Consider the following 123,861-nt stretch of genomic DNA (forward strand, 5'->3'; position numbering starts at 1 on the left):
GTGTACTGTGTGTGTGTACTGTATGTGTGCCTGTAACAGTATGTGTGTGTACTGTGTGTGTGTACTGTATGTGTGCCTGTAACAGTATGTGTGTGTACTGTGTGTGTGTGTACTGTGTGTGTGCCTGTAACAGTATGTGTGTGTACTGTGTGTGTGTACTGTATGTGTGCCTGTAACAGTATGTGTGTGTACTGTGTGTGTGTGTACTGTGTGTGTGCCTGTAACAGTATGTGTGTGTACTGTGTGTGTGTGTACTGTGTGTGTGCCTGTAACAGTATGTGTGTGTACTGTGTGTGTGTACTGTAACAGTATGTGTGTGTACTGTGTGTGTGTACTGTATGTGTGCCTGTAACAGTATGTGTGTGTACTGTGTGTGTGTACTGTATGTGTGCCTGTAACAGTATTTGTGTGTACTGTGTGTGTGTGTACTGTGTGTGTGCCTGTAACAGTATGTGTGTGTACTGTGTGTGTGTACTGTATGTGTGCCTGTAACAGTATGTGTGTGTACTGTGTGTGTGCCTGTAACAGTATGTGTGTGTACTGTGTGTGTACTGTGTGTGTGCCTGTAACAGTATGTGTGTGTACTGTGTGTGTGTACTGTGTGTGTGTACTGTAACAGTATGTGTGTGTACTGTGTGTGTGTACTGTATGTGTGCCTGTAACAGTATGTGTGTGTACTGTGTGTGTGTACTGTATGTGTGCCTGTAACAGTATGTGTGTGTACTGTGTGTGTGTGTGTACTGTGTGTGTGCCTGTAACAGTATGTGTGTGTACTGTGTGTGTGTGTGTGTGTACTGTGTGTGTGCCTGTAACAGTATGTGTGTGTACTGTGTGTGTGTGTGTACTGTGTGTGTGCCTGTAACAGTATGTGTGTGTACTGTGTGTGTGTACTGTAACAGTATGTGTGTGTACTGTGTGTGTGTACTGTATGTGTGCCTGTAACAGTATGTGTGTGTACTGTGTGTGTGTACTGTATGTGTGCCTGTAACAGTATGTGTGTGTACTGTGTGTGTGTGTACTGTGTGTGTGCCTGTAACAGTATGTGTGTGTACTGTGTGTGTGTGTGTGTACTGTGTGTGTGCCTGTAACAGTATGTGTGTGTACTGTGTGTGTGTGTACTGTGTGTGTGCCTGTAACAGTATGTGTGTGTACTGTGTGTGTGTACTGTGTGTGTGTACTGTAACAGTATGTGCCTCCCTGCTAATTTTTCCAATTGAAGGTTAATTAACGCTAGCAGTAAAAAGCCAAAGGATTCCAAATCAAAGGAAGTAAACAGTATTTCAGCCACAAAGCAGCTTCAGGGGATTCTGCATATTACAGATATAAATAAAAGAAGCACAAAACAATTAGGGACATTTGAAACACGCTCTTGAACTACGTATTGCAGTCATTTCACTTTTACTTTCCCCTCACCTCTGTCCTGTTGTACGCACTACTAGAATTTCATGTGAATAAAACAAAGTAGAGAAATAGTAAGGTGGCCTCTGTGGACCTATAAACACAAATACACAGGCCTCTGTGGACCTATAAACACAAATACACAGGCCTCCTGTGGACCTATAAACACAAATACACAGGCCTCTGTGGATCTATAACACAAATACACAGGCCTCTGTGGACCTATAACACAAATACACAGGCCTCTGTGGACTTATAACACAAATACACAGGCGCAATGCAGACAGACAAGACCATACACAGAGGAAATATCATGGACACAAGATGTGTCTGATGAGCCCAGTAAGTGGCATGTAAATTGAAGTGGCAGGTAGCTTAGCGGTTAGAACGTTGGGCCAGTAAGCGAAAGGTTCAATCTGTCGATGTGCCCTTGAGCAAGGCACCTAACCCTAATTTCCTCCTAGTACTATGGCTACTAGTACTATGGCTACTAGTACTATGGCTACTAGTACTATGGCTACTAGTACTATGGCTACTAGTACTATGGCTACTAGTACTATGGCTACTAGTACTATGGCTACCAGTACTATGGCTACTAGTACTATGGCTACTAGTACTATGGCTACTAGTACTATGGCTACTAGTACTATGGCTACTAGTACTATGGCTACCAGTACTATGGCTACTAGTACTATGGCTACCAGTACTATGGCTACCAGTACTATGGCTACCAGTACTATGGCTACCAGTACTATGGCTACTAGTACTATGGCTACTAGTACTATGGCTACCAGTACTATGGCTACCAGTACTATGGCTACCAGTACTATGGCTACTAGTACTATGGCTACCAGTACTATGGCTACCAGTACTATGGCTACTAGTACTATGGCTACCAGTACTATGGCTACCAGTACTATGGCTACCAGTACTATGGCTACTAGTACTATGGCTACCAGTACTATGGCTACCAGTACTATGGCTACTAGTACTATGGCTACCAGTACTATGGCTACCAGTACTATGGCTACCAGTACTATGGCTACTAGTACTATGGCTACTAGTACTATGGCTACTAGTACTATGGCTACTCAGTACTATGGCTACCAGTACTATGGCTACCAGTACTATGGCTACTAGTACTATGGCTACCAGTACTATGGCTACCAGTACTATGGCTACTAGTACTATGGCTACCAGTACTATGGCTACTAGTACTATGGCTACTAGTACTATGGCTACCAGTACTATGGCTACTAGTACTATGGCTACCAGTACTATGGCTACCTAGTACTATGGCTACCAGTACTATGGCTACTAGTACTATGGCTACTAGTACTATGGCTACCAGTACTATGGCTACCAGTACTATGGCTACTAGTACTATGGCTACTAGTACTATGGCTACCAGTACTATGGCTACTAGTACTATGGCTACCAGTACTATGGCTACCAGTACTATGGCTACTAGTACTATGGCTACTAGTACTATGGCTACCAGTACTATGGCTACTAGTACTATGGCTACTAGTACTATGGCTACCAGTACTATGGCTACCAGTACTATGGCTACTAGTACTATGGCTACTAGTACTATGGCTACCAGTACTATGGCTACTAGTACTATGGCTACTAGTACTATGGCTACTAGTACTATGGCTACTAGTACTATGGCTACCAGTACTATGGCTACTAGTACTATGGCTACTAGTACTATGGCTACCAGTACTATGGCTACCAGTACTATGGCTACAGTACTATGGCTACTAGTACTAGGCTACTAGTACTATGGCTACTAGTACTATGGCTACTAGTACTATGGCTACCAGTACTATGGCTACTAGTACTATGGCTACTAGTACTATGGCTACCAGTACTATGGCTACCAGTACTATGGCTACCAGTACTATGGCTACTAGTACTATGGCTACTAGTACTATGGCTACTAGTACTATGGCTACCAGTACTATGGCTACCAGTACTATGGCTACCAGTACTATGGCTACTAGTACTATGGCTACTAGTACTATGGCTACTAGTACTATGGCTACCAGTACTATGGCTACTAGTACTATGGCTACAGTACTATGGCTACCAGTACTATGGCTCCAGTACTATGGCTACTAGTACTATGGCTACTAGTACTATGGCTACTAGTACTATGGCTACCAGTACTATGGCTACCAGTACTATGGCTACTAGTACTATGGCTACCAGTACTATGGCTGACCCTGTAAAACAAAACATTTCACTGCACGTATCTAGAGTGTTCGACAATAAAACATCACTTTTTTTAAACACAGATACATGATTCTAACGATGTAGTACATTTGTCAATATACAGTACATTGACAAAATATGCCATTGATTACAGAAAGTATAAAAGTATTTAGAAAGAATATACACATTCACACCCACCCACCCACCCACCCACGCACCCACGCACCCACACACACACACACACACACACACACACACACACACACACACACACACACACACACACACACACACACAGAGACAAATAAACGTTCTCAAATAAACATCTCATGCACACAGGAACGGTTATGGGCTGTGAATGCGACTCCTTTCTCAGCGATCTGCACACTGCGGTCTGTGGGCTATAGCAGAGGGCACGGAGCAGGGCAGAACAACCACAGAATCTCCATTCTGCATGTGCCACTTCAAAGACAAGGGAACTCAGTCAATTGCAGCCAGTGGGCAAGCAATGTAGGAGTTGGGGAGGGGGGGGGCCGGCCGTGTCGGTACAACAACGCTATTTTGGCTCCCGGAGTGCCAGGGAAGCAGGATGGATGGGGAGGTAGAAAGAGAGGGGTGGAGCGGGAGAAGTATTGAGAGGAGGTAGATATGGTTGATTTGGGGCAGCGCCGTGTGCGAGTCAACGCTCCCAATCTGTGAAACCAGAGGGAGACGAGAGGATCTAATTACAGAGGAGAGACGAATCAAATTAGAGGCAGGAGAGGATTAGTGAAACAGACAAAGTTGTGTTACTTCTGTAAGAGAGTTGAGCTTGGCTGACACAGGGAGGAAGAGGAGGAGTAGAAACTTGGGAGAGGGAAGGTGATAAAGAGATGCTACAGAGAGATGGATTAGGAAAGGTTTGTCTGGCGCTGCAGAGTGGATATACTTTAGAATAGATTCCTACACCGAACATGATATATATATTCTCTTTATCTAGTCTCTCATCCTTTGCATTTACCATCTACTCTCTCTGATCTTCTTACCATCCTTTACTATCCCGCTCTTTCCCCACCTCTCTCACTCCCTTTCTCTCTCTCTCCCATTCTCTCGGTTTCCCTCAGTCCCCATCCCAGCCCTATCTGATTGGCAGCAGGCCACTGTTTTCATAAACACAGATTTGGAGGGCCAGCATACATACATAAACAGCAGCTCTGCAGTCTGCCGTGTCAGGTCTCCTCCAAACCTCCGTCACTCACTCTGCCTGCCGGTCTAAAAGCGCGCCCCCCCCCCTTCCCGAGCCCCCCCAAACCTCCTCCTTGGGCCTGCCTGACAGCCCTAGACGGGTCGCAGACGGTCAGAACAGCCCAGATCCAGCCCTATGTTTAGGTCCCCAGTACAGCCTCCTCTACCATAGCCCCCCCTCCCACAAGAACCCTGGCTGGTTTGAGCTTGTCAGGCCAGGATTAAGTCTGTATACACTCTGCTGCTATTACAGTCCATACAGCACAGCCTTTAGGCCACAATAAATCCTCTACTGCCCTGATCTGATAACCTTACTGTAGAGTTTCAACAAAGTCTCTTTCACTATGATACAGTACTGTATCAGGAACACTGTTAATACAACACGTACATACTGAACATATACACATAACATGCTATTATATAAATAGCATCTCAGTTGTAGTTTAGAGAGATACATGCAACAGAATATAAAACCCAGGAGGTTGGTGGCACCTTAATTGGGGAGAACAGGCTTGTGGTAATGACTGGAGCAGAATCCATTCAGCCACAAGAGCATTAGTGAGGTTGGGTACTGATGTTGGGCGATTAGGCCTGGCTCGCAGTCGGCGATCCAATTAATTCCAAAGGTGTTCGATAGGGTTGAGGTCAGGGGTCTGTGCAGGCCAGTCAAGTTCTTCCACACTGATCTCGACAAACCATTTCTGTATGGTTTGCCGAATCCACTAATTTGAATGGGTGTCCACATACTTTTGGTGATGTAGTGTATCTATGGTGCTGCTCTTTTCATTACAGTATTTTCACTGCAGGAAAATATGAACAATATCTCTATCCGACAGGTTAACTTTGACATGTGGCATAGTAAAGATTATAATTTTTTTCTATTTAAAGGACTAATCCTAAAACACCCTCCAGGGTTGCAGCAGGTCAAGAGGAAAGCTGAACAACAACTCTCTATGGAGCATCCATGAGCTACATCTTTCAATAGAGATGCACGTCTAGTAAAATAATAAGAATAGCATGAAGCACATATCTAGAAATGCTGTCATTCTGAGTAAAAGGTCAAATGAAAACGAGGTTTTCATGGAGAAGGAGTAAGCGACCCCAAGACAACACTGACAAGCTCTGTGACATCACTTCCGGGATGGAGTGTGCAGCCTACTGTTTTAGGTCATCCAGTGAGGAAGAGGAATTTTCACACGACCTTTCACATCTCATTCTAAGCAGAAGTCTTGCTCCAACTTCACATCCTTGTGACTACCTCCACCCCTCACTCTCAGACCCCCACTCACATCTTGTACCCCAATCTCCCTCCCCACAACCGGGATAAACACAGAATGCCTTAGGGGCTTCCCTAACACAGCCAGTAAAAGCCCCTCTGTCCGCCACCTGACCCCTGACCCCAACCCTGCTACTTGAACATGGTGAAATAACCTCCACACTGAGTTAATGATGATGATGATGAAGATAATGATTATGTTGGGTTAGTAGTTCATTTACTGATAGAGAGAGGGAGAGAGCGAGAGAGAAAGAGCTAACACAAACTGCCAACTGTTATATTCTGAACATTCAATCTGTGACAATGGCAGTCCAGAGCCATGATGTCACCATGCTGTCATGATACCCAACTGGCCCCCGATCAAAGGTGACATTGACTGATCAGCATGGTGGGGTTGCCAGATTGGGCCGTAGAATTCCCCCACATCCCTCCCCTCCCTGAGGCCTGGTCACAGTCTACTACACAGAGCATTCACGGTTAACTGTGACACAACAATTGTGTGCAGTCAATGTGGCATGGGCAAAATTAGGGACAGGAAAGTCAAGAGTTAAATGTTTCTGTGGTTAAAGAAATTTGAATAAAACACGAACCGCAGAGGGAAAAAGTAAATCCATCTCTTGTTGTCTTCCTGACAAACTGTGGTAGGGAGGGAAATAAATACATACTTTAATCGTAACGGTGAAACACAAACTGCTTATGGACTCTTGTCAGCTTGTGTCTGAAACTAAGTTTGGCTTTAACATTTTTCATCCCTGTTCTCTTCTCTTTCATCCATTCCCCCTTTATCTAGCCCTCCATAACTCTACCTCCCACAGATCTCTCTCTTCATCTCTCCCCATTTCTCTCTCCCATCACTGTGATGTGTGTGTGCAGTAGTTGGCCCAGGGGAGAGAATTGGTGTTGCATGTCCATGACACATTAACGACATCTCTCTCTACTTGGACAACAAAGAGCTATTGCTTTAGTATGCACACAACAGGGCTAGTGTAGGTGAGACGGGTGGGAGTTGCAAGGCCTCAAGGGGAGGGACAGACATGTGCACCCGGATAGCCAAGGGGCAGTAACGATGGAGGGATGGTGTAGATAGACACAGGAGAGAGGACGGGAGCAGCATGACGAGTGAAATCCTTTTAGCATTCATTGCAGTCAGGATTACATGAAACTTGCATTCTGAAACTTGGTGCCCATTCACTTTGGGTCAGATACACAACAGCACGGTAAACTCCAGACATTAAAAGAGAAAATTCTCTGCACTAAAACACTCAACACTGATAACAGACTTGAATACTTCACACGCTCTCCCATATTGCCCTCATTACACTCAGTAAACACAAACACTCTGTACTCTTAAGTCTACGTTCCCTTAGCGTTAATCTATAATTCTCTCTCTCTCTCTTGCCCAAACTTTCCAATTACTCTCTGACTAGCAGTCCTAAGCGGTCAGCAGGCCTTTCCAATGCAGAGTGAGGTAAAATAATGGGAGAGAGAGAGGGAGATATGACAGAGAGAGTTAGGGATGAAGCAGGGAAGAAGAAGACAAGCAGAAGAGTCTGACAGAAGGCTACCCTCATCCCCTCCATCCTCAAAGCTCGACCCCCCCGCAAGTCTGCCAGACTCCACCACCCCAGGTCCCAATCTCTGGCTCACAGCTGCAGACAGATGGGGGGGGGGGTTGTGGCAGTGTCCATGCAGCCAATCATAAAGCACCCAGGGCCAGGGCGTCTGGTGGGGGTGGTGATAGGGGGTCTAGGATGGACAGGATGACACAGTGACGCTGGTACAGTGGGGCTGCCTGGCATTTCTCAATGTGCCGCTGCCCCCTGACCTCAGTGGCTGGGTTCTGCTGAGCTCTGTTCAGTCGCCATGATTGCCAGTTATTCTTTAGCTGTCAGCCCCCCACCCACAACCACACACACACTCTCTCTCTTTCTCTTTGGCCATCCTCTTCTTAAAGCGACGTGGAGAGCTTGGGAATGACAGGGCCGGTAAACACAAAGACAGCAGTAACACAATAACTGGACCTTTGGGTGGGAGAGTTTGGTGTGTTTGTGCATGTGTGCGTCAGGGATATAGAAACAGTATATCAATACATTGCTGTGCTGGGGTGCTAGCACTAATTTGCATGAATGTCTTTCTCTGTGTGAGTAATGAGACAGGAATAGATATGCAAACAAGCAGGCGGTGATGGGAGAACAATGGTGGCCTTGAAGGGTCATTTGCTTTTCTTTCATAAGGGTGTTCTGCTTTTTACCTTGCACCAGTTTTACTGAGGGATCAGCTAATGGGTTTATTTTGTATGTAAATAAAACAGAAATGTGGAATTGGTAACTGAACTTCTGAGGGATTCATGGATATGTTATCGTCACAGCCGATTGGAGCAGTGTGCGATCCAGTATTGTTGAACTCAGTAGCACATGAAAAGCCATCTTTTCCTTTTGCTATTTACATCTAATGATGATATTAAAACACATCAACTCAAATCAGGTACATAAGGAAGGTGATCAAGATGGTTACCATGAATCAGTGAATGTTTAAGCCTATAGGGATAACTGTAGAGGTCGTTCTACCAATTCACTGCCTTTTCAGATGTGTAAACGCATTACATTTCACCTCATTTTAACATTCTGTCACAAAGAGTACATGTTCAAACTTCACAATTTAATCCCGAGGTATAGTAAGTGCCAGGGTTGATCGTAACAGCCATCCCTGAGTCCGGGTCTGGTAACTTATACGTCTGAAGGTTAACAATGAGGTAAGATGTGGGAGAGGGTAATGCAAGAGGGCTTTATAGACAAAAAGATTGCAATGTATCAATCTACGAGACTTCAAGGAGGGCTAGCCTACTTTCTGATACAAAATGCAATGATGTGTACTGAACCTATCACCCGTAATAAAGAGTAACGCGTTATGCTAAACTGCATCCAATGGCTTCAATACGGTACAGTGGGGAGCTGCATTCATATAGGCGATATTACCATAGTCAATAACCGGAATGAATGTTGACTGAATAATTTGTTTTCTGCTATTTAACGAAAGACAGGACCAGTTTCAATAGAAGAAACCTATTTTATTTCTTAATTCCTTAACTCAGCATGCTTTTTGAAAGTGAGCTTTCGTCAATCCAGATGCAGAGATATTTATAAGCGGGGGCATGATCAATGAGGGCACCATCCAAAGTATGTATGCATAAATCATCAGACACATATTTATTTATTTTTTAAGGGGAGGATCAGCTTTAATACTGCAAATAGATTGTGGCTTCTATCAATGTAATTGTCTGCATCATTTACAATTACCCTTCTATCTTTTTAATAAATATATATCATTTTAAATATATATATATTATTTTCCTTTAACCCTACAACCCCTCCCCTAATTGGAGTAAACTAATGGACAACAACACTTAGGCTTCTACTTCCAGAATATATTTTCTATATACATTTTACAGACACAGTATATTTTACATTAGTTGTCTTTTTGTTTTTGGTCCCATCCTTCAGATACATTTTTACTTGATTTGGAAAAGAACAAACTTGCTATACCTGCAAAAGTACCAATTTCAGTTCAATAAAGGCTTTCTGCAGGGCAACAAAGGCAAATTGAAACTCTGACAGAGCCTGGTCAGCTGTGGGGGCAATAGCAAACACCACAATGTCATCTGCATACAAGTGAACCAATATTGTTAATGTAAATAGTGAAAAGAACCGGACCAAGAATCAATCCCTGTGGGACACCCTTTGTTATGTTCAGAAAACCTGATTTAACATCATCTGTAAATACACACTGCATTTTGTACTTTAAACACGTAGCCTGGGCCAGGCCTATTGACGAAAGACTCTAAATAAGTAATGAGTGATCCACAGTGTCAAAGGCTTTAAACAGGTCAATAAAAAGAGACAAGGTATTTCTTCTTATCCAAACAATTAACATGATTTAAAACCAAAGAAGTAGCAGAGATGGTGCTACACACTGAGTGTACACCTTCCTAATATTGAGTTACCTCTGCTGCAGAGGATAAGTTGATTAGTGTTACCAGCCTCAGAAATTGCAGCCCAAATAAATGCTTCGCAGAGTTCAAGGAACAGACACATCTCAACATCAACTGAGACTGCATGAATCAGGTCGAATTGCAGGTCGAATTGCTGCAAAGAAACCACTACTAAAGGACACCAATAATAAGAAGAGACTTGCTTGGGCCAAGAAACACGAGGAATGGACATTAGACCGGTGGAAATCTGTCCTTTGGTCTGATGAGTCCAAATTTTAGATTTTTGGTTCCAACCACTGTGTCTTTACGAGACGCAGAGTAGGTGAATGGATGATCTCTGCATGTGTGGTTTCCACCGTGAAGCATGGCGGAGGTAGTGTGATGGTGTGGGGTTGTTTTGCTGGTGACACTGTCGTGACTTATTTATAATTCAAGGCACACAGCATTCTGCAGCGATATGCCATCCCATCTGGTTTGTGCTTAGTGGGACTATAATTTGTTTTTCAACAGGACAATGACCCAACACACCTCCAGGCTTTGTAAGGGGTATTTGACCAAGAAGGAGAGTGATGGAGCGCTGCATCAGATGACCTGGCATCCACAATCACTTGACCTCAACTCAATTGAGATGGTTTGGGAAGAGTTGGACCACAGAGTGATGGAAAAGCAGCCAACAAGTGCTCAGCATATTTGGAACTCCTTCAAGACTGTTGGAAAAGCATTCCAGGTGAAGCTGGTTGAGAGAACGCCAAGAGTGTGCAAAGAATCTCAAATATAAAATATATTTTGATTTGTTTAACACTTTTTTGGTTACTACATGATTCCATATGTGTTATTTAATAGTGGTGACATCATTACTATTATTCTACAATGTAGAAAATAGTAAAAATAATGAAAAACCCTTGAATGAGTAGGTGTGTCCAAACTTTAGACTGGTACTGTATTTGTATTCTCATGTTCTTTAACTCTCATCTTAGTTCTTGTGTAGTTTTTATTCTTACTTGTATTTATAGCATGTTCTTATTATCACTGCATTGTTGAGAAAGAGCTGTCAAGGTAAGAATTTCACTGTACTGTTTTACACCTGTTGTATCCTGTGCACGTGGCGAATAAACTTTGAAACTATGACCTGGTCTGAAATCTGACTGTTGTACATTTAGAATACATTTTGAAGTTTTAGCAAGGATCCTATCATTTTTGCTAGGCAAGAGAGTTTGGAAATGGGGCAATTATTTAAATCACATGTCACCACCTTTGTGAAGGGGGAGTCTATGGGCTGCCTTCCAGACCCTGGAGATGTTACCAGAAATAATTGTAATGTCAAAAACGTGTTATGATCGACCCACTCAGTCTTCCACCACAAAACACCAGAAAATCGCCAAAAATAGGAGAACCAGCTCACCTGCTTTTACACTATGATTTGACTATTAGATGCTCAATGTTTCTTTAGAAAAAAATATTGAAAAAGGAATAATTTCACCATTTTAAAACAATAGTTTAGTTCACATAACAGGGTTGACCTTAAAATGAGGGACAAATGTAAATTAATCACATGAAATAATCATCTTCAGAAATGACTGTCAAAGCAACGATGTAAGTAGGACTTTAGAATGGTGAAATTTAGAGACATTTTTGGATTAAGTGGGTTAAAATCTTCCTAGAAGGGATATAGGGTTGACGGAGGGACACTTCAGCAAATAAAATAAAACTTTAAACCTGGTTGTGCACACAGTTTAACAGATGTTATAGCGGGTGCAGTGAAATGCTTGAGTTATTAACTCCTTAACAGTACAGTCAAAATGTCAGAAAAGTATACAAAAAAATAGCAAAAACTAGAAACCACGAATGTCAGGACGAATCCAACCCAAAAAACCCAAAAAACACTCCAATAAAGCAAGCCTTTCTTCATATTAAAAATCAGATTTATTTAATTCTCCATGTGGTCTACATTAAAGGGCCCTTTGTTTACAATAACAGGATTTTAAAATGAAATATTGGTGCACAATTCCTACTTAAAATATCAAAGAGATGCAAAAGGCACTCTTTTCGTAGAACGACCCGTAGAGCTGTAAAAAGCCTCATGGACTGTGAAGATGCATCACCCTTAGAATGGCTTATATGAAGGTATGTTAGTTATAATACAATACTGAAAGTTCTCATATGAAGTTATGTTAGTTATAATACAATACTGAAAGTTCTCATATGAAGTTTTGTTAGTTTTAATACAATACTGAAAGTTCTCATATGAAGTTATGTTAGTTATAATACAATACTGAAAGTTCTCATATGAAGTTATGTTAGTTATAATACAATACTGAAAGTTCTTGCCTCCCCCACCTGTCATTCTTCCCATTCAACTTGGACCAAATCCTAAACCCCTCCCTTCTCTTCCTATTCCCCATTTAAGGCAGTCTGAGACCCAGGATTTAGAGGAGGGAGGGTGAAAATGGCAGCATGCTGGATCCCATGACGACCAGTGCTCTGCTTTATTGAAACCATACTCAGTTCTCATGTTCCCGAAGAAAGCTAATCCAAAACAACATAGTTTCCATATGCATGTATACATTCAGTCAGAAGGACTTACTTTTCTGCCCCATTCTGCTTAGACAGTAACATTATGGGCATTAGGCCTGTTAGCAGGGCAGAGGCCATGGCAACACACACGTTTATTTGTTAAAACAATCCTATGAGCCCATCATTTAAATGTATTCCCATATGCTACAGTACAACAGTATACATATGTATTTAGATCCATCCTTTGGCCAAATAGCAGTATAAACGAATGAACATAAAAGACAGAACAGAGATGGAGATTCCGACTTTCCTAAGCTCTTTACTGTTAGTGTCCTTTTGACGGCAAAATAAGACCATTAAGCAAAACAATGAAGAAATTGCTGAATCTGCACATGTACATTAATGTTCACAATTAACATCAATCAATGTTGAGGGTGACACAAGCAGTAGAGGGAGAGAAGGAGAGAACAAAACAGCAGCTAAAAGGGGAAAGAAAAGGCAGATGGACGGATGAGAATTAAGAGAGACAGGAAATGGAGAGGTAGAGAGAAAAGAGGCGGTGTGGCATTTATTTAAGAATGGCCATTTTAAATCATAGTTAATTACATTTGAAGGCGAGGGAAAGGCGAGAGAGAAGGAGAGGGTTGATTTTATCTGCACTCACATTATTTGATCACTCAGGCTCATCTACACAATGCGGGGGTTTTCTTTTCAATAGAAACAGCAGCCATGTTTCCTTCTTCACATCATCAATAACATAAACATGGAGGACTTCATGTGAATACAGCGCTGTGAGAACAGGACTTTGAGAATAGGCTCATGTACTATAGGCCTGCCATGGCACTTGACAACAAATTCTATCTTCTGAGCGAACCTTTCACAAGCCATGTTTCCTTCTTCATATCATCAATAACATAAACATGGAGGACTTCATGTGAATACAGCGCTGTGAGAACAGGACTTTGAGAATAGGCTCATGTACTATAGGCCTGCCATGGCACTTGACAACAAATTCTATCTTCTGAGCGAACCTTTCACAAGCCATGATCGAAAGACGCAGCGAGTGACAGAGAAGAATCCACACATGATCCAAACAAATCATGGAGTTAAAAGACAGATACCAGCGCTACAAAAGTAAATGAGAGAGATTGAGGAAGAGTTAGGAGAAACAGAGGACGTTAGTAGCCTAACCACATCCACACTGTTAAAAGGCTGTTAATTAACCACATGCTCATTTATCAGTCAAACGCCTGCTAATTATTATTTTTAATCTCCTTCCTCTGCCTCCCGCCACTTTCTCCTTCTCTCTCTTTCCTTTGCCAATTACCCTCCTACCATCCCCCTCCCTTCAGCTCCCTTTCTTTTACAACTCCTCTATAGCCTCTCTCTCTCTGTCTCCTTCTCCATTTCTCTCTCTCTGTCTCCTTCTCCATCCCTCTCTCTCTCTGTCTCCTTCTCCATCCATCCCTCTCTCTCTCTCTCTCTCTCTCTGTCTCCTTCTCCATCCCTCTCTCCTGTCTCCTTCTCCATCCCTCTCTCTCTGTCTCCTTCTCCATCCCTCTCTCTCTCTCCTGTCTCCTTCTCCATCCCTCTCTCTCTCTCTCTGTCTCCTTCTCCATCCCTCTCTCTCTGTCTCCTTCTCCATCCCTCTCTCCTGTCTCCTTCTCCATCCCTCTCTCTCTCTGTCTCCTTCTCCATCCCTCTCTCTCTCTCTCTCTCTCTCTCTCTCTCTCTCCTCTCTCTCTCTCTCTCTCTCTCTGTCTCCTTCTCCATCCCTCTCTCCTGTCTCCTTCTCCATCCCTCTCTCTCTGTCTCCTTCTCCATCCCTCTCTCTCTCTCCTGTCTCCTTCTCCATCCCTCTCTCTCTGTCTCCTTCTCCATCCCTCTCTCTCTCTCCTGTCTCCTCCATCCCTCTCTCTCTGTCTCCTTCTCCATCCCTCTCTCTCTCTCTCTCTGTCTCCTTCTCCATCCCTCTCTCCTGTCTCCTTCTCCATCCCTCTCTCTCTCTGTCTCCTTCTCCATCCCTCTCTCTCTCTCTCTCTCTCTCTCTCTGTCTCCTTCTCCATCCCTCTCTCCTGTCTCCTTCTCCATCCCTCTCTCTCTGTCTCCTTCTCCATCCCTCTCTCTCTCTCCTGTCTCCCTCTCTCTCTCTCTCTCTCTCTCTCTCTCTCTGTCTCCTTCTCCATCCTTCTCTCTCCTGTCTGTAAACATGTTTGCTCAGCGGTTGACCCTTGGCCCCGTCGTGACCCTGAGGTAGACAGAGAAGATACCAGATACGGAAGACGAAGTGAGACACATAATTCACAGTTTTTTTCTGGTTCAATGAAAGTCAATAAACTAAGTAGACCAGACCAAGCTGCTATTGCATTGGTGTCTATGGGGGAGACACCCATTTAAGTAGACCAGAACTTACCTTTTTTTAATGGTAAATGGCCTGAGTGAAATATCTTCATTATCCACCATCTTTGACTATACTAGGGTGATTGGAGTCCTAAATTGAAACACGTCATTGGTTCCCCTGTTATCTCTGTGTGGAGAGAGGACCTGGCAAAAACCTCTCCATCAGATTGATTGTCTCAGTCACTGGATTAAATGTGGTTAAATACAGAATGTGGGCATAGATTTACACATACACATCTAGTAATATCACTTATTGAGTGTGGGCGTCTGTGTGCTGATCTGAGAGAAAAGGAAAGGGAAAGGTGTGATCGCTCTGTCTGGTGTCTCTCTTCTCCCGTCTGTCTGTTCACCTGTCTGTCTGTCTGGTGTATTAAGAGGGTACTGATCTGGGGCGAGAATGCACCCATAGCCCAAGTCACATCGCCTCCCTGTCTGGCTCCTCTCCTCCTCTTGCCACAATCAGCCATGGCTCTAAAACCAGATTATACCCCCACCCCCTCTAACCCTCCTCACCTAAGCCTAGATGCTCCCAGCACCACACACACGCAATCAGCCAAGCACACACACACAGGCCAAGTTGGCCAACAGGATTAGCATGCATCTTATAACACACACACACATACAGGGAAGAAAGCAGTCAGCCCACACTGGCTTGTCTGTCTTAATGAAGCGCGAAAAGATCTTTATCACGGCAGGAGAAAAGAATGAAGAGAGGGATTGAAACAAGAGGATCACTTCTCCATTTTCTCTCCATCTCTAACTGTTCCTCTGTTCCCCAACAAACGCTGCCTCAATTCTCTACGTTCTGTAGGGTTTCTGTCTTGCTTTGCAAAAACAGAGTAGACACACTAAAAAACAGATTAGGTGGTATGAGTATTTAAGATCTATACAGTATGACAGATTCTACAGGGAAAAACCCCTGTTCGTTATTGATGTAATTGACTGATAAATCTGCATGATAAGCAGAACTACAGAGACCAGCTAAAATGGATGGATGCTGATGACAGTCTGGCGGACAATGACAATGGTTTATTACTCCTGTAACACTGTTATTCCCCGTCTGGTTGGTGTGCTCATATCTGAGGCGTGTATACAAATGAACACCTAGTCACATTTGTCACATTACCGCACAGATCAACACCAACACAATAAAGCAATATATGTAAAGATTTCCACATTCCCACAATCCTCCTTGAGCCGCACTGTCTCCATCTGAGGAAATGTTATTGGGTTCACATACAAACACATACATTAGCTTGCACATGCATCTGTGTACAAACACGCACATATGCACTACATATACACAGCTGTGCAAATAATGTGTATATGAACATACACGCATCCATGTTCTGGTAAATCCTTCTAGTTAACTCTAAAATCTATGTGAGGAGAGAGGTTTCACACAAAGAGCTGTGAGGTGCTACTGAGGAAAAATAGACAGAATGCGAGAGTGGGAAATTAGGAAGACAAAATGTGAAAGGGGGTTGAGAGAGTGACATACAGGCAGAAATAACAAGCTGGATGGAGAGACATGAGCAAGGGAGAAATTGGAGAAAGAGAGGAGTAAGGAGAGGAACAGGGAGAGGGTTTTTTTTACCCTTCGTCTGGTTTTCTATAAGAGGAACAGGAGGAGATAAGACTAAAAGGACTGTCAGTCAGAGGAACAATCCTGGTAGTGTCCCCTTCTCTTTCTCCCTCCCTCCTATTTCCACTGATTCCAGCTCAGATACAGGAAGGGTCCACAGAGACAGTTTGCTGACATCACACACTACATCCTCAATACCCCGCTGGCATACCGCCAAGGCCTGGCGGAAGTAAAATCACACACACACACACACACACACACACACACACACACACACACACACACACACACACACATACACATACACACACACACACAGACACACACACACACACACACACACACACACACACACACACACACACACACACAGCTGAAATAAAACAGAATTAACCCACGCTAACTCTGTCACCTTTCTATCACGATGATGTCATTGGGCAGGAGTATGGCTGTTACAGTGACCGTATTACCGCCACACTGGCGGTCACGAATCATGACGACAGTCAAATTCCACGTGACCACACAGTCACGGTAATTAGGCTTCTCCAAGCTCTGATGCTGCTGCTGGTCATTAGTAGTCTACCAAACTTGCTAACTGCCTGGTACTCAGCACTCTATTGTCCCTCTAATCACTCTGACATCAATGCAAATGTGATTGAAAATCTAATCAAACACTTCATGAGAGCCCATGAGCTCATGTTGCACAACATTTCTATAGGCTATGCAATTGTGTGAGAAAACAGAGTGATGGCTTCTACTAAAAAGAGGAGGATCCCATCAGCTTTCTATAGGCTAGGCCAACTATATTTATTTCTCAACTTTCCAAATATTAAGCACATTGCTTCTCTTTACAACAGGAGTATAGCCTACCTGGCTGGCATGAAAATGAACCACGTGAAAAGCGTCCTCCATTTGCTATTTAAGTGCATAGATGACATGTATTTTTTCTGCTGCCCCTGTTGAGACAAGTGCATGACAATGGTCCATTCTAAAATTGAAACAAATTTCACACATCATTTAAGACAGTGCCTTGGGGTATTAGACTGGGTTTCTGTACAGCACTTTGAGATATCAGCTGATGTAAGAAGGGCTTTATAAATAAATTTGATTTGAAAAGTATTCATCCCCCTTGGCGTTTCTCCTGTTTTGTTGCATTACAACCTGTAATTTAAATGGATTTTTATTTGGATTTCATGTAATGGACATACACAAAATAGTCCAAATTGGTGAAATAAATAAATAAAATGGAAAAGTGGTGTGTGCATATGTATTCACCCCCTTTGCTATAAAGCCCCTAAATAAGATCTGGTGCAACCAATTACCTTCAGAAGTCACATAATTAGTTAAATAAAGTCCACCTGTGTGCAATCTAAGTGTCACATGATCTGTCACATGATCTCAGCATATATGCACCTGTTCTGAAGGCCCCAGAGTCTGCAACACCACTAAGCAAGGGGCACCACCAAGCAAGTGGCACAATGAAGACCAAGGAGCTCTCCAAACAGGTCAGGGACAAGTTGTGGAGAAGTACAGATCAGGGTTGGGTTATAAAAAAATATCAGAAACTTTGAACATCCCAAGGAGCACCATTAAATCCATTATTCAAAAACGGAAAGAATATGGCACCACAACAAACCTGCCAAGAGAGGGCCGCCCACCAAAACCCATGGACCAGGCAAGGAGGGCATTAATCAGAGAGGCAACAAAGAGACCAAAGATAACGCTGAAGGAGGTGCAAAGCTCCACAGCGGAGATTGGAGTATCTGTCCGTAGGACCACTTTAAGCCCTACACTCCACAGAGGTGGGCTTTACGGAAGAGTGGCCAGAAAAAAACATTGCTTAAAGAAAAAAATAAGCAAACACATTTGGTGTTCACCAAAAGGCATGTTGGAGACTCCCCAAACATATGGAAGAAGGTACTCTGGTCAGGAAAATGCTATGTCTGGCGCAAACCCAACACCTCTCATCACCCCGAGAACCTATCCCCAGGTGGTGGCAGCATCATGCTGTGGGGATGTTTTTCCATCGGCAGGGACTGGGAAACTGGTCAGAATTGAAGGAATGATGGATGGCGCTAAATACAGGGAAATTCTTGAGGGAAACCTGTTTGTCTTCCAGAGATTTGAGACTGGGACGGAGGTTCACCTTCCAGCAGGACAATGACCCTAAGCATACTACTAAAGCAACACAAGTGGTTTAAGGGGAAACATTTAATTGTCTTGGAATGGCCTAGTCAAAGCCCAGACCTCAATCCAATTGAGAATCTGTGGTATGACTTAAAGATTGCTGTACACCAGCAGAACCCATCTAACTTGAAGGAGCTGGAATAGTTTTGCCTTGAAGAATGGACAAAAATCCTGTGGCTAGATGTGCCAAGCTTATAGAGACATACCCTAAGAGACTTGCAGCTGTAATTGCTGCAAAAGGTGGCTCTACAAAGTATTGACTTTGGAGGGGTGAATAGTTATGCACGCTCAAGTTCAGTTTTTTTGTCTTATTTCTTGTTTGTTTCACAATAAAACATATTTTGCATCTTCAAAGTGGTAGGCATGTTGTATAAATCAAATGATACAAACCCCCCAAAATCTATTTTAATTCCAGGTTGTAATGCAACAAAATAGGAAAAATGCCAAGGGGGTGAATACTTTCGCAAAGCCACTGTATAAGTAAAGACAAGATTAAATCAAGAATAGTGTGATGGGTGACAATGTTAGTCTATTAGAGCTTAAGGCGTGGGCAACAAAGTCGCACACCTCATCAACTAAAGTGGCCAAATAACTTCTTAAAATAAAGCACATTAATCCGCTTTACAACGGGTTTAGGGCCTAACTGGCATACATATGCAGCGCGTGAGTTTCAAGTTTGGGGAAGATCATTTTCACCATAAAAATGCACCTTTATGATAAAAGCATGACATGCATAATCACATTTGTGAATGGTGTTTTACATCTACAATTTAGCAGACACTCTTATCCAGAGCTACTTACAGTAGTGAATGTATACATTTCATACATTTTTTCTCCGTACTGGTCCCCCGTGGGAATCGAACCCACAACCCTGGCGTTGCAAACACCATGCTCTACCAACTGAGCCACACAGGACCGGCTGATGAAACATTCACACTTAACTTACTGCCATGTGCGCATTGCTATGCTTATAATGTGAAGAAATAGCCTAATAGTTTATCAACATTTTAAGCAAAAATGTTCTCATCTGTTGCGCAGGCTCATTGCTTAAAACAGGTTTTTTTATGTTAATTTGGGATCTATCGCATTCCACAACTGTCCCAGACTATGTTTGGAATGTTTATTTCTCGCACAGAATAGAATAGGTCAACTTTTGTACTACGGGGGATAGTAGATTGACATAGGCTAGTGCTTTTGTTGTTCGTTAGGCCTACTCATCTTGTTGGCTGACGAAAAGTAAATGTGGACAGTTCTTCCAATATCTTCAACATGCGCCTTGGAATTGGATAATGACGTGCGCAGTTGCAAAAAACTTGTTATTAACCACTGACAAATGCACACACACACAAGTATGCACACATCAATAAGAAGCGGAAGTGGACTTTCAGCATGTGTTTGCTTTATTGAAATCACCTGGAGTGAATGGGTCCAAACCCAGAAAGAGATGACCTTTCACCCCAACACGAGCATGAGATCAGGGCAGAGAGAGAGCAGAGAGGTGGTCATGTGTTATGTTTGTAAAACTGATGATTGCTTTGATGACAATATCTCATTTGGTCATGCCCATTAAGACAGTTGTAAGAGACAGAGCAAAAAAAGGAGAAATAGATAGGGGAGGAACGAGAGAGCGAGAGAGAGACTCCGGATATTCTCTTGACATTTGCCACATCATACATGAGCAACTTTCAGGTCAACCAACAAAACGACGAGGGAGTGGTGTCAGCCATATCTCTGGGCTGCCTAAGTTGACACTACTGTCACAGGGAAAGTGTGGTTTAAACAGACGCATATCATACAGTCTCTGCTTTTCTCTCAGGCTTCTCAGCAGGCCACTATGATGGAGATTCAGGTGAAACCTTTGGGTCCTCAGTCCGAGTGTGGAAGAGGAAGGGTGGAAGCTTACAGTGCCTTCAGAAAGTATTCCCACCCCTTGACTTATTCCACATTTGTGACCGACCGCCTTGATTAGGTCGAATGTAGCAAAATTTGAAATGGTGTTTTTTTTTTACATTGGATGCAGTTGATAAACTTGTAACCCCACATCTACTGGAGAGCTCTTCTTTGTCTTCACCTATTCAGCATAATTTACACTCTCTTAAAACTTAGCTCCACCCATCTCTTTAATGATTCACATGTGAGGCCATTTGTGAGTAAGGTCGTGTAGTAAACAACCAAAGATTTCAAGACTAAAAGTGGTGTAAGTAGTAGCCTACGTAATTGAAAATCTCCAGGTAACAATACACTTTATCTCGTCCGTGGGCCTATATCCTAATCTTACCTTGAAAGTGTCCAGCTAAAAATATTGTATAAATATTTCAGAATTATTAGATGATGCTTACCCAGATCCTAAATTGATGGGTCATGTTAAATAAATGCTATAACCACCCCCCAGCCACATCTAGCTAAGTGGATGGATCACTATTGTCTAGACATGTTCATGAACTACAATAGACGTCCGTAATCACCCCCAGACACATCTGGCTAAATTGATGGGTCACGTAAATATTCTCTTGCGAAGTGGAGTATTTTGTTTAGACATGTAGCTAGCTAGCAGAAATAAAGTTATATGTTAGTTAGCTAGCTAAACAATTAACCATAATCCCAACCCATAGCTACAGTACAAAATGGATTGTCATAGCTAGCCACCATGCATGAAATGCTGGAGTATGAATCTGCAGGTAGCTAAAGCTAACCAACTAGATTCAATGTTAGTTAGCTAGCTAACATTAGGCTATAACTAGCATTGCAATGGCTTTCTGGTGTATTAATTACATTTGGACGGTGTATCAATACACCCAGTCACTAGAAAGATAAAGGCGTCCTTCCTAACTCAGTTGCCGGAGAGGAAGGAAACCGCTCATGGATTTCACCATGAGGCCAATGGTGACTTTAAAACAGTTACGGCAAGACTGAAAATGACTGTCTAGCAAAGAATTTTGAAATAAATAAATGGGCAAATGTTGCACAATCCAGGTATGGAAATCTCATAGAGACTTACCCAGAAAGACTCACAGCTATAGTCACTGCCAAAGGTGCTTCTACAAAGTATTGACTCAGGGGTGTGAATAATTATGTAAATGAGATATTTCTGTATTTCATTTTCAATAAATTTGCAAACATTTCTAAAAACATTTTCACTTTGTCATTATTTTGAAATCAGGCTGTAACACAACAAAATGTGGAATAAGTCAAGAGGTATGAATACTTTCTGAAGGCACTATGTATTCCAGATACAGAGGCCAGCCTTTACAGCGTCTCTGAACCACTCTCTCCGCTTTCCATCATTACTGTAACCCAGCTGACACACCTTTTTTTATTTTGTACAAGCATTTACTCACCTATCATGGAAAAATATATTGAAAATATAGTAATCGTTACTTTCAACTCGAAAAGGAGAACAGTGTAGCCACTTTTCTTTGAACCACTCTATCTCTGTTCTCATTCTCTAGCTGCTGCTGCAAAGGTCAGGGCTGCGGTCAGTACGTTTTTACGTTCTGGAACATTCAATTGAACGGAAACAGTGCTGTAATGAACAACCAGTTTAAAAATGGGGAGGGGTTGTGGGTTTGGGAACGCTGTCAGCATGACCACTGCCCTTTAAATACATCACTCATCACTCATTGTTCAAGAACATACAAGAAAGTTTTGGGGAAACGTGTTGTTCAGTACAAACCGCTCCACAACGTAGCAAACGTTCAAGTGAACTGAACGCACCTCAAGACTGAACCATCTTCTTGTGGAAGTCAAAAATGTATCTCTTGAATCGGAGGCTGATGTTGATTGGCTGAGTGTCCATCTTGGCATCTTCCTCTTTGGCTAGTTCTCCCTTAGCCCCACCCTTTCCTTTCTTCTTGGAGGTGGAGGAGAGGAGCTGCTTAGTCTCTAGACTGAGACCCTCTGAAGAGAAGAAAGAGGGAATGGGGAAGAGAGAGGGAGAGATAAAGAGAAATCATATGAGCATTACAATTGCTGGTAGTTTATACAAGTCACATAGGTATTTAACAAATACAAAAAATAAATAATTTAAATGATCAAAATTGAACAAAGGATTGGACAGAGGTAGAGAGAAAATATAGAAGAGCGAGTGTGCTGAAATAGCAGTGGGCCGGATTCGTACCCATGCTGTAGCGTTATATGTGATCTGGAGGCAATGGCTTAGACCACCCTAGGCCACACCACTAGACCTGTTCTGACTGCTCTCAGTTGGTGAATCAGGGTCAACGGTATATATCTGCTCTTTAGAGTGTTGATGACAGAGATGGAGGAGATGGGAGAGAGAACAGAAACACTACATGACTACAAAAGTATGTGGACACCTGCTTGTTGAACATCTCATTCCAAAATCATGGGCATTAATATTGAGTTGATCCCTCCTTTGCTGCTATAACAACCTCCACTGATCTGGGAAGGCTTTCCACTAGACTAGAACATTGCTGCGGGGACTTGCTTCCATTCAGCCACAAGAGCAGCTGAGGCTCTGTGCAGGCCAGTAAAGTTCTTCCACACCGATCTCGACAAACCATTTCTGTATGGACCTCACTTTGTGCATGGCGGCATTGCCATGATGAAACAGGAAAGGGCGTTCCCCCAAACTGTTGCTACAAAAAGTTGGAAGCACAGAATCGTCCAGAATGTCATTGTATGCTGAAATGTAAAGATTTCCCTTCACTGGAACTAAGGGGCCTAGCCCAAACCATGAAAAACAGCCCCAGACCATTATTCCTCCTCAACCAAACTTTACAGTTGGCACGATGCATTTGGGCAGGTAGCGTTCTTTTACAGCACTCTTGCAGCAATCGGCAGTCCCGTTCTGTGAGCTTGTGTGGCCTACCACTTCGAGGCTGAGCTGGTGTTGCTCCTAGACGTTTCCACTTCACAATAACAGCACTTCAACTTTTACAGTTTACCTGGGCAGCTCCAGCAGAGCAGAAATTTGACAAACTGACTTTGCTGGAAAGGTGGCATCCTATGATGGTGCCATGCTGAAAGTCACTGAGCTCTTCAGTGAGGCCCTTCTACTGCCAATGTTTCTCTATGGAGATTGCATGGCTGAGTGCTCCATTTTATACACCTGTCAGCAATGGGTGTGGCTGAAATAGCCGAATCCATTCATTTGAATGGATGTCCACATACTTTGTATATATAGTGTAGATCTGTTGTGCTGGTCTTGTCTCGCGGTTCCTATAGTTGTAGAAGAACCGTGGCTCTGTCAGGGTTCTCTGTGGCGGTCCTGTCCTGGCTGACATTTACACTGGTGTCTGACAGTCATCAGGCGGTTGTGGGCATGCCGTGGATTCCTCTGGGGCATCTATTCCTGTGTACGTGTGTGTGTGTGTGTGTGTGTGTGTGTGTGTGTGTGTGTGTGTGTGTGTGTGTGTGTGTGTGTGTGTGTGTGTGTGTGTGTGTGTGTGTGTGTGTGTGTGTGTGTGTGTGTGTGTTTGTTTTTCTGCTCACGTGGAGCTGAGAAATGTTCCCTGAGCAAACCTCTGCATCGGCTGACCTCGCCTACCCGCGTCACACGGCGCCACCGAGGAGATTGTTATGGTTATGCCAGCATGAGGGTTGTTAGGATTACGGGGATGGATATCTCCGATCTATTCGATTGGCCTTACTCCACTTCTCTCTCTCTCGCTTTCTCTCATTCACTTACTCACACAAACACTCACGCAAACAATCACACAAAGGGAAGCACTTAGATAAATAGCAGTAAATACAAACTAGAATGAATCATGTGATAGTGTCCAATAAAACGGTCAAATCTAGTTCATGTTTTGAGTAAAATACAACTAATTTGCAAACACGCACACACAGTGAATTACCCTCCTGAAGCCACCTTCACACATGTATAACAAGCTGTGGTATTGATTTAAACCACATAATGAAAACATTTGTTCTATCCAAGCGGACATCACGTACACAAACCACACTACTCCCCTATCTTTCTCTGCTCCTTTCCCTCCATCTACCCCTCCATCTATCCCTCCATCTCTCTCTGGAGAGACAGAATAACTGTCTGGTGCCAGGCTGGTGGCCTTTAGGGGCTTGTAGGGGATGAGTTTGGGGTCAGGTCCAGGGGAGGGCGGATAGCGGGGGGATTGGACAGTAGTGACTGTGTGAGAGGGGGGAGGTTGTGGAGAGGCCTGGAGGGCCTTCAAAGAAGCCCTTCAAATCTAACTAGCCCTCCTTCTTTCCATTTCTCCCTCTCTCCGTGGCTTTCTCTGTCTTTAATCATGTGCCATGAAGGGGTCTGAGGGGAGAAGAAAAGAACAACAACGAGAGAAAGGGAGCACACACAACACACAACACAAACACACCTGGGGTAGCTAGAGGTCAAAGGATCACACAGCACCGTCATACTATGAGTATGTATGAGTATGAGCAATGAGCATACTGAATGTCTTAAGTGACTAGCCAAGTATGTCAGTGTGTATGTAAGAGCATGTGTGTGAGTGTGTACGTGAATGTGAGTGAGTTGAGAGGATATAGGTAGGCTTCTCTTTCTAAATGTTTTTGGTTTCTCTTCCTGCCCGGCCCGGTGTGGATCCTAGCTGTGGGTCGGAGGGGAGCGGAGAGACACAAGGTAAAATAAACAGGGAGCAGACTTCCCTCGGACCCAGAGCTACTCCCAGAGGAATCCTGGGAATGCTGGAGTGGGATTCCCAGCCCACAACTCTAACCACATCCTGATCCTGATAACGAATGTACTGCGAGCACGGGAACCAGAGAGAGAGATGCAGGAAAAACAGAGAAGGCCCCTTTCATGCTTTGGTTGTACTATAAATGTAATTGCATAATTCTGACTAATAAACAGATGGAATATGCATTGGCAACAAACGCAGTAACAAACTCAAACGATACAGTCCTTATCTTGACTGTTAATGGAGCTTACGAAGGAGAGACACCATAAGGAACGTTGGCCGTGCACAGTAGATCACCTGCTGTCAACGAACAGTGGCAAATCAACATGTAGAATCGCCAGGAAATTAATATTAAATGATGGGTGGTATCGGATGGTCAGATGTGATAGGACGCCCATCCACTGCAATATCTGATGGTAAAATGTGATAGGACGCCCATGGGTCTGCGGATTTTAATCAACCGTCGGCGTGGTCCTTTTCTTCCTAAACAGATTCATACACCACCTCTACCTTTACCTCCAGCCCCACCACTACTTACCTGGCACCCGGATCTTAAACTTGCCACTTTGTCCGAAGCCGCCCTCGATGATCTCTGCCTCGCCGGTTGAGAGTGACCTTTAACCCCAAAAACAACTGCAGGTTGGTCTACTTCTTAAACAGGTTTCGCCCAATCACAGTGTAGTCATCTGTTACCTGACCAAATCAAATCAGATGTTATTGGTCACATTCACGTGTTTGGCAGATGTTATTGGCCACATTCACGTGTTTGGCAGATGTTACTGGTCACATTCACATGTTTGGCAGATGTTATTGATCACATTCATGTGTTTGGCAGATGTTATTGAGGGTGTAGCGAAATGATTGTGTTTCTAGCTCCATCAGTGAAGTAATATCTAACAATTCACAACAATACACACAATACACACAAACCTAAAAGTAAAAGAACGGAATTAAGGAATATATAAATATTAGAGATGAGTAAAGAGACATGAGGGGCACCAATGACAGATACAAAGAAATCATATAAGAAAATATAAAATATAATTATTATAATGTAATAAGCTTAAATAATATTATTATTCAACGAACAGCTTCCAGTTACTGATAAAAGCAAATAACACACGTGGAAAATATCCTAAAATTATCCAGCATATCCTTGAATTATTTATTGAGTCTGACAGTATAAACTTCCTCCAGCACAGAGAGGTCAGTGTGTGTTTGTTTTCTATGTTCCTCTCTCTGATTTAACAGACACTGGTACATGACCTCGTGTTACCATGCTGCCACTCTGTCGCCATAGTGGGGGGTGGCTGACCCCACCATGACACTGTTCTGTACCCCGTCCCAACCCAACGAGCCACATTGCCCTAGGCCTGCCACCAGTTTGTCTGTATCTCCTCTTTCATTCCTCTACACATTCTTCTTCTGTTTGTTGTTTGTATTTTCTCTCCATCACTGAGACTCTCTCAACCGTCACTGATCCGATAAAGGGAGGGCACCGCTCTGTCTCTCTCTCTCTACTTCTCCCCCTCACTCTTTCCTGAACCCTCCCCCTTCGCTCCCTTTCTCTCTCTCTGACGTTGGGTTCTGACTGAAGCGTGACCACAGATAAGCTACAGTTGGTACACATGTCAGACAACATTGTGACAAAGGCATGACTTAAAGACACAGTCATATCTCAAACATTCCAACATCTCAGGTATATGTCCTCTTAGAAAAAAAAAAACAAACAGCACTTCCTCATTATGTGAGGGGAACCCACACACACCCACATGAACAGAGTCTGACCTCACAGGGAGAGGGTCAAGGACTGAAGTGTAACTGTGGGGTTGGCTGTCAACAGCCTGAGGTGCTAACAGCAGTAAAACTTGTCCACACACTTGACCTCTGACCTGTAAGCGACCCTGACTGAGGGCGTGTACACACAGACACACTGCTGGCTGCTGCTGGGTGGCAGACAACACTCAAACAGACAGAGACAGACAGGAGCAACGAGAGGCAGATAAGACTCTTATGAGCCAAAAGGGGAAAGACAAACTGAGGAACATAGAAATATATTACAAGAGTGAGATGGAGCCAGGGAGAAAGAGGGTGAAGGTGAGAGACAAAAAAAACATGACGGATCGAGTACACAAAGAGAGAAAGAAAAAAAAGAGCAGAGAGAGAGAACAGAGAGAGAGAACAGAGAGAGAGAACAGAGGCTAGAGAGAGAGAGAGAGAGAGAGAGAGAGAGAGAGAGAGAGAACAGAGTGAGAGAACAGAGTGAGAGAACAGAGTGAGAAATCAGAGAGAGAGCAGAGAGAGCAGAGGCTAGAGTGAGAGAGAGAGAGAGAACAGAGTGAGAGAACAGAGAGAGAGAGAGAACAGAGAGAGCAGAGGCTAGAGTGCGGGTCGTGAGGAATGCAGAGAGCCATGTGGGTATATTCCTGTGCCACTCAGGTGTGTCCAAACAGCACCAGTCTGTCTGGCTGCTGCCTCTGGCATCAGGGGACCACACGCCTGTGTCACAGCCCAGCACAGGTCAAGGCCCCACATACCTCTCCACGCTGCCCTCCCGCACCGCCCCAGGGACTCTGTGTGTGTGCGCACAATGGGAGCTCAGTCCCTGCAACACGCTCCAGCACCACCAGCAATGAAAAATCCAAACAAAGACGAGAGAGAGAGAGAAAGAGGGAGAAGAGGGGTGAGAGAGAGGGCAAAGGAGCAAGAACAGAGATCCATGAAGGGTGATGGGAGGGCAGGGTGTCAGAGAGAGGCGAGCAGGGCGTCCACTCACCCTCTCCACCGCTCCCTCCTTGTAGATGCGTAGTCTGGGTAGTGTAGTCTCAGAGCAGCTCTTCTCCTCAAAGCCCTCCAGCAGACGCCCCTGGAACGCCAGCCGGCACGCGTTGGCGTTGATGTCTGTGTCCAGCTTGGAGCCAATCACCAGGCAGAGAGAGCGACACGTGACCGGACGCTCAAACTCCAGCAGCGCCCACTGCTCCGAGTCTGGCCAGCCCCTCCGGCCTCCCGCTGGCCAATCACATACTCGTCCTGGTGGAAGTAATCCGGGTCAAAGGAGAAGGGTGTGCTCAGAGGGCTGGGTTTTGGCTGAGGGGAGTGGGGGTCGGAGGGGGATGACTGGGGGTCCGTGGTAGGGGTCTGGGGGGTCTCCCCAGGGGGCAGACCGAAGAAGGTGACCCTGGCCATGACGGTCTCATGCCCCACGGTGATATGGAACTTGGCATGGGTGGCCAATCTTTAGCCAGTCTTTCTGACGGAGATGAGGGCAGCGTGGAGGGTGTGTAGGGAACCAGGGGTACACACCACCCCCGTTCTAGCAATTTGGGGTCAAACTGGGTCACACACACCCACGCGGTCACCCTGCATGGCCCCACACACCGGCTGCCGGAACATCTGGGTCAACTTCACTTTCTTGGTCACCTAGGGGTTAAAAGACAAACACAGAGAGACAATCAAACTAACCGACTGTTGTATGTTTGTGCAAGGTTAGTTATGCAATTGGCAAATTACGAGGTATTACCATGTACAATATACAACAGAACAGGGAAAGGGGCTACCTAGTCAGTTGTACAACTGAATACATTCAACTGAAATGTGTCTTCCGCATTTAACCCAACCCCTCTGAATCAGAGCGGTGCTGGGGGCTGCCTTAATCGACGTCCACATCATCGGTGCCCGGGGAGCAATTGTCGTTGGGGGTTAACTGCCTTGCTCAAGAGCAGGGCGGCAGATTTTTACCTTGTCGGCTCAGGGATTTGACCCAGCAGCCATTCGGTTACAGGGCCAATTATCCTACCCATCACTGAGTGTTGTTTTTGTTGTGAGTCCATTGTTGTGTTGTGACTGAGTATGGTCGTTGTGGCCTAACCACGATTCTTCTCTGGCACTGAATGCCGAGACAAAACCCTGTTTTTTTCAGGCTTTTGCTGCCACCTGATGGAGGATGTTATAATGACACCAGTTGATAGTAAGGTTGAATACAATAAGCTGGTGTTTAGACTAGGCTGGCCTACAAACAAATGTGAGTGACTGCATCTGGTCTAAATTAGTCAGCTCCTGTACTGTCAACCCCCACCCCTCCTCCCCAGTCTCCCCATCCTGCCCTTTCCAAAACACACACACATCCTCCACCCCCACACTACCATCCCTCTTTCCCCTCCCTCCTCTTCCAGTCAACTTATGAACTCTGTAGCTTCTACTCCAGCCTTGTGCTGTCCAGGTCATCTGAATCAGGGTTCTTCTACTGCAACAACGATTCTCCACCTTTCTGGAAGCAGGGACTAAGAGCATGCCATGAAACTAATTCAACTGACTAACGTACTCTAATAAATCAGCAATATCACAAATAATTGTTGTTGGTCAATAGACTTAGCGGGTTGAGAACCACTGACCAGGACTTCTTTCAGTGGTCATGCAAATCAACGTTCTGTGGTCAGTGACCGTAGCTCGAGCGCTGGGATCTCCACGGTGTCATTGACAGCTAGCGCCCCCTGTAGGATGGTTCCGGTCATGAGCATGCCCCGACCGCGGATGGAGAAGCAGTGGTCCACCGCCATCAGCAGGGCTCCCCCCGGGTCTCTGTGAGGGAGGCACGTCTGGCTCCTCAACAGCTCGGGGAGACGTGCATACGGAGCAAAGTCAAAACTGCTGTCATAACATTGTACGGTCATCGTAGGCATGAGTGTGATTCAGGCTAGTCTCACAGACACACACACACACACACACACACACACACACACACACACACACACACACACACACACACACACACACACACACACACACACACACACACACACACACACACACACACACACACACACACACACACACACACACACACACACACACAGACTAGAGGGCCAGTCCTAATCAGAAGCATATCTTAGTGTTGAGTCTGTGCATCCTGTGGTTTCATAAAGACTTCCTGACAGCGGCTCTTGTGTTTTAATCATAGGGCAGAACCCCCTGACCTATGACAGTGTCTGTCATATGCCTCTTTGTTCTATGGTATCTACCTTTTACTGTACCGTTTCAATTAAAGGATACTGTAGGTATCATTGAAGCGGTCTTCACACCAGTAAGAAAAGCGGCGTCGAACGTTCAGGCTGCTGCACAGACACTATGGAAGCTATAGTCTAGAGCACCCGGTCCAAATGTGTTTGAGAGCACTTAACTCTCTAAATGGTTAAACTAGTGACAAATATATGGTGATTATTGTAAAAATCTGTGAGTTAACTAACTATAACTATAATCCTAAATTAAAATATTGCATTTTTATGCCACATTTAATTAATTTACATTACACTACTTTCCATGATGTGGACAGTATGTGTTACTACATTACACAAGCTCACGTTCTGACCACAGGGCAATTCCAAGTTAACCGAATTACTCTTAGACTCCAATTTTTCACTTCAAAATGTATACCAAACCCAAACCATTGATTTCAAAGTTTAACAAACCGTACAACTCTATGCACAAGGACTACTTTAACAATCTCCACAGAAAATTGTACAAAAACACATCTACTGGAAAAACTGTGCAGATGGAAAGTTTGGTTACAGAATTACGGTCAAACCTAAGTTTTATTCTATTACCAAACTTTGTATCAGCACAGTTCTTCCTGTAAATATGTTTTGGTACAATTTTCAGTAATTCCATTACCATGGAATTTCCCTACATCAAATTGGGGGGAATTACACATGCTTTTTACCTCAGATTGGTGATGTTAGTATAAAAGTTTATAGTCAGCATGACGGTACAAGATCATTTGCTTAAAACAGTTCAATCTCTTTGGTTTTGTCCTGTGATTAAGACATAAGCACTGTGGGTCACAGGAGTTGTTAGAACTGTGCTCTCATTTTTGAACTCAAACAGCATGGAGAATTTGGGGTGGGCTCTATATAAAAGTTGCTAGCCTCACACCAGATTCAAATTATCACTGAAATAACAGCCAAACTTTGTCAGTGTTGATATCATATACAGGAGTGTGATTCATGTAAGTTAAATAACAAAGCAATATGTAGACCGCTGTCTTTAGCAAATTAACTTCTAACCGGTGATATAAAAAAATATCCTCAGACTCAGTGTGGCCTTTGAATAGTTTTAGTTCAAACAGCGCCTACCACCCAAACGTTTGCCTCACTCTACTGATTTCAATGTGATATTGATATGAGTGATTAAAGGGATACTTCGGGCTGTTGACAATTCATCTACTTCCCCAGAGATTTACTGGAAATCTATGGGTATCTACTAGCATGCTATCCACCAGTTCATCTGACTCTGGGGTAGTACATAAAGGACCTCATTGACAAAATCCCAAAGTATCCCTTTAACAAAATAGTGCTGCGTTTACCTTTCCGCATTGGCGATCCACTTGAAACAAAATGCAACAATCGAAAATGTAGCTGGATGTTTTTTTACAAGTTGTCCTCTAACCAGTGATACAGTATACATACTATCCCAGATTCAGTGTGGTTTTTCAGTAGTGTTCGAACAGGACAAGCAACCTGACTCCCCCCTCTCGTTCTATTGATTTCAACGCGATATCGATTATGAGTGACTGGCAAATAAGAGCTGTGTTTCTCTTTCTGTTTTGGCGAGCCCCAAATCAAAATGCATCACTCCAAAACGTAGCAGGCTGTCCTCAACAGCTTGTCCTCTAACCAGTGATGTAAACAATATTTACAGTTCCTGTGTGTTTTTTATTGTGCAAATAACCTGATCTCCCCCCCCCCAATCAATACGAGGGATTTATTGCCACTTGTCAAACCAAAAGGGTTTTTGGTGCATATGCAGTTTATAAGGTGCTCATAAAAAATTATAATACAAGTAATATATTACTATTGGGCACATGTACAGTTGAAGTCGGAAGTTTACATACACCTTAGCCAAATACCTTTAAACTCAGTTTTTCACAATTCCTGACATTTAATCCTCTTAAAAATTCCCTGTCTTACATCAGTTAGGATCATCACTATTTTAAGAATGTGAAATGTCAGAATAATGGTAGAGAGAATAATTTATTTTAGCTTTTTTTTTTTTCATCACATTCCCAGAACTTTACATACACTCAATTAGTATTTGGGTGCATTGCCTTTAAATTGTTTAACTTGGGTCAAACGTTTCAGGTAGCCTTCCACAAGCTTCCCACAATAAGTTGGGTGAATTTTGGCCCATTCCTCCTGACAGGGATGGTGTAACTGAGTCAGGTTTGTAGGCCTCTTTGCTCGCACACGCCTTTTCAGTTCTGCCCACAAGTTTTCTGTAGGGTTGAGGTCAGGGCTTTGTGATGGGCACTCCAATACCTTGACTTTGTTGCCCTTAAGCCATTTTGCCACAACTTTGGAAGTATGCTTGGGGTCATTGTCCATTTAGAAGACCCATTTACGACCAAGATTTAACTTCCTGACTGATGTCTTGAGATGTTGCTTCAGTATATCCATATAATTTTCCTACCTCATGATGCCATCTATTTTTGTGAAGTGCACCAGTCCCTCCTGCAGCAAAGTACCCCCACAACATGATGCTGCCACCCCCGTGCTTCACGGTTGGGATGGTGTTCTTCAGCTTGCAAGCCTCCCCCTTTTTCCTCCAAACATAAACAGTTTTATTTTTGTTTCATCAGACCAGAGGACATTTCTCCAAAAAGTATGATCTTTGTCCCCATGTGCAGTTGCAAACCGTAGTCTGGCTTTTTTATGCCGGTTTTAGAGCAGTGGCTTCTTCCTTGCTGAGCGGCCTTTCAGGTTATGTCGATATAGGACTCGTTTTACTGTGGATATAGATACTTTTATACCTGTTTCCTCCAGCATCTTCACAAGGTCCTTTGCTGTTGTTCTGGGATTGATTTGCACTTTTCGCACCAAAGTACGTTCATCTCTAGGAGACAGAACACGTCTCTTTCCTGAGCGGTATGACGGCTGCCTGGTCCCATGGTGTTTATACATGTGTACTATTGTTTGTACAGATGAACATGGTACCTTCAGGCGTTTGGAAATTGCTCCCATGGATGAACCAGACTTGTGGAGGTCTCCATTTTCTTATGAGGTCTTGGCTGATTTCTTTTGATTTTCCCATGATGTCAAGCAAAGAGGCACTGAGATTGAAGGTAGGCCTTGAAATACATCCACAGGTACACCTCCAATTGACTCAAATGATGTCAATTAGCCTATCAGAAGCTTCTAAAGCCATGACATCATTTTCTGGAATTTTCCAAGCTGTTTAAAGGCACAGTCAAGTATGTAAACTTCTGACCCACTGGAATTGGGATACCTTGAATTATAAATGAAATAATCTGTCTGTAAACAATTGTTGGAAAAATTACTTGTGTCATGCACAAAGTAGGTGTCCTAACCGACTGGCCAAAACTATAGTTTGTTAACAAGAAATTAAAAAAAAAATGTTTTAGTGAGTGTAATAAGTGTATGTAAACTTCCGACTTCAACTGTATATGTAGGTAGTACATTTTATGTTTAGGTTTTCAATATCACAAATAGTTTTTGTATCTATTGATTATTGATTTGGACACTTCAAAACTGTGTTTTGACATTGGCCCATTTATGAAAAGTTCTTGTCAACAGGAATCAGCGATAGCATAATTTTCAATGTATGTTTTAGGAATACAAAATGTTTGCTTTCAACATTAATTTCCAACAACATTCTAATTAACCAGGTACAAACTGCTGAATGTCTCCAAAAACGTGCTGTGAATAATTTATCTTGATGATATACCAGAAATTGGGAAAACGGGTTTGTCCTGTCTAGTCAGAATATTAACCCATACCGCTAATAGTGCAGGCACATCCTGGGGCACCAGTGTGTTCAGGGTCTTTACCTCCATTAGGTCAGGCACTCCCTAGGGTTCCTCTGTTTCAGGGGCCTCAGGACCCCCAGGCTTCGCTGCCACGGCAATCACAAGACAGTCTTTAAATTTGGCCAACAGGGGATGAAACGGGTTAGAATGACTGTGTGTGTGTGTGTGTGTGTGTGTGTGTGTGTGTGTGTGTGTGGTACCTGGTGTTCTCCAGGGTCTTGTGCAGTCTCTTGGTCATCTTGTTGATGGCGGTCTGTCTCTTGTTGGGCGGCAGCAGGTCAGTCTTGTTGAGAATGACCACCATGCGGGTTGCAGGTCAGCTCTCCTATCAGCAGACACTCTTCTGTCTGGGTCTGGACCCCCTTCACCATGTCTACCACCAGCATCATCAGGTCTATGATCTGAGCCCCTGGAACACACACGCACAATTATACTTTCATTTATGCTATATGACTTGTCAATAATAAACACCGCAGTCCAAAACTACTGCAGTGAAATGATTGTGCACACTCAGCACTGCATGGTTACAGCTCCTCTACACAGGACTCCTGGAGGGCCATATGACCAAATTCATAAGTTGAGCAACCAATGGAGCAACAGGAACAGAAACAGACAACCAAGAATAACAACAGAACAAGAAGAGAGGGAAAGAGGGAGGGAGGGTACAAAGGGATGTAAAGAAGGGAGAAGGGCTAGAGGGCTGAAATTAGAGACCCAGCTCGCTTGGTTGTCTTTCCTCCCTCTTTCTTTCCCTCACTTTGGCAGTCTTTCTTTCCTGTGCTCCCCTCTTTGCTCTGCCTCTCTTTGGCTCCCTTTCTTTCCTGTGCTCTCCCCATTGGGGATAGGAGGGGAAGCTTAGTACATACCCCGTTCCCCACACCTTCCTTCCGCCCTAATCCACAGCATGTGCCATCCACAGAGACACACTGGCTTTATATAGCAAACTACCAGCCATATACACTGACTCAGGCTGCACTCCTGTGTGTGTGTGTGTGTGTGTGTGTGTGTGTGTGTGTGTGTGTGTGTGTGTGTGTGTGTGTGTGTGTGTGTGTGTGTGTGTGTGTGTGTGTGTGTGTGTGTGTGTCTGTGTATTCCCCTTATCCTACTTTCCTTCTACTGCGACTCCCCCTGTTCTCTTCTCCCACCAATGCCCAGTTTGCTCACCCTCACCTCTCAGGCCTGTCAAAGCAGTCTCCTCTTACAGGATACATATTGTCAACTCCTGATATTAATAGAAATAATTAAACAAAGTGGATCAACCCTACAAACACTCATTGGAGGGGGTGGAGGGGGGGGGGGGGGGGTAGTAGCTAGAAAGAAGAGAGGGGAAATGAGTGAGCAGAGTTCAACTGAGCCGTAAGGATAAGGAAATCTTTCTCGTCCTCCTGGAGAGTTCTACCCATTCCACCTCTCTCTCTCCTTGCAAAGCCACAGGATAGTGGAGGGGCCAGTCAGTCAGTGTGCGTTAACCATGTAATGGCTGCTTTGCATGGTTGATTTGAGAAATAAATTATACAGTACCAGTCAAACGTTTGGACACACCTACTCATTCAAGGGTTTTTCTTTATTTATACTATTTTTCTACATTGTAGAATAATAGTGAAGACATCAAACCTATGAAATAACACATATGGAATCATGTAGTAACCAAAAAAGTGTTAAATCAAAATAGATTTTAGAGTCTTCAAAGTAGCCACCCTTTGCCTTGATGACAGCTTTGCACACTCTTGGCATTCTCTCAACCAGCTTCATGAGGAATGCTTTTCCAACAGTCTTGAAGGAGTTTCCACATATGCTCAGCACTTGTTGGCTGCTTTTCCTTCACTCTGCAGTCCAACTCATCCCAAACCATCTCAATTGGGTTGAGGTCGGGTGATTGTGGATGCCAGGTCATCTGATGCAGCACTTCATCACTCTCCTTGGTCAAATAGCCCTTACACAACCTGGAGGTGTGTTGGGTCATCGTCCTGTTGAAAAACAAATGATAGTCCCACTAAGCTCAAACCACATGGGATGGCATAATGCTGCAGAATGCTGTGGTAGCCTTGAATTCTAAATAAATCACTGACAGTGACACCAGCAATGCACCCCCACACCTCCTCCACCATGCTTCACGGTGGGACCCACACATGCAGAGATCATCCATTAACCTACTCTGCGTCTCACAAAGACATGGCGATTGGAAACAAAAATCTAAAATTTGGACTCAACAGACCAAAGAACAGATTTCCACCGGTCTAATGTCCATTGCTTGTGTTTCTTGGCCCAAGCAAGTCTCTTCTTATTATTGGTGTCCTTTAGTAGTGGTTTCTATGCAGCAATTCAACCATGAAGGCCTGATTCACACAGTCTCCTCTGAACAGTTGATGTTGAGATGTGTCTGTTACTTGAACTCTGTGAAGCATTTATTTGGGCTGCAATCTGAGGTGCAGTTAACTCTAATGAACTTATCCTTTGCAGCAGAGGTAACTCTGGGTCTTCCTTTCCTGTGGCGGTCCTCATGAGAGCCAGTTTCATTATAGCGCTTGATGGTTTTTGCGATTGCAATTTTCCGAGTTGACAGACCTTCATGCCTTAAAGTAATGAGGACTTGACTTTTACCAAATAGGGCCATCTTCTGTATACCTCCCCTACCTTGTCACAACACAACTGATTGGCTCAAACTCATTAAGGAAAGAAAGTCCACAAATTAACTTTTTACAAGGCACACCTGTTAATTGAAATGCATTCCAGGTGACTACCTCATGAAACTGGTTGAGAGAATGCCAAGAGTGTGCAAAGCTGTCATCAAGGCAAAGGGTGGCTACTTTGAAGACTCTAAAATATATTTTGATTTGTTTCAATCTTTTTTGGTTATTACATGATTCCATGTTATTTCATAGTTTTGATGTCTTGACTATTATTCTACAATGTATAAAATAGTAAAAATCAAGAAAAGAACTTGAATGAGTAGATGTGTCCAAACTTTTGACTGGTACTGTATTTGTATGGGTGTTTGTGTAGTCTATATTCTGCAGTCCTCATTCGCCCTCTGCTGGCTGGATCGGGAGTTGAACTCTGACAGCACTTCACAGACAATACAGTAAGCTCTACAGTATCGGAAGTTACCACCCTCAATCAATTATCCATGAACATGTTGTCCTTATCTGATAAAGTCATTGTATGTTGCCACTTGCCATTCCTGTACCTGACCGTCAAACTTCAGGGCTAGAGTGCCAGCTGTCAGACAGCTGACTGGCCCGTTTCATTTCCCAACCAAAGCCATGGATTACAAGGAACATTCACACTGAGCGAAAGCTTCCGCTTTCAACGAGTAGGAAACTAATATGGACGCCTATAAGAAATCCCGCTATGACCTCCGACGCGCCATAAAAAAAAGGCAAAGCGTCAATACAAGACTAAGATTGAATCCTACTACGTCAGCTCTGTCACTCATCTGATGTGTCAGGGCTTGCAAACTATGACAGATTACAAAAAGAAACCCAGCTGTTCAACAACATAGTGCCCTCGAAGTTCACCACTAAGCTCAGAACCCTGGGACTGAACACCTCCCTCTGCAACGGGATGCTGGACTTCCTGACGGGCAACAGCTTGGCATCCGACCGCAAGCCGCTATAGAGGGTAGTTCGTACGGCCCAGTACATCACTAGGGCTGATCTGCCTGCCATCCAGGAACTCTATACAAGGTGGTGTCAGAGGGTAGTTCGTACGGCCCAGTACATCACTAGGGCTGATCTCCCTGCCATCCAGGAACTCTATACAAGGCGGTGTCAGAGGGTAGTTCGTACGGCCCAGTACATCACTAGGGCTGATCTGCCTGCCATTCAGGAACTCTATACAAGGCGGTGTCAGAGGGTAGTTCGTACGGCCCAGTACATCACTAGGGCTGATCTGCCTGCCATTCAGGAACTCTATACAAGGCGGTGTCAGAGGAAGGTTCTACAACTTTTCAAAGACTCCAGCCACCCAAGTCACAGTCTGTTCTCTTTGCTACCGCACGGCAAGCGGTACTGATGCACCAACACTCGAACCAGCACGACCATGAACAGCTTCTACCCCCAAGCCATAAGACAACTAAATAATTAACCAAATAGCTACCCGGACTATCTGCATTGACCCTCTTTGCAATAATTATTTTGACTCATCACACACGCATCTGCTACTGTTTATTACTTATCCTATTGCCTAGTCACTTTACCCCTACACTGTACATACAGTGCATTCAGAAAGTATTCAGACCCCTTGACTTTTTCCACATTTTGTTACGTTAAAGCATTATTCTAAAATGGCTTAAATTGTTTTTGTCCCCCTCATCAATCTATACACAATACCTCATAATGACAAAGCAAAAACAGGTTTTTAGAAATGTTCAGACCCTTTACTCAGTACTTTGTTGAAGCGCCTTTGGCAGCGATTACAGCCTTGAGTCTTCTTGGGTATGATGCTACAATCTTGGCACACCTGTATTTGGCAAGTTTCTCCGATTCTTCTCTGCAGATCCTCTCAAGTTCTGTCAGGTTGGATGGGGAGCGTCGCTGCACAGCTATTTTCATCTCCAGAGATGATCGATCAGGTTCAGTTCCAGGCTCTGGCTGGGCCACTCAAGAACATTCAGAGACCTGTCCCAAAGCCACTCCTGCATTGTCTTGGCTGTGTGCTTAGGGTCGTTGTCCTGTTGGAAGGTGAACCTTCCCCCCAGTCTGTGCTCCTGAGCGTTCTGGGACAGGTTTTCAACAAGGATTTCTCTGTCCTTTGCTCCGTTCATCTTCCCTCGATCCTGACTAGTCTCCCAGTCCCTGCAGCTGAAAAACATCCCCACAGCATGATGCTGGCACCACCAAGCTTCACCATAGGGATGGTGCAATGTTTCCTCCAGACGTGATGCTTGGTATTCAGGCCAAATAGTTCAATCTTGGTTTCATCAGACCAGAGAATCTTGTTTCACATAGGCTGAGTCCTTTATGTACCTTTTTCAAACTCCAAGCGAGCTGTCATGTGCCTTTTACTGAGGAGTGGCTTCCGTCTGGCCAATCTACCATAAAGGCCTGATTGGTGAAGTGCTGCAGAGATGGTTGACCTTCTGGAAGGTTCTCCCATCTCCACAGAGGAACTCTGGAGCTCTGTCAGAGTGATGATCGGGTTCTTGGTCACCAAGGCCCTTTCCCCCCGATTGCTCAGTTTGGCTGGGCGGCCAGCTCTAGGAAGGGTCTTGGTGGTTCCAAACTTCTTCCATTTTAGAATGATGGAGGCCACTGTGTTCTTGGGGACCTTCAATGTTGCAGAACATTTTTTGTACCCTTCCCTAGATCTGTGCCTCGACACAATCCTGTTCCGGAGCTCTACAGACAATTCCTTCGACCCCATGGCTTGGTTTTTGCTCTGACATGCACTGTCAACTGTGGGACCTTATATAGACAGGTGTGTGCCTTTCCAAATCATGTCTAATCAATTGAATTTACCACAGAATGATCAAGGATGATCAATGGAAACAGGATTCACCTGAGCTCAATTTTGAGTGTCATAGCAAAGGGTCTGAATACTTATGTAAATAAGGTTCTATTTTTAAAATGTGAATGTTTTTATTTTTTTTCACTTTGTCATTATAGGGTATTGTTTGTAGATTGATGAAGAAAAAAACGATTTAATCAATTTTAGAACAAAGTTGTAACGTAACAAAATGTGGAATAAGTCAAGGGGTCTGAATACTTTCCGAATGCACTGTATCCACCTCAATTACCTCGTACCCCTGCATATTGACTCGGTACCGGTACCCGGTGTATATAGCCAAGTTATCGTTACTAATTGTGTATTTATTCTTCATGTTTATATATAAATAAAAGTACGTGGACCACACCCATTGCTGACAGTTGTATAAAATCGAGCACACCGCCCTGCAATCTCCATAGACCAACATTGGTAGTAGAATGGCCTTACTGAAAAGCTTAGTGACTTTCAACGTAAGAAGTCATTGTGTCACTGTTTTTAATGGTTCGGGGCTAGGCCCCTTAGTTCCAGTGAAGGGACATCTTAACACTACAGCATACAATGACATTCTAGACGAGTCTGTGCTTCCAACTTAGTGGCAAATGTTTGGGGAAGGCCCTTTCCTGTTTCAGCCTGACAATATCCCTGTGCAGAAAGTTTGACGAAATCGGTGTGGAAGAACTTCACAGGCCAAAACAGAGCCCTGACCTCAACCACATCTGACACCTTTGGGATGAATTGGAACACCGACTGCAAGCCAGGCCTAATCGCCCAACATCAGTGTCCGACCTCACTAATGCTCTTGTGGCAGCAATGTTCCAACAACTAGTGGAAAGCCTTCCCAGATAAGTGGAGGCTGTTAAAGCAGCAAAGGGGGGGGGGGGGGACCAACTCTATATTAAAGTCCATTATTTTGTAATGCTATGTTCAACGAGGATACTTTTGGCCATGTAGTGTGTGTGTAATATATATATATATGTTTATTTATTTTACCCAGCATTGTTGGGATGGGCCAGTAAGTAAGCATTTCACTGTTAGTCTACACTTGTTTACAAAGCATGTGACAAGTGTCAACACCTGAGCATTTGCTGTCCTGCCACTGTTGTTAGGGAATAGATGTATTTATGCAGTTAAAACAGTAACACCACCCTCATTCGCTTCCTTTTCCCCCAATGAGGGTGCGAATGAGGGACGCGTGTCCCGGACAGTCCACCAGCGTGAACTGCAGATTGTCATAGCCCCGGCACCCGGACACCGCCAGCAGCTGCTCTGGGAGGTCCATGGTGAAGGAGGAGAAGATCCAGGGTGATGCCTTTCTCGGGACTGCGGGTTCTTGTCAAAGGCAGCCGTGTGCTGCTGAGAGCCCTGGCAAGCGACGTCTTCCCGCTGTCGACATGCCCAAGTACCCCCACGTTAAAATTGTGGGTCTTCGGGTGGTTGTTGCTCGAGTCTGCCATGACTGGTAGTTTTGGCTAACTAGCTATATGTTCCTGTCGCAACCAGTCTCAGCACGTAGCGTGGCTGGACCTTGAACTCTAGTTTACTTTCCGTAATTACACGTAACACAATTGACTACTTTTACGTTAAACTAACCGTCATTCATTAAACTCTTAATCTTACAATTCATTCATATTTTTATGAAATATAGTTTACGTTAGCTGTCGAATTACACGAAACTTTACTGTAAACTGTGTATCAATAAAAACAGTAATTTGGAAAATATGCCGGTTGGAGTAACGTTTTAGTCCCTCTCGCAAGCATAGGCTACAAAATAAATGTGAGATGTGAAGAAATATCCGTCTAGAACTTCGATAAGAGATTGTAGGCGATGGAATGCACATCGGGCGGAACCAATCTCAAAGTCTGTACCATTTTCCGTAACGTCAAAATGACGTAAACACAAGCGGAAATAAAAGACAAAGAGAGGCGTGGTGTTTTCTTATGAGTGAGAGTGACAGTGCTTCTATCCAATCGCTTTATAACAGAAGAGCATAATTGTCCAATAGTGTACCCCAGAACAAAACACTTTACGGTTGTACTTCCTTGGTAACCCACATGGAAACAGACCGGCTCTATGTGTGTTTGGAGTTAACGCGCCGATTATAACAGATTCAAACATTGAAGAAATAACGAGTAAGGGGGCATTATTGTTAGATGTTATTGGTTACTTATAATAGTTTAATAAACATAACACAGTCATGAAGATCGAGGAAGTGAAAAGCACCACGAAAACGCAGCGCGTCGCCTCTCACAGCCATGTGAAAGGACTCGGGCTAGACGAGGCCGGGAATGCAAAGCAAAATGCGTCAGGTCTTGTGGGGCAGGAGGCTGCAAGAGAGGTAAGTTAGCCTAGCTAGCTAGTTACGTGAACGTAATTATTGGAGTTTGCTACTTTAGTTATTTAGCCACGGTATTTCTGATATCACGTGACTTTGCAGGTCTTTGTCCTTTGGAATGTTCTTTATTCTATGTCTTTCAATATTTTATGTTAATTATGTTTTTTCTGTCAAAAGGCTTGTGGTATTATTGTGGAACTGATCCGCTCAAAGAAGATGTCAGGAAGGGCAGTTTTACTGGCTGGACCTCCAGGTACAGGAAAGGTAGACAAAATGTTACTGCAGTACTTCAATGATACCCGAAAGTAATTGTGAAATGTCTAATATGCTTGCTGTGTCTCCAGGGGTGTATTCACTAGGAACCAAATGGAAGTGAACAAAATGGGGAGGGACCTACCTGAGTTTGTCCAATAGAAACTTGTTTTTTGTTGCAAAACATACTTTTGGACTGATGATTATACCTTTGGCCTCCACATGAATAGAAATAATATGAGACTTTAACCAACCCTACTTTGCACCATCTCTCTCCCCCTTGCAGACTGCCCTGGCTTTGGCTATGGCACAGGAACTGGGCAACAAGGTGCCATTCTGCCCCATGGTGGGTAGTGAGGTCTACTCTTCAGAGATCAAGAAAACAGAGGTGCTGATGGAGAACTTCAGGAGGGCAATAGGTGAGGGGCCACACACAAACACGGGCCACTGGGAATGGATTCACACACACACACACACACACACACACACACACACACACACACACACACACACACATACCTGGGTCAATTGGAGACCAGATAACGCTGCACCCTTCATTCACCAACTACACCACCATCAGAATAGACTCCAGAGCCAGGGGTTCTCCTACTAGGCTGACTAGGGTAGGGGATCAGTGTGGCTGTTGACACTGGGGAAAACGCTTGAAAGGGGCATTGGGGGAAGGGGTTTGTTCGAGTGTTAACATTATGGCAGGTAGCCTCGAGGTTAGAGCGTTGGGCCAGTAACCAAGAGGTCGCTGGTTCGAATACTGGAGCCGACAAGGTGAAAAATGTATTGCTGTGCCCTTGAACAAAGCACTTAACTTGGTGGCCATGGCCGTCCCCCCACTCCCTGCAGGTGTCTCGGGGAGAGTTGGAATATGCAAAAAAACTAATTTACATTACACAATTGTGTGTAGCAGGACACATATAAGCACCATGCCAAATTATTATTATTCACTGTCACAGAGAAGGGAATGGAGCTTGGGTTGAGAGGTGGTGGTCAACACCCCCCCCCCCCCCCCCCCCCCAGGACACAGAACATGAGTGTTACGATGGAGGGAAAGGGCAGGGTACATTCTGAGCATGTCGACACCCCCCCTGATAAGTGCACTCTGAAAAACAGCCTTTCCCTCAGAAGCGTGGAGCTCACCAACCCCCCCAACAATAGCCCAGTCACCTGTAGCCCACTCACACACCGAGAGGCTGTATGCAGAAGGAACAAGGGCTACATTGTGATCACATTACACAGAAAGAGGACCATGCACTGTACACACACTCACTCTCCTCTCACAGTCTCACATTCTCCAATAAATGATCTGCCAGGTAGAATAAAGGGTGGTTTTATTGGTTCAGGAGAATAAAGGCTTTACAGAGTCTTCATTCAGTATGTGTGACCCTGTCCTCCCTCCTCCAGGGCTGCGTATCAAGGAAACCAAGGAGGTGTATGAGGGGGAGGTTACAGAGCTGACCCCCTGTGAGACGGAGAACCCCATGGGTGGTTACGGGAAGACCATCAGCCATGTCATCATCGGACTGAAGACGGGCAAGGGCACCAAGCAGCTCAAGGTCAGGCACCTGTCGGAGGCTAGACCAGTCCATGTAGAAGTTGGCCTTAGACACAGATCTAGGATCAGCTTAGCCTCTCCAAATCCCAGCTATAACAGTTAGGGAGAGTGGGGGACACAACTGGCCCTAGCTCAGTGTCTAGGGACAACTTCATTCTACTCATGAAAGGGCATGAAGCGCTCTGTAAAAACACTCATTTTTATCTAACTGTCTGTGTTGTTTGTGTGTAGCTGGATCCCAGTATTTATGAGAGCCTGCAGAAGGAGCGTGTGGAGGCAGGGGATGTCATCTACATTGAATCAAACAGTGGAGCCGTCAAGGTATCAATACACTTCCACCTATTTAATACACTTCTATACAAACGCTCACCTTGAAAAGGCTCCCATACACAAATTACACATTTACAGTGGCTCAAACAATTCAAAGTCAAAGTAATTGACATACTACAAAAACTAACTAACAAGTACACAAACGAAGAATATTCTTACAAACATTTAACATTTACATTTAAGTCATTTAGCAGACGCTCTTATCCAGAGCGACTTACAAATTGGTGCATTCACCTTATAATATCCAGTGGAACAACCACTTTACAATAGTGCATCTAAATCTTTTAAGGGGGGGGTTAGAAGGATTACTTTATCCTATCCCAGGTATTCCTTGAAGAGGTGGGGTTTCAGGTGTCTCTGGAAGGTGGTGATTGACTCCGCTGTCCTGGCGTCATGAGGGAGCTTGTTCCACCATTGGGGTGCCAGAGCAGCGAACAGTTTTGACTGGGCTGAGCGGGAACTGTGCTTCCTCAGAGGTAGGGAGGCGAGCAGGCCAGAGGTGGATGAACGGAGTGCCCTTGTTTGGGTGTAGGGCCTGATCAGAGCCTGAAGGTACGGAGGTGCCGTTCCCCTCGCAGCTCCGTAGGCAAGCACCATGGTCTTGTAGCGGATGCGAGCTTCGACTGGAAGCCAGTGGAGAGAGCGGAGGAGCGGGGTGACGTGAGAGAGCTTGGGAAGGTTGAACACCAGACGGGCTGCGGCGTTCTGGATGAGTTGTAGGGGTTTAATGGCACAGGCAGGGAGCCCAGCCAACAGCGAGTTGCAATAATCCAGACGGGAGATGACAAGTGCCTGGATTAGGACCTGCGCCGCTTCCTGTGTGAGGCAGGGTCGTACTCTGCGAATGTTGTAGAGCATGAACCTACAGGATCGGGCACACTAAACGCTGTGCCCTTATGCCCCAGTCCTCCATTTCTGTTTCATCTCCGTCAGTCCTCCGGCTCTGTTTCATCTCCGTCAGTCCTCCGGCTCTGTTTCATCTCCGTCAGTCCTCCGGCTCTGTTTCATCTCCGTCAGTCCTCCGGCTCTGTTTCATCTCCGTCAGTCCTCCGGCTCTGTTTCATCTCCGTCAGACCTCCGGCTCTGTTTCATCTCCGTCAGTCCTCCGGCTCTGTTTCATCTCCGTCAGTCCTCCGGCTCTGTTTCATCTCCGTCAGTCCTCCGGCTCTGTTTCATCTCCGTCAGTCCTCCGGCTCTGTTTCATCTCCGTCAGACCTCCGGCTCTGTTTCATCTCTCAACTGTACACTGGAATTCTTCCAGCTCTTCATCGGCCCCGGGTTTTATTCCCCCTATCTCTCCATCTCTCCCTCTGTTCTGGTGGACGGGCCTCGTGGCCTGTGTTGACACGTGTGTTGACGGCTTCTTTAATTGGTGCAGGTGGGCCGAGGTTGCAGGTGGGCCGGGGGGAGGGGTGGTCCTTACATTTGTTGCTGTTGACAGCCCTTGTAGGACCCTCCCTGAATCTTACTCTTTCATCCCCCCCGCCTCTTTCATGCCCTCCTCGAGTTGGCATTGAGTCCAATCATACCCCTGCTTTCCCCCTCCTCCCTTCATCTTATTCCCCTATGAAGTGATGGGCCTAGTTTCAGCCACCAGTCCACCTCTGATGGGATTGAGCTAGTACACTGAACAAAAAATATAAAAGCAACAATTTCAAAGATTGTTAGTTCAGGTCATATAAGGAAATCAGTCAATTAAAATACATACAGTAGGCACTAATCTATGGATTTCTCATGACTGGGAATACAGATGCCTTATAAAAAAAGTAGGGGGGTGTGGATCAGAAAAGCAGTGAGTATCTGGTGTGACTATGGATGGTCCTGTATTACCGTCACACCGGCGGTCATGAGTCACGAACGCAGTCAAATTCCACGTGACCGTTTAGTCAAAGTAATTAGGCTTTTCCAAGCTCTGATGCTGTTATTGTCCCTCTAATCTCTCTCCCATCAATGCAAATGTGATCAAAAATCTAATCAAACGCTTCATGAGCTCATGTTGCACACGATTTTTATAGGCTATGCAATTGTGTGAGAAAAGATGGCCTCTATTAAAAAGAGGAGGATCCCATCAGCTTTCTATGGGCTAGGTCTACTATATTTATTCATCAACTTCCCTAATATTAAGGACATTGCTTTTTTTTACAACAGGAGCATAGCCTACCTGGCTGGCATGAAAATGAACCACGTGAAAAGTGTCCTCCATTCGCTTTTTAAGTGCATAGATGACATATTTTTTTTTCTTCGTGCCCCTGTTCTGAGACAGGTGCATTATAATGGCCCATTCTAAATCAAAACTAAAATATTATATACTATATGTAAAGACAACATTACGTTAAGAATAGTCTGATGGGTGATACTATTAGCCTATCACTTGTGAATTATGTATTATCACTTGTGAATGATGCCCAGCTTCTGCATTAAGGCAAGAAACAGCTCATACTTTTTTTTTTGTTGCTACTTTTTGAAATCATAGTCCTATTTGTTTTGTTAGGTTTGTATCACAACTAAAGTGGCCAAATAACTTTAAAAAATGATGCACTTTATTTAATCCGCTTTCTAACCGGTTTAGAGCCTATCTTGCACATAGGCTGCGCATGAGTTTCAAGTTTGGGGAAGATCATTTTCACCATTAAAAATGTACCTTTAAAATAAAGCATTGCATGCATAATCGCATTTGCCCTCACTTTCGAGAACGGTGTTTTCCCGCTAATTGATTGCATTTTGGAACATTCGCGCTAATAGCCTACTGCTCTATTCGCATTGCTGCGCTTATAATGTGAAGAAAAAAAATTTGCCTAATAGTTTATCAACATTTTAACCTAAACGATCAGCCTCATTGATTTTAAACGTTTTTTTTTATGCAAGTGGTGGTATTAATTTGGGCTATCGCGCCTCACCCCTGCTGTCCCAGAGTATGTTTGGAATATTTATTCCTTGCAGAGGCCAAATTGACCAATAGAATACGTCAACTTTTGTACTATACTACTATATTAGATTTACAGGCTAGTGCTTTTGCTGTTCGTTAGCCTACTCATCTTGATGGCTGACGAAAAGTAGGCTAAATGTGGACAGTTCTAACATCTTCAATATGTGCCTGGGAATTCGATAAGAGGGACGCGAGCAGTTGCATCCCGGATGCGTCGGTAGCCTACTTAGCTGAAATGCCTGTGAGAAGGATCCGATCACGTGACTGGCATTGGCTACATCTGAGAGCGCCATGTGAGCGAGGGGTGCTGTGGAGCACGGCAGCCGGGAGAAGGGAAATATAATTAGCCTATTATAATCAGCCAAAGGCCACAACAAGTGGCCGCAAATTTCATGGATTTTTTAGGAGGCATTATGGCCACCCAAGGTGGGCCGCCGGGAAATTCGAGGCTTGGTAAGAATATGATCAAGTGCTTGTCAAATTGTGAACGAGAGACTGAAGTATGTGCAGCTTGTGACTTTTCTCAAATCATCATTAGAGTCTCATCATGCAGCCTGAGAATGTATTAAACATCAAAACATATTGCCCAATGTTTGTATTACAACTAAAGTTACATTAATAACTCTAAATTAAGCATGTAGGAGGACCAGTTCTTTGTTAACCACTCAACACAGAATAGCTGCATGTGCACACTTCCTATTGAAATAGTTTGGAGAAAATATCCTTTCTATTTTATTAAGCTATGTTCGATTGTATTCTTCATGCTATAAAATAATGCCACTGAATTCTAAGTAAATCTTGTCTGCTAAATGAACTAGTGTAGCCCACAGTCATATGGCATAGCCAGATCAGGGCCTAACATAAGGACAACTCAGTATGCTATTCTGTTCTGAAATAGACTACATTTTCTTCATATCCTGTTTCTTTAGAGCTGTCTAAAATAATAATGGATTTATTGTGAAGATGTAGGCTGTATTACATGGATTTATTAGACTTTTTAAAATGTAGATGTTCCAAAGGTCTGCATCAGTGGCTTGTAGGCTATGTGTGGAAGCCAGGAGATGCTAAATGTGTTTATGTTAATAGTCAATTACCGTTGAGACAGTTATCTGCTTGACAATCACCTGCTGACAAATGTCCTGACCACCACAGCCCTAGGTGTGACCACCATTTCCCTCAGGCAGCGCGACACATCTCCTTCGCATAGACCTGATCAGGCTGTTGATTGTGGTATGTTGTCCCACACCTCTTCAATGGCTGTGCAAAGTTGCTAGATATTGATGGGAACTGGAACACTCTATTGTACACGTCGATCCAGAGCATTTCAAACATGCTCAATGGGTGATATGTCTGGTGAGTGTGTAGGCCATGGAAGAACTGGGACATTTTCAGCTTCCGGGAATTGTGTACAGATCCTTGCGACATGGCCATGTATTATCATGCTGAAACATGAGGTGATAGCAGCAGCTTAATAGCATGACAATGGGCCTCAGGATCTCATCACGTTATCTCTCTGCATTCAAATTGCCTTCGTTAAAATGCAATTGTGTCGAACTTATGCTTTCCCATAACCCCACCGCCATCATGGGGCACTCTGTTCACAACGTTGACATAAGCAAACCACTCGACGCCATCTGCCAGGTACAGTTGAAACCGGGATTCATCCGTGAAGAGCACACTTCTCCAGCATGCCAGTGGGCATCGAAGGTGAGTATTTGCCCACTGAAGTCGGTCACAATGCCAAACTGCAGTCAGGTCAAGACCCTGGTGTGGACGACGAGCACACAGATGAGCTTCCCCGAGATGGTTTCTGACAGTTTCTGCAGAAATTCTTCGGTTGTGCAAACCCACAGTTTCATCAGCTGGCCGGGTGGCTGGTCTCAGACGATCCTGCAGGTGAAGAAGCCAGATGTGGAGTTCCTGGGCTGGCGTGGTTACACGCGGTCTGTGGTTGAGACCGGTTGGGCGTACTGCCAAATTCTCTAAAAATACATAGGCGGTCTACAGTAGAGAAATTAACATTCAATTATCTGGCAACAGCTCTGGTGGACATTCCTGCAGTCAGCATGCCAATTGCCCACTCCCTCAAAACTTGACATCTATGGCATTGTGTTGTGTGACAAAATATGAGTTCCCTTTTATTGTCCCCAGCACAATGTGCACCTGTGTAATGATAATGCTGTTTATTCTTATTTTTCCAAAGGAGAAATGCTCACTAACAGGGATGTAAACATTTGTGCACAAAATTTGAGAGCAATAATCTTTTTGTGCGTATTAAACATTTCTGGGGTCTTTTATTTCAACTGATGAAGCATGGGACCAAGACTTTACATGTTGCGTTTATATATTTGTTCAGTATGCTTGTGTTCTGTGTTTAACCATTCCATCTGTGTGTGGCGTGTGCGCAGAGACAAGGTCGGTGTGACACATTTGCCACGGAGTTTGACCTGGAGGCTGAGGAGTACGTGCCGCTGCCCAAGGGGGACGTCCACAAGAAGAAAGAGATAATCCAAGACGTCACGCTACACGACCTGGATATTGCCAACGCTAGACCACAGGTCCACACACACACACACACAGTCTCCTAGAGCCTGGTTAGTGAATAAGACTGCACTGTAGATATACACTTTGGGAAAATAACTCTTGCTCTGAAAACAATTATGCTCAACAACAACAAAAAAACACACTTGATCTTTGGTTGTTAACCACCTAGAGTCTATTTCTGCGCCCAATGGAAATCTAAATGATCGTTGGTATGACCCCCCCCCCCCCCCCACGACTTACTCTTAAGGAATAAAGTGTGGTTTCTCTCCTCAGGGAGGTCAAGATATCCTGTCTATGATGGGACAACTGATGAAGCCCAAGAAGACAGAGATCACAGGTAAGACCTGAACAACTAGTCTAACTTGTTAAAAACCCACGTCCCATATCCTTGTTGTACTTTCAAAACCCCACCCCCCTCCCAATAAACATCACTCAAAAGAAACCCATTCTTTCTGCTCTCTCCTTACCTTTTGATTGGCTCCCATGCCTGACCCCTGGCTCTTCATTGGCTCTTCCTGCTGTCCATTAGACAAGCTGCGAGCTGAGATCAACAAGGTGGTAAACCGTTACATTGACCAGGGTGTGGCTGAGCTGGTCCCTGGGGTGCTGTTTGTGGACGAGGTGCACATGCTGGACATTGAGTGTTTCACCTACCTGCACCGAGCCCTGGAGAGCACCATCGCACCCATCGTAGTGTTCGCCTCCAACAGGGGCAACTGCCTCATCAGGTGGGCGTGCTAATGTGCATGCACGTGATTGCAACTCAGTCAGTTTGAATATGAGTCACTGTGACAATCTGTTTGTTTTGGAAGCCAACTTTGCTCTGTTCACTGACCCTTCTGTGTGGTTGGTTTCTCAGGGGGACAGAGGACATCAGCTCTCCTCATGGCATTCCTCTGGACCTGCTGGACAGAGTCATGATCATCCGCACCATGCTCTACACACCACAGGAGATGAAGCAGGTGTGTGTGTGTGCGAGTGTGTGCGCCTCTCATGTCTGAGATGGCATTCCTATATATGAAGTCTGTGTTTAAGAGATGCTGTGTTTAGATGTAAAGTGTGTGGTCACTGGTGTAATGCTGACAGCGTGTGTGGTCTCTGTAGATCATTAAAATCCGTGCTCAGACTGAGGGGATCAACATCAGTGAGGAGGCCCTCAGTCACCTGGGAGAGATTGGAACCAAGACCACCCTCAGGTAACACTCACCAATCTGTTACTCTGCGCATGTGTGCACACACTCCACCTGTCTCGCGTGTGTGTGTATTGACTCACCTACCCCTCTGTCAGGTATGCGGCGCAGCTGCTGACCCCAGCCAGTCTGTTAGGCAGAGTCCAGGGGAAGGAGGGAGTAGAGAGGGAGCAGGTGGAGGAGATCAACGAACTCTTCTACGATGCCAAGTCCTCCGCTAAGATCCTCCAGGACCAGCAGCACAAGTACATGAAATAAAGAACTAACACCCTTCTCCAGTTCATCCACCCTTCTCTACATCCCTCAGCTGCAGTTTCTACCACAGGGCTAAGCATCATGTTTTCCCTGGCAGTTGTTTTATCTCCCAGTTCTCCATGTAAAGTTTATCCCGCTTCTTTCTTTTGTCCTGTATTACATCCTTTCTCTTGTTCAGCTGTCCCATCTGTGACTCAGACTGTAATGGTTTGTACCATTCTAATAAAAAAATGTAGGTTCTTTGCTTGTTAATACATTTTTTTCAATAAAGGAAAACATGGAAAATTGGATTTGTTTGTCATTGTTGCTCGCAGACTTATTCTCAGATACACTGCTAGATGAAATATACTGCACTAGCTAGAGCTAACTGATACTGTAAGGACTGGGAATGACAGATGCTTCTTACATAGCACAATGATGAACATTCTCTTCTAAATGAACACAAGGTAAATACACTGAACAAATATAAACAACATGTAAAGTGTTGGTTTCATGAGCTGAAAAAGAAGATCCCAGAAATGTTCAGAACACACAAAAAGCTTATTTCTCTCAAACTGCACACATTTGTTTACTTCCCTGTTAGTGAGCATTTCTGCTTTGCCAAGATGATCCATCCACCTGTCATATCAAGAAGCTGATTAAACAGAATGATCATTAACAGTGGTGGGACCAAGTCACTGTCATTTGAGTCGCTAGCAAGTCCAAGTCTCAAGTCGAGTACCAAGTAGAACAGGTCAAGACTCCAGTCATGCATTCTAAGAGCAAGTCAAGCCTCAAGTCAAGTAAAAAAATAACGACTTGTTTAACTACAAATCTTTGTCTATTTATTGAGGCTGCAGACAGCCCTTTCATTATTTTGTCAACACATGTTATACACAAAAAAAATGGATATCTTTTTGGTCACCCCCAAAGCCAATTCTTCCAGTTCTCTGCTGCCAATGACTGGAACGAACTGCAAAAATCACTAAAGCTGGAGACTCATATCTCCCTCACTAGCTTTAAGCACCAGCTGTCAGAGCAGCTCACAGATCACTGCACCTGTACATAGCCCATCTGTAAATAGCCCATCCAACTACCTTGTCCCCATACTGTATTTATTTATCTTGCTCCTTTGCACCCCAGTATCTCTACTTGCACATTCATCTTCTGCACATTCTACCATTCCAGTGTTTAATTGCTATATTGTAATTACTTCGCCACCATGGTCTATTTATTTCCTTACCTCCCTTATCCTACCTCATTTTCACACACTGTATATAGACTTTTTCTACTGTATTATTGATAGTATGTTTGTTTATTCCATGTGTAACTCTGTGTTGTTGTATGTGTCGAACTGCTTTGCTTTATCTTGGCCAGGTCGCAGTTGCAAATGAGAACTTGTTCTCAACTAGCCTACCTGGTTAAATAAAGGTGAAATAAAAAAATATTTAAAAAAAATGTTGATTAGCCTATGTAATTGTCATGGGAACCTTGTAGCAGATTAAGGGTGTGAAATCAGCAGAAGGCAAGGCAGGTTGACATGCTCAGTGTACATTTATTTACAGGTCTTGGTGATCCAATAGTGAAAGCGCATATCATGCTAAATATACACGGCCAATAGCCCAAAAGAAATAGCCAGTGTATAAAGGTTAACCTGTCCTATCTGAACGGACACAGGTAGAGGGCAAGAATGCACAGCCTCCCCTTGAGAAACCAAATGGAATCTGTCTAACAGGAGGGTTCAAGCTTTTAATAAGAAAGTTAAGAAATACTTGACCAAAATAAGACACATTGTCACACCAGTGTAGTTTTCAATGTAGGCCAGGCTGGAGTATAAGAAGTGGCTTTGCTGCCTCTGCTACTTCCTGATTAGTCGACCCTGGAGATGGTGGAAGGCGTTCTCTCGCCCTGAATGTGCTCCATTGAACACAGACGGGGCAACTTTACAAGCTCGCTCTGTCAATACAACATACTGTAGATTCATCACCCACTCGCACTGAAGTCAAGTAGCTCCAGTCAAATAGTGATGTTAGACTGTGGATATGTACTGTATGAACATCTATAGTTCATGCAGCAGGGAGAGGGGAGGGAGGCACAGTGTTTGACAGTAAAGTGCGTCTCCCTCTGGTCTTTGACCATCCTCAACTGTGCTGTATATTAAGTGGAAATGTAATCATGGTAAGGAACTCTGCTCACACTAACTTCTTCTTGTTTTATAACACTTCTCCATACTGTGCATTCGGAAAGTATTCAGACCCCTTGACTTTCTACATTTTGTTAAGTTAGTCTTATTCTAAAATTGAATTGAATCCATCGACACCCAACACACCATAATGACAAAGCAAAAACAGATTTAGAAATTTTAGCAAATTTATTCCAAATAAAAAACAGATACCTTATTTACATAAGTATTCAGACCCTTTACTATAGGACTTGAAATTGAGAAACATCAAAGCTGATTGGAGTCCTCCTGTACAAATTGGAGTCCTCCTGTAGTAAATTCAATTGAATGTAAAGGTACACACCTGTCTATATAAAAAGATTGAACAGTTGACAGTGCATGTCAGAGCAAAAATCAAGCCATGAGGTCGAAGGAATCGTCCGTAGAACTCTGAGACAGGATTGTGTGGAGGTACAGATCTGGGGAACGGTACCAAAAAATGTCTGCAGAATTGAAGGTCCTCAAGAACACAGTGCCCTCCATCATTCTTAAATGGAAGAAGTTTGGAACCACCAAGACTCTTCCTAGAGCTGGCCGCCAGGCCAAACTGAGCAATCGGGGAAAAGGGCCTTGGTCAGGGTGGTGAGCTCCAGAGTTCCTCTCCACTCTGGAGATGAAAGAATCTTCCAGAAGGACAACCATCTCTGCAGCACTCCACCAATCAGGCCTTTATGGTAGAGTGTCCAGACGGAAGCCACTCCTCAGTAAAAGGCACATGACAGCCCGCTTGGAGTTTGGGCACCTAAAGACCATGAGAAACAAGATTTTCTGAACTCTTTGGCCTGAATGCCAAGCGTCATGTATGGAGGAAACCTGGCACCCTCCCTACGGTGAAGCGTGGTGGTGGCAGCATCGTGCTGTGGGGATGTTTTTCAGCGGCAGGGACTGGGAGGCCAGTCAGGATCAAGGGAAAGTACAATCAGAGCTCAGGACCTCAGACTGGGGCGAAGGTTCACCTTCCAACGGGACAACGACCCTAAGCACACAGCCATGACAACGCAGGAGTGGCTTCGGGACAAGTCTCTGAATGTCCTTGAGTGGCCCAGCCAAAGCCCAGACTTTAACCCGATCAAACATCTCTGGAGAGACCTGAAAATAGCTGTCCTCTGCTGCTCCCCATCCAACCTGACAGAGCTTGAGAGGATCTGCAGGGAAGAATGGGAGAAACGTCCCAAATACAGGTGTGCCAAGCTTGTAGCATCATACCCAAGAAGACTCAAGGCTGTAATCGCTGCCAAAGGTGCTTCAACGAAGTACTGAGTAAAGGGTCTGAATACTTATGTAAATGTGATATCAGTTTATTTTTAATACATTTGCTAAAAAAACAAATAATTATAGGGAAAAAAAACAATTGAATACATTTTAGAACAAGGCTGTAACGTAACAAAATGTGGAAAAAGTCAAGGGGTCTGAATACTTTCCCGAATGCACTGTATCCACTGGGATTCTCTGCCTCTAACTCTATTACAGGGGCTGAGTCACTGGCTTACTGGTGCTCTTCCATGCCGTCCCTAGGAGGGGTGTGTCACTTGAGTGGGTTGAGTCACTGACGTGATCTTCCTGTTCGGGTTGGCGCCCCCCCTTGGGTTGTGCCATGGAGGAGATCTTCATGGGCTATACTCGGCCTTGTCTTAGGATGGTAAGTTGGTGTTTGAAGATATCCCTCTATTGGTGTGGGGGCTGTGCTTTGGCAAAGTGGGTGGGGTTATATCCTGCCTGTTTGGCCCTGTCCTAGGACCATGCCTCAGGACTACCTGGCATGATGACTAAATGCTGTCCCCAGTCCACCTGGTCGTGCTGCTGCTCCAGTTTCAACTGTTCTGCCTGCGGCTATGGAATCCTAAACTGTTCACCAGACGTGCTACCTGTCCCAGACCTGCTGTTTTCAACTCTCTAGAGACAGCAGGAGCGGTAGAGATACTCTGAATGATCGGCTATGAAAAGCCAACTGACATTTACTTCTGAGGTGCTGACCTGTTGCACCCTCGACAACCACTGTGATTATTATTATTTGAACCTGCTGGTCATCTATGAACATTTGAACATCTTGGCCATGTTCTGTTATAATCTCTACCCGGCACAGCCAGAAGAGGACTGGCCACCCCTCAGAGCCTGGTTCCTCTCTAGGTTTCTTCCTAGGTTTTGGCCTTTCTAGGGAGTTTCCCTAGCCACCGTGCTTCTACACCTGCATTTCTTGCTGTTTGGGGTTTAGGCTGGGTTTCTGTACAGCACTTTGAGATATCAGCTGATGTAAGAAGGGCTTTATAAATACATTTGAAAAGTATTCATCCCCTTTGGTGTTTTTCCTTTTTTGTTGCATTACAACATGTAATTTAAATAGATTTGTTTGGATTTCATGTAATGGACACATTCCAAATTAGTGAAGTGAAAAAAATAACTTGTATCAAAAATTCGAAAAATGGAAAAGTGGTGCGTGCATATGTATTCACCCCCTTTGCTATGAAGCCCCTAAATAAGATCTGGTGCAACCAATTACCTTCAGAAGTCACATAGTTAAAGTACACCTGTGCGCAATCTCAGTATATATACACACACAGCTGTTCTGAAAGGCCCCAGAGTCTGCAAAACCACTAAGCAAGCAGCACCATGAAGACCAAGGAGCTCTCCAAACAGGTCAGGGACAAAGTTGGAGAAGTACAGATCAGGGTTGAGTTATAAAAAAAATATCCAAAACTTTGAACATCCCACGGAGCACTATTAAATCCATTATTTAAAAAAAATGGAAAGAATATGGCACCACAACAAACCTGCCAAGAGAGGGCCGCCCACCAACACTCACGGACCAGGCAAGAAGAGCATTAATCAGAGAGGCAACAAAGAGACCAAAGATAACACTGAAGGAGCTGCAAACCTCCCCCATCGCCAAAAGCCATGTGGGAGACTCCCCAAATATATGGAAGAATGGTACTCCGGTCAAATGAGACTAAAATTGAGCTTTTTGGCCATCAAGGAAAACAATGTCTGGCGCAAACCCAACACCCCATCACCCCGAGAACAACATCCCCACAGTGAAGCATGTGGGGATGATCATTGGGGAGTGAATGACGTGATCTCGTCTACAGTTGGAATGGTCTTGCATTCTTTTAAAGCAACTCCTCACAGACTAATAAAATATCACAAATCAAAGTCTAAAACTCAACTCCACTATGATCACATTCTCTCATGGCCCTCCTCGTCCTCTACTTGTCACTAGGCCAAAAATGAAATGAGTTCAAGACACATCTTTCTGTCCTCAACAGTAACAACAGAAGGGACCAATCTAACGGTTACGCTCAACACTCGACAGTCAAACAAGTAACTTACATGGCAACGGAGATGTGTCGCCGTTCCTGTTCTGTTATTATTCTGTTCCTCTGGATTTTGGATGAGGGGGGCTGAGAGAAGTCCATTATAAAACCTTGTAGGTAGGACCTTTAACACTGAATCATGGAGAGAACAGCTGGAGCGACAATAGACATTTTCCACCTTCCATCTGAGAGCCAATACAATCTTCATATTATCATTCAGTGCTGCTAGGAAATGGTTTTCGAAGGTGGACCCTAATTTCACTAAATATGAATGAGATCATTCAGTGAAGATAGCTTCCTGGGATAAAAAAACAACACTGGTAAGAAGATAAGATGATAAAATTGCAGTTTATTACTTTTAAAAGCAATAACAATCATTCTGTAAACATATTCACATTGGAAATCCACAAACTATTTACATTTCAGATTGTTTCATGAGAAACCCCTTTAGTTGACTTATCTACCCAAACTTATTTTCAACATGAGCAACAGGAACGTAAAATCAAGTAATCGATAAAGTGAACGGGAATAGAAACATGAAGACTTTCAATGACAGCCCTGAATGAAACGACAAGCTGATGTGGAAGGTGATAATGAGCATAAATAACAGGGAATGTCTCAAACATGGCATAGTTCTGCCTTGAGTTCAGTTCATTTTTTAGAGATAGCATGAGTATTATCCTACATTATTATCCTACATTATTGTTTTTTTAGTCACTTACTGTACATTTTTTAAATATAAATCAATAAATGTTTTACTCAAAGCAATCTGCAAAATGCTTTAAAACATAGTTGACATTGAATCTTTAGAAATACTTTAAAAATGGTTCAGTTTATACTTTGATCAAGCTGCAATATACAAGAGGTAAAATGAGGCCAAACAGGTCCTCAATAATAAAATACTTTTTGATCGGAGACGCCCATAATTGTCAGGACCATCTTATAACCCTGTCGACCACCCCATGAACACCCATAACTAGTGACTGACTTACTATATTACACACAACTAGTGACTGACTTACTATAGTACACACAACTAGTGACTGACTTACTATAGTACACACAACTAGTGACTGACTTACTATAGTACACACAACTAAAGTGGTCATAGTCATCATAAAGACAAAAAGGTCAAGAACAGCCTAACCCGTTGAGAATCTGCATTTAAGATTCCTTGCATTTCACAGACAGAGATTAAGACTATTCCTGGACTAAGAACCATTTTCAATGGAGAATCTCCACTGAAGATACTTTTTAGTCTAGGACCAGGCTTAATCTGTATGGAAACCGTCCCCAAAAGTCAGTGAAATCGATTACCCTAACCTTGTAGACCGATGTAAACACCTGGTGATGATAGTGCAAATATGTCTCCCAACATAAGGTGCTGTTATTCACATTATACAGATTCAACATGTCTAGTGTTTCACAATGAGGGGGCTTTGCATTAATAAGAGGTGAACTAGTACCTAAACAGGTATCCAGATCTCTTTTGTTTATATGCTTTACCTTGGGTTTTCATTTCAACCAAAGTCTTAATTGATGAATGGATGGACAATAATTCCATGAATTTGTACAATTATCTTGTGCTTTTCAATTCCCCTCCACTGTGTACAAACGAACATGAAATCCCTGAAAGATACAGAATTCAGTCACATATTCTAGGGGTGAACAGCTGAGGCTATAAGCTGTGTCCATCCTGGAGCAGCATATAATGTACATAACAACCAATGATGTATATAAACCCTGGATTGCTGATGCTATGTATTGGCCACATGTCAAAAACAATTCTATAGCTTTCAACATCTTTTTTACAATGGAGATGTACAGAGATGGCTGTGGGGTGGCTTCAATACAACGCCCCCTATCAGTCATCCAGGGTTTATACACATCATTGAAAACAACAGTGTGCATAATGCGTGCGCACAGACACACACACTCATCAGCCGGCAAAGTGCTGGTAAAAGGCCAGTTTGACCCTCTCTATAAGGTGACACAGTTTGATGGCAGGGCCCAGCTTCAGCCCCATACACTCCTGTACTGTGGGCAGGCTCAGCAACAGCAGGGCCTGGCCATCTATCTCCTGTCAACACACACAACAACATGGCTCAGTGCACTGTGCGTGTGTATGTGTGTACACATGTGTATGGCCTTCTCCACACCGAAGTGTGTGTGTGTGTGTGTGTGTGTGTATGTGTGTGGGTGGTGTGTCACTCCTACTTGGTCCCTGAATATGCGTGCCAGCGGGGAACAGTCAGTGGTTCTGATGAAGTGAGTCACGTCAGTGATGCTCCAGCCCAGAGGACTGCTGTCCAGATGCAGCTTCTCCTGCACCTCCACCCGCCCACTCTGAGACAGAACACAAAAATAAAGAGTTCCACATATATATACTGCTCAAAAAAATAAAGGGAACACTTAAACAACACAATGTAACTCCAAGTCAATCACACTTCTGTGAAATCAAACTGTCCACTTAGGAAGCAACACTGATTGACAATACATTTCACATGCTGTTGTGCAAATGGAATAGACAACAGGTGGAAATTATAGGCAATTAGCAAGACACCCCCAATAAAGGAGTGGTTCTGCAGGTGGAGACCACAGACCACTTCTCAGTTCCTATGCTTCCTGGCTGATGTTTTGGTCACTTTTGAATGCTGGCGGTGCTTTCACTCTAGTGGTAGCATGAGACGAAGTCTACAACCCACACAAGTGGCTCAGGTAGTGCAGCTCATCCAGGATGGCATATCAATGCGAGCTGTGGCAAGAATGTTTGCTGTGTCTATCAGCGTAGTGTCCAGAGCATGGAGGCGCTACCAGGAGACAGGCCAGTACATCAGGAGACGTGGAGGAGGCCATAGGAGGGCAACAACCCAGCAGCAGGACCGCTACCTCCGCCTTTGTGCAAGGAGGAGCAGGCGGAGCACTGCCAGAGCCCTGCAAAATGACCTCCAGCAGGCCACAAATGTGCATGTGTCTGTTCAAATGGTCAGAAACAGACTCCATGAGGGTGGTATGAGGGCCCGACGTCCACAGGTGGGGGTTGTGCTTACAGCCCAACACCGTGCAGGACGTTTGGCATTTGCCAGAGAACACTTTGATTGGAAAATTCGCCACTGGCGCCCTGTGCTCTTCACAGATGAAAGCAGGTTCTCACTGAGCACATGTGACAGACGTGACAGAGTCTGGAGACGCCGTGGAGAACGTTCTGCTGCCTGCAACATCCTCCAGCATGACCGGTTTGGCGGTGGGTCAGTCATGGTGTGGGGTGGCATTTCTTTGGGGGGCCGCACAGCCCTCCATGTGCTCGCCAGAGGTAGCCTGACTGCCATTAGGTACCGAGATGAGATTCTCAGACCCCTTGTGAGACCATATGCTGGTGCGGTTGGCCCTGGGTTCCTCCTAATGCAAGACAATGCTAGACCTCATTTGGCTAGAGTGTGTCAGCAGTTCCTGCAAGAGGAAGGCATTGATGCTATGGACTGGCCTGCCCGTTCCCCAGACCTGAATCCAATTGAGCACATCTGGGACATCATGTCTCGCTCTATCCACCAACGCCACGTTGCACCACAGACTGTCCAGGAGTTGGCGGATGCTTTAGTCCAGGTCTGGGAGGAGATCCCTCAGGAGACCATCCGCCACCTCATCAGGAGCATGCCCAGGCGTTGTAGGGAGGTCATACAGGCACGTAGAGGCCACACACACTACTGAGCCTCATTTTGACTTGTTTTAAGGACATTACATCAAAGTTGGATCAGCCTGTAGTGTGGTTTTCCACTTTAATTTTGAGTGTGACTCCAAATCCAGACCTCCATGGGTTGATAAATTGGATTTCCATTGATTATTTTTGTGTGATTTTGTTGTCAGCACATTCAACTATGTAAAGAAAAAAGTATTTAATAAGATTATTTCATTCATTCAGATCTAGGATGTGTTATTTTAGTGTTCCCTTTATTTTTTTGAGCAGTGTAGTTCTAGGATCAGTGTGTGTGTGTAATTATGCAACAGCCACTACCGTAGGTGAGGGGGGCTGGTTCTCATCATCTGAGTAGGAGGTTAATTGTTTTTTTTTCCTGCACTGGCGGCGGGGTCCTTCCCGAGGGCGAGGTTCTGTAGGGGTAGGACGGGGAGAGGCGGGCTGGGACCTCCTCTCTAACACCTCAGAGTCACCCTGCTGCTCTGAGCCTGAGTCCTCCTCACTCAGAGAGTAGTCCTCATCTAGGTCCTCCTCCTCCTCTCCACTACCCTGGGGTACAAAGAAAGAGTACAGTTATGAGTTTAATTACTTCCCATATAAAAGTTGCCCATAAGATCAGATGTAAAATCAGATTGCACTGCGTTCTACCCCAAATCCTAACCTTAACTATTCAAAAATCTCTGACCTTGGACCAGTGGTTGGGGGAAACTAAACTTCTAGCTTCTCTTCCAAAAATGTACAGCTAGGACAGCTACAAAACCTAGGAGGCTCATGGTTCTCACCCCCTTCCATAGACTTACACAGTAATTATGACAACTTCCGGAGGACGTCCTCCAACCTATCAGAACTCTTACAGCATGAACTGACATGTTATTCACCCAATCAAAGGATCAGAGAATGAATCTAGTACTGAAAGCACAAGCTACAGCTAGCTAACACAGCATAAAATGTGGTGAGTAGTTGACTCAAAGAGAAAGAGTTTTGAACAAATTAATTTCTTCAAAAATGAAGGAGAAGCAAGAGATGGCGAGAGATATTTCGAGAAAAAAAAAAATCTATTTAAGTTTCACTTAGCTAGCAAATGCAGCTAGCTAGTTTAGCCTACTCAAACACTAGGCTCAAACAGAGGTATGCTATGACTATCCAATACAACACTGGAACTCTTCCAAGTCAAGGTAAGCTTTTGGTTTTACTAATTTATTGCCACCGGGGCCCGCTGGTGTAACTGCTAAACTGCTTACTAACTGTACACTAACATTACTGCATGATTGTAGTGGGTTTACTAATGCGTTATTAGCTATGTTGATTATGACGTTACTTAAGCTAATATGGTGACAACAATGTAGGCTGTGTGTAACTGTTCTAATATGGTTTGGCTTGGAAAGGTTCTTGCCTGGTCACATACAGTTGATGTGTTGTGCATTGAAGTCCACAAGCAAAGGGACAAGGTGAGAGGAGGAGAGCGCATAGAAGTGAGAAGGAATACAACGTGGCTGCTATGAAAGTGAACTGTGTTCACGTGTGATCAGGGATGTATTCATTCCGCTAATTCTGTTGTAAAACGTTTCTCAAACGCACACAGAACAAAACAGGGATAGACACACCAGGGACCCGGCGGGCGTGGACGTTTCCGTGCGGGCAATAGAAACTCTTGTTTGCAACTGTTGGACTAACGATTACACCCTATATCAGCTAGATGCAGTCAAAAGAGTGTGCAAGGCGGTATTGAATGTCACCTCAAATTTGTCTCTCGACCTGTATGCACCTACGTTGTAAACTTTCATTCATAGGAAAAGTTGTAGCAACCTCATGATGGGTATAGGGAAAATTAGAGTATCATGTAGTAGCCTAATTCCATTCACCCAGCTGAACTGGGTGAATGGAATATGAATGACAGTCAATATGCTGTAATAGAAATAAGGCTCATGAAAAAATATTAAACAGCATCAACGCCACTTGTCAACAGAATATCATCTTTTAAAAGTGAGATTTTCACTGGACAGTTACTTTAATGTGTTGAATGTCAGTATATGCAGTACCAGTGGGGAGCAAGCAGGGGTGCTGTCCACAGAGGTAAACAGGCGTGTTTTGCAGACAGACAGGGGCTTCCTCTTCTTCCTCCTGCTCCCCTCTTTGGTGCTGATATCCAGGTTAGTGTGACCGCCAGGGGGACGGCCAATGCGCTTGGTCTTCTTCTTACCGTAGTAATGAGCTATAGAGTACATAGACAGACACCAAGGAAACTATCTTAGAAAAATAATAACAGGTGTTATTCATGATTGTATAGCTAAATATTGATAAGTACATTGTAAATACAATCTGTATGTCTGTCTATACGTGCATACATGTGTGTGTGTGTGTGTGTGTGTAAGGTAGCACATACTGTATTTAGTCTTGGTGAACAGGGAACAGTTCTCTGAGCAGTGTTCCCGCACCATGTGAGGTGTGATCAGGTTGGGGCAGCACTCCAGCCTCACACACGTCTTCCTGCAGAACTCAGCCACCTGGTCAGCCGTACGGGAAATCCCCACAGTGGCCCGGTAACTCTTCCCTTTGTACCTACACACCACAACACCGTCCAGAGCAGGATAGGTACACCCATTAATACGGTCTGTCAGAGACCAATGTGGCAGAGAGCATCTCTCCCAGGTCCCAGAGCAAATCTACCTCATACAGAAAACTCTGTACGGATTAGTGCGTGTACCGTTTCTCATTTTATCCCAATACTGTACAATCTAAACCGTCATGGTATCACTACCATGTTAGTGTGTTATGGTGTATACTGTGGTCTGTCTATTGGTTGGGTAGACTGACTTGGCCTTGAGAGTCTCTCCCTGGCCGTGCCCCCTCAGCTCTGGGTCCTGCTGCAGCTCCCTCAGCACCCGGCTGGGCTTGTAGGCCGAGCTGATCAGCAGCGTCAACACCTGGACCACAGGACAGGAGGAGACGGGGGTTAGAAGTACACACTGTAGGATACAGCACAGAATTAAAACAGGACACTAGAATGGATTATGTATCTGTATGGTGATATCAGTGAGAAGTCATCTACAGTAGTGCATGTGTTAATAATAATTCATTACATTTGTAAAGCGCTTTTCATTATACAGAAAAATTTTAAAGTGCATAAAATAAAAAAAATGAACCAAATGAATAAAATAAAAAAAACGGACACAACTAGACAGGGAAACTGACACAAAGAACACAGCTGGCGCTACAAGAGACATGGACACCAAGAAGCACAGCTATCAACTGACATCCTTCCTAAAGAGAAAGTTCTTTCGGCCCCTTTTACAGTGTGTTGTCTACAGGTGGTCCGGAAGGACATTATAGAGGCCGAGATGAAAGCCTAATCCCCCCAAGGAGTGGAGATTAATCCTGGGGGCGTGTAGGAGCAGGCTATGGCTTGACCTGAGGGTACGGGTGGGGTTTTGGAGGGAGAGCAGTTCTTTGAGATAAGGAGGGGCATTGCCATGAACACACCGGAAAGTCAATCCGGAATAAGACGGGGAGCGAGTGCAGAGATGCCATGTTGGGGGTGATGTGATGGTGTTTCCACACACTGACCAGGATCCTAGCAGCACTGTTCTGGATGTATTGGAGCTTCTGAAGACTCCTGCCAGGGCTCCTGATGAAGAGTCCGTTGCGGTAGTCCAGCCCTGAGGAGATAAAGGCATGGATGAGCTTCTCTGCATCAGACTGAGTGAGGGTGGGACGGACTTGGGCAATAGAATGACGCTTTACGTGGCTGTCAAAGGTCAGGGAGGAATCAAGCTTTACACCCAGATTGGAAACTGAGGGGGAGAGAGGGATGTGCTGTCCTGCCATGTTGAGTTGTGTTATTGGTGCTGGACCTGGAGGGAGGTGCCAACATGTCGGGCCTCGGTTTTGCTGCTGTTCAGTTGAAGGACGTTTTCCTTCAAGGCATTTGTTCATCAGCTTAACAGTGGAATGAGATTCCATGCCGGGTAATGACACGACCCAGGGGGAGCATGTACAGGATGAACAGGATGCGTCCAAGAACAGATCCTTGTGGTACACCGCAGGTGACATGGTGGGTCCAGGTCCTGGGCCCGCGATCTGGGCCCACCTAGCAACACATACTCATGTCCTGTGAGAGGTAGGAGTGGAACCAGCTCAGAGCTGGTCCAGACAGTCCAGGGGCGTCCAGGAAGCGTTCCAGTAGGATGGGGTGGGCGACAGTGTCAAACCCTGCACTCAAGTCCAGGGGGATCAGGAGACAGGGGGAGCCTGCACCAGCAGGTCGTTGGTGACCCTGAGTAGGGCCGTTTGGGTGCTGTGGGCCGGCCAGAAACCTGACTGGAACTTCTCAAATCCTGTAGGTTGTTCAGACTGAGATGGTCCTGGACCTATACAGCAGACACTTTTTCTAAAACCTTGGAGAGGAAGGGGAGATTGGATGTTGGCCTGATATTTTTAGATTGAGAGGAGCTTGTAGATGTGTGCTGCTCTCTCTCTCACCTCTTTCAGCACCAGGACACAGTTGCCGGGGCCGATGCTCTGGGGCAGCTCTGCGATGCGGCCCTTGTTCAGGTAGGGGCCAGAGAAACAGAGGTGGTTGAAGAAGATCTTTGGGCAGCTGTACTTTCCGTTCCCCTGAGCTGCTGACAGACACAGACGTGAGATTCTCATACGCATTATTTTTGCACAAATTATTTTTCACAAGGTATTACACTCACCGCTCTCTGATTGGCTCAGATCCTGCTGCCTCGCTGCATGGGGTGTGGCTTTAAGTTGAGATCTGCCATCGGATCAAACCCAAATACACATACAGTTAGAAATAAAAACTGACAAGTCAAAGTTGGGTAAGAGTAGAGGAAGTAAGTTCAGCTTTTTCATTTCGATTCCCACGCTCTCTCTGTAATATGCAGTCTGCAAAAACTCACTGCTTCTCTGGTTGCACCACGACCACACAGCTCTTCCTCGGAGCTGCAACAGAAGAGGTCAAAAGTCGAACTACATTTGCCAGTAAACGTCAGATAAAACACTGACATAGACCAATCCCCAAAATGGACAGGAGGGTCTTGTTTGGAGCCTGACCTGTAGCTTTGGCGGGGTGCTGGAGGGGGTGGCCGTGACTCTCACACCAGCTGACTGGAAAGATGTCCAGGGAGTCCACATGCGTGATGACGTCAGGCAGAGTCTGCTTCAACCCTGGAGAGAACACAGAGAGCAGAGAGAGGAGGTTATGAGTGGCTGAACACGTAAACACTTTGTAAATAGAACACTGAGAATTCAGGTAGCTGAAATTACCACCCAAAACTGACTTGGTCGTAGTGATAATATTCACAAGATCAACATCCTTCCCCCAAAACCCTTACATCTCTCCGACCCAGCACTTCCTCTCCCTCCTACAGCTGTTCTGTCCTCACCTTCTAGACCCAGCCAGATGTGCTGACCTCTGACCCTGGTTACAGTTGCCATGTGGATGTATTTAGGAGAGATGGGATTCACCGCCTCCAGCCTCATGAACTCAACAAAGTCATGATCACTCTGCTCCTGGAGGAAAAACACCTGTCATCAGTATAATTAATGTATGTATGTATGTATGTATGTATGTATGTATGTATGTATGTATGTATGTATGTATGTGTGTGTATGCATGTGTGTATGCATGTATGCATGTGTGCATATATGTGTATGTATGCATATATGTGTATGTATGTATGTATGTATGTATGTATGTATGTATGTATGTATGTATGTATGTATGTATGTATGTATGTATGTATGTATGTATGTATGTATGTGTCTCACCACAGGAAAACAGCTCTCTGGCGCTCCCTCTGCGCCACACTGTTTCAGGTAATACGCCCAGTCAAAGTCCTGACCCTGGTAACCTACACACCCACATACCAAGGAACACAGTAAAATGTCACTGGTGACAGCAGTACAGTGCATGAGATGAGTGTATTCCAGAGGTGGGACCAAGTCACAAGGTCCGAGTCTCAAGTCAAGTCCAAGTTGTGCATTCTAAGGGCAAGTCAAGTCACAAGTCAAAAACAAATCAAATCTTTATTAAAAACAATAGGCTACCAGACAGCCCTTTTCATTATTTGGTCTACAGCATATTTTGATTATGCAATAGTTAACTTAACAACAAATACCAAATGCAAGCTTCGTGAGTAAATGATCAATTTCAAGCAATTTCGACATACCAAAAGACCAGTAGTCCTGTGTTAGTCATTGTTGATTGATGCCCCATTACTGGTGAGCTTGCAAAGTAAACCGTTAATATTCTTGATCAAACTATTTTTGGAGCTGCATGTTTATTATGGCAATCCTCTCTCCCTACGAAGTGCAGTTTGTGCTGCACCTATCCTTCAGCTGGCCAGGACATCAGCCATCTGTTCGCTAGCTTAGTGGTTCTCAAACGGAGTGTTTCAAAGCTTGCGACACCCCCGCACGTGCACACAATTGCTGTTCAGATGTCGTTGCCTGTCATTTCAGATATAAACGGTGTGGCATTTTCAAAAACACAAGATACACCTGCACTTGGAGCTGAAAGTCATTCACGTTAGCAGTCAATATCAACTAGGGATATCGTACGGCCTACCTGTATCCAGCGGAGGTTTCAGGATCGTACCGCCTACCTGTATCCAGCGGAGGTTTCAGGATCGTACGGCCTACCTGTATCCAGCGGAGGTTTCAGGATCGTACGGCCTACCTGTATCCAGCGGAGGTTTCAGGATCGTACGGCCTACCTGTATCCAGCGGAGGTTTCAGGACCTTCCGGCCTACCTGTATCCAGCGGAGGTTTCAGGACCGTACGGCCTACCTGTATCCAGCGGAGGTTTCAGGATCGTACGGCCTACCTGTATCCAGCGGAGGTTTCAGGATCGTACGGCCTACCTGTATCCAGCGGAGGTTTCAGGATCGTACGTTCTACCTGTATCCAGCGGAGGTTTCAGGATCGTACGGCCTACCTGTATCCAGCGGAGGTTTCAGGATCGTACGGCCTACCTGTATCCAGCGGAGGTTTCAGGATCGTACGGCCTACCTGTATCCAGCGGAGGTTGCAGGATCGTACGGCCTACCTGTATCCAGCGGAGGTTTCAGGATCGTACGGCCTACCTGTATCCAGAGGAGGTTTCAGGATCGTACGGCCTACCTGTTTCCAGCAGAGGTTGCAGGATCGTACAGCCTACCTGTATCCAGCGGAGGTTGCAGGATCGTACGGCCTACCTGTATCCAGAGGAGGTTTCAGGATCGTACGGCTACCTGTATCCAGAGGAGGTTGCAGGATCGTACGGCCTACCTGTATCGAGGAGGTTGCAGGATCGTACAGCCTACCTGTATCCAGCGGAGGTTGCAGGATCGTACGGCCTACCTGTATCCAGAGGAGGTTTCAGGATCGTACGGTCTACCTGTATCCAGAGGAGGTTGCAGGATCGTACGGCCTACCTGTATCCAGAGGAGGTTGCAGGATCGTACAGCCTACCTGTATCCAGCGGAGGTTGCAGGATCGTACGGCCTACCTGTACCCAGAGGAGGTTGCAGGATCGTACGGCCTACCTGTACCCAGAGGAGGTTTCAGGATCGTACGGCCTACCTGTATCCAGAGGAGGTTTCAGGATCGTACGGCCTACCTGTATCCAGAGGAGGTTGCAGGATCGTACGGCCTACCTGTATCCAGAGGAGGTTGCAGGATCGTACAGCCTACCTGTATCCAGCGGAGGTTTCAGGATCGTACGGCCTACCTTTATCCAGCGGAGGTTGCAGGATCGTACGGCCTACCTGTATCCAGCGGAGGTTGCAGGATCGTACGGCCTACCTGTATCCAGCGGAGGTTGCAGGATCGTACGGCCTACCTGTATCCAGAGGAGGTTGCAGGATCGTACGGCCTACCTGTATCCAGAGGAGGTTGCAGGATCGTACGGCCTACCTGTATCCAGAGGAGGTTGCAGGATCGGATGGAAAGCATGGTTTGTCTGTAGACTGTTTCTTCCTCACAAATATCATAATTAATTAGCCAGAATATGTTGCATCTTCATCCCACTATCTGTAGCCAGAAGTCCTACCCACCGCTGAGGTATATAACTAACCCATCCAAACTAGTCCCATCTGAAATATACAGCTAGTCTATTGTTCTGGTAAAGATGCGTGGGTAGCAGATTGCTAAACGGTATTTTATATGAAGAACAAAGAAAGTGCAAGGCAAAACCTGAGAAAATGAAAGTGCTGTCTGGTCATTAATCTGGAAGTGTGAGCCCGTCTTCGCGTGCCAATGCTGATGACTGGTCAACAGTCAAGATGCTCCACTTTTTGGTTCTGAAGCACAGATTAGATGTTTTTGAAAGAAGAATTTTGTGCAATGCCGTAGGTCTATGTTAGTGGCCAGATTGAATAAGCAAAGGAATAAATATAAAATCCAAACGGTAGACTATACAGCGCCTTCAGAAAGTATTCACACCCCTTGACTTTTCACACTTTGTTGTGTTACAGCCTGAATTTGAAATGGATTAAATTGAGATTGTGTCTCTGGCCTACACACACAATCCCCCGTACTGTCAAAGTGTAATTACGTTTAGACATTTTGGCAAATTAATTAAAAATGAAACATTGAAATGTCTTGAGAGAATAAGTATTCAACCCCTTTGTTATGGCACACCTAAATACATTCAGGAGTAAACATTTGCTTAACAAGTTGCATAATGGGTTCCTGAGTGGCGCAGCAGTCTAAGGCACTGCATCTCAGTGCAAGAGGCATCCCTACAGGACCTGGTTCGAATCCAGGCAGCATTACACCCGGGCCGTGATTGGGAGTCCCATAGGGCAGCGCACAATTGGCCCAGCGTAGTCTGGGTTTGGCCAAGGGTAGGCCGTCATTGTAAATAAGAATTTGTTCTTAAAAGACTTGGCTGCATGGACTCACTCTGTATGTATGCAATAATAGTGTTTAACATGATTTTTAAATGACTACCTCATCTCTGTACCCCACACATACAGATAATTGTAAGGTCCTTCAGTCGATCAGTGAATTTCAAACACATATTCAACCACAAAGACCAGGAAGGTTTTCCAATGCCTCGCAACAAAGAGCACCTATTGCTAGATGGGTAAAAATTTAAAAAAGCACATATTGAATATCCGGAGACAAAACCCTGGCCAGATAAGTTCAGTCTCAAGTCAAAGTCGAGTCACGAGTCTTGATGCTCCAAGTCTGAAGCTATTTCATTTTCTATCAAGTCGAGTCTCAAGTCATGTGACTCGAGTCCACACCTCTGGTTTATTCTGCCTTACCTGGAGGGGGACTGAGGGGTACCCCATTTTTAAGGCTCCACTGGACAGGGAAGATTTCAGTGCTTCCATGGTGACAGAGGAAGGATGATCCAGGCCCCGCCCCCTCACTGTCTCCCTGTAGGCTGTCCATCTGCACCAGGAAGTACTGTTCACTCAACACCTAGGAAACACAATGATGACATCACTGTTACAGCCCCATACAACTTGGTGCAACCTATCACACACTATATGTAATTGATAAACATGGAAGAAGCTGTGTGGGTGTTACCGTGGTGACCAGGGCCTCATTTATAAACCATTGTGCAAATGTAACACTAAATAGCCGTGTGCTATTTCTGAAAAGACAGTGCACGAACAAAAATATTGAGATTTATAAACTTGGGAGCACGCCATACAAACACGTTTCCCGTTATAAATCAGACCTGTCGTGAAACTGTGCGTGAACGAGCATTATAACTCCACCTGAAAACTGCCCATTATTCACCTTCTATGGTGACAATAATGCCCTTATTTGCTGTATACTTTGGAAGTATTGGAATTAGGCCAAGACAGTATCTAAGGAAATAGCAATGCAAGGTGAACTTAATCAAATGTCTTTGGAGAGGTTGGCAGAATCTTTTCTTTTGCAGTGACTTTTTCTGTGTCTGACCATGTCAGAAAGACAAAACCAATTGCAAATGGTTGAGGACCTGTAAAAATATTGTTTGATATATCAATAATACTTTGTATTTACTTTTTCCCAAACCTAAATATGCTGCACTGCCCGCGAATTGTGAAACATTGTCTACAGTAGGCCTACTGCTTACAGTGGTAGTCTATACACTTCCAATGCAAAAAAGTGTTTAACGTCTGTTGGTGACATGGGGGCGTTACCTTCGTGACAGTAGCTGGGCTGATGTTAAAGGGGGCAGCAGGGTTCACTGCCTCCAACTTCATCCCCTCAGAGAAGCAGTGAGGAGAGAGGACTGGCCTGTCCTACAAACACACAGAAGACATGTGAGAGGGAGACAGCGAGGGCAGAGAGAGGGAGATGTAAAGCATACCTTAAAGAAGTCTCGATTGAAGGCTTCTTCTTTAGGCTGTCTGATGGTCTTTCTCACCTCCTCCCACTCTGCTTCACTGCGCAAACCACGAAGCACTGAAACACAGCAGATACATTATCACTAAGTAACTCTCATTAATACTTAAACAGACACACAAAGCATCCAAACAAACACACTACAAAAGTGGTCAGCAGGCAACCAGCCCAGCATTAATACACCTTATTCAAGGACCAGGGTTTGTCAGCAGTATCACAAGATGCAGAGGCAGTTCTGTTCCTTACCAGCAGGTGGGGTGAGAGAGCAGCTGTTCTCCTCAGCCCAGCCAGGTGGGTGCAGGAGGGGGTCCAGGTAGAATACCCATCGCCTGGCCAGTGACTGGGTGAGCCCCTCTGTCCCAGCGTAGCGCAGACACAGACGGCCCCCTATGTTGTCCTCCACCTGCGCCCCCCAGGCCACCCCTGGGTCCACACTGTCCTGCAGCTCCACACACCACCCCATGGGAAACAGGTCTGCTGGGCCTCCCCCTGTCTGAGCCAGGACATGTTGACATTTTTTATACAAAAACTAAATGCATAAAAATAAATGTAAAAAAGAATCAAGCTTTTCTGACATGTGTAGAATGTTGAATAGGTCCTAGCTATAGTTATGGTCCTGGTGTCCCCACTCCTCCCTCCCCCAGACTCACCCCCTGCAGTAGGTGTGCTGGTGCACTCCCTCCCTGAGCCAGAGCCTCCTCTAGGAGAGCCTCCCAGTCACCATGTTTCTCACGGACACCTGGACCCACATCACATTCATAAATAGTGTACATCATTAGGCTGTTAATTCCTGTATACAGTTGAAGTCGGAAGTTTACATACACATACGTTGGAGTCATTAAAACTCGTTTTTCACCCACTCCACAAATTTCTTGTTAACAAACTAGTTTTGGCAAGTCGGTGAGGACATCTACTTTGTGTATGAAACAAGTCATTTTTCCAACAATTGTTTACGGACAGATTATTTCATTTATAATTCACTGTACCACAATTCCAGTGGGTCAGAAGTTTACATACACTAAGTTGACTGTGCCTTTAAACAGCATGGAAATTTCCAGAAAACTATGACATGGCTTTAGAAGCTTCTGATAGGCTAATTGACATAATTTGAGTCAATTGGAGGTGTACCTGTGGATGTATTTCAAGGCCTACCGTCAAACTCAGTGCCTTGGGAGCAATTTCCAAACGCCTGAAGGTACCACGTTCATCTGTACAAACAATAGTACGCAAGTATAAACACCATGGGACCACGCAGCCGTCATACCGCTCAGGAAGGAGACATGTTGTCTCCTAGAGATGAACGCACTTTGGTGCAAAAACTGCAAATCAATCCCAGAACAACAGCAAAGGACCTTGTGAAGATGCTGGAGGAAACAGGTACAAAAGTATCTACATCCACAGTAAAACCAGTCCTATATCGACATAACCTGAAAGGCCGCTCAGCAAGGAAGAAGCCACTGCTCCAAAACCGCCATAAAAAAGCCAGAATACGGTTTGCAACTGCACATGGGGACAAAGATCGTACTTTTTGGAGAAATGTCCTCTGGTCTGATGAAACAAAAATAGAACTGTTTGGCCATAATGAACATCATTATGTTTGGAGAAAAAGGGGGGAGGCTTGCAAGCCGAACACCATCCCAACTGTGAAGCAGGGGGGTGGCAGCATCATGTTGTGGGGGTGCTTTGCTGCAGGAGGGACTGGTGCACTTCACAAAAATAGATGGCATCATGAGGAAGGAAAGTTATGTGGAGATATTGAAGCAACATCTCAAGACATCAGTCAGGAAGTTAAAGCTTGGTCGCAAATGGGTCTTCCAAATGGACAATGACCCCAAGCATACTTCCAAAGTTGTGGTAAAATGGCTTAAGAACAACAAAGTCAAGGTATTGGAGTGGCCATCACAAAGCCCTGACCTCAATCCTATAGAAAATGTGTGGGCAGAATTGAAAAAGCGTGTGCAAGCGAGGAGGCCTACAAACCTGACTCAGTTACACCAGCTCTGTCAGGAGGAATGGGCCAAAATTCACCCAACTTATTGTGGGAAGCTTGTGGAAGGCTACCCGAAACGTTTGACCCAAGTTAAACAATTTAAAGGCAATACTACCAAATACAAATTGAGTGCATGTAACCTTCTGACCCACTGGGAATGTGATGAAAGAAATAACATCTGAAATAAATCATTCTTTCTACTATTATTCTGACATTTCACATTCTTAAAATAAAGTGGTGATGCTAACTGACCTAAGACAGGGAATTTTTACTCGGATTAAATGTTAGGAATTGTGAAAAACTGAGTTCAAATGTATTTGGCTAAGCAACACAAACATATTTGCCATTAACCCCATATCACTCCCTCTTCACCGTCGGGTGGTCTCATTGGTCGCCCCTGCTGCCTACCCCACCCCAGAGGGTGGAGGTCAGAGGTCATGATGTCAGACCAGAAGTCTGCTCGTCGGTCGTCGTGGTAACCCTCATAGCGCAGCAGCAGCAGTTGGCCACAGGCAGTGATGATGGTGGCCACCCAGTAGGGTTGGTCAGGCTCCGAACGCACACACACCTCCAGCATCATCCCTGGGGCCAGCCCTGTCTGCAGGCTACGGTCCACCTGACAGGGAGGGAAGGGGAAAGACAACAATAATTCATGCGTGAGTGGATATACAATAAATAGGGACCTGACCAGGAAAAACTCTGTGCCCTAACTATAAGTACCATATCTGCAAATGGGCCCTGATGCAGTGAAATAAGACATACATGTTTGAAGGCGTGATGTGGAACCGCCAATACCCCATTCTCCTCCAGATACTCATCCCAGTTGAAGTCAGACTCCAGTTCAGAGCCCCCTGCTGAAAGACACACAAACTCATTGATAAAGACAGAAAAATACACCACTGCCATTGAACCATTGTGAGACTCACCAAATTCCTGTGCCTCGGGGTTCATGATGCCCCCACTGTGTTCCCAACACCACCCAGAAGACTGTATTAGCAGTAGCTAAAACCACTTTGATCCAACTGAAAAAGATACAAAGACGTCATTAAATAAACATGTCTGTGTTTAGGGCCTGGTACTCAGTGGCTACTACACACTTATACAGTTCCACTTCCAAGACAAAAAAAAAGGTTAGCACTCATGAAGATTTAGGTAGGTTGACAGGAGAGCTGCATTTGGAAAGCTGTCCGTTTTGAATGTGGGACCTTTAGGCACGGCAGGCCGGCCCGCTCATTAGGCATCTGCCTACGGCGGCAGATTGACAAGGGCGGCATTTTCTGAGCTAAACTGAGAAAGACGCACCTCCAACAACAAAACATCAAACCTCATTCTGCCACAAAACAATGACAATTTCTCTCAACCAGTGGCATATGGGCTTTTTAGATGAGCGTTGATGCCACCCTGTGATAAGTGGTGCCCACTTTGTCAAAGGCAGGGGTGCAAAATATGTTGGTTGTCCATTCCCAGCATGCCCCTCCAGGATGCTGTTGGAGACACATCGCTGTGGCCCTCCACCCCAACATTTGATTTCACCTTTATTTAACCAGGTAGGCCAGTTGAGAACAAGTTCTCATTTACAACTGCGACCTGGCCAAGATAAAGCAAAGCAGTGCGACACAAACAACAGAGTTACACATGGAATAAACAAACATATAGTCAATAACACAATAGAAAAGTCTATATACAGTGTGTGCAAATGAGGTAAGATAAGGGAGGTAAGGCAATAAATAGGCCATAGTGGCAAAATAATTACAATATAGCAATTAAAACACTGGAGTGATAGATGTGCAGAAGATGAATGTGCAAGTAGAGATACTGGGGTGCAAAGGAGAAGAAAAAAAAAACAGTATGGGGATGAGTTAGTTTTATGGGCTATTTACAGATGGGCTATGTACAGGTGCAGTGATCTGTGAGCTGCTCTGACATCTGGTGCTTACAGTTAGAGAGGGAGATACGAGTCTCCAGCTTCAGTGATTTTTGCAATTTGTTCCAGTCATTGGCAGCAGAGAACAGGAAGGAAAGGCGGCCAAAGAGGAGTTGGCTTTGGGGGTGACCTGTGAAATATACCTGCTGGAGCGCATGCTACGGGTGGGTGCTGCTATGGTGACCAGTGAACTGAGATAAGGCAGTGGGTTTGGCGAAGAATATGAAGCGAGGGCCAGCCAACGAGAGCATATAGGTCGCAGTGGTGGGTAGTATATGGGGCTTTGGTGACAAAACGGATGGCATGGCACTGTGATAGATTATTCAGCAAATTGGATGCAGTCTAACATAAATCATGTAGCAGATACAGGATATGGTAGAAAGAGTTTATGGCCTTTTCTGTAGCCTACAGGCTGGAGATAGACTGTATTGAGACTGACTTTTTACATCATGCAGGTTTCTCCAATCAAATAGCCTAACCTAAATGCTGCCCAATCAAATAAAAGATATGTTAACAAAAAAACAGGCCAGGTCAAAGTAAAATGGACAATATGGAATGGCCATTCACAACTGTTGTCCAGGAGTTTCACCCCATTGTCATGATCAGTGGTTTCAAGTTTGTATCTGTACATTTTTGACAAGCTGATCATGCGAAAAATAAAATAGTTCTGCATTTCCTGCTGTGTAAACACATTGCAAATAGGCTTACCATAACTCCTAAAAAGTTGGGTAGCTGGTATTCAGAGCTTAAAATAGCCAAATTGATTTATCACAGGAATAAGGACTAATAAAGCCAATGCAATGGCCTGTTTTACAAATGGTGCGCCTACCACATGGATGGGCATTCATAAAATTCCATTGTGGGTAAGACATGATAGACTACACCCAAGTAAACAGGAACCGACGTTTTTTGGTCCTGTTCGGATGTTCTTTTTTTGGTGTTTTACAAACTGTAGGCTTACCACTTATGCCGTCGCCGTTTGGACGTTTTTTTGTTGCAGTCTGGACCGGCCTTGATTTCCAAGGACAATGGTTTTTGGATAGACGTCTATGTTTGCTTCAGATTTGGTGCGGTCCAGACCAGCCTTGATTTCAACATCCACGGACATAGATTTTTGGTCCGGTCCGGATTTCAACGTGCGAAAAATACCTATTTTAAAAGTGTGGAAAATAGGTATTTTCAGCATACGGGAAACACGTATTTTATACTTTTATTCATAACCAGAAATGAACCTGACTTCAACATCCGGAATATATGTATTTTTCAACGTCCTGGAAAATACTTATTTTCCCCCATAATTCAGAACCTAAACTGGAAAATATTTTAGACGTCTTTTCAACGTCAAAGACCGGCCCTGCCGTTCTTTCAATTCAATAGACTGTCCATCTCTGTCCCTTTCTGTCAGGTGTGATCAGTCTCAGGAAGGATTAGTGTCCTGCTTAGTGCAGGTGCATCTGGCCTAGACCCATTCCTACCACACACAGCCTTCGATCAGCCTTTTGAGTTGTTGACATCTTTATTCATTTAAGGAGTCATTAACTGAACTCATCCTGAGAAATCCCTGCCTGACTCCATCCTCCGATAACGTCAACGTGACAAAGCAGTGATATCAAACGATGAGTGTGTAATTTCTAGGTTATAAACTGCCCTATCTATAGCATACTCTCCCGCCTGCAGTGACAGGTGTTCCCGCCAGTGGGTTAACGACGTCCCATCTCAGAAAAGGGGTTGGTTGACCATGGCGTGAAAAAACCAGCACAAACATGCTAAAGCCTGCCTACACATATGTTAATACTTTATGTTAGGTTGCTAAAATGGTTGTAATTAACAGTATAATTACTGTTTGCCACAGACTAGCGTGAAACCGTGTAATAGGCTACACTGTAAATTATTTTACAATGTTACATTAGACGCTTGCAATGATTCATCGCAAGCTAAACAACCATGAAATAAAACATATCTTGACTACAGAAAAAACTAGTCAGACTTTTCAGGGAAAGTTTGTGTTAGCATCAGCAATATGACAATCTGTTGACACAATCTTGCAGACAAGGGCGTCATGCGCCCAGCTCAACTTTAAATTCTATGTTGTGGTCGTGATCAAAATTGAATTCGCAACATTGAAAAGAGAATAACGCAACCTGGCGTGCCTCTGGCGGTTTTGCAATGTTGATCGTGGATATCAATCTGTGCAATGAAAATGATCGGGTGCGCGAAGCTTGCACACCGTTTCCACTGTTCACGAGCAAGTTTGCAGCTGAAATGTCAAGTATTAGTATGGCGCTGCGTACTCAATCGAGCACAACACAGCTTGACACCAGGAAAAAAACACACGTGAGCCACTAAGGCAGCTGAAAATACGTTTGCCCGTTAGCTAATATTTACAATGTACTAAGTATTGTATACACTTACGTGAATCTCAGCTTTTCCTAGTTTTTCCAAGTAAATTTAAAACGTCTCCCTCGCCTGCCTCTTGTTCTCTGCTTCCTTGCAATATGTCACAAACCTCAACTGCGCATGCTCGGTCATTCACTTTCTCAACCTGGGGCTGTCAAGAGGAAAAGGCGTCCCGCACGGATGGACTTGTTCATATATTTCAGCGATTAGAGGAAAAATATGAACATACTCTGCCCAAAACGTTGTGCTGTCTTTGTTTCAATTACAACAGCATATCTAGATCAATTCAAAAACAAACAACGACACGCGGTCAAGGATAAGCAAAAGAAAATAGACCTACACAGGCTGTCGTCGTGAGCCATGCAATAAAATGTATTTATAAAGCCCTTTCTACATCAGCCGATGTCACAATGTCAATGTGCTGTACAGAAACCCAGCCTAAGACTCCAAACAGCAAGCAATGCAGGTGTAGAAGCCACGGTGGCTAGGAAAAACTCCCTAGAAAGGCCAGAACCTAGGAAGAAACCTAGAGAGGAACCAGGCTCTGAGGGGTGGCCAGTCCTCTTCTGACTGTGCCGGGCAATAAATTATACAGCACACTAACTAGCTACCTAGTTAATGCAAACAATGCAATACCCTATCTTTTGACTTGTCTGCATCGAATTCTCTTTAGACTAAAGGCAACTTTTCATTTGTATGGTATATTTCTGTAGGCCAAAAGACTACGTTGGTTTAGACTCGGCAGGTAGGACTTAGATTCCATATGACTATAGACTTTTTTTTCTCTCGCAGGGTGGAGACTCAAGCAGTAATTAGGTCTGCTCCGTTTCCATGGCAACAGCACCAAAGACGCACTAAAGAATAGATGTGGGGTGGTGGGAAACTCGACGCAAATACTTTCATTGAATTTCCATTATTTATACTAGACAATATTCGCTGCCATCATGCAGAGTAAATTGGTAGATACATTACATTACATGTGCGTTCTACAAAACTAAAAATGTACTATTTTGCTATGTTTTTGACAATATGGGACGACAAGATGCCCTAATGCACAAGTATCTAATCTGGCCTAGGTTACAACAAAACAATCAGCCAAAATCCACCTGTAGGCCGTCATTGTAAATAATAATTTGTTCTTAACTGACTTGCCTAGTTAAATAAAAAATTTAATAAATACAACATACCTCTCAAGCATTACAAAACGTGCAGGTGAAACAGTGTTTTAGTGCTTGCTCCAATGACTAGACTTGCTCACACACAGGTAACTGCCAAAATAAAGGAAACACTTGAGTAAATGAGGGATACAAATTATACTGAAAGCAGGTGCTTCCACACAGGTGTGGTTCCTGAGTTAAATAAGCAATCCCATCATGCTACCATGGCTGAAAGAGGAGATCTCAGTGACTTTGAAAGAGGGGTCTCAAAAGGGGGTGTGTATATGAGATCTCAACCCAATTGAACACTTATGGGAGATTCTGGAGCGGCGCCTGAGACAGCGTTTTCCACCTTCTCGTGGAAGTATGTGGCCGCATCCAATGTTCCCTAGTTTTTTTTTTTTTTTACCACTGATCAAATGTCAGGTCTGTGCAACTTCCAGTGCACGTTTTCTGTGAACACAGGCTGTACCAGCTTTAAGTTACAGTGTCAGACAGTGTTGAAGTAGGCTACTTGATCATACTGTAGGCCTATCAGAGTTGCCTTCCATCAAAAACAATGGATAAAATGCATACCATAACATTTGAACATGGAAATTGCTGTTCTCTCATTCAGTCTACAAGACTTTTAAAAACATGCAGGACTTGACATTAACCTGTTTATCCACTTGTCCTTCAGACAAAGTCACTGAAAATGTGTCGTTTGATGCAAGAAACCCCATTACAAAATAAAATGCATTATTATTATACCATTATTACAGATAATCAAACAAATGATGCTACCCTCTACCTATTGGCTACTTAGCTTATTCAAACCTGTCTCAAAATACAACACTGCCCCTTTAAGACAAAAAAAGCTCTTTGCCTGACTCACTTTTCAAAGATGTCTAAAAATGTACACGTTTTCAGCTCTTGTAGGAAGCAATCACTCCCCCATTGCTCACTACACATGATCTATAACTGGACTAATAACTCACTAGCTAGCAAAGGATATGAACAAATATGCACATGTGGCTACATGCAGTTCTCACTTTGATCTCAAAACAAGTGCATTGCTCACGACCGCTCATGCTGTAAACAGTCCAGTTCAAAGTGAATGGCACAGGTCCATAAGCATATAGGCCGACTACAGTTCTGATTGGTTATGCCGCACCGGTCTGTGTAGAGTACGGGCAGAGTCGTACTCTATAGTCTCTATGCGGGTGCCACAGGATTCAATTCAAGGGATGACTCTCTTCTCTGTATACGTCAATGATGTCGCTCTTGCTGCTGGTGATTCTCTGACCCACCTCTACGTAGACGACACCATTCTGTATACCTCTGGCCCTTCTTTGGACACTGTGTTAACTAACGTCCAGACGAGCTTCAATGCCATACAACTCTCCTTCCGTGGCCTCCAATTAAATGCAAGTAAAACTAAATGCATGCTCTTCAACCGATCGCTGCCCGCTCCTGCCCGCCCATCCAGCATCACTACTCTGGACGGTTCTGACTTAGAATATGTGGACAACTACAAATACCTAGGTGTCTGGTTAGACTGTAAACTCTCCTTCCAGACTCACATTAAGCATCTCCAATCCAAAATTAAATCTAGAATCGGCTTCCTATTTCGCAACAAAGCATCCTTCACTCATGCTGCCAAACATACCCTCGTAAAACTGACCATCCTACCGATCCTCGACTTCGGCGATGTCATTTACAAAATAGCCTCCAACACTCTACTCAACAAATTGGATGCAGTCTATCACAGTGCCATCCATTTTGTCACCAAAGCCCCATATACAGTGGGGGGGGGGGGAGTATTTGATCCCCTGTTGATTTTGTAGGTTTGCCCACTGATAAAGAAAGGATCAGTCTATAATTTTAATGGTAGGTTTATTTGAACAGTGAGAGACAGAATAACAACAAAAATATCCAGAAAAACGCATGTCAAAAATGTTATCAATTGATTTGCATTTTAATGAGGGAAATAAGTATTTGACCCATCTGCAAAACATGACTTAGTACTTGGTGGCAAAACCCTTGTTGGGCAATCACAGAGGTCAGACGTTTCTTGTAGTTGGCCACCAGGTTTGCACACATCTCAGGAGGGATTTTGTCCCACTCATCTTTGCAGATCTTCTCCAAGTCATTAAGGTTTCGAGGCTGACGTTTGGCAACTCGAACCTTCAGCTCCCTCCACAGATTTTCTATGGGATTAAGGTCTGGAGACTGGCTAGGCCACTCCAGGACCATAATGTGCTTCTTCTTGAGCCACTCCTTTGTTGCCTTGGCCATGTGTTTTGGGTCATTGCAGAGCAAGGGGAACAACTACTTCAAGGTCTCAAAGCGAGTGACGTCACCGATTGAAACGCTATTAGCGCGCACCCTGCTAACAAGCTAGCTATTTCACATCGGTTACATGTTCATAGCCCATCTTGAAATAGCCCATCCAATTACCTCATCCCCTCCCTTATCCTACCTCATTTGCACATACGGTATATAGATTTTTTTTTACTTTATTATTGACTGTATGTTTGTTTATTCCATGTGTAACTCTGTGTTGTTGTATGTGTCGAACTGCTTTGCTTTATCTTGGCCAGGTCGCAGTTGCAATTGAGAACTTATTCTCAACAAGCCTACCTGGTTAAATAAAGGTGAAATAAAAAAAATAAAAAAAAGTTTTGCATACTAATTTATTTAATGATTATTTTTTGTTTAACGTTTACCCCTTTTTTGTGGTATCCAATTGGTAGTTACAGTCTTGTCTCATCGCTGCAACTCCTGTACGGTCTCGGTAGAGGCAAAGGTCGAGAGCCGTGCGTCCTCCGAAACATGACCCAACCAAGCCGCACTGCTTCTTGACACAATGTCTGCATAACCCGGAAGCCAGCCACACCAATGTGTTGGAGGAAACACCGTACACCTGGCGACCGTGCATGCGCCCGGCCTGCCACAGGAGTTGCTAGAGCACAATGTGCCAAAACCTCTCCTAACCCGGATGAAGCTGGGCCAATTGTGCGTCGCCTCATAGGCAACAGAGCCTGAACTCGAACCAGGATCTCTAGTGGCACAGCTAGCAACTGTGACGTAGTGCCTTAGACCACTGCACCACTCGGGAGGCCACTTGCATACTAAGTCTTACATAGTTCATTTTGTTTCTGGATGTTGCACTGAAAGTGGCTTATATTGTGTTGATTCAATCACACTTCCCACAGTAAAGGGGCCTTTTGATAGTGTTAACGGGGAAAACTGTAGAAAGTTGAGTGAAGTTCAACCTTGTGCTTCTCTGCGCGGACTGATATTTCTTCTGTGCAGCAGTCCAGTGGAGCTGCGCACCCGTGTGGAGTTTAGAGGGAACATTTGTCACATCCCTCCAATAGAGTTCCAGACACTTGTATAATATATGCCAAGGTGCCTTTATTTTGGCAGTTACCTATGCATACGCACAAATACAAACACTCAAGCACATTCAGGAAAAATTAAATCGTTTTTGGCTAATGAGCCACTCATTCTGAATTCACCCTCAGTCCATAATAACAAGGTTACTTAGGATTGCAGCTGTTTCCATATTCTCTTCCAAGCTCTAACCATCCTGCCATTTTGTCTCTCTTGCCTTTACTCTCTGCCATTATAGCTGGCAAGTTAATATAGGTCCTTATCTTTTCTCTGCTGGGCAGGATTAGCTGTGTTTCTTCCCATAGTGAGGTAACAACTCATTCTTAACAAATTGAACAAGTTTTGTGTCCGTAAGAAGAACGGTGACAAACACACTCAGTAGACACCCGGGCCCCACGGCGATGTGAACCAGACTTAGTAACCATCCTCCATCACAACAGAACACACCCTGAAACAACAGAGTACAAACAGATGGGAGTGAGAGGAATCTGATTCTATGGTAAAGAAATACACAAAAATAAGAATCTGACTCACTATAATCTCTGAGTATGTGGTAAGCATAGACATATAGTTTATATTCTAACTCCCATTTCTATGGTGGTAAGATAGACACAATAACCATTTTATTAACTGTGAAAGACAGAAGTGTGATTGGCTGATATGTGTTTGGTTGGTTTATACAGGATGTGGTGTGTACAGCAAAGCAGTGAAGAGAGCAGTTCTAGTGTGGTACCTCAGAGAGGGCGGGGAAGACTGCGCTTAGAGCAAGAGCCAGTAGCACGAAAGAGGAGGGCCTCAAGCCGCGCAGGGGCATCCACTGGCTGGACAGGAAGTAGAGAAGGCTGAGGATGATACGCAGACCTCTTCTTTGCTCATGGCAGTGAAGACAAAGCACTCAGTCACTCCATTAATGGCCAGCAGGAATACATATGACTGGGCCCTTCAATATAAACACACATATTATTACACACAAACAATCACAAAAAAAAACAGTAGTTTGAGGAATTAGATCATTCAAATCATTGCTGATTCCCCATAGAGGAATTTTTCCCTCTCGCTCTCATCCAACACTTCTCACTCTGCCCCTACTCGGATGGTATTGCGCCGTCCCAACCTTCGCTCTCTCTCTCCCGCTACTCTCTCCTCTTCCATCCTATCATCTCTTCCCTCTGCTCAAACCTTCTCCAACCTATCTCCTGATTCTGCCTCCTCAACCCTCCTCTCCTCCCTCTCTGCATCCTTTGATTTCCTCTGTCCCCTATCCTCCAGGCCGGCTCGGTCCTCCCCTCCTGCTCCGTGGCTCGACGACTCACTGCGAGCTCACAGAACAGGGCTCCGGGCAGCCGAGCGGAAATGGAGGAAAACTCGCCTCCCTGCGGACCTGGCATCCTTTCACTCCCTCCTCTCTACATTTTCCTCTTCTGTCTCTGCTGCTAAAGCCACTTTCTACCACTCTAAACTCCAAGCATCTGCCTCTAACCCTAGGAAGCTCTTTGCTACCTTCTCCTCCCTTCTGAATCCTCCTCCCCCTCCCCCCCCCTCCTCCCTCTCTGCGGATGACTTCGTCAACCATTTTGAAAAGAAGGTTGACGACATCCGATCCTCGTTTGCTAAGTCAAACGACACTGCTGGTCCTGCTCACACTGCCCTACCCTGTGCTTTGACCTCTTTCTCCCCTCTCTCTCCAGATGAAATCTCGCGTCTTGTGACGGCCGGCCGCCCAACAACCTGCCCACTTGACCCTATCCCCTCCTCTCTTCTCCAGACCATTTCCGGAGACCTTCTCCCCTACCTCACCTCGCTCATCAACTCATCCTTGACCGCTGGCTACGTCCCTTCCGTCTTCAAGAGAGCGAGAGTTGCACCCCTTCTGAAAAAACCTACACTCGACCCCTCCGATGTCAACAACTACAGACCAGTATCCCTTCTTTCCTTTCTCTCCAAAACTCTTGAGCGTGCCGTCCTTGGCCACTCTCTTGCTATCTCTCTCAGAATGACCTTCTTGATCCTAATCAGTCAGGTTTCAAGACTGGGCATTCAACTGAGACTGCTCTTCTCTGTGTCACGGAGGCTCTCCGCACTGCTAAAGCTAACTCTCTCTCCTCTGCTCTCATCCTTCTAGACCTATCTGCTGCCTTTGATACCGTGAACCATCAGATCCTCCTCTCCACCCTCTCCGAGCTGGGCATCTCCGGCGCCGCCCACGCTTGGATTGCGTCCTACCTGACAGGTCGCTCCTACCAGGTGGCGTGGCGAGAATCTGTCTCCGCACCACGTGCTCTCACCACTGGTGTCCCCCAGGGCTCTGTTCTTGGCCCACTCCTATTCTCGCTATACACCAAGTCACTTGGCTCTGTCATATCCTCACATGGTCTCTCATATCATTGCTATGCAGATGACACACAATTAATCTTCTCCTTTCCCCCTTCTGACAACCAGGTGGCGAATCGCATCTCTGCATGTCTGGCAGACATATCAGTGTGGATGACGGATCACCACCTCAAGCTGAACCTCGGCAAGACGGAGCTGCTCTTCCTCCCGGGGAAGGACTGCCCGTTCCATGATCTCGCCATCACGGTTGACAACTCCCTTGTGTCCTCCTCCCAGAGTGCTAAGAGCCTTGGTGTGACCCTGGACAACACCCTGTCGTTCTCCACCAACATCAAGGCGGTGACCCGATCCTGTAGGTTCATGCTCTACAACATTCGCAGAGTACGACCCTGCCTCACACAGGAAGCGGCGCAGGTCCTAATCCAGGCACTTGTCATCTCCCGTCTGGATTATTGCAACTCGCTGCTGGCTGGGCTCCCTGCCTGTGCCATTAAACCCCTACAACTCATCCAGAACGCCGCAGCCCGTCTGGTGTTCAACCTTCCCAAGTTCTCTCACGTCACCCCGCTCCTCCGCTCTCTCCACTGGCTTCCAGTCGAAGCTCGCATCCGCTACAAGACCATGGTGCTTGCCTACGGAGCTGTGAGGGGAACGGCACCTCCGTACCTTCAGGCTCTGATCAGGCCCTACACCCAAACAAGGGCACTCCGTTCATCCACCTCTGGCCTGCTCGCCTCCCTACCTCTGAGGAAGCACAGTTCCCGCTCAGCCCAGTCAAAACTGTTCGCTGCTCTGGCACCCCAATGGTGGAACAAGCTCCCTCACGACGCCAGGACAGCGGAGTCAATCACCACCTTCCGGAGACACCTGAAACCCCACCTCTTCAAGGAATACCTGGGATAGGATAAAGTAATCCTTCTAACCCCCCCCCTTAAAAGATTTAGATGCACTATTGTAAAGTGGTTGTTCCACTGGATATTATAAGGTGAATGCACCAATTTGTAAGTCGCTCTGGATAAGAGCGTCTGCTAAATGACTTAAATGTAAATGTAAATGTAAATAGAGGTCTAGAACCAGGTGAGAGTAGGCGTAACCAAACACTGTGATGATCAGACCAATCACAAGCACCAGCTTCAGCAGACACTCCAGAACCTCAGCTGCTATGGCAATCTCCTCCAATCAGCAAGCAGCATCAATGCACATGCATGAGCTATTAGGTGTGTAATAGCCAACTTTATAAACGGTGAAATGAATGACAGGTATTTGATTGGCCGACTCTGCTTTCTGACCTGTTTCTGCTGCATGACATCCTGTCCCCTCTCAAGGACTTTGACGAAGAAGACATAGAAGCTCTTCGATCGTCAGGAAGATGAAGCGGCTACCATGGAGCCCAGGTTGTTGACGATGTCGTACACGCCCTGCTCCCTGAAGCTCAGCACATTGAGGAAGGTCATGACGTAACGCTCGCCCTCCGTCAGGATCTGCTTTAGGAATGACTGCTTGAAGAAGCTTCACGTCAGCCTGGCCAACGTCCAGTCAATCACCGGCTACAAACACACATAGCGGGATGACATCACAAACACAGTTGTGACCCGACGTAGTATATGAATGAAAGAACCAAATCAATCAACACATTTATGTCAGTTATTATGGCCAATTGGTTTTGGGTATTCTGTATACTAGGTCTGTGAGGAGTGTATGCGGTGAGTGAAAGGGTTAGGGCTTAAGCTTGTTGTGGTGAATGTTACCTCTCCTTCCACTCTGGAGGGCAGCAGGTCTGCCACACGCTGCAGGTGGAAGAACTTCCTGTTGGCCTCCCCATAGCCCAGGAAACACAGGAAGTATACAATGTAGCACAGTACCAGGAACCCTGTGTACACCAGCTACGAAGGACAGGACAGTTAATAACAGTTCGCTTAATAGACACTCTTCCACAGTTACTTATGAGGGTTGCATCATGAAATTCCATTTTCATCTATACAGATTAATATTTACTCACAACATTACTTATTATAAAGTTAATATTACTTCATGACCATACCCTCTATGTAAACACAACCCTCTTAACCATACTCCCTTGTAACCAGCGCATCCTACTGAATACAGCTTCATCAGACTACACCCTCTGCACCTCTCCTCTTTCCCTGACATCACCCTCTGCACCTATCCTCTTTCCCTGACTACACCCTCTGCACCTCTCCTCTTTCCCTGACATCACCCTCTGCACCTATCCTCTTTCCCTGACATCACCCTCTGCACCTATCCTCTTTCCCTGACATCACCCTCTGTACCTCTCCTCTTTCCCTGACTACACTCTCTGCACCTATCCTCTTTCCCTGACTACACCCTCTGCACCTATCCTCTTTCCCTGACATCACCCTCTGCACCTATCCTCTTTCCCTGACTACACCCTCTGCATCTATCCTCTTTCCCTGACTACACCCTCTGCACCTATCCTCTTTCCCTGACATCACCCTCTGCACCTATCCTCTTTCCCTGACATCACCCTCTGCACCTATCCTCTTTCCCTGACTACACCCTCTGCACCTCTCCTCTTTCCCTGACTACACCCTCTGCACCTATCCTTTTAGTTTTCTTGCACCTTATTTGTGGAACAATCTTCAAAATGTTCTTAAATGTGATGTTTTGGTGCCTCTAAGACAATTCAAAAGGCTAATTGAGGACCTTATTACTGATGAATGTGCTTGTTTTCTATTACCATGTGGTTCTTTCTGCTTGCATTTTGTATTTATATTGATGTGTGTATTTCCCTTAATTTCTGTAATTCAGGGCTCATCTGTAAAGAGACTTTGGTCTCAGTATGACTCCCTGATAAAATAAAGGTTAAAAATACAGTACCAGTCAAAGGTTTGGACACACCTACTGATTCAAGGGTTTTTCTTTATTTTTTACTATTTTCTACATTGTAGAATAATAGTGAAGACATCAAAACTATGAAATAACACATATGGAATCATGTAGTAACCAAAAAAAAGTGTTCAACAAATCAAAATATATTTTATATTTGAGATTCTTCAAAGTAGCCACCCTTTGCCTTGATGACAGTTTTTCACACTCTTGGCACACTCAAAAATTCTCTCAACTAGCTTCATGAAGAATGCTTTTCCAACAGTCTTGAAGGAGTTCCCACATATGCTCAGCACTTGTTGGCTACTTTTCCTTCACTCTGCGGTCCAACTCATCCCAAACCATCTCAATTGGGTTAAGGTCAGGGGATTGTGGAGGCCAGGTCATCTGATGCAGCACTCCATCACTCTCCTAATTGGTCAAATAGCCCTTACACAGCCTGGAGGTGTGTTTGGTCATTGTCCTATTGAAAAACAAATGATAGTCCCACTAAGCGCAAAACAGATGGGATGGCATATTGCTGCAGAATGCTGTGGTAGCCATGCTGGTTAAGTGTACCTTGAATTCAAAATAAATCACTGACAGTGTCACCAGCAAGGCACCCCCACACCGTCACACCTCCTCCTCCGTGCTTCACGGTGGAAACCACACATGCGGAGATCATCCGTTCACCTACTCTGTGTCTCACAATGACACAGGGGTTGGAACCAAAAATCCCAAATTTGGACTCATCAGAACGAAAGGACAGATTTCCACTGGTCTAATGTCCATTGCTTGTGTTTCTTGGCCCAAGAAAGTCTCTTGTTATTGGTGTCCTTTAGTAGTGGTTTCTTTGTAGTAATTGGACCATGAAGGCCTGATTCACGCATGAGAACCAGTTTCATCATAGCGCTTGATGGTTTTTATGACTGCATTTGAAGAAACGTTGAAAGTTCTTGAAAATGTCCGGCTTGACTGACCTTCATGTCTTAAAGTAATGATGGACTGCCGTTTCTCTTGGCTTATTTGAGCTGTTCTTGCCATACTATGGACTTGATATTTTACCAAATAGGGCTATCTTCTGTATACCACCCTTACTGTGTCACAACAGAACTGATTGGCTCAAACGCATTAAGAAGGAAAGAAATTCCACAAATTAACTTTTAACAAGGCACACCTGTTAATTTAAATGCATTCCAGGTGACTACCTCATGAAGCTGGTTGAGAGAATGTCATGAGTGTGCAAAGCTGTCATCAAGGCAAAGGGTGGGTACTTTGAACAATCTCAAATATAAAATATATTTAGATTTGTTTAACACTTTTTTGGTTACTACATTTACATTTACATTTACATTTAAGTCATTTAGCAGACGCTCTTATCCAGAGCGACTTACAAAATGATTCCATATGTGTTATTTCATAGGTTTGATGTCTTCACTATTATTCTACAATGTAGAAAAATTGTCAAAATAAAGAAAAACCCTTGAATGAGTAGGTGTGTCCAAACTTTTGACTGGTACTGTATATATTCTCTTTCACTGTCTACAGCTTCCTCTGACTACACCCTCTGCACCTATCCTCTTTCCCTGTCCCTCCTACTCTGTACCTGAGTGCTCAACGAAGCATCAGATTACACTACCCAAAATCCTAATGTAGACAAAACTGACATAAGATCAGTGTGTAGGGGATGAGGCTGCATCATCCAACCTGTACCTGAGCAGCAGAGAAGATGTAGAGCAGATAGTGCTGATGAAAGTGCCAACAACACTGTGCAGCAGTAGCTCCCCTATAGTCCCACTCGTGGCGGCCATAGCAGGTTGATGACTTGTCTCCAGTTGTGATCTGTTCCGCCACACAAACAGGCTCTCCTGAAGGCCTCTCTGGACAAGGCCAGCATGGAGTACAGCAGTGTCAACCTGTGCACACACACACACACACACACACACACACACACACACACACACACACACACACACACACACACACACACACACACACACACACACACACACACACACACACACACACACACACACACACACACACACACACACACACACACAGTATGTGGTGTTAGTATTTGTTTCACTGCAGGTTCACAGCAGCTCATATTGCAGCAGGAGTGTATTCATTATGGTAACTGTTTAAGAAACAAATGGAAGCAAAAAGAGCAAACGAACTAAACGGGGAGGGACCTACCTGAAATTTGTCCTATAGAAACTCTTGTTTTCGTTGTAAAATGTTTTCTGTTTGGAGTAAACAGTTTCCCTTGCCAAACGTTTTGCAACAGAATCCGGGTAATGAATACACCCCAGGTGTAGTAAACCAGTCTTACCTGACGTTAACCACGCCAATCAGTTCTTTGGACACAAAGCGCAGCGTGAACACGTTCAGCAGAAAGGTGAGTGCACGAAACATGACCTAAATATCATCAGGAGCATATTCAGTCACACACAAATTGATATAAAATATAAAATATATAAACGTAATCAGTGAACTGTGGAATCGAGATTGCTCTGTAGATGTCTTTCTGACACTTTAATATTTTTTACGACTCAATGCCTCAGGGCAACACACACACACGAATCAAATCAACAACTGCTACACAATCTATGCATTCAGAAAAAGTAGCTACACAAGCCGGATCTTTCTTCTACAACACACTTAAAACTGTCCCCCACACATTACTCTGAGGGAGTGGATATAGGGAATTTCAGCAAGGACACTAGCTAGCTATTATTAAGTGCAAAAATGAGTTTGACTTCATAGCTAAATATAATAACTACATTACCTGAAGCAAGACATTGTATGATGCGAGAGTAGAGGCACTCTTCAGCACATCTTGGGAACTCATCTTGCAACTAACAGTTAACTAGTCTTCCTCCTTACTTGCCTGTATGATGAGGTTTCTCCTGAAAGTGCACCGTGAAAAGGGGCATAATCAAAGATACGGACAGTTAAAATCTGTTGCAATTTTTGTGCTATTGGTCTTTTCTGGTGGCTGGTTTGAACATATCTGACTATAGCTAGTTAGAGAGATTTCTGCTTCATGCACCCAACTTCCGTATACATGGAATGTCATTACGTCGATTTCACTACATAGTGCAGTTAATTTATATCGTAAAAATGTATGAAAACAATTTTATTTTTTTTGTCTTCATTTAAGGATAAGGGTAAGCATAAGGTTAGAAATGTGGTTAAGGTTTAAAATCACATTTTAAGAAGATACATTTTATAAATATGCAGGTTTATTTTTTTTTATTGTAAAGCAATTCCAAATATATAATATAGAAAAACAAACAGAGTGTACAACAGAGTATACACACATTACAAACAACAGTCAAGGGAATAAAGACAATACATTATATAAAGACCTTGTAAAAATGACAAACATTCAAAGTTTTTATTTATTTTATGTTATGAAAGAAGAAATTGTGTTTATATATTGTTCAATTTAATTCTCAAAAATAACAAACAGAGGCTTTTGACATATACATTTACATTTGTGAATCTGGAATTTAGCTAAAATAACAATGACTTGGATTAAAAAGAAAGGCTTTGCGTAGACTTTGCTTTACTTTGTAAAACCAAATATCATATTATTAAGGAGAAGAGAAAAATTAACATGTATATATCTAAAACAAATTTACAGATACTGTATCTTGCCACAGCTTTCGGGTGTAAGAGCAAAGCCAAACTAAATGTAAAACAGTCTCCGGTTGTTAATTATTGAATGTACAATAAATATTAATGTATTTTTCAAACTTTTAAAGATACTGTTCAGTAGGGTAGCACTTGTGGATTAATTTATTAGTTAAAAGAAACTTCTGAGAGACCAAACATTTTTGAAATGACTATTTCTTAAAAGCCCATTCCAGAAAGACATGGGACTGAAACAATATCACATTGAAATAAGGCACGTATTTTCCTAACGTTGTTAAAAACAGTAGGAGAGAAACATATCTTGCCTGCTGGTGAGTCAGCTAGATCAAGAGATGGTAAAGAAGAGGGCATAGATTTGGCTACATCCTTAAAAAGTACAATAACTTCAGAGGGGATTGCATAAAATACTACAGTAAATTCCTTTGGAGTTATCAGTATCTTATGAAAAGCTAAACAACTTGGCATAATAAAAGAAAACACCTTTATCATTGAACAGTTGACTCACCAATAGAAGATTGTTTTGGAACCATTTCTCAAAAAACAAGGACTTGCCTTTGTATAAGATGCCTAAATCTATTGTTCCAGATAGAATATCTGTATGGAGAAAAATTGTGCTTGTAGATCAAAGACCATGCTAAAAAGAATTGTTAAGGAAATTAGATAAATTATTCGGGATTTTTTCAATAATGTAATTACACATTAGGAACATTTTGAGGCCACCTAAATGGGAAAAAAACATACAGAGAGATACAATTCCATATACAGCTAGGACTCTTCAGGAATTGCTTAATCCAATTAATCTTGAGTGTTATTCAAAGTGGGAAAATCAAGAAAATTGAGACCACCCTCTTCATAATCACAGATGTCTTGAAATAATGTGTCCTGTTCTTCCATACAAGATTAAAAAGCATCTTATCAATGTTCTTGCTTATCTGATTTTCGACATGCAGTATAAGTGAGCCTGGAAATACCCTCAGCTTTTGTGAGCAATATTCTACCGTTCAGAGACAAATCCCTTTGTAACCAATGATTGAGTTTATTTTCAGATTTCTCTGTGAAAGGGTAAATAGGCGGGTTTATGACTTTGTGGTTGTGGTAACTAGTAACGACAAATATCTATGGTGAAGACCCATTATGTCGCCAGAACGATTTGTGTACCTAATGCAAGTGGCCCGCTAGGAGGCATGGTCACTCCAATATAGATTTTTAGATACAAGAACTAAATCAGAAATGAAGGTAAATTCTCATGGGAATTTAATTTAGATTCAACATCACATACAAATAAACATACAATAAAAAAAAAGAGTTCACAATTTGCAGAAAGCAAAGGTATTTGATTGGTTAATCTTGCTAATAGGCAATTTGTTGATGAGTTCACTGAGAGTGTGGTTTATAAAACATCACTGTGTTTCGTATGTTCATCACAGAGTGACTAAAGACACTGGGAGTTGATGATTTTTTATTAAGATGTAAAATGGAGACAGTAAAAAAAGCTCATCCTTAGCGCACCAATAATATACGTAACAACAATATACATATAGATCTATATACAGAATCTGGCTAAGTACCACTCAAATAAAGACATTCATATAGCATCATACACAATAAGCACTTATTCACTTACACCACATCTGTCCCTGTCCCAGATGAAGCTACATGAAATGGCAGGGATACCTGTAGTTGCTCAGTCTGAACTTGGTCTTGTTATGGCAAACAGTCCAAATGACCACAACTCCCTCGTACTTGGCTAGTAGATGCAAGGGCTCCCCATGCAGTGACAAACTGAACTTTGATTCAGTTAATCTTTCAAGAGTACGTGACACACATTCAGAGGTTGTTGAGATTGAGAGGTGGTTGGTGTTGGTATGAGGTCTTTATGCATGCAAACAGCACATTCACACAAACCCCCTGCATTTACATTCACACACATTCACACACACACACACACACACACACACACACACACACACACACACACACACACACACACACACACACACACACACACACACACACACACACACACACTCCAACTCCAATACAAGTCTGACCATTAAAATATAAGGCCTCCAGTACACCTGGACACTCTAGCATGCACACAAAAACAATAACACCGATCTGTACACCAGAGGCCAATTCCTGTATAAGTTTAACTCTTATCATTTCACTAAGTAAGTACCCGAAGAGGAAACTTGTGTTTCTATTACAGTCACAAATACTGAACGTAGAACAGCTCACTCAAGTTGAAGGTTTGATCACATGAATGAGGACACCTTGACAAAGTGACCCTAAAACAGTAGTAATGTAATCCTGGCTTCACCTTTCCCCTATGACCCCAGTGATGTCACTGAGAACTAAGAGCATGGGGATTGGTGAGAGGCCCCTCCCCTCACTTTTCCAAGAGGTGCTCCATCTCTGGGTTGATGAAGGAGAAGCCGGCGAAAGCTGATTGGTCCATGGAATCCATGAAGTTCTTGTCACCATGGGAGAGGCGGGGCTTCTCACTGAGGAACTCCCTGTCAAAGTTGCTGCAGTCATTTGGGGCTTTCTGTGATTGGCAGAAGAGATATGCCAATCAGAAGAGAGAATACATGATAGATGGAGATAGTAAGTGATGAATCAAATAATAAACAGCACATGCCTGATTTCTACAGAGCATTCAGTAGTTGAATTACTTTAGATCTTTGACTTGATACACGAATGGCTGTCAGTGACAGCCTCTTCTCCCCTTTGAAACTACCCCAAATATGTTATATTATGGTAGGCCTATTACAACTGTCCTATATCATCACTATAAAACCTCATGTCTAGACCGTACCACTTTGGGTCTGAAGGGGGGTTCCACCTCCCTTTTCTCGAGGGCGGGCCAGCTGATGGTTTTGAAGAAGGGGTGAACACGGATGTTTCCCACGATGCCTAGCCTGCGAGTGGAGTCTCTCTCAAACAGCTACAGGGGCGGAGGAGAGAAACACAATGAGAAAGGGATAAAAACACATGAAGAAGGAGAGAAACAGACTCAGAGACAGAATTGGGACAATGTATGGGGGGTGGGGGGGGCATACAGACCCTCTCCATCAGGTCCTTGGCTTCCTTGGTGATCCAGCGAGGGTAGTGGGGCGTGTCTGTACGGATAGACTCAAACAGCTCGTCCTCATCATCACCATGGAAGGGGGACTGGCCAATCAGCATCTCGTACAGCAGCACTCCAAACGACCACCAGTCCACAGAGAAGGAGTACTTCTGACCCAGCAGGATCTAAAAGTGACAGGAAGACAAGGTGAGTGACATCATCATAGTGAGACCCTCACAGTGATTGTTTTTCAAATAATACCCTATTCCCTATTAAGTGCACTACTCTGGCTCCGGTCAAAAGCAGGGTACTAAATAAGGAATAGGGTGTCGTTCGAGATGATGCAGCCATGTATATGTCTGTGTTCCATACCTCTGGAGCGATGTAGTCAGGCGTCCCACAGAAAGTTGTAGCCTGGTTCTCCCCAAACACGTTCTCCTTACACATGCCAAAGTCTGCTATCTTTACGTGACCACTATGATCCAACATCACATTGTCCAACTTCAGGTCTCTGAGGGCAGAGAGACAAAACAAGTAAGGGAGAGTAGGAGGAAAGATAGGATGGGAAGGAAGATGTGGATGGGAAAGGGTGAGAGGGTGACTAGAGTTATGACAGCTAATAATCACATACTCACTGTCCCACAATGTGATACTATCACTATATCAATCCTTGGTGGAGGGGCTCTGGCCATTTTCTTTTATCTGTATGGTAATGTGATTGAGTGAGTGAAGGTTAGTGAGTGTACATTAGAGTGCCCGATGGTGGTATTTGTGACTTACCTGTAAATGATCCCTTTGGAGTGCAGAAACTGAAGGCCACAGATGATCTCAGCAGAGTAGAACCTGGAGGGAGGGAGAGAAGAAAGGAGGGAGGGAGGAAAAAGAAAGATAAACATCACTACACAGTCTAGAGGTCCAGCTAGCTGGCAGCAGAGTACTACTCTATCTATCCATCTCCCTATTGAGTTGGCCCCTGAACAATGATGTCTGTCCCTGAGGACTCCAGTCCAGTGTGTAGCTAGCTGCATTACTGAAGATGCCATTTGTATAGAGTGGTACACAGAGGAGACAGCTGAACAATGGCTTCATACTGTAAGGATGAATGAAACCTGAGAGATGCTCTTGGCCCAGTGGCCCCAGCCTAGCCACAGCTAAAGGATTGGCCTATCTCTGACCTGCTTTTCTTTTCACCTCTAGGGTGGGGGAACTGATTGGGCCTTGATATGGATGGAGAGATTAGGATTAAGAGACTGATTGATTGACAGGAAGTGGATTTTGTGCAGACAGGTTTCTCCCTTGACTCTCACTCAGCACTCACAATCACTAACAAGTACACAGCAAATTGGCCAGTGTTACTTAGTGTTGATTTTTCAGTGTAACATTCTAGTGTTGATTCAGGAGTTAAATGAACTCTAAGAGTGAAATTAACACTAGTGGTGTAATAAAAAAACAGTGTTGGTGTTAATAACTAGTGTTGAGTGTGAGATTGTGATTGTGTCAGTTTTACTCTGTGGAGAGTAAAACATTCCCATCAAAACCATGCTCATCATTATCAGATTTCCCAGAATACTCTACTGCAACTAGATTTTTAAACGATTGTTTTTAATATCCACAAAAAAATACAGTGAATACTACAATAAAGTCTTTAAAAAAACAACAGTGAATACTATAGTATTTATACCATAGTATGCTAAATCAAATCAAATCAAATTGTATTTGTCACATACACATGGTTAGCAGATATTAATGCGACTGTAGCGATTCCCCAACAACTACCTAATACACACAAATCTAAAGGGGTGAATGAGAATATGTACATGTAAGTATATGGATGAGCGATGGCCAAGCGGCATAGGCAAGGTGCAGTAGATGGTATAAAATACAGTATTTAAACTCAGCAAAAAAAGAAACGTCTCTTTTTCAGTACCCTGTCTTTCAAAGATAATTCGTAAAAATCCAAATAACCTCACAGATCTTCATTGTAAAGGGTTTAAACACTGTTTCCCATGCTTGTTCAATGAACCATAAACAATTAATGAACATGCACCTGTGGAACGGTCGTTAAGACACAGACAGCTTACAGACGGTAGGCAATTGTCACGGTTGTCGTAGGGTAAAGACCAAGACGCAGCGGGAAAATATATACTCATCTTCTTTTTTACTAGGTGAAGAGGGAAAACACAATAAACGTATACAAAACACAAACAAACTGGACAGTCTTGTCAGGCACACAGCTAAACAAGCACAATCTCCCACAAAAACCCATGAAAAACAAACTCCTAATTATAGGACCCTCAATCAGAGGCAACAATAACCAGCTGCCTCCAATTGAAGGTCCAAACCCAATTAACTACACATAGAAATACAAAAGACTAGATAGAACATAGAAAATATACTAACATAAAACATAGACTAACAAACCCCGAACCACATAAACCAAACACCCCTCTACCTAAATACATAGCCCAAACCACATGAAACAAACACCCCCTGCCACGTCCTGACCAAACTATAATAACAAATAACCCCTATTACTGGTCAGGACGTGACAGCAATTAAGGTCACAGGTATGAAAACTTAGGACAATAAAGAAACCTTTCTACTGACTCTGAAAAACACCAAAAGAAAGATTCCCAGGATCACTGCTCATCTGCGTGAACGTGCCTTAGGCATGCTGCAAGGAGGCATGAGGACTGCAGATGTGGCCAGAGCAATAAATTGTAATGTCCGTACTGTGAGAAGCCTAAGACAGCGCTACAGGGAGACAGGACGGACAGCTGATCTTCCTCGCAGTGGCAGACCACATGTAACAACACCTGCACAGGATCGGTACATCCGGACATCACACCTGCGGGACAGGTACAGGATGGCAACAACAACTGCCCGAGTTACACCAGGAACGCACAATCGCTCCATCGCCTATGCGCATAAACTCACCGTCACTGGACAAGACAGGACTGGCAAAAAGTGCTCTTCACTGACGAGTCGCGGTTTTGTCTCACCAGGGGGGATGATCGGATTTGCGTTTATCGTCGAAGGAATGAGCGTTACACCGAGGCCTGTACTCAGGAGCGGGATTGATTATGGAGGTGGAGGGTCCGTCATGGTCTGGGGCGGTGTGTCACAGCATCATCGGACTGAGCTTGTTGTCATTGCAGGCAATATCAACACTGTGCGTTACAGGGAAGACATCCTCCTCCCTCATGTGGTACCCTTCCTGCAGGCTCATCCTGACATGAGCCTCCAGCATGACAATGCCACCAGCCATACTGCTCGTTCTGTGTGTGACTTCCTGCAAGACAGGAATGTCAGTGTTCTGCCATGGCCAGCGACGAGCCCGGATCTCAATTTCATTGAGCACGTCTGGGACCTGTTGGATCGGAGAGTGAGGGCTAGGGCCATTCCCCCCAGAAATGTCCTGGAACTTGCAGGTGCCTTGGTGGAAGAGTGGGGTAACATCTCACAGCAAGAACGGGGGCAACTCTGGTGCAGTCCATGAGGAGGAGATGCACTGCAGTACTTAATGTAGCTGGATACACCAGATACTGACTGTTACTTTTGATTTTGACCCCCCCTTTGTTCAGGGACACATTATTCAATTTCTGTTAGTCACATGTCTGTGGAACTTGTTCAGTTTATGTCTCAGTTGTTGAATCTTGTTATGTTCATACAAATATTTACACATGTTAAGTTTGCTGAAAATAAACGCAGTTGACAGTGAGAGGACGTTTCTTTTTTTGCTGAGTTTACATGTGACATGAGTCATGTAAGATATGTAAACATTATTAAAGTGGCATTATTTAGAGTGCATTGTATAAAGTGACTAGTGATCCATTTATTAAAGTGGCCAGTGATTGAGTCTCAATGTAGGCAGCAGTTTTTCATGTGGGCACACACATATGCATGTAGACACACACGCACATGCACACACACACGCACGCACGCACGCGTGCGCACACACACAGTGTGTCTGAGGGAACTGCACAATACATGCCAAATGGTGAAGAGGCAACTCAGTAAGAAACAGTGTGCATTTACTGTTGTGTGTTAAGTGTGTTTTGGTCGTGGCCCACTGTGTCTGTGCCAATGGGTTAAAAGGTTAGGGTCAGTCAGTGAATAGATAAACAGGTTCATTATGTTCTGAGATAGTGAAACTCATTGGAAACTCAGCAGTTTACCAATCTGTCCAAGAAACCAAACCAAGACTCCATTCTGCGCTACCAGCTTGTGTGGTGTGCAAACATACACAAGCACAATTGGTTAATGATTAATACAGCGAGAGGGTGAATATCTCTCTCTCTCTCTCTCTCTCTGAAACTGTCTAGCCCATGCTGGATCAGGTATCGTTGGCAACCGTGTCGAAGTGAATGTCTCCTCTCATCTCACCTGTCCTGAGCACAGAGGCTATACATGCTCCCGAGGACTGAACATCTTCATAATCCCAAACTGAGCACCAGCTAGTTTAACATCCAGTTTCAGATACACACTCAGAAGGGCTCAACAGCCACGAGACTCTGTACCTCCTCTGTGTTTGACCTCACTCAAACTATCTGAATCTATATCCTATCAGTCTTTCTGACAGGTGAAACTCACGTTGCTCTGTAGAGGTCAAAGCGTCCCTTCTCCTGAATATGGAACATCAGGTCTCCTCCATTCAGATACTCCATGACAAAGAACAAGTGTTCCTGTGGATAACACGGTCAACATCAGCCATCATAACACATCATGTATAGTACCTAGTACAGTAGTAGTGTAATAAGCTATGAAAGCGAGTTTGTTATGCGTTTATATCACTTCTTATTGGAGACAGCTTTTGTAGACACTTATCTTTTGCTAATGCTAATCATAAAAAAACAACGGCTAATCTTTCTGGTGTGTTTTTGCTTCTCTTCAGCACATCACAATGCTATATGTTGCTGAAATAACCAGAATGACACACAGTAAGGGGATCAAGGAGTGTGTGTAGGGTTACAGTCTGTACCTTGGACTGAAAGGTGGAGTAGAGGTGTGTGAGGAAGGGGTTGTCCCAGGCCAAGGCCAGGACTCTCTTCTCCACCATGGTACACTCCACATCATCATCCATCAGCACTACGTCTTTCTTCAGAGCCTTCACCGCAAACCACTCCCCCTGACCTTTCAACTCTGCCAGCAGGACCTGGGGAGAGAAGGGTGGGGGACAGTAGGGGGAATAAAATGAGAGGATAAGAACAGAATAAAGGAAAGAAGAGAAGAAGACAAGAGAAAACAAAAGAAGAGGGGTGAACCTGATTTAAATATTATATTGGTGGTAATATCCTCCCATAAAGCTTGTTGTGTCTACTGGTGTTCAGTATGTGAACTGTGCTGCTCCAGGACCCTGACTGTCTGCTGTACCAGGCTTACCTTGCCAAAGCTGCCCTTGCCCAGGACCTTGTGAAAGACAAAGTTGTCTACGTTGATGCGTGTCAAGTGGGTGAGGCGAGATGGGGGGTGAGGGCTTGAGCCCTCCCACAGCCTGGCATAGGAGGGGCCGTCTGGGGAACCCACACAGGTCATTATAAAGTCATCATCCCAAACGTCATTATCATCAGAATTATTATAATTAACATTACCCTTACGGAAAAACCACACGAATTTCACAAGTGATCATGTGAAGTGTTCCAAAAACACGGGATCTTATGTGAAGATATTGTGATAATGCGACAACATTTAAAGCAACGTGATAACTTCAAACTGCACATGTGAAAACATGATTGCATGGGAAGTGCTCCCAAAACATGTTTTCACATGTTAAATAGTGTTTTTTCTGTAAGGGTATATATAAAAACATACTTGTCTTCAAACCATTTACACCAACTTGATTTCAGCGAATATAACAACACACATCATCATAAAATATGTTTATAAAATCAGACACACACTGACCATCCAGACCACCAATGGAGTTCCTAATGACTTCCTCATAGACCCCTATATCTGGGTCAAGTAGGGTTGGGTCTGAGCGCCGAGAGGAGGATTTCTGAAAGACATACAGGCGATAGAGGGAGAGAGAATACGTTTACAAAAGGGTGATGAGATGGAGAAGCATCACCACTGACATATCCACACAGCAAATTCTTCAGTCTTAAATCAACACTAACCACGTTTCCATCCAACTTTTCTATGCGAGTGAAGTCTGATGGAAACAGCAAATTTGTCGGTAAACTTTCCAAACCAGCCAAGGCCAATGGACACATTCTCTACTCCCAACCCCCCCTTTCTTTTCTCTCCCTCTCTCCATTTCTCTCTACCCCTACCTCCCACTATCACTCTCACAGAACCGGCACCAGCCCACAACCAGGAACCAGCCACCACCACAAGAGGGAGGAGGGGGGGCTAAACATCCGACCTTCACCCAGAGCGATCGGACAACAGGGGAATGCCATCACTGACCCCTGGATCTAGGGCTACCTTGTGTGCCTGCTTGCTCCTCAGGTTGTCATTCCTCCCCTCTGCAGATCCAGCACCAGTCCCAGAACCAATCCAGAACCAATTGGCCAGTCCCACCACCAGACGAGGAGACACCAAACACCAGACCTTCACCAGGAGCGAGCGGACCACAGGGGAGTGACACAATTGACCTCTGGGTCTCGAGGTCCTTCCATGGCTGCTTGCTCCTCAGATTGTTGTTTGAATTGTTTATTATTTGGAATTTGATTTGAAATTTTAACATGTAATGAATTTTGAAATAACCAAATAAATGGACCTAAAATGTAACCATTTACAGCTCTGGTTTCTCTTTATTACGCCCAACCCTGTGTGGTGCGGATGTCCTGGGGTTGTATCCCTCTCTCTACCATCTTTTTCTATCTATCTCTCTTGTATTTGATTTTCTTTCGAACAGTGGCTTTACTGCGGCTGGTGCTGTTCCCCTAGTCCATGACCACTCGACAACCCGGAAGGACTGGGGAAGAAGGAAAGGTAACAGTGGCTTGACCGCGGCCCGACCTGACTCCCCAGTTCACAGTCCACCCGACAGCTGAAGGGCTTATGGATGAAGGAAAGGTAACAATGTCTGGACTGGGACACGAAAATGGCTGGTCCAGTTAAGACCGGATCAAATGGAGTGGGCGGAGTCCAACACCTCCCCAGAACCATCATTCTTGGGAACAACAGGTGCTCTGTCCACTACTACGGCATGCCCAAACTATGCAGGAACTGCGGCCAACTGGGCCATTTGGCCGCAACCTGCACAGCCATCATCTGTAAGATCTGTAAAGACATCCATCCCACCTCAGACTGTATGTCTACACGCCGCTGCAACCTGTGCTAGAAAAGGGGCCGCTTCCTACACCGGCAGGGCAAGGGCCATCACCACCAACCCCAACCCCACTAACCCAAATCTCAACCCCAACACCCCACCCGTTCACTAGACAACAACTCCTGAATCAACACTAGAAATGTTACACTGAAAAATCAACACTAGGTAACACTGGCCAATTTGCTGTACCAAACTTGATCTGGACATTTCTGACAAGTAATAGCTCTCTTATGGTATGAAATGACTAACATGACAAGAGAAACTGATGTGCTAACCAATTTCGAAACGGCACCTTGTGCCGGGGTGGGACCCCTTTAAGGTGGGACCCCAGGGTGGGGTGGGACCCCAGGGTGGGGTGGGACCCCAGGGTGGGACCCCTTTAAGGAAGCCATAACGTATATGTTATGGCTTTCCACCCCCTGCTATATTGTGGATAAAGAGTTACCTGTCTAACTGAACGCAGAGGGTGTTCTTTAATGGAAGCTTCTTCAACATAATCCAGGCAAATCAGGAATTCCCCAGGGCAGCTGTCTAGGCCCGTTACTTTTTTTCAATCTGTACTAACTAAAGGCATTGTATTTGGGACAAATCATTCACTAATCCCTAAACCTCAACTAAATCTTGTAATGAATAATGTGGAAATTGAGCAAGTTGAGGTGTCTAAACTGCTTGGAGTAACCCTGATTTGTAAACCGTCATGGTCAAAACATATTGATACAACAGTAGCTAAGATGGGGATAAGTCTGTCCATAATAAAGCGCTGCTCTGCCTTCTTAACAGCACTATCAGCAAGGCAGGTCCTACAGGCCCTAGTTTTGTCACACCTGGACTACTGTTCAGTTGTGTGGTCAGGTGCCACAAAGAGTGACTTATGTAAACTGCAATTGGCTCAGAACAGGGCAGCATGGCTGGCCTTTGGATGTACACAGAGAGCTAACATTAATAATATGCATGTCAATCTCTCCTGGCTCAAAGTGGAGGAGAGAATGACTGTCACGGTTGTTATAAGGAGCGGACCAAGATGCAGCGTGTTCGTTCCACATATTTATTATAACCGTGAAACGTAATGCAATACATAAACACTTTAACTAACAAAAACAACAAACCGTGACGCAGGAGGAACATACACACTCACAAAGGATAATAACCCACAAACAACAATGAGAAACACCCCTACTAAATATGACCTCCAATTAGAGGCAACGAGGACCAGCTGCCTCCAATTGAAGGTCAACCCAATAAGCCCCAACCTAGAAATAGACAAACTAGAACTACAGCATAGAAATAGAAAACATAGAACACAAAAACACCCCGCTCACGCCCTGACCACTCTACCATAGAAAATAACTTATATTGGTCAGGACGTGACAGTACCCCCCCCCCCCCAAAGGTGCAGACTCCGAATGCACCTACAAAAAAAACAAAAAAATAAACAACAACCCCCCACCCCAAAAATAAATAAAATAAAAAATAAAAAAACACAAAGGGAGGGTAGGTTGGGTGAATAATGTCTATGGCGGCGGCTCTGGTTCCGGGCGTAGTACCCTCACCGCCCGCTGATCCCCCCGCTTCTGTATGTCCGGAGGAACCAGACCATGGATCATCGCCGGAGGCTTCGGACCGCCAACCGCCGCTGAATACTCTGGGCTAAAAGCCGCCGCTGAAGACTCTGGGCTGCAAACCGCCGCTGAAGACTCTGGGCTGCAGACCGCCACTGAAAGCTCTGGGCTGCAGACCGCCACTGAAGGCTCAGGGCTGAGGAGCGTCGCTGGAGGATCCGGGCTGAGGAGAGTCGCTGGAGGCTCCGGGCTATAGAGGCGCACTGGAGAAAGAGTGCGAGGAGCAGGAATCGGTCTCACCGGACTGGGGAGACGCACTAAGGGCCGAGTGCTCACAGCAGGCACTGGCTGTACCAGGTTATGGCTGCGCACTGGAGAAAGAGTGCGAGGAGCAGGAATCGGTCTCACCGGACTGGGGAGACGCACTAAGGGCCGAGTGCTCACAGCAGGCACTGGCTGTACCAGGTTATGGATGCGCACTGGAGGTCTGCTACGTGGGACTGGCATGGGAGGCGCCAGGCTAGTAACATGCACCTTCAGGCTAGTGCGGGGAGCAGGAACAGGACGTACTGGGCTATGGTGGCTCACTGGAGGAAGAGTACGCGGAGCAGGCACAGGGTACACTGGGTCTTAGAAACGCACTGGAGGTCTGGAGCGCACGGCCTGCACAACCCGTCCTGGCTGGATGGTCACTGTAGCCCGGCACGGGCGGAGCGCTGGCACAGGGCGAACTGGGCTGTGCTGGGGAATGAGGGCTGCCCTGCGTAGAGCAGGCGCAGGATAAACTGGGCCGAGGAGACGCACTGGTGGCCAGATGCGCTGAGCAGGCACACTCCTTCCTGGCTGAGTGCCAACTCTAGCATGGCAACACTGAGGAGCTTGCACCGAGCACACCGGGCTTTGAATGCGTATGGGCGATACATTGAGCATTTCTGCATAGCTCAGTGCTTTCCTCGTCACCCGCTCCCACGGTAAGCACGGGGAGTTGGCTCAGGTCTCCATCCTGACTTAGCAAACCTCCTCGTGTGCCCCCCTAAAAATGTTTTTGGGGGCTGCCTCTCACACTTGCCTTTCGGTGCATATAACGCCTCGTAGTATCGTCGCTCTGCCTTCGCTGCCTCAAGTTCCTCCTTCTGTCGGCGATACTCCCCAGCCTGACTCCAGGGTCCTTCTCCGTCCAAATGCTTGGTCCTTCTTTGGTGGGTTATTCTGTCACGGTTGTTATAAGGAGCGGACCAAGATGCAGCGTTTTCATTCCATATGTTTATTATAACCGTGAAATGTAATGCAATACATAAACACTTTAACTAACAAAAACAACAGACTGTGACGCAGGAGGAACATACACACTCACAAAGGATAATAACCCACAAACAACAATGAGAAACACCCCTACTAAATATGACCTCCAATTAGAGGCAACGAGGACTAGCTGCCTCCAATTGAAGGTCAACCCAATAAACCCCAACCTAGAAATAGACAAACTAGAACTACAACATAGAAATAGAAAACAGAACAAACACAAAAACACCCCCTGTCACGCCCTGACCACTCTACCATAGAAAATAACAACTTATATTGGTCAGGACGTGACAATGACTTCATTACTATTTGTGAGAGGTATTGACATGTTGAATGCACCGAGCTGTCTGTTTAAACTACTAGCACACACCTCGGACTCCCATGCATACCCCACAAGACATGCCACCAGAGGTCTCTTCACAGTCCCCAAGTCCAGAACAGACTATGGGAGGTCCACAGTACTACATAGAGCCATGACTACATGGAACTCTATTCCACATCAAGTAACTCATGCAAGCAGTAAAATCTGATTTTAAAAAACAGATAAAAATACACCTTATGAAACAGAGGGGACTGTGAAGCAACTCAAACATAGGCACAGACACATGCATACACACATGATAACATACGCACTATACACACACATACACATATATTTTGTGTTATAGATAAGTGGTAGTAGAGTAGAGGCCTGAGGGCACACACTTAATATGTTGAGCAATCTGTTATGAATGTATTGTAATGTTTTTAAAATGTATAACTGCCCCAATGTTGCTGGACCCCAGGAAGAGTAGCTACTGCCTTGGCAGCAGCTAATGGAGATTGATAATAAATACAAACAATTCTTATACTTTCAGAAAGATTCAAATATCACCTTTCTGGTAAAAAAAATGGATACATCGGTGATGTGTAGTCACTTTTGAGGACACAAGCTCAAGTACACAGTACAAATATGATAAAAATATGAAAATATGAAAAATCATGTACGATTCTTTTCCTATTGAACAAAAGTAGGGGACTAGGGCTTGAAATGATTGAAATGATTGAAATTCTTTCTAAATATACTAACAATCTAATTCTAAATGACTTACTATAATATTTCACCTGTCTTATAACTGTATAATAAATATGATCATACTTAGTGACAGTAGAAAATTGGCACCATTTCATATAACTGACGACAGAGCATTTCCTGTCCAGCATCCTCTGAGCGACGCAGAGACGCCATTCAAATGCCTGCTGACTCGATGCAGCTTTAAGCACACATTGATTTTGGCTGTCTGTAACCAAGAGAAAGCAGTCTTGTTCAATTCCACAAAATGATTTTGTATTTTTACATGTTGAGAGCTCTAAATCCATCTGAGAACATCACAGCGAGATGACTGCTTTGGCTGCAATCGCTTGCAAGAACGCACGTCCACACACACGGGACACACAGAACACACGCCTGCACTCTTTCACACATACATATATGCCTGCACGCTTGCACATACACACAACAAACTCTCACACTTACCTGGCTGACTTGAGTAAGTGCTTCAGCTAGTAGTTTCTGGTTGATTCCACAAAGGTTGGCCACTTTATCCTGACACTTATGATGCACATTCATGGCACAATCTACAAGAGAATAGAAAGAGTTACAGTATACCGTATAGGTAAATACAATGACAACACAAACACAACAGACACAGCACAAACACAGCTCCCTACCTTCACACTTGAGGCCCTGTTTGACCAGGCCCCACAGCAGACTGCCACAGTGGTCACAGAAGGTAGGACTCATGTAGTTGTGGTTCTTGAAGCGGTGTGGCATGTCAATCTTAAAACGCTCCTTCTGGAACTGTGATGGACACACACAGAATTCATCAACACCCAGATCCATCGGTACCAGTTGGGGGCAAAACACCCGCCTGGGAGGGTACCTTATGGCCCTGCGCACCTGTCTCATCATCCCCATTTCTCTTCCTCTCTCTCTCTCTGTCTCTCTCTCTCCTTCCATGCTCTCTCCCCCTCTCCTTTTGTTTTGCATCCCGTGGTGTGATGCTTCCTGTAGTAGTGTCAGTGGGGTTCCTTAGAAGGCCACAGACTGACAGACACACTTCCTCTTGGTCTCCTCTCCTGTTCTATCTCTAGTCTACAGATGGCCTTATTTAAGCCCCTCTCTCACTCAGAACATGCCCCTTCTCACCACTCCTCAGGTGTGAGTGAATGCAGAATCCCTCACTTTTGAATGTAACTAAGCTCAGTTATCTGTGCTCTATTGTCCACTCTATTGATTAATATTGACTGGAATGTGAGGGGACCTCATCTGATTGGTTGCAGGTCTGATTGATGCCTGCTAGTTTGGACTCTGACCCTATGACACTTCGACAGCATCACAGCTACACACTAAAAACAAATGGTTTATAGTTCCAAATAAGGGTTATTAGGCTGTAACCATACCGGAACACTTTTTGGTGCTATATGGAACCTTTTGTTGAAGGTTCTATAAAGTACCATGGTTAAGGTTCTAAATATAATCTGTATGGTGCTATAAAGAACCCTTTCCTAACGTTCTATAAAGCAGGGTTTCCTAAACTCGTTCCTGGGCCCCCCTTGGTGCACATTTTTGTTTTTGCCTGTGCACTACACAGCTGATTCAAATAATTAACTAATCCTCAAGCTTTGATTATTTGAATCAGCTGTGTAATGCGAGGGCAAAAAACTAAAAGTGGACCAAGCGGGGGGCCCAGGACCGAGATTGGGAAACCCCGCTATGGTTACAACCCTTTTTGGGGCTATATAGAACCCTTTTTTATGGAGAATGGTTCTACAAAGAACCTTTCTCAATCTCAAAGATTCTTTGTAGAACCAGGGAGTTTTTACAATTTATTTTGGTGTTATAGCCATATCATATTGTAAAAAATCCATAGGTTTTATTATTGTGTTTAAAAACAAATTGAATCAGGTGTGCTAGCTCTGGAACGGCTGGGGGTCCATGAGGAGATCATTGAGAACTACTGACTTCTCAATTGACACAAGGCCATACGTGAGTCTTTTACAGACACAGTAACTGGCCATAGTCATATACACTGAGTATACCAAACATTAGGAACACCGCCCTAATATTGAGTTGCATCCCCCCTTTTGCCCTCTGTACACCTTCAAGATGTCGAAAGCATTCCAAAGGGATGTTGGCTGGATTTCCTTTGGGTGGTGGACCATTCTTGATACACACAGGAAAATGTTGAGCATGAAAACCCCAGCCGCGTTGCAGTTCTTGACACAAACCTGTGAGCCTGGCACCGACCCCTCCTGTCTCAGCCTCCAGTATTTATGCTGCAATAGTGTATGTGTCGGGGGGCTAGGGTCAGTCTGTTATATCTTGAGTATTTCTCATGTCTTATGTGTCCTGTGTGAATTTAAGTATGCTTCCTCTAATTCTCTCTCTCTTTTTCTTTCTCTCTTTTTCTCTCTTTCTTTTCTCGGAGGACCTGAGCCCTAGGACCATGCCTCAGGACTCCCTAGTCTGATGACTCCTTGCTGTCCCCAGTCCACCTGGTCATGCTGCTACTCCAGTTTCAACTGTTCTGCCTGCGGCTATGGAACCCTGACCTGTTCACCGGACGTGCTACCTTGTCCCGGACCTGCTGTTTTGGACTCTCTCTCTCTACCGCACCTGCTGTCGCTAACTTTGAATGATCGGCTATGAAAAGCCAACTGACATTTACTCCTGAGGTGCTGACCTGTTGCACCCTCTACAACCACTGTGATTATTATTATCTGATCCTGCTGGTCATCTATGAACATATGAACATATGAACATCTTGGCCATCTTCTGTTATAATCTCCACCCGGCACAGCCAGAAGAGGACTGGCCACCCCTCAGAGCCTGGTTCCTCTCTAGGTTTCTTCCTAGGTTCTGGCCTTTCTAGGGAGTTTTTCCTAGCCACCGTGCTTCTACACCTGCATTGCTTGCTGTTTGGGGTTTTAGGCTGGGTTTCTGTACAGCACATTGTGACATCGGCTGACGTAGAAAGGGCTTTATAAATACATTTGATTGATTGAAATTTGATTACTACCATACCCCGTTCAAAGGCACTTACATTTCTTTGTTTTTCCCATTCACTCTCTGAATGGCACACATACACAATCAATGTCTCAACTGTCTCAAGGCTTAAGAATCCATCTTTAACCTGTCTTCTCCCTTTCATCTACACTGAAATAGATTTACCAAGTGACATCAATAAGGGATCATAGCTTTCACCTGGTCAGTCTATGTCATGGAAAGCGCAGGTGTAGTTAATGTTTTGTATAATCAGTGTATAACATGTAGTAGCCTAACTAAACAGATTAGATCAACTGGAATGACACTCACACTCACGGTTGCAGGGAGAGGTTAGAAAACTCCACGTTGGACTGACACAGGACAAGTAAATAAGGAAATGAATAAATGTCCTAATTAATGAATGAATAAGTAGTCCCGACGTACCACAGTGTCCCGGCTGTTGGCGGCCGTGCCCGTACACCTGCCAATGATCTTGTCGATGCATTTCTTGTGGATGGCTGCATTGCATTCTGGGAGAGAAGGGATATGGAGTACATTGATGGCAGGTGAGCACCGTTCATACAGGCAGATATGAAAGTCACTGGTAGTGCTGTATAGTCTGCTCTGCATTGTGGGAGTGTTCATAACTACAGTGTTTATAATGTGTATCTATGATGTTGTGTGCATTGGTTTGTATAGCAGTAGGTTGTCCATGTTATTGTACACTTACGTCTGCACTTGTAGCCTTGCTTGTTGAGGCCCCTGTAGAATACAAAGGTATAGGAGTGAGAGATTATGGAGGGCCAGTGAAGATAATGATCACCTAATGATTAGGTGCTGTGCAGATGATGATCACCTAATGATTAGGTGCTGTGCAGATGATGATCACCTAATGATTAGGTGCTGTGCAGATGATGATCACCTAATGATTAGGTGCTGTGCAGATGATGAAAGGAGATTAAGTGAGAACGGAGTACATACTGTACAGTCACGACCAAAATGATTGGCACCCTTGATAAAGACGAGCAAAGACTGTATAAAATAAAGAACATAAATACTGAGCTATTTTGTATGCAAAACATATGGGGAAATTATATTATTTCATACTAATACAATTGCTCAGAGAAAACCTTTTTTTTTGTCATAAAAGAAAATCTAAAAAAGATACTTGGCAGAATTATTGGCACCCCTAACGATTCTTATGAATAAAATGTAACAGAATTGAATCTGCATTAACATTCATCTTTGTTTAAAGTTCATTTCTGCTTAAGGAACTGTATTGTGGCCTTTCAGGGCTTCCTGTTTCACTGGGGTTAAAAAACGTTGGTCCGTTTGTCATCCATCACCATGGGGGAGAGGCAAAGAACTCGCTAATGAAAAGAGACAAATGCTTTTTGACTTTCATAAATCAGGCAATGTGTACCAAAAAACGACTGGAAAAAAAACAAATATACCACTTACCAATATTAGGGCAACAATGAAGAAGTTTAAAACCACTGGAACAGTGGTAAACTTGCCTGGAAGAGAACCCACATGTATCTTGTCCCCACGCACAGTGAGGAAGATGGTTTGGGAGGCAAAGAAAAGACCAACGGCCACAGTTGGAGAATTACAGAACTTGGTCGCATCCTGGGGTTGCCAAGTCTCCAAATCTAGAATTAGACGCCACCTCCATGCCAATAGACTATTTGGAAGGGTTGCCATAGAAAAGCCTTTATTGAGAGCAACCAACAAGTGTAAATGCCTAGAGTTTGGTAAATGGCATTGGCACTTGGATTAGAACCGGGTGTTGTGGTCAGATGAGACACAAATAGATCTATTTGGCCACACACAGCAGTGGTGGGTTTGGCCTTGAAAGAAGGATGCATATGCAGAAAATAACCTCATGCCTACTGTAAAATATGGTATATTGATGTTATGGGGCTGTTTTGCTTCCACGCGAGGCTGTTTTTCTTCCAAATGAAGCTGTTTTGCTTCCACTGGTCATGGGGCCCTTGTTGGGCAGTCCATAAGCGCAGACCGAAGGATATGGTCTAAGATCCCTCCCAATGTATTCTTCAATCTCATAAAACATTACAGAAAAAGGCTCAGTGCCGTTATTTTTGCCAGGGGAGGGTGCACAATGTATTGAAAACAGGGCTGCCAATAATTTGGATACCTATCTTTTTCTCAGAGCTGTTGTATTAGTATTCTTTTGAGCATACAATATAGCTCAGTATTTGTATACTGTTTATTTTATTACCTCTTAGAAAAAAAGGTGCTGTCTACAACCTACTGTAAAAGGGTGAACCCTTTGAAGTGCCCTTTTGGTATCCACATAGAACCCTTTCCACATCGGGTTCCACATGAAACCCAAAACGGTTCTACTTGGAACAAAAAAAGGGTTCTCCCATGGAGACAAGAACTCTTTTGGAACCCTTTTTTCTAAGAGTGTACAGTATTTTTTGCTAATCTTTATCAAGGTTGCCAATAATTGTGGTTGTGACCGTAGCTGACAGGTGAGCACTGTTTATACAGCAGCAAACAGAGACTCTGTCACCATCTCTACAGACACCAGCTATTCTAGTAGAACACAACACACTACAGCACTGGAAAATAAATGACTAGCAGTGGAAGCTGTGCTGATTTTGCAAATACACTGCTAAATGTTGTGCTGGTATTTCCACACAATGCAGCATTTCTGACCCGCTTCCTGAGCCACCAACTCTAGGTCTAAATTTAGATAGATAGGAGGAGATTACTAAGACATTGTCTAATCTTATCTCCCCACTCAGTCTCTCAGCATAAAGTAGACCGACCAAGACGCTGCCACTTAAATTAGATGAATGGAACTGATAATAAAACTTGTAAATATTGAATCACTTCTGTTAGCATAAAGCTAACAGATAATAGAGCTAGGAGTAAAGAGCCAGATGGCTGGACAGACTGAATAACTGACCAGACAAACTCTCTGCAGACGGAGCAGAAGGTGGGCTGTCTGAAGAAGGTGGCGATGAACTCATGACATTTGACCTCGTGGATCTTGGCCTGTTTGATGGCTCCTCGCCTGCGGTTTATGGTGGGCCCCCCTTCCTCCTCCTTCATGGGCAGCTTGCCCTCTATGGGTGACAGGGAGAGAAGCGTCAGTGGAGCGCTACAGTTTAGAAACATTAATGTAGCGTTAGGAAAAGTAGGGACAACATTTGGAGTGCTTGGTCCACTGTTGGTATGAGAAAACAGGCAAAACCTTATATAGGAAAGCCAAGTATAGAGAACTATGTTTAGAAAACCGGGATTCATATACCAGACCTGTACATGTCTGCAAGAATGTGTGTGCTGTGCAGTCTGCTCTGTCTGTATTCAAGAAGCAAGTGCAGTGAACAGATGAGAACCAAGGGAACAGACAGAAGGCTTCAGTGTGACAAACATGACACATAAAAGATACATCCAAAACAGGCCAGGTAGGAAGGGAAAAGTGGAGGATGAGAAGAAGAGAGGTGGGCTTTGTCCTCCTGACTCTCACCTGTATCAGTTGCTCCCTCCAAGAAGAACTGCACTGCCATCATCACCTTCCCTGAGGGCTGCAGGTCCACCTGAACAAACAATCATCTGTAAATTAGACACATAATTCAGCCAAGACGCTAGAGAATCAGACTGCAGCCCTCTTACCCAAAATTCAGCACGGCCGTTGCCCTTTTTGCAGCGCTCGGCAAGGACGGACACGCCCACTGTGACCTCGGCCAATGGCTCCTCGGCAGTCTTCATCAGCAGCACCTGCAGGACACGCCCCTCGTAGATGTGGGCGTCGAAGCTGGCCTTCCAGGCTGGGAACATGGTGGGCTTCCTCTGAACCAGGGTCTTACCACGCTCTGGAGAGGAGGGAGAGAGGGAAAGAGGGGGAAGGAGAGAGACAGGTTAGATAGAGGTTAAAAATAGAAGTCAGATAGAGACTGATTTTTCATACTCTTGTGTAACAATCAAAACATTTGCATATCTGTACCACACTGGTTACAGGTTACAATGTGATTCTATGGGACAATGGGACTAAAATAGTCCTACTATAACACAGTAATATGTACAGTAATAGCCAGATTATCACCGGTGGTGAGGGCCTCCTTCATCTTGATGGCACAGAAGGGGGGATCAGAAGGGGCCAGCGGAGACAGCACACCGAGGTCGTAGGAGTTGAAGGCGATCCGCAAGAAGGACGCCATGGTGATGTGTCACTGGGCCACCTGTTCAAAGACATGGCCAAGCAGAATGTAACCACGGCAACATATTTGTAGTGACATGTCCGTCACTCAACCTCCTGTTCATACGTACATGACAGCCGTGATTCAGTAACATCACCATCTGTTATGAGGGGTATGCACACATGACCACGCACGTAGGCACGCGCATGCATACACACACATCCACCAGCATCAGTCACATGCTACTAATGTGGATAATTGTTTCATTCATTGTTTCATTCTTAATAAAGTATAAGCGAAGCTTAAAGTACCCCTCTGTGATACAGTATGAGTCAAAAGTTTGGACACACCTACTCATTTGAGTGTTTTTCTTTATTTTACAATTTTCTACATTGTAGAAGATATCAAAACTATGAAATAACACTTATGGAATCATGTAGTAACCAAAAAAGTGTTAAACAAATCAAAATATATTTTATATTTGAGATTCTTCAAAGTAGCCACCCTTTGCCTTGATGACAGCTTTGCACACTCACTACATTCTCTCAACCAGTTTCATGTGGGGTGCTTTGATAAAAGTTAATTTGGGGAATTTCTTTCCTTCTTAATGCGTTTGAGCTAATCAGTTGTGTTTTGACAAGGTAGGGGTGGTATACAGATGATAGCCCTGTTTGGTAAAAGTGATCTGATCTGTTTCAACCGACCCCTCCAGGTGTCGCCCATCTTCTCCATTATTCCCTGTGTATTTATACCTGTGTTTAATGTCTGTCTGTGCCAGTTTTTCTTGTGTGTCAAGTCAACCACCGTTTTTTCTCCTAGCTCTTGTTTTTTCCCAGTCTGTTTTTCTCGTCCTCCTGGTTCTGAACCTTGCCTGTCCTGACTCTGAGCCCGCCTGCCTGACCATTCTGCCTGCCCTTGACCTCGAGCCTGCCTGCTGCCCTGTAAAGTTTTGGACCTGGTTATGAACTCTGCCTGTCCCCGACCTGCCTTTTGCCTACTCCTTGGATTATAATAAATATCAGAGCTCAAACCATCTGCCTCCCGGGTCTCCATCTGGGTCTCGCCTTGTGTCGTTATAAAAAGACCAAGTCCATATGATGGAAAGAACAGCTCAAATAAGCAAAGGAAAATGACAGTCCATCATTACTTTAAGACATGAAGGTCAGAAAATCCGGAAAATTTCAAGAACTTTGAAAGTTTCTTCAAGTGCAGTCGCAAAAACCATCAAGCGCTATGGTGAAACTGGCTCTCATGAGGACCACCACAGGAAAGGAAGACCCAGAGTTACCTCTGCTGCAGAGGATAAGTTCATTAGAGTACCAGCCTCAGAAATTGCAGCCCAAATAAATGCGTCACAGAGTTCAAGTAACAGATACATCTCAACATCAACTGTTCAGAGGAGACCGCATGAATCAGGCCTTCATGGTCGAATTGCTGCAAAGAAACCACTACTAAAGGACACCAATAATAAGAAGAGACTTGCTTGGGCCAAGAAACATGAGTATGGACATTAGACCGGTGGAAATCTGTCCTTTGGTCTGATGAGTCCAAATGTGAGATTTTTGGTTACAACCACCGTGTGTTTGTGAGACGCAGAGTAGGTGAACGGATGATCTCCACATGTGTGGTTCCCACCATGACGCATGGAGGAGAAGGTGTGATGGTTGGGGGTGCTTTGCTGGTGACACTGTCAGTGATTTATTTAGAATTCACGGCACACTTAACCAGCATGGCTATCAGAGCATTCTACAGCGAAACACCATTCCATCTGGTTAGCGCTTAGTGGGACTGTAATTTGTTTTTCAACAGGACAATGACCCAAAACACACCTCCAGGCTGTGTAAGGGCTATTTGACCAAGAAGGATAGTGATGGAGTGCTGCATCAGATGACCTGGCCAACACAATCATCCGACCTTAACCCAATTGAGATGGTTTGGGATGAGTTGGACCGTAGAGTGAAAGAAAAGTAGCCAACAAGTGCTGAGGATATGTGGGAACTCCTTCAAGACTGTTGGAAAAGCATTGCAGGTGAAGCTGGTTGAAAGAATGTCAAGAGTGTGCAAAGCTGTCATCAAGGCAAAGGGTGGCTACTTTGAAGAATCTCAAATATTAAATATATTTTGATTTGTTGAACACTTTTTTGGTTACTACATGATTCCATATGTGAAATTTCAAAGTTTTGATGTCTTCATTATTATTGTACTATGTAGAAAATAATAATAAATAAAGAACAACCCCTGAATGAGTAGGTGTGTCCAAACCTTTGACTGGTACTGTACGTATCCATATGTGTGTATATTACAGGAGGCTGCTGAGGGGAGGACGGCACATAATAATGTCTGGAATGGAGTCAATGGAATGGTATCAAGCACATAGAGCTATTCATTTTACAATAATGGTTCTATGTTATAACAGTTAACAAGTTATAACTGGTTAATAGTGAATAACAGTTCATTTAACTCAACTATGGAAATAAAATGTATTTGCTTTATCTAGGATGGGAAAATCTTAAGTAGATTTTGTTTTCTTAGCGAAGGTAAAACTATGTATGTACTCTTATGTGTTTGATACCATTCCATTAATTCCATTCCTGTCATGTCCTGACCAGTAATAGGGGTTATTTGTTATTGTAGTTTGGTCAGGACGTGGCAGGGGTTGTTTGTTTTATGTGGTTCGGGCTATGTATTTAGGTAGAGGGGTGTTTGGTTTATGTGGTCTGGGGTTTGTTAGTCTATGTTCTATGTTAGTGTATTTCTATGTTCTGTCTAGTCTATTGTAGTTCTTTGTTTAGTTAATTGGGGTTGGACCTTCAATTGGAGGCAGCTGTCTATCGTTGCCTCTGATTGAAGGTCCTATATTCAGGAGTTTGTTTGTCATGGGATTTTGTGGGAGATGGTTGCTGTGTATAGCTTTGTGCTTTACCGGCCTGTGCTTTGTCGTCGTGTTTTTGTATACGTGTTTGTTTTGGTTTTCCTTCTTTGTCCTTTAATAAAAGAAGATGAGTATACATTTTCCCGCTGCGTTTTGGTCTAAACCCTACGACACCCGTGACAATTCCAGCCATTACTATGAGCCGGTCCTCCCCAATTAAGGTGCCACCAGCCACCCGTGGTGCAACCAGCCACTATTTATGTGAGTGAGTATATTCATGTGTGTGAGTGAGTGTGTGAGTGAGTGACTCTAGTTAGCGAGTGAGAGTATGGGTGTGTATGAGAAATAAAGATATTCTGAGTCACCTAAACAAACAGAAACTCTTTCTGTGATACAGGCCTAAACCAACTAATGACAAACAACGCCCTTCTCACATATCTCACATCCACATGTGACTTTAACTTTACTGACACTGTAAACCAAAGGTTAAACTTAAACTCTGATGTTTCAATCTCACATTAAAATAACCCTATCCAAACCAACACACACATAGCCTACAATAGGAACAAAGAAAACATGGCATTTAAGCACTTCTGTCAAGAACAGCTTCATTTATAATTTTGTCAGTGAGAATGTGTGTATGGTGTGAAATTATAGTAGCAGGTGTTGAAGAATGTGTGTGTGATCTCTGTGATTCTCTCTGAGTGTACTGTAGCTCTGGTAGTGAAGATATTTCCCTGCATCCTGGGAGGGAGCAAGACTCAACAAGTCCAAAGTCTAAAGAGGGCTCCTCAACAACATTCCTGTATTTCTGTTCCCCAGCTTTACACCCCCACCCATACACGTCAAAAATATGTCAGGAGACAAAGAAATGATGGCAAAAACAAGGAAAGAAAAAAGCGAAAAAGTAAGAGAGGACAGAAAAGACACAGAAAAATGACAGACAGAGGAATGACATTCAGCATGTATTAAAGCAGGAGTCGATGTGTTCACGCTTTGAGCTGTGATGATTCCGGGTGTTGATCAATAATAAAGTGTGTGTGTGTGTGTGTGTGTGTGTGTGTGTGTGTGCGTGCCTGTGTTACCAGGCAATCACAGAGATTGGTGCCAGCCGCACCAATGTATCGGAAGGAAACACCGTTCAACTGACGACCAGGGTCACCCTGCAGGCACCCAGCCTGCCACAAGGAGTCACTAGAGCACGATGAGCCAAGTAAAGCCCCCCCCTTCCCCAGCCAAACCCTCCCCTAACCTGGACGACACTGGGCCAATTGTGCACCGCCCTATAGGACTCCCAATCACGGCCAGTTATGATACAGCCTGGGATCGAACCCAGGTCTGTAGTGACACCTCTAGCACTGTGACGCAGTGCCATAGACTGCTGAGCCACTCAGAAGGCCCGATCATTTTTTAAAACATGAAACGCTCTATGCATTATGTGGGTTGAATGCTGTAACAACACATAATAAAACAATGAATAAAGTCCCATGATGGTAGTGATTGAACATTACTGCTTATCACTTATTAACCGTCACTTATTCACATTAACTTATTTTAATAAAATAGTTCAGTTGTTGTATATATTACATTTGTTTTATTTGCTGACTTTATTATTTCATTCCAAGTCATCATCTCATCTCTATACACCAGCGGTCTGACAAAATCACTATTTTATTAGTTCTTCAAAGTAAATAAAGCATACTTTATGACTGCTGAATACCTACTAGCAATCACTTAGATCATGTATTTTCAGGTAGAGACACCTCACCAAGAAACTGCTCTGTACATTAGTAGCATGTGAGTGATGGGTGAGCGTGTGTAAACTGCTCTGCTATGTTTCCTCCTGATCGCACATTCTTCCGTCTCTTACGTAGCAGGAGTAAAATAAACACAGACTGCACAAGTAGACGCAAAATGGATAATGGTCATTGTAGTTAATTATCATGTTTTCTGCGCTGAACTATGTAAAACATTGGCCTGTTGGAAACTACAACTCACTACTATATCGCACAGTTCTGGCATGATCTAATTTATCTCCAGAGAAAGTGCAGCGCAGTGGGCACATTGAGCTCACATTAAAAAAAAACAACGAAATGGAATTCAAATAGGTTGGTCAATTAGTTGTTTAAATAACTAAAAAGAACTGAGATTTCGGTTAATCGCTCAGAACTATAATCCTGTCGACCAGCCGGTTCTCTCTCTCTCTGTATGTGGTAGCAATGAGCCTGGAGACGAGGTTATGGCTGTGACCTCATACTCCTTTCCATATCGTTTTCTTTCTTCCTCCTCTCCCATCGCCTGTGTGCACTGTCCACCTCCCTCGCCAAACACTTTGTTTGTTTACAGTATGACAATCTAGTGAATCACAGCAACTGTGTTTCACAGTAGGACAGCTGAATAAACGTATGCATATTGTCCCAATGCAGTCGTGGATTCACACATCATCCCCTCCTGACTCACAGACAGCTGACTGACAGCACCTCAGACAATGACATCACACAGCTGTGCTACAGTACACTGGCCATCTTTAGCCTGGCAAAATGTGGCAGAGCTTTTTAGTTAATGACTAGCGCAGACTGGAAACGTGTTAGTTACTATTGGCGCTGTTTCACCTAATGCGGATTCCAGCTTTAAACCGAACACTATTAGTGTGCGTGCGTGCGTGCGTGCGTGCGTGCCCACGTGTGTGGGTGGAGTGTGAAACTGTGTGTTGGTCCAAACTTTTATGTAGAGAATACAGATCAGGACAGGGAAGTGAAGCATCATTGCATCATCACCCTGTGGAGATCATACAACGCAACAACGGTAGACTCATGCTAGTAGACATACAAGCACACACACCGTACACAGAGACAAACACTTATAATAGCTGAGAGCCCGTCACACACGTGTAAGCATAAAGAAGCACATACAACCCCTCTGACACACACACACACTAGTGAGACAGCAGTCCTGGAACAAGCCCCTACTATCTATGGCACTCATGGTTATTTCTTTCACAGCAGACCACTTCTAGTAGACCCTGCAGGAGACATGACCTGTAGTAGACTGTAGAGGACCTGGACTCTAATCTCCTCCTTCGTAACTCAAGGCTACTGGGCCACTAGTGTACCGTACAATTCAGGGGTGCAACTTTCACTTGGGACATGTCCCCCCCACATTCTGAAATTGCATTTTTTTCCCCCCCCCAGGTTTATCATTGAAATGTGATACAAAACGAGGCAAGGGTGTGCTTTAGGACCATGCGGACGCCTCAGAGCGGTCTGGTAGGCTGTTTGGAGTGTTCATCTGACCTGATAAAAAAATATATATATGTCCCTGTCCACTTTTTTTGTTTCTATCTATAGTGCAATTTATCCTATAAAGTTGAAGTCTGTTAACAAACCAACGGGTGAGAACAAATACTTATGATCTAACAGAGAGACCGAGATGAAGGGAGAGAGGGAAAGATGGATGAACGGAGAGCGAGCGGTAATGACTACAAGCCTTCTTACACAGACTCATAACTCAAACTCTAATGGGGCCATTCAAAGTGACCACTATTCAGCCTGTTACTCTATGACATAACATCTCCAGTGCAGTCACAGCCGAAGCCATGCAGCTAGTGAGCTGAACAATGTTCCAGTGGGGGTTTGATCTTCTGATCGTTGAGCAGCGCAAATAAAAACGCACGCACACTCACACAATGGGCTACACTCCAGGCAATGAAAGCGAAGCGTATGGATAAAGCTGATCACTCTCTGTGATGGAGGATGCAGCACAATGATCAGTCCAGTCTTTATAGTGGGACACAACAGAATAGGATATTAAAGGGTCACTTTACTCCATGTGCCAGAACACACACACACACACACACACACACACACACACACACACACACACACACACACACACACACACACTTCCTTTTGAGAAGAATGAGATCAGTGTCTGCAACATCATCATCTGATCAGTTCAAGTTGGTCAACAGCTGGGTGTGCAGAGATCATGGCTTCTTGCTTCATCTTTGCACTGTTAGTTGGATGTGGATGTGGTTCACCAAATTCAGTTGGCATTATGATTAGGCACAGCGGTGACTCACAATGCAATGCAACATGAAAGGGGATTCCCTTAGCAGGCAAACTTGCATACAAAAGGGCCCTGGGGACCAAAGTTTCACAGTCAAGTACCTTTGTTGTTTTCAACCCAGTTATTAGCCGACAACAAACATGCAGAATTGGTCGTGAAATGTAAAGTAATTGGGAAATTAACTGAACAGTGATGATAAGTGGAAGCCTTTAAAACGGTTCTCCATCAATGCCTTCCCACCGGGCACAGACGTCAATTCAACGTGTAGTGATCTTGAGAAACCCCAGAGCGCTTTGGAAGCAAGGTAGGCTATTATGTACAGTATCATCACTCTTTTCTACAAATAGAAAATAATTGTTTCCTGATGTCTCATAATTGAGAAAAGTCTGGATTTATATGACAGTCTGTTCATAAAAAGACCCCGGCGTTTACAGTTTAGAAACATTTGAAGTATTCGTCAAGGCCAACGTTCTCTTGAAGGATTCATTCGTCTCTTGCACGTCATGAAACTGTAAGCTACAGTGCAATTTTTTTTATCTGGAATGTGCCCGCCATAATCAACAGATAACATTACAATTGTAGGCTAGTACCCGAAATACTAGTACGCTATTCGCGCAAGCGCAACTACTAGTAAAAAGTATAAAAGCTATTTAAGCGTTCAATAATCAACCCTGAAAAACTTATCCAAGTACTTTGCAAAACGCAACAAAACCCCAAAAAGTTACAAAAATATATTTTCTTAGTTGACCGAAAGTCATTTTCCGTTGACTTACCTCGTCTTGCAAACGTGAGGATTATTTCTTGTTTCGTGAGTTTTCTTGTTCTTGTCTTCCCTTCAGTTTCTCGTCTGTGATTCCGTCGATCGAGGAAGTAAGCTACTGCTCGCTTGCTCTCAGGCTTCTCCGCAGACTGTAGCGAAGTGACGTCGACCATACACGCACACACACATACACACACATACACACATACATACACACGCACGCACTGTACTGCACTGCACTGCGGATGCAGAAGTCTTTGCGGCAACCCAGAATACACGGGTCCATGTCCTCTTTTGGTTTCACTGATTATTGGTCATCTCCTGACTCCTGTGTGACATTGAAGGATCCATTGTAAAGGCATCATAAAACATTTGTGCCAATTGGTGATAATAATGAATTGCCTTCTTTTAACTCCAAGTTCTTCAACTCTTGGCTTTACAGCAGTGCTTAGTCAAGTCTGCCTCCACTCCCCTATTGAATTCTACATTTTTTTACTGTGACTTTTTTAAGCGTTTCTCAATATTGGCAGCGCTGTGAGTATGTCTGTCCTAGATCGCTGTATGTGGGATGAGTATGTCTGTTCCAGATCGCTGTATGGGGGACCGTTATGGACAAAACACTTTTCACATGTGACATTTCCACATGTTTTGCACAGGCGAAATCATCCAATACAATGTGATTTTGGAACACTTCACATGTGAAACCATGTGTTTTTGGAAAACTTCAAATGTAATGATATTTCACATGAAGTTTCACATGTGATCGCATAACCTTTCACAAGTTAATTAATAAACATTTTCACATTATACATTTCACAGGTGATGCCATGCAATCAAATATAGTTGTTATGATACACACACAGTGCTTTTTATTTTTTTTTTAAACATATTTGATACACTTTGAATATGTTTACAGTAATAACTATTTAACATGTCCTTACCTGGGATTTGAACTCACAAATGCTTGGTACACTGCATTCTGATCGACCTGCTATCCCACCATGTCTACAACTGATTTCACCTTTATTCCTACACCTTTGGACTTCAAAGTACATCCCAGCTTTGATAAAAATACACTCAAGAAAAAGTATTATTTATCGTAGGGATTCAAGTGTAACATTAAAGAAGAATAATATGCACCACCAACATTTTACAGCTAGACAGAAAACCCTCAAATTGAGGAAATAAATAAATGTAAGTGAAGAGATGTATTGGATGTGTATTCAGACTTTGTAGCGCAGCAGAAAGGTCAGTGTACCTCAAATCTAGAGGATGTGAGTTCAAATTCTAGGTGGGGTCATATTTTAGCTGAATAGCGATAACACATGAAATTGCACATGTAAAAAAAGTTGCCTCCAGGCTGTGTAAGGGCTATTTGACCAAGAAGGAGAGTGATGGAGTGCTGCATCAGATGACCTGGGCACCACAATCACCTGACCTCAACCCAATTCAGATGGTTTGGGATGAGTGGGACCGCAGAGTGAAGGAAAAGCAGCCAACAAGTGCTCGGCATATATGGGAACTCCTTCAAGACTGTCGGGAAAGCATTCCAGGTGAAGCTGGTTGAGAGAAAGCCAAGAGTGTGCAAAGCTGTCATCAAGGCAAAGGGTAGCTATTTTGAAGAATCTGAAATATGATTTTTATTTTATTTGTTTAACCCTTTTTTGGTTACTACATGATTCCATATGTGTTATTTCATAGTTTTGATGTCTTCACTATTATCGTACAATGTAGAAAATAGTGAAAATAAAGAAAAACCCTGGAATGTGTAGGTGTGTCCAAATTTTTAACTGGTACTGTACATGTGCGGATAATCTTGCATAATAGTACATTTTTCTACCCAAAATATTCAATTTAATGCTGCATTCGTAACAATTTGGGAGGTGAGAATTTACCAGTTGTGAAGTCGTAAATACCAGTGGGATGCATTCATGTGCTTTGAACTTGTTGAGAAATGCTGATTGCCTAATGGCTAACAAGCTGCATAAACCATAAACTAAAAGTACAAATTACAGTGTTCAAAAAACATATTAATATATTGCTTTTTATTAATAATGTTGTATTGTTGCATTTTACCTGCCCGAAAATGACGTTATAAAGGTAATTTCCTTAGTAGCTGACGTCAGAGGTCAGCATGTGGGAGAAGTGGGAGCTCAGGATGATAGACAAGTTTGCCACTAGTAATTACCAGTTGGAGGGCTGTTCAAATGGATTTCTCCGTTGTATGTGTTAATTCCCACTTTCAAAAGAAAAGGAGAGCCGCACACCCAGATGCAATAATTTTATAAACTATTAACCAACGTATCGACAGACAAGCTGTCTTCATCAGGGTATAAATTCCCACTTCCCACTTGGTTAAGAACACACGCTGAAGACCATCTCCCTCAGTGAATTTTATAAAAAATTATAACAGTAAAACATTTCAAAAGTTATCCTTTTCAGATAAAACTATACTAAACGTCACCAAATAATTGATTAAAACACACTATTTTGCAAAGAAGGTCAACAGTAGCCTCAACAGAACTCTGTTGAGTAGCACCATGGTGTAGCCGGAGGACAGCTGGCGTCAGTCCTCCTCTAGGTACATTGACTTCAATACAAAACTTAGGAGGTTCATGGTTCTCAGCCACTTCCATAGACTTGCACAGTAATTATGACAACTTCCGGAGGATGTCCTCCAATCTATCAGAGCTCTTGCAGCATGAACTGACATATTGTCCACCCAATCAAAGGATCAGAAAATGAATATAGTACTGACAGCATAAGTTACAGATAGCTAGCACTGCAGTGCATAAAATGTGGTGAGTATTTGACTCAAAGAGAGAGAAAGACAAAAGTTGATCAGTTTTGAATAAATACATTTTGTCCAAAATGAAGGAGAAGCAAGAGAGAATTTTTTTTTTTTTTCACTTTCAGTTTCACTTACTTAGCTAGCAAATGCAGCTTGCGAGTTTAGCCTACTGAAACACCCTGCTCAAACAGAGGGATTCTATGTTAGCTAGCTGGCTAAGACTATCCAACACAACACTGGAACTCTTTCAAGTCAAGGTAAGCTTTTGGTTTTACAAATGTATTGCCACCAGGCCAGCTGGTGCAACTGCTTACACTGTAATGTTACTTCATGATTGTAGCTTGTTTACTAACGCGTTAGTTCTATTAGCTATGCTGACTATGACTTTACTTTAGCTAATATGGTGACAATAATGTAGGCTGTGTTATGTGCATGGAAGTCCACAAGGGAAATGAAGAGGTGAGAGGAGGAGAGCGCACGTCAGAGGTAAAAAAAAAAAGTTTCTTAAATGGAAGCAATCGGAACAAAACGGAGATAAACATACTTGAATTTCTCCAATAGAAACTCTTGTTTGCAACTGTTGGACTAATGATTACATCCTATATCAGAAAGATGCAGGAAAGAGTGTGCAAGGCGGTATGGAATTTCACACTCAAATTTGTCTCTCGACCTGCGTACACCTACGTTATAAACTTTCAGTCATACGCTGTCAGTTCTGTAATTGTTGTAAGAACTTGTGACAATAAAGAGCTGCAGTGTGACAAGGTTGCTGTGCATTTTCCAGTAGCTTAATGCCAGCTGGTTGACAAGAAGTTCACTTTCAATAACTTACTGTAAACAAGTTGCAAGCGGGTTCTTGTAAAATTCACAGTAACTTACCTGTAGCTAACCCATTACACTCACTGACCTGAGGGTCTGGTAGGCAAGTGAGTATACTCCTGAGACCTGCAACTGTGTGGGGTGAAAAAACATGTTACCAAGATTTTATTTTATGTGCAAAATTGTCCTCCGGAGTGGTCATTAGGACGTAAATATGAAAAATTGTACATTGCAGTCAATAGGTACAGTAGGTGAAAAAAATAGTTGCGGAATCCAGGTGTCTTATTTAATGTGAAAAAAGTATTGCACGGTCCTGACAACTCACTTAACTATTCCTGAGATTTTCACTTACTAGAAACAATTTGAATACCAAACTCACAAAAATTATAATAATTACTGTACACACACTTCTTTTCAAATTTCCATAGAATGTGCTAAGTTTGACAGCCATTTCGTTAAGAACCAGGAAGATAAAGTGGCCAAGGTCTCTCCCCCACAATGTGATATCATTGAAAAGCCCAGAATGTCTCTCAAAGGGACAACATGACTTAATACAGTGGCTTGTATGGCCTCTGAGATACGGACCAAGAACTGATGTCCACTAGAGATGACAACAACGAATTGCTGGGTATTACAATGACAAATTAAATATTTTATGGCTGTTTTGTAGTACTTATGTCAGCCTTTAACAAGGCTGCAGAACTGACAGTTCTGTGTTTATGAAAATAACGCAGCAGAGTACATTAACTTGGATGACACACCTTTTTAATGGGAGGCCA

At 44.1% G+C, this 123,861-nt stretch overlaps 3 protein-coding genes and 2 pseudogenes across 8 annotated transcripts; 1 reads left to right on the forward strand and 4 right to left on the reverse strand.

The window, feature by feature from the left end:
- Positions 1 to 22,184: 22,184 nt before the first annotated feature.
- Positions 22,185 to 41,260, reverse strand: LOC106565549 (selenocysteine-specific elongation factor-like; annotated as a pseudogene).
- A 513-nt stretch (positions 41,261 to 41,773) lies between these two features.
- On the forward strand, positions 41,774 to 51,423 carry ruvb1 (RuvB-like 1). The gene is given in 11 exon segments (NM_001140347.1): positions 41,774 to 42,074; positions 42,249 to 42,335; positions 42,610 to 42,742; positions 43,740 to 43,891; positions 44,122 to 44,211; positions 49,555 to 49,704; positions 49,964 to 50,027; positions 50,220 to 50,418; positions 50,550 to 50,652; positions 50,795 to 50,886; positions 50,979 to 51,423. Coding segments are annotated over 11 exon segments (1,371 nt in total). The 5' UTR covers positions 41,774 to 41,933; the 3' UTR covers positions 51,139 to 51,423.
- A 5,549-nt stretch (positions 51,424 to 56,972) lies between these two features.
- Positions 56,973 to 77,116, reverse strand: LOC106565546 (scm-like with four MBT domains protein 1). 5 transcript variants are annotated; one of them, XM_014132801.3, is made up of 21 exons: positions 77,003 to 77,116; positions 73,593 to 73,688; positions 73,429 to 73,517; positions 73,018 to 73,282; positions 71,327 to 71,415; positions 70,923 to 71,169; positions 70,642 to 70,736; positions 70,472 to 70,573; positions 69,599 to 69,758; positions 66,113 to 66,195; positions 65,728 to 65,854; positions 65,396 to 65,509; positions 65,242 to 65,284; positions 65,035 to 65,096; positions 64,817 to 64,956; positions 63,152 to 63,261; positions 62,721 to 62,896; positions 62,377 to 62,549; positions 60,656 to 60,886; positions 58,861 to 58,989; positions 56,973 to 58,723 (listed from the first exon to the last, which is right to left on the reverse strand). In XM_014132801.3, the coding sequence occupies exons 2-21, from the start codon at positions 73,615 to 73,617 to the stop codon at positions 58,583 to 58,585; spliced, it is 2,601 nt and encodes an 866-aa protein (XP_013988276.1). In that variant the 5' UTR covers positions 73,618 to 73,688; positions 77,003 to 77,116; the 3' UTR covers positions 56,973 to 58,582. The 5 variants fall into 5 exon arrangements, with proteins under 5 accessions (XP_013988276.1, XP_013988275.1, XP_045547606.1 ...); XM_014132800.3 differs by having other exon boundaries at positions 73,429 to 73,520; XM_045691650.2 differs by having other exon boundaries at positions 73,039 to 73,282; positions 73,429 to 73,688.
- Positions 77,117 to 80,023: 2,907 nt separating this feature from the next.
- Positions 80,024 to 89,740, reverse strand: LOC106565601 (man(5)GlcNAc(2)-PP-dolichol translocation protein RFT1-like; annotated as a pseudogene). The gene is made up of 8 exons (XR_014379834.1): positions 89,492 to 89,740; positions 89,036 to 89,121; positions 88,490 to 88,616; positions 85,602 to 85,736; positions 85,143 to 85,400; positions 84,835 to 85,026; positions 82,256 to 82,464; positions 80,024 to 81,970 (listed from the first exon to the last, which is right to left on the reverse strand). The product of XR_014379834.1 is annotated as a man(5)GlcNAc(2)-PP-dolichol translocation protein RFT1-like (transcript).
- A 2,069-nt stretch (positions 89,741 to 91,809) lies between these two features.
- prkcda (protein kinase C, delta a) lies at positions 91,810 to 119,695 on the reverse strand. The gene is made up of 18 exons (XM_014132799.3): positions 119,486 to 119,695; positions 111,679 to 111,814; positions 111,249 to 111,448; positions 111,103 to 111,172; positions 110,539 to 110,698; positions 108,331 to 108,362; positions 108,045 to 108,130; positions 105,284 to 105,413; positions 105,090 to 105,190; positions 99,338 to 99,431; positions 98,816 to 98,946; positions 98,415 to 98,588; positions 98,027 to 98,118; positions 94,214 to 94,276; positions 93,806 to 93,944; positions 93,430 to 93,618; positions 93,182 to 93,310; positions 91,810 to 92,911 (listed from the first exon to the last, which is right to left on the reverse strand). The coding sequence occupies exons 2-18, from the start codon at positions 111,791 to 111,793 to the stop codon at positions 92,753 to 92,755; spliced, it is 2,064 nt and encodes a 687-aa protein (XP_013988274.1). The 5' UTR covers positions 111,794 to 111,814; positions 119,486 to 119,695; the 3' UTR covers positions 91,810 to 92,752.
- Positions 119,696 to 123,861: the final 4,166 nt, after the last annotated feature.

This window comes from Salmo salar, chromosome 12 (assembly GCF_965601325.2).
Source record: "Salmo salar chromosome 12, fSalSal1, whole genome shotgun sequence".
In the NCBI taxonomy this organism is placed as follows: domain Eukaryota; kingdom Metazoa; phylum Chordata; class Actinopteri; order Salmoniformes; family Salmonidae; genus Salmo; species Salmo salar.

Excerpts from the sequence above, each read along its gene's own strand:
- LOC106565546 (XM_045691648.2), bottom strand. The coding sequence starts at position 73,617 with ATGAACCCCGAGGCACAGGAATTTGGTGAGTCTCACAATGGTTCAATG. Across the intron at positions 71,170-71,326 it reads CAGCACACCTACTGCAGGGG|ACAGGGGGAGGCCCAGCAGA; the intron begins GTGAGTCTGGGG and ends GTCCTGGCTCAG. Across the intron at positions 65,285-65,395 it reads GCACCCCGCCAAAGCTACAG|CTCCGAGGAAGAGCTGTGTG; the intron begins GTCAGGCTCCAA and ends CTTCTGTTGCAG.
- prkcda (XM_014132799.3), bottom strand. The coding sequence starts at position 111,793 with ATGGCGTCCTTCTTGCGGATCGCCTTCAACTCCTACGACCTCGGTGTG. Across the intron at positions 111,173-111,248 it reads ACGGCCGTGCTGAATTTTGG|GTGGACCTGCAGCCCTCAGG; the intron begins GTAAGAGGGCTG and ends TTGTTTGTTCAG. Across the intron at positions 105,414-108,044 it reads CCAACAGCCGGGACACTGTG|TTCCAGAAGGAGCGTTTTAA; the intron begins GTACGTCGGGAC and ends TGTCCATCACAG.